This window comes from Gavia stellata, chromosome Z (assembly GCF_030936135.1).
Source record: "Gavia stellata isolate bGavSte3 chromosome Z, bGavSte3.hap2, whole genome shotgun sequence".
NCBI classification, from domain to species: Eukaryota; Metazoa; Chordata; class Aves; order Gaviiformes; family Gaviidae; genus Gavia; species Gavia stellata.
This window is the reverse complement of record NC_082637.1, coordinates 29,928,890-30,073,068: the sequence shown is the minus strand read 5'-3', so window position 1 is coordinate 30,073,068 and position 144,179 is coordinate 29,928,890. Positions and strand designations below refer to the sequence as shown.

Genomic DNA, 144,179 nt, shown 5'->3' with positions numbered 1-144,179 from the left:
AGACATAGGCAAACTCCTGAAAAGAACTGGCACAAATATCCACTCTAACAACTGAGGCTGCTGCCATAGATGAAGCTTCACTGACAGTGCCAGAGCTCACCCAGTGCTTTCTTTTATCCCATCTGCAGAGATGCTCACGGACTTCATCACCCATATATAGGGACTCCTGTCCAGAGAGTAAGAGGAAGTGAAGTCATTATCACACCCAAGTTTTGTTTGTGAGATTTTTTTCCCCTTCTTTTTCAAGTGTCCCCTTCTGCAGACAGATCTAATTCTTTGTTCTCTGTCTGCAAGACTAAGCTACCAAAACTCAGCCCAGATTTAAAAATATAACGCATCTCCCAGGGCTCTAAAGCAGGATGGGCTTTACAATGCCAGTTAAGTTGAGATTTCGGATGTTAGGCAAGGAATGGAGGGAGAAGGGGGTGCCACAACTGAAGCACTGGTATGAAGTTACCTAAAAGTGATTAAAGAAAGAAGGAAAACTGGGAGGACCTTCAGCTACAGATCACCTTCATTTTACCTTTCTCAATACTCCAGCTATATCCTGTACTACATCCTTTATCCAGTTACATCCTTTGCTTGTTCATATTACCATATCATGAAACAGCTCTGACAAGCAACAACACACATGATAAATCTGTGCTCGCTTCCTTAAGGAGAGTGATATTAGGGAAGGGCATGAAGGTCATCCTTTTGTCTTGCAATGAAAAGGAACTGGCAAGGTGGAGAATGAAACTGAAAAGGGCCATAAAACACTATCTTGCTTGCCTGGTCTCTAGGTCAGATAGCCTCTCACCTGCCTGTGGGACACAGGCATAGAGACACAAGCTGCTCCTGATCAGAGCCACCTGCTTACTCCTCTGGTCCCATCCGAGCTGGGCAAGCAGAGGAAGGGAGGGAAAGGGGCCTGACAGCTTTTGAAAGGAAGATGACACTTCACTAAGTAATTTTAACCTTCAAAATTAACTTAAAGATACAGAGCTGATGGCCATTATCTCCAGAAGGAGCAGCTCAGAAATACTGGTAACCTTGACAGACCCCAAAAACTCTTCATTACTGGATTTCAAGTGACAAAAGCAAACCTCCATAAAACACTCTGCTTGCTCTTTGTGCTGTTTTCCCATCCTCATAGAAAATGAAAACATTCCCCAGCTACCAAGCATCAGTACATATCTTCATGGGCGCAACACAGCTACAGCTAACAACAATGAAATAAGCAGCTGATCTGCTCTAGAACCACGCACCAAGAACCTGCATCTTAGGGAATCCATATCCCTTACATATCCATCTCTGTATCTAGGCCTGGAGGCTGAAGCTCCCCTTACTTTGGGACAGGCTACATCCCAAGGCTTCGAGTTGTCAGGAAAAAGACAACAGGAGTCACGTCCTCCTCTGGCACCAAGGCAAATCTTGGACCAGGTGACTTGGCTTTGCAGCTCAGGCTTTCCATATGCATGGTGTTTAGCTGCCTTTGGGATTTTCAAACGGATCTTACCACCATCTCCCTAGTGATATTCCAGAGCTTATATTCCTAAGGAATGGGATTTTTGGAGGGACTATGGTAGACCAGCCTCCAAAATGCAACACTGTTTGGGAATGACCCTCAATGCCCATCACACACTCCTCCAATACATCTGATAAATTTCTGGTACTGAACCAAGATGAGAATAAGCCTCTGTCATATTTTCAGCCTAAAACTTTGAAAATGCAATGAATTGATGAACCCCAAGTTGCACAGTGCTATTTCGTGGTATGCTCCTTGCTACAGCAGGCTACAATGAGAGGGATCCTCGAAAGTGTAAACATAGTCACATATCACTGAGGGCTACTGTCATGGCAATGCTGTTCCCCTTGTGTAAAAGGAAAAAAAAGAAATATGACAGCTGTTTCATCAGGTGTTCTGAATCAATGACTTGAACAAGAAAGCTAGAAATAAAGTCATTTTGAATTTACCTCCTGTGAAGCCAACTAATCCAGAATAACCACTGTATGTACTCACACCTTCAAGAACACCATGTCCTAGACATGGTGATTTTGGACAAGGGGTGATAGACAAAAATAAGCATTTCCAGGGATCCAGTGACCAGGAAAATTAAGCAGACAAGCATGTGGCCTCCAAAGTAAAGGACAGATTACTCTCTAGAGTCCCATTGCTAGCTCATAAGAGAACAGCTTTCTCCAATTTCATTTCAAGCCCTATCACTCTAAGACATTTGTCTGTGTCCCTCAGAAATGAAGCAGGAGAGTAGCTGGTCCTAGCATAAGCTAGAAAGACTAGCAAAGGAAGGACAAGCATGAGACATGCAATGCTGGTCAGGATGTTCTCTCCCGAAATTGTTATCACGGCTGACATTCAGCAATGGCACAGATTAGAAACTCCACAAAAGAAGGCATACACAAATGGCAATATTCCTGTCCCTTCTGCCAAAAAATAAGTAGGGAGACTGTCATTACAATAATAGTACTATATATATACACACACACACACCCCCAGTAAACACTGGATTTTCAGGCTCCAGCTCACAGACATTAATCAACAACCTAATCTCTCAAACTAGACTGAGGGAAAACACACATGTGATCTTCAACATATGTTTCCCTTGAACAGCCAAAAGAATAACAGAAAATTGCAAAAATCCCCTCTACGCACACAGTCCATACAACACGAAGGTCAGTGCAAAGCGACCTCAACAGATTCCGCCTGAAGAGTTGCAGGCTCTCAGTTGCAAGCGCAGTCAGCAGAAGGCGGGGGAGCGAGAGGACGGAGTGGAAAAGCAGATGAAAAAGCCAGTGCAAGCTTTGCAACACTGCTTTATCATGTCAGTGTGAAGGCTCAGCACGCTTGTGGGTACTCAGGGTCACTGCGGATAAAAAATCGCCAACTTCATCGTTGTCCCCCCGTGGCTTCTGCCTAGCAGACTTCGATTTGTGCGGGACTATCCGGGTTGTTGCAGCAGCTTGCAAACAGTTTGTCCACCGGAAAGATGCCGACGGCGGGATTTCACACAGCGGTATTTCACACACACACACACACACACACTCTCTGTAATACTTCCTCAACATTAAGTACTGCCATTCAAAAACAAATCACCACTTCAAGCCACAAGTACTCTCCCTTTTAGATATATTTTAAATAGTCCATTAGATGTTAACACCGAAAACTACTCAGTGACACAAACCAGATCAGATTTCACTATTTCATGAAAAGGCAAAAAAAAGACTAAACTTACAGGGCTGTTAGTCCACCGTTTCTCTCTAGCACACCGTACATCATTGAACTGCAATGCCTGAAACAGTAACCTGACCTCTCTGGGAAGGTGGGCGGTATTATACAAGCTGAAACATTAGAAACATGCATAATTACGCTGGGTATTTGCCACACATTCTTTCATCCGTGAACAAGTATGAATGGAAAAGTCACACTGACACTCCAGGCTTAGATTATGTCCAAACCATCAATTAAGAAGATTTTTCATGAGGCCCTGAGAGAACAAAATTTTTTAGGGCAGGAGAAATTTTCTTTGGACTTAAGCTGTGCATATATTACAAAGACACAATGATAGTGCTGCCAGATCAAAGCCAAGCCAAGCCAACAGTGGGCTACACCAGGGATTTTCAGTTTTCTTCCCCATGACTGACAACGTAGTGTCACTTTGTTCTCCCCTGAACCCACGCACCCATTGCACCCACTCATGCAGCACTTCTGAGGATGCCTGCCAGGGCACCAGCCGCATCCCCTCACTAATCATCCACCTGTTCCTGCACAGTGATGCCTCTCATACACCTGTGCAGTGCCTGCCTGCTCCTCAGCACAACCACACACCTCTGTCAGACCAAGGACCTTCAGCAGAAGCAGGCCATCCATAGGGCTGGTTGGGATGAAAACACCGGTGGAAGGACAAACGGGGCAGGTGAACGAAGAGAAGAGACCATGCTTGCTCCTAGGTGCACCAGTGACCACAGCTTACATCACAGCTGCTTATGCTTACAGCAATACCCCCTTCACACCAAGCATAGAGTACCCTCTCTGTATGTAGCCTTCTCTTCCCTTCAAGGAAAGCAGCATTCACTTGGGTGGCAGAACCAGAAGACAACAAAATACTGCAAGCCAATATTCACAGCCAGAGCCTAGTGAAACACACAACACTTTCAGAACTTAAAGCTAGAAGACAGCACAAAATGCAACTTTTTCTTAACAGGGAGAAAATGCAGTTCCCAAAGACAGAAGAACTGTGTGCACATGTCTAACTACAGTCCTCTCCTGTTACATTAAGTCCTCCTATTCCTCAAACTCAAGACCTAGCCACACTCCTGATTAAGTGAGATGCAGCAACATACATAGTTGCTGTGATCCCAGTTGTCCCTCAACTTATTTTGATACCAACATCTACATGTTGCTGTTCTGGGCAACTAACTTGCCCGTCACCTTTCCACAATGAAACACTTCCAGCATTCTTGATTCAGCCCATTTCATCCCTGGTGCGTGCCACAAATAGATGTGGAATACAGGGTATTTATTTCAGCTAATTCCTCACGCACTATGTACAATACATGCATCTGGAACACTGTTCCAGCAGAAACACATGAATAATTCTAGAATAATTCTTTTGTTTTGTATTTCAAACAGCCCAGCTCCTGCCATCTCTTCCCCTTCATTATATACTCCCAAAACCTCTGAAGATCGTAGTGATGCATATAGTGAAGTACCCCTCGATATATGTAAGTCGAATTTTGCAATTTCCAAGATTGTGTTTTCCCTTTATGCAGGATAACCATATATGCCAGGGAACATGAGTTGCCACAATGACTACATAGAAAGAAAGTAAAAACTTAACAGCAATTTTTTTTCTACATGTATCTGAAATCTCAAGGTATGAAAGTTGGTCAGTGTCAAGTTATTAAGACAGTATAAGCAGAACTTCCTGGAGATTTTTTGTTAGTTTTAAACCTGCTTTTGCAAATAGTTGTTTATTCAAAGGTTAAACCCTGCATACTTTCTCCCATACTTCCGAAAACTGCGGGCAGCTTTATTTTGAATTTTCTCTCCCGCTTCCATATAACGTAAAAATCAACTAAAAGACTACAGAGCAACCCTCTTAAGCCTTACCTAAAGTATCTATTCACAATGTTTGAGCTACGTGATGAAAGTGCTTTAAGTCAAAGAAAAGTGGTTTGTAGTGAAAAGAGGAAAATTGATGTGCATTTCTGCACAGATACTGCTACAGAGCAAAGATCTGCGTTTGCATCAAATCCTGCTTGGAATCATTTAATTACCAATATGTAAAAGCAGGAATTTCTCAAGTCTTTTTCAGTATTTGCCTTTCCAGTAAACACAAGAGAAGGGAAAAGTCAACACTATAGTTTTAAGATCCCAATTTAGAAGTGGTTTGATAACAACCTTCCCCAAGTCACTCTCCTGGGAAAGAGTTGCTAGAGCACAGAGCTTAATTAGGGCTTGTCAGTTAAGCTCCTTCTCCTGCTTTGTTCAGAAAACCCAGACAAATAGCTTATCCATGGATAGACCTGGGGGCCTTTCACAAATATTTTGTATTCCACTGCAAGCTTAGGCACATTACATAAACACCTGGAGCACCCACTAGAAATGTGAACACCTCCCCCTCTGCCCTGCAGTGAGTGTCTTCATGACACTGTTTCATCAACAGTGACAGAAAGAAAACAATATTATAGAGGGCTTCCATCCAAAAAATGTTGTAATCTATACATACACAAGGGTTTGGGGGAAAAGGGAGGATGGAAAATTCAGGCGCATAAACAAGTTTTCCAATCCTCCTTATCAGTGCCTAACTTCTGAAAGAAAGAAACTTGTATCATTAGTAATAAGAGACTGTTTCCAGAGGGGCTGGAGATGAGACTGCTCTGGGGAGAAACAGCAGTGACAATCAGGTATGTTCATCTTTTCCCTGGAGGTGCAGTCCCGTTTGGAAGTGCTGTGAGCATCCAGAGACTCAGACAGCGCCAAGTCATCCTGGCGTACTCTGACACCGCCGCAGACCAAGGGCATAGAGAAAACCACAGACACTGCATGAAACACGGGCATCTACAAAAGCTCCCAGCTGTGTTGACCATGCCAGGGCTCACAATTAATAAAACAGTTGCTCACAATGCAGCAGATACTTTGATACCACATTTCACAGCATAGCTGGATTGGAGCCAAGGAGCTACTTGCTGTGTGAGCCAAGCCATAAGGAGGGAAAGGCTCACAGTTCTCTCTGGGACGCTTTCCCCAAAGTCTTAAAACAGCATCAGCGCCTTCAGCTTAGACTGCAAAGATGCCTGCAGAACTGCAGCTATCAAGCCTAACCACTGGGCAATTTTTTATGTATTTGTTTATTTTTCAAACCTGTACCTTACTGCACATTTCAGCAACTGCATAATAGGTGCAGCTTAGTTATCTCAAAACATTCCCTTCACAAAACCAGGGAAACAACGTCTTCCTCTTCACTGCTACTCCACAGGAGACCACTGAAAGCTTCTAGTGCGACAAAGGCAGTAGCAGACAACCAGTGCATTAAACTATCATTCACATTTTATTCCAATGAGTAATAATTACATGGCTTAAAAATACACAAAATCCATGCATACGTTAAACATGAAAGAAACTGACTTCAAGAGCTAGATGATCTGAGATCACCTTTCAAAGCAATGCGGTATCATTCTGTTAATCGTTTGGGAAAACCAGCATGGATATTCCGCTTCAGTGTGATTAACGCAGGAATTCCAGCCTCTCTATTGTGACCTTCCACAGAAACCTCGGGGGTCAAGAGTAGCAGCTTGTATGTGTCGTGCTACAATGCTAATATATCTGTACTATCAACAAAAGCCTTCTGTAACAATAGGACCAACAAGTCTTTGGGGGGAAAGGGGGATTCTCCATATACACTCTAAGACTGCCACAAAACAGCTTCTACACAATCGTAAGTGAAAAGTTGTTCTTCTACAGGTAATTGCAGAAATTTCATTTTTGCTATGCAGTTGGAAAAAAGTTTAGAGATATACTTCCATGTTTTATTCTCAACAAATACCCATATCCTATCAAAACAGTAACAACTGAAAGACAGCTTTCTGAGAGCGGATAATGGATATGAATGATAATGAATAATGAACAAAATGAAGCTGAGAGAAAGGCTACCTCTTGCTCCAACAGTGAAGTGCTAGGCAGAGAGAGGGAGGGAAAGGTGTTGGGTTTTTTCCCCTTGAGCCACATCACAGTAAATCCTTGGTGAAACCTGATGAGCACAAGCAAACCTGCAGCCTGCAGTGACAGTGCTAGTTCTCCTTGTCCTACATACCGAAGTGGCCATGCCCTCCTCCCCCAGCACCTCTCAGCAGAGTGACAGACAGGGACGGCTCCAGGGGAAGGGAGCAATGTGGTCAGGTGAGGAGGCGATGGCACCTACCCTGCTCTGCAAAGGCCCTGGGCTCCATGAGAACAGCTGGTGAAAACTTGAACTGAACCCCACTCAGCATGCTTGGCATAAATAGCCCCCGGGTGACCAGCATCAAGCCATGAAAAGATATCATCAGAAGAGTTTTTTCTCCTCATTCTTACCCTTTGCAATCTGAGAAGAGTGAAAGAGGACACCAGCTAGTAAGAAGGCTGCTAATTAATTCCTCCTCACCCAGGCACAGCAAAGCTTCTAGCTGCAAAGTACCTGCTTATCTAGGAACAGGCATTTGATAGCATTTTAAGAAAGAGGCTTGATTCTTTCTGAAAAATGCCATTAAAAAGAGAAGCAATCATCTCACAAGATCAGTTTGTAACATTCTCCCTATCAGCAGCGAGAAAAGACGAAAGAAAAGCAGCATCACTCTTGCCTACATTGTTTTAAGCCTGGTTAATTTTTCAGAACAAGTTTCCCTGAAATAAACAATCTCCGAATAAATTGCAACAGGGTAGAAACGTCTTGCTGCAAGGGCAGGACTAGAATGCAGATTGCAGGTGACATGCCAGTTTAAGACACAAGCAACTAAAGCACCTTACAGCTAAGGAAGCAGGACTCTGTTGTCTTAGGTGCTCAGTTAACCTGGATCAAAGGCTATAAAAAGCTCTTTGGAAATAGCACTAATACAAGAGATGATTCAGACAGAAGGAATAATGGAAAAACCCCAGTGGACCCCAGAAGGAGAGATCTCAGCACACTTTAACACTGAGGATCTCAAGCTTTCTGCGACCAACAATAGTTTGTTTGCCTAGCAAGGCTGCTCTGTTAGCACTATAATACAAATAAGAGAAGTCCCAACAGCAAGAGCTAAACTCCTGGCTGTCAGTAGGCACATACAGCCATAAGTCAAGATCCATCTGAAACACCTGCAGCTCAGCTGTAGCCTTTTGGAGTGCCAAAGGGACATCACAATCATTAAAACTCTGAAGAACATATCCACCTGCAAGCACAAAGACTCAATGATCCAAACAACTTTCATCCTTCTCACTCTATTTATGACTGTGATGTCCCTCATTTTAGCTAGGACACAAAGCATGGAGTTACTTAAATTAATATTGTGGGGTTTTGATGAGGCAGGACAAGCTAAAAACTTGTGCAAGATCCAAAGTAGCTCAAATCTCATCACCCTTTTCTAGTTACGTTTAAATGCTCCCAGCAATATTTTCTCTTCACTACCTGCTTCTCCCCAGGGCAAAGTGTGAGCATCAAGACCACCTCTTCACACTGCACGGGTACAAGTGTCCAACAGGCCAACTGGACAAACACAAGCAATAAAGTTTTTTTGGTTTTTTTTTTTTTTTTTTACAGTGTTATCACCTCCTGGGCACACAGAGCACATGTTGAGTGCACAGCAGATGTGTAGCCTAGCCAGCTGTGTTTTCTCACATCAATTCTTCATCCCTTTGTCCCCATCCTGAAACTGCTTTTCTTTCTACCCACCCAGCAATCTCAGCCACATATTTTCCCCTGAAAAAAAGGATTATAGTTTCTGACCTTACCACAGCACACAAACTTCACTGAAATCTGAGAAGCAAGAATGTTTTATTTGGTTTGAATCTGAAGACACCTGCAGTTCGATCTCAGGTGTGCAATTCAGAGCCAACAGCAAAAGAATGGAAGTGTCAAGGACCAGATACTTTCTTACACATACCAGATTTTGCTCTGGGCAAACAATGGGAATACTGTTTGCTTTAGGGTTTTTTTCTTTTTAAAGCAGAAATCCTCCACTGTAGGTTGATCAGTTCCGGTGTAGAAGCTCCTCTCTGACAAACTGACTGGCTTCAAGCCCTGCTTTGGACAGGTAACCTGGAAGAGGTTGGCCAGAGGACCCTGAAGATGCAGACAAGCGGGATCAGGAATGCCAGTGGCCAGAACCCAGGCTGGGTGAGCAGGAATTACACAGCTATCCTCTGGGTGATTCCTGAGCATTTCACACCAATGCTATCAGATCTGAAGAACAGGACAGAGAACAAAATGCATAGGGACACATTCCCTACTAAACCCTGTTGCTCCTTCTCAAAAGCAATAAAATGTCCTCTTTTGAGTGTCAAAGTGAGGGCGAGTCCTTCCCTACTTGGAATAAACACACTTGTTCACATTCCTTCCTTTTACACTGTGTACATCTCTACTTGGCATCACAAGCTGTTGCAGGATGACTGAATTTGTTACTGATTAACAGCTCACTTCAAGTCTTTTCTGGGTGCTGCAGTCCAACCCTGCTCTGAACATTCAGGCATCCTGACACCATCCGTTTCTTACGACTTTGCCATCAGGTGTATCAGACAAATACTAACTCAATAGCCCAGAGTTCACCATGTACCAGCAATCTTCATGCCCCGCTCTCTGGAGCGCAAACCCCACCTGCTCAGGGAGCACAAACCCCACCTGCTCGCAACTACACAGTCCTGCAACACAAGCCTTTTGCATACCCAAAGGCTCTGCAGGCAGCAGAGCAGGGCTGTGGTCCTGCTGCTATCCCAGATTTCCATGCATGAAGAGACTAAGCTGCGAGTCAAGAAGAGGTGTCCTGTCAAGGGAAGGCTCTGCCCGCTCAGGTACCTGCAGATACCCGACAGATACCAGCAGATGGTAGACGGCTAGACCAGCATGCAGTGTATCACCCATTTGCTTCTGCAGAGCAGGGCCTGGCCCTCCTGCCCAGAAAGGGCATGTGTGCTTGTATGGGGAGGGGAGTTAACTTCAGGGTGACTGACAAACACGGTGCTTCAAATCAGAGGCCAGAGGAAAACCAAGGTACTCCAGTTTTGGGTGTATTTCACCCAAATGAAATTTATTTTTTAAAGAAAAAAAGATCACCCTTTTCCTACACATTGGAAGCCACCGTGTATCCTTCATAAGTACTGGGACTGCTGTCTTGAATAGTCATCCAGAGCCATGTCCTGGCATGGACGAAAGGCAGCATCCCCCAGCAAGCTTTGTTGTAACAGCTACTGAAAGGTGATGTTAATCAGCCAGTACCTCACTGCCTTCCACCCTGACACACCCCACACCCCCCCGCTTCCCCACAGGCACCAACACTATCTCGTTCAGCTTCATCTCCTCGCGGCACACAGCCTCTAACCCAAGACCACCTCCATCTGTGCCTGCAGCTCATGCTTCTCCCACCAGCACTGTCACTTGCACGGGCAGGCACACACCTGCCGCTACAGCAACACCCTCCCTGCGAAAGGGAATCCCAAGCACAGGATCTCAACCCCTTCTCTCACTCTTCTTCCACAGTGTGGTACTTCCAATAGAATGCTTACAAACACACACACACACGCTGAGCAAGTCCTGCCTAGGGGTCTTACCCCACCGCATATTTGCGCTGCGCAGCGAGTGCTCCTAAGCCCTGCCATTGGCACGAGAGCAGCGCAGGGGTGACGTCACATCTTTGTAGCATCACAAAGCCTCCAAAGGCCAAGGCAGTGCCAAGTGACACGCAACTGTCTTGCGGAAACGGAGGTAGAAGAGGAGGCAAAGAGTCAAGTCACTGCCAACACTGGAAGTTTGGTTTTGCTGGTTTAAGAGTTGGTTATCAGCAGATAAGCTAAAAGACCTCCTCCTGCCCATCTGCGTGCAGCTACCGGCACACGTGGTCTTATTTCCAAATGCAGTCTCTAACAGTCCATGCAGGCTGCTCTATGAAATTAGTCGTGCCAACCCCAACACGATTTGGGTGATAACCAGAAATCACTCCTCTGTCAGGAGCACTGGTAGTCCCCCATAAATACCAGGCAATATTTACATCTGCGTCAAACCCGTGGTTTGGCAAAAAAAGTTAACTCACTCAAGAGTGCTTTGATCCTCTGACAAAGCGTTTCCTGAATCAAGTTGAAACAACACAAAGGACTTTGGACACCAACCAGCTGTCGCCCCTGTGTTGTGAGCTGGCACTAAATCCCACACAGCCAGGAGAGGAAAGATTTAGGTGGTGGGAGGGGAGCAAATGGGCCATTTGCATTCACAGCATGTGAGAAGTTCCTTCTGGAGAAGCAAATCCTTCTCTTGCTACCTACCTGATGCAAGCTGGCAGAACAGGGATCCATCAAACTCAAACAGGAAAGCAGCTGCAGGACACTTGGACAGCACTGAAGTACAGCAAAACCTGTTGGATGTACTACAACCAGGGGGGTGCGAGGAGATGTTTTTTTCTTTGCTTTGCTCTCCAAAGGATGCTTAGACACTGACAGATCTCCAAATGCAATGACCCCTTTGCGACCTTTGGGCCTGAGCTGAGTGAGAGAGAGGAACAAGTGAGCTTAACAAAGATCTGAGACAGCAGCTGGGAAAGCAAAGGCAGAGCTGAGGTTTAATAGCCATCTCCTTTTGTCCTGTTTAAAATGAAGCATTCACACACTTACTCACAACCTAAAAAAACTCACAAAAAACATGATGGTAGCAGACTGCTTTCAACATCCTCCCTCAGATACTCTCTCAGTACAGATATATTCATGTTTTCCAGTGTTTCTACTAGAAAATATAGCACTTGGCAATTAAAAAGAAATGCAGCTTGGGGGAAGCAGATTAGAAGCACAACTTGCTACATAGTTCTGGTATGTTGAACTGTTAAAAAACCTTATTAATTCAAGGTGTTGAAAGAAACAGTCCACAGAACTAAGTACTTTCCTCCAGTCTCCATCATCATTTTAACTGATGTCTTTTATTACCAGACTTTGAGAAATTGAATCTACAATCTCACTGAATGAACAGGCCATAATACACAAGCCAAAAAGAAGTGACTGACTAACCCTTGAGATGCTCTTCATGTTTATTAACTTAGTTCTACTACAAGTGGCATAAAACTGACCTCCTGAAACTTCTTCTTGTGACAGGCTTGTTACTCTTCTATTACTTCTCATTAAAACAAGTTTTGGTGGCCAGGCAACTCTCAGATGTGCTGCCTGACCTGCCACCTGCCTAGACCCAACTGGATCAGTCTTCAAACTTAGCAGCACAAAGGGATCAAAACTTGATAAAACTCACGCCTGGCGCTTTGAACTGCCTACCGCCAGATCCAGAGCTGACGGTACTCCAAGGCTCTCATGGAGCTCTGTTGTGATGCAAATAATGTACAATCCCCAGACACAAAAAAGTCATTAAACTGGAATTAGGAGTTATAAGTAACAGGCAACTTGAAGGAAAAAACAGGGTTAAAAGGAACACTGAAGAAAGATGCACAAAGAAGAAAGTAGGAAATGGCTGTTTACAGTTACACTTCAGCAAAAATTAGGAGACACAGGTACAAGGACAGCTCGGCTCTGTGGCGCGCAGCCTCTGCCGCAGGCTCAGCCTGCTGTCCGTCCCCAGTGCAAGGCATCCACCCGTGTCACCCCTCTCCCCCCATAAGCCTGACGGACTTTGCCATCCAGCCCTGCCCGTGAGCACCAAGAGCATTTTAACTTCGCAGCCTCCTGCTCAGCCCGCCAGCCGCATCAGTCGGCGGACAAGGCTAATACCACCAACAAGCCAGCTCTGTGTGCGACCTGGAGCCAAGGCCAGCACACCTCCAGCCAAGCTCCCAGCAGCTCCCCTGCTGCTGACCAAACGGGATGAGCAAACCCGGCAAGAGCAGGGGAAACGCACACGGTATTAGCTCAGGAGTTAAAATATCTCAATGACCTGCAACTTCCATCACGAGCAGGCCTGATGAATGCCAGAGCCACAGGGAAGAGAAACTCATCTACAAAAAAACCACCCAGCCTCTGATGCAATTTCTGTTGCTCCAGATAGCCAGCAAGGCAAAAGTAAGAAGCATCTCCTCCCTTCAGACAGAAATTAAACCATGACTCAAAATGAAGTTTAAGAAACAATCGAGGAAATGGATGGAGCTAGTGGAGACTTCCTAGATCAAAGAGAAGCTCAGCATCTCAGTCTAGCAAGACAAATATCCCTTCTGCATGGTAGGAAAGATAACTAGGAGCCTTCTTTGCCTGCAAGTCCATCTTCAGCTTCAACATGAGCACCATCATTCACCTCATCTGACTTCAGTCCTGATCAGGCCATCCAGGATGAATTATAAGCCAGTCATGAAGCACAACAACTTTTCTTCCACAGTAACGAAACGTAATTCATACAGGAATGTACAACACAAATTGTGGCTATTCTTCACCCAGAACGTAAGCAGCCCTGTAACAACCAGCTCTCAATTAACAGGTTCACAGTGAAAGGAAATCAAAAAGGTCAGTTCAAAAAAAGGTGCATAAATAAGGCTAGAAGAGTGTTCACAGCTAAGAAAATACCAGATTCCTGCAGAAAGCAGGAAGAGCTTGAGAGCAGCCGGCCGAGCAAACACACGCTTTGTGCCGCAGGCTCAGCGGGTCACAGCCTGCGGCCAGCGGAGAGGGCAGCACGGGGGCTAGCCACAGCCCACGCTACTCAGCTGCAAACAACGAAGGCTCAACCGAGGCTCGAGAGTACTCACAAAAGCACCCATGGCACCTCAAAGCATTTGCGTGTTGTGGCCCCTGGCCACTATGTGGTTTACCCCAGGTTGGATTCTGCTCTGTTTCTGAGAAGATGACAAAAACACAAGTTCTAGACACACACGGACAAGACAAGATTCAGGCCAACGTTCCTTGCCAGGAAAAATTTCCTCTCTGCAAACTGCCGTGAAGTAGTACGTGTATCTTTTATTAGATACACATAAATTTTCTTTGCAATGCTGAGGCTTGAACTTGGTACCGAGAATAGCCCGGTATGTCTTCTTTTTCCATTTCCAAAGCAGAACACCTTGCAAGACTGCAGCAGCCTGAAAAGTTGCAGCGGTTGCCCACTGCTGCTGTGTTACAGTGAGAGGCAGCTATGTCCCCTCCCCTGTCCCCCGACTTGCAATGAGGAGTAAAGAAATGGCACAGCTGGCTCATCACTTCTGCTCCTGCAATAGCCCCTTGAGAAAAAGTTCAAAACTAGCAGAAATTTGATGACAGGCTGAAAATGTGAAGGGAAGGACAGTTCCTCAAGAAAGTTTTACTTGTCAGACTAGACAGAGGAGCCTGAATTCTGTCAGGGGTGGCTCTTTCACTTCTCCCTTTTATTTCTTCTGTTTTCTTCTTGTTACCCCATTTTCTGTCTTGCCTTAGAGACTTTGAATAAACAGAGCAAGCATTCAGGGGCAGGATGAAAGAGGAGGAGCAGGCACGACTTGACAGGCAGCGAACAAAGCATGCGCTAGATAGAAAAGTTACAGGAAATAAAAGGAGTCTAGAGAGCCAAGACAGAGGAATAGCAAAAGCATGAGAACGGCCAAGATGCTTCACAGACACGTCTGGGCAAACGTTCAAGGCCACGAGGTAAAACTACCAGAAGCCAGGAGTTACATCGTGCTGCTTTGTACTGCAATAAAAACTACCCTGAACATCTCCCAGGAGGGACCCACAGGCAATGCTGCAACTTCCACTCCAGCAACTTGTTCAGAGCTGGAAGAAACCAGTTGTGCCCTTCATCAACAGGCAGCTGGTAGTCAACCTGGCATAAGTGGTCAAGATGAGGCGATGGGCACGGACAGGATGATGAACTCACAAGCTTAGTCAGGAGGGTGGTCGGCTGGCGCGGACCAGTTAGAGCTGTGTGTTGAGCATGTTTAACCTCCAGTATCAAAACCAGTATTTCTAGCAGGGATATTTTAAGAAGCCTCATATCTCTGCAGTAGTCAGAAGCTTCCTGATAACTCTCCAGAACTATTCTAATTCTCCAAAACGAGCAGGAAATTTATTTCAATTTTTCTCAGGACACTGTGCTGAAACCCACCTCTCCATGAACTGTTCAGCCATCCCGGGGCAGGCAGATGACTCTTGCTATGTGCCAGGCTAAGCAGGTGGGAGGAAGTACCATTTCAGCTATCTAACTTTAATTTACCTCTGCATGCAAGTTAAAACCATCTCAGCTAAGGCCAATCTCTTTCTAGCAAAAGCTAGGATAATATACTCCAGTTAAATCTCCACCTGCAAGCCACCATTGCTTTAATTAGATTGTCAAATCCAGGTCTTTGCAGTCTAGACATGGTTTAGCAAGTGCTTTTATGTGAGTAATTCATTGCGAGAGAACACAATTCTTAGAGGAATTAGAAAGATAACTCATCACATGTGAAGTTTTATTTGGAGCTTACCTCAGTTTTGGCAAAGAAAACCTCGCTGGATTTTGACAGGGTAAAGACATCCTAACCTAAGTATTCAAGCATCAGTCCAAGTGAAAATTTTACTTGGGGAAGGAAGGAAAATAAAACGTTTCTCTTCGAGCCCAGCGCTTTTCCAAAGTTTAGCCAGCCAGAAAAGGCTTTCCGAAGAGAGCGAGAGCATTAACATTACAATTTTGCAAGACAGCACAGAAACATGAATCTTAAGGCAATACAGACTACAGACTTCCATCCCTTACTCTGGCCCCTTCTGTAGCCTCTGTACTACTCTGGGTTTTAGGCAAAGGTACGAAGATTTATACACAGGAGAGAAAAGGCACATACAGAGTATCTACTGCTTTTGACCTACAGTACGGATACACTGGTCACATTTTCAAGGATCTCCCATGCTCACACACCTATTTACACAAACTTAAGGCAGGAATATCAGAGCAGCTTTGTGGCTTGACAACTCCTGTGTTGAAATCGAAGTGATGAGATGCTCCAGCTCCGCCAAAGTCAATTTGACTAAGCTTTAATATATATACAAAATGGCTGTTGGAGGACAGAAAATCGTAAGTGCCAGCACTACTGTGCTCCTAGCTGTGCATAAATACATTATTTTATTGCTATTTTTGATTTGCTCAAAGAATCTCTGGCAGAGCATTAGTAACACACGGGGAGTATCAGGCGAGTGTTTCTGAAGACTGGATGTGCAGGGGAAAAGGCCTTACATACCCAGCTAGTTCTTCTACAGGGCAACACCAGTATCACAGGACAGCCAGTCCTCCTTGTAATGAGGCTCTTTCAGCACTGACACAAGAATGGCTGTAACTGGAGGTTGCGGTAATACAGTATTAACCAGTTCAATTAACAGTTGTACGTGAATGCACCAGTAAGCATAAAGCAATCCATAAATAGTCTCTCATTTTTACTCAAACAGTTGAAGAGATCTCATTTTCTGCAACTTACCACGGAGACAACCCTGCCTCACTTTTGTGATGCAAATTAGCACGTTGCTTGGAGGAAGAGGGGAAAAAAAGGTCTTTTAGCTGAGATTACAATGAAACTTCCTACACAATAGTCACACAGACACCAGCACCCACTGAGCCTCCTCCTCCAGGACTCCACCACTTCCCTTCAGAGCTTGCACGGCCAAACCTCTGGCCCCGTGATTGCACACCCTTCTCACTGCTGCATGCCTCTGTCACCTCACTCACCAAAAAGACCTGGAGCCACCCAGAACCAGCTCCAGATGTGTTAAACCGCACTTGAAACTGGGGGACGTAAACCACTACCCTTCCACCAAGGCGTAGCTACAAGGAAACTCCTTTACCAAGCAGCAACAGCCTCCAAAGCAAAACACTGTCCCAAACAAAATGCGGCTCAGGAATGTGAGCTATGTGGGCAGGGGGGCTCTGACGGATATTGAGGGAGGACAGGAGCAGGCAGGCTGCTTTCACAACCGCAGCGGTCTCCTAGCCAGAGCCGAGGACCAGCCTAACTGCCCTCCCTCGCCCCATGCGTGCACGCACAGGCACGCCGGCACACGCAGAGCTTGGGAATGTGAGCAATGCAGACTGGGGGCCGGGGGGGCTTCGCTGCCCGGCAAAGAGGTATGGGAGCAGGTACAAGGGAAACAACATAACAAGACCAAGAGGTAGCTGGGGTTGCTGCAGAGCTGCAGGACCCCCTTTAAAAGGGGGTCTGTGGAGGGGTTGCAAGGCTCGACTGCAGGCTGCAAACCAGCGAAGGGTCCCTTCTTGTCCCACTCATCCCGTGCTTGTGGAAACAAAACTTTACACGCAACTTTGCAATAAACCTGTCTGTCATTAATTTCTACCAGCTGAAACAAACTGCAGGTCCCCTGGTTTTTGGCTAGTTGGTGACATGAAAAACATACCGGCATTAGGAGTAATAAACACATGCACTTAACGCTTCCTGAGCCAGGGATTTGACATTCAGCTGTACAAGCACAAGCCTCTTCTCCCCCAGGCTAACAGAAGATTGAATTGCTACAGATAAAACAGACCTGAAACCCTCCCAAGTCTACTTCAGCCAAAACCAACAATTCCTTACAGCATGGAGAACACATTCAGTCACCTGCTATTTTTAAGGTTCTTGAAGAACTCCATTTCATTTCTACCATATTTCCTCGGTCCACAGGTCTTGGTCCAACCAGAGAGCCAGTGAATGAGCACTGCCCATCTGGCTGGGGCTGGAGCTACCCAGGAGGGGCTCGTGCCGGCGGCCAGCTGGCACCTCCCACCGCCGGGTCCTGTGGAGTGAGCACCGACTGCATCTCCCTAGCACGCCTACCGCACAACTCGTGACAATCATGATGTGTGCACGGACACAAAGAAGGGTTTGTTTTCCTTAAATTTCCCCAGCTGAGAAGGCTCCCGGCAGCCACTAGTATTTTTGTTGATGTGACCGATCTCGCACGTTGCTTAAAAACACGACAGCGGTCACAAGCAGCAGTAGTGATGGGGTGAGAAACTGCAAGAACAAAAGAAAGATAAAGACCAAGTAATAAATCACAGATGGGATCAGGATTGAGACTACGGCAACTCCCACTCCGCACACGGGCACACATCAGAGCCCTTGTCTACTTGACAAAACCATGAGTAAACCAGCCCACAACACTGAAAGAACAAAGAAGCATGCATGAAGTTTGTCAGCCCGGTTAAACGACGCTGACAAGATACATAAAGTGCAGCTAATCATGCCTACATCATTTTCAGCACTTCCTGGTTTCAGAGAGATTCAATCCCAGGGTCTTTTTGCAGGTGATTTTATCTCATCTGAGAAAGTTACCGACTTGCCACACACAGAAAAGAATCCGAGCAGACTGCTAGTAAAGCACACATGTGGAGAAAATGGTCAGTGACAACAGAGTAAGACTAGCGTTCACCTGAGGAAAGAAAACTCTTCAAGAGCATACCATAAAAAAAAAGGCAAGTTAAAAGTTTAAGAACGAGTTCAACACCAGATGTCAGGCAAGAATGGAACTTTAACTAAAAATCTCTTCTTATGTTGCTTTTTGCAAGTCTTAAGATTAGTCTGAGATAAAGACTGTTGTTTTAAAAGTGAAGTTGTTTATTGAAAAATATGAAGTGTGGTTTTAACAAAATACCATGAAGCAGCTTAATTCTAATCCCACCCATGTAAATCCACACTGAACATCTGAAAAGAGCCAGATGACTTAATGCCTTTAAAAAAGAAACCAAAAAAACTGACTCCCCTGCTCAAGAACCCTAACATTTTACAGTTCGTTTGTTGGTTTTGTTTTTTTTTAAATACGAAAACTGGCTTTTCAGCAAAACCATCCAAGGGCTAAAACTGTGAGAAATTATAGTAAAAATGGAGACTTTCTGCTTTTTGGTTTGTTTGTGGAAAACTAGAGATTATGAACAGAGTTTAGAACAACTTTAAAACTTTATTTCTATTTCTATTAACATCTTCATTGTGAAGTGGTTTGAAAGCTGAGTGACAACTGCTTTTCACTCAGCAAGCCCATTTTTGGTTGCCAGTCTCTAGAAGACTGCAAGTCTCTGGCCCGATGTTACTGTCAGATGAACGGAAAGCGGGAGAATGCAAAGCAGGTTTAAGAGAGCAAGAAAAGGCTCTGAAAAGCCCAGGAACTACGGAAACCCTACTTCGATATAGCTGTAAAGTCCCACCTTGGTATAGCTGCGTGATATTCCATAACATCCATATGCAGTTTCGACAACAGTCCTCCACTTTGTTAGTATGTCTCCAGCCATTCTGCACCCATTTTTTACTTCTGCACTCCTGTGAACGCACTTACACCACACAGAACAAAAAAGCTAAGCTTAGCCTGCCAAATTACTTCTGCTTCCTGTCCCCATTTGCCCCAGAAACCCAATTACAAAGTTAACTCATGCTAATGGAGCCTGAAGGGATGTGCACTCACACTCAGCTACATGACAGGTCACAGTGAATGCACAGCCTGATTTTCACCCTGGTTTGGTATCTGAAATGTAAACAATGCACAATGAAGTTATCTATTGCAGATACATCTTGGTCTATCTGTGGGTAACTGGAGTGAAAAGTCAGATTCCAATAGATCAGTCATTATCCATTAAAGCACTCTGCTCAAAAAATACCCCACAACAGTAGGATTGACCCCAGCATCAGTTTCTTCTCTGAAGAAAGATTCAGCTAAACTAAACATCTTCTTTCAGCAGGTATTTTGCTGTGTCTATTGAGGTACATCCACACAGAAAAAAAGCAATGCTCTGCTCTAGGGTAGCCCTCCAAAAGCTGGACTGCAGTGGGAAGTGGATTATGTCCTAATGTATCAATCTACTAACTTTGCAAGGATACTGAAGAGAGGGAGTTGAAACAGTACAACTTGTCTATCTACTAGTAGCTGGGTTAGTAACAAAGCACTGGTGAGAAAAAACTCAAAGGCTTAAATTGCTTTTGCCAAGCTGCAAAACAGAGAAGACCTATCAACTCTTTCACTCCAATTTTTCTTCTGTCAGAAGTCTGGAAATCAGAGACAAACCCTGCAGTATTTTTTCATTTCATAATTATGCATGGGTCATGTCCCCATATTTTTGTCTCATAATCAACATCTTGACTGCCCTTTGTTACTTTTTATACTCTATTTTTAAAACACTCAAAAGCCAAAAATAGAGAGAAAGGCTCTCTAGTCTGAATCCAAAGATTTTTTTTTTCCCTAATCACTGCACTGCTTGGCAAATTCTCTCTGGAGAAATACTGAAGAGCCACATAAAACACTCATGTATCTTCCTTTCTCTGTCCAAACCAGATTAGTTTGGAGTAACTCTTAGAGATCCACTGCATCACCATGTGCTGAGTCACAGATGAAAAGAGCAACATTTGCAGAGAATTCACTATTGTCTGAGGTCCTTGGGGGTTTCTTTGACACAGCTGTTCCAAAACAGCTCAGGAATGAGCCCCATCCTTTTCTCATTTAACAGCTCATGAAGTGAATGAAAACACCATGATGGAAGCCCCACCATGCACAGCCACATCTATGCACCTAAACAAACACATTCAGCCTCTGACGTGGTCTCACTCCAGGGGAGATTCCCAGCGTTAAACTGGGAAAACAGTTGCAGTTAAAAAAAGAGAAAGAGTCAAAATAACTCAGGGGAAATCATTGCTTTAAATTCAGCTCTACCACCTTTGAGACAAGTAAGTTGCAGGCCTGTGGCATGCATGAATATGAAACACAAGGCAAGGAACTTTCCCAATCCCACCCACAGACCAGGATCCTTCTGATCATCATCTGCCAAGATGGTCTTAACGGACCAAATCTTAAGAACAAGTCACATTGGTTTCCAACAGTTCGCAGGCTCAAGAGGAAATCATAGTACCATGATTTCATGCCTATTAATTTCTGACACAGCCCCGTACTGCCGCTAAGAGGCTTCCCACCCTCTCCTGCTGCACTGGCACAGCGCGTGGGATGCTGTGCACACGGAGAATAGCCTGGGGGGGTATTTTAGCAGGTTTGTTTCCAGCCAGATCAGTGCTCCGATCTGTTTCGTCCCACAGCCACATAAATATTAGCACCATCACAAAGAAGCTGGCAGCAGAAGTGCAAGAGAGAGCTCGCTGCTTGCAGCCAGGCATGGATTTATTGCCTACCTGCAGCCCCTGTAAGGCCCCTGTGGCACGGGTAGCTACAGCCAACGGGAAAGAGCCAGGAGGTGCAGAGATTTGTATGGATGCCGAATAAAACAGAAACAGTTCTGATGCCGCTTTAGGAATTCATGGTGCAAAACCATCTGGGTCAGTCTGGGCAGCATCCTCCCCCTGAATAACGACACTGCAGAATTGGGAAGGGATCAGAAATATGTAGAAATAATGTAAAAGGCTTTGGAAAAACACTTCAGCTTTTAACAAGAAAACATTATTTGGAAGGGGCTGGGGAATTATGTAAAATAACAAAAGGTGCACAAAGGCTAAATCAGTGTTTCTCCTTATCTCAAGAACCAGGGATGATCAAGCCATGTAATTATGAGGCTGAAACATATGCGCACACACACTACAGAAGTCAGCAGCCATGAAGGCTACCAGCTCAGTGGGACCAAGAGAAGGATTGGACACCTGTGTGGGTAACAGCCCAATCTGGAGCTACACTTAGGAATACTAATTGAAGTCTTTGGGGGGAAAAAAAAATTTCAGTCCAGGGACTTAGGGCTTAAAAGTCAATGTCCACTAATTACAGACCCATACAAGACAAAGTAAGGGACAGATTAGTCCTCAGTCTTAGGTGTATGGATACCACACATTTCTCAAAGCCTCTGGTACAAAACCTCTCAGTGCAAAGCAGCCTTGCCAGGGCTGGCACCTGATCTAATAACCAACATTTTGACTGGTTTTGCCTCCTTGGACTGCACTGGTCACCCTTTGGGCAGAGAAGATGGTAGACCAGTAAGAAAATGCCAGGTCCCTGGGACAAGGCATGGGTATGTTTGTGCAGTGAAGAACTCAACAGTAATGCTGGCACTTCAGCTCTGCAAAAGCAGCTGCGGCGAAACCCTTTTGTATTTCCTCAGCATCCCCCACCAACAGCTCAGGGCACCTACAGCCACAAAGGGCATCCTCTCTTTACTTCAGAGCACTGGCACATGATGAAGCAGGTTTAAGAGGTCACCAAGCCAGACCAGACAGGCAATCCATCCTGGGAAGTGTGGTGCTATGAGTATTTGCCCAAGAGACCCAACAAGGTGTCCCCACTGCCCTCCTGGACATCAACCACCACCACCAAAGTCGGAGATGCCTATAGCTCACGGCATACACAGCTGCAGAGAAGGTGGAGGAACAGCCCACGTTTTGCGTGTAAAAGACTCTTCTGTCACTGCCATTTCTTCCTCCTGGGCTCTGCGTGCCATGCAGCAACACCCCGGTGCTTCGGGACAGCACAGACACCTCCCTCTGTGCCAGGAACGGCACAGAGGCACCACCCCTGAGCCCAGAAACAGGCTGGGACACCCCCACCACCCAACACCCTCCCACCATCACCTTCAACAGAACGTTTTCTGGAGACGCCTTGTTTCATGGAGACGTGGTTACAACCTCCAACCCATCAGGGCAGATATCCGGGACTAGTTTTGGCTCCTGCGTGCAACAGGGAGTCTAATACACCAAACAAGTATGTGAAGAGCAGTTTGGCTTATAAAAAGGCCAGACTCTCTCTGACAGATTTGCTTACCCACAATTAAGTTCCAACTGTTCTTGTCGGACTCCTCTGTCTTCAGTCTACTCACATCTCTAAAGAATTAAAGGGACATTCAAAACATGCATTCATGACTCATGTTTAATTGTCAGCTGTCCTTCCCCAGTACAGCTTTAATTAGAAATCAGAAACACATTTTTGAGCAGAGAAAGACACAAAAAAATGGCATTAACTGCCAAGGGAAGCCTGTGGCAACATTTTAAGTCTAACAGGATGCCTTCTTCTAGGTTGTGCTTTAGCCAAAGTAGTCATCGGGCTTAATACAGGGGTAAGAGCGCAGGGCCTGTGACAGCCTGGAAGTGAGATCAGACACTCTTGCCATCCATCCTGAATGACAGAACTCTCTTCATTACTAGCAAAGCTCAGAAAGCATTTTCAGTATTCACTGCAGCACCTTAAAAATAATTTCCTCTTTTCGTCATCACGGAGAAGTACATCTTTAATGCTGAAGAAGTGACTACCGCCATATACATCTTTCTGCTATTTTGCAGTTTGCCAGGGAACCTTTGGCAAAGTAAAAATATAAATAGAGCTTAAGCCAGTGTTCAGATTTAACTACAAGTCTCAACACTGCTGTAATGATTGCAGACACAGTTTCCCAAAGTAAAATACATGGGAAGCATTCAGAGTTAGAGAATGAGCTAGACGTTAAGAGTATAATTCACAATACAACACTGCTAGGAGTAATCTGCATAAAATATATAAACTGCAAAAAAATAATCAGTTATGCTGGTTGTTCATTCTTGACGCATATTATTACTTCCCTTCAGGTCCCAGTCTTTTGACAGCTGGAAACAGCCATATAATTTGCATGTTATTTCCCCTCAATATGTAGCATCTATAATGGGAGCAAGAGAGAACTGTGGAGTGTCAGAGTTGACAAGCCTAAGTGGTTTCCCCAGTTTCTCCATGAGATGCTTAAATGGCTTTTTACAGCACCACCAATTATTCAACCACCCAAACAGACACTATTAAGATACTTAAAATGAATCATTTCCCACTAGAACCAAACACATTACAAGTTTGATCATAAATCTGAATCTCTAGTCAAGACAAACTTATTTCAGTGCTTACATAAGGTTTATAAAAAGATATTGTGACTTTTATATATTTTTATATAGCTCAAACAAAAACCTTTTCAAGTAAATCCTGTAAAAAAACTGTACCTGGCATTTCAAACCATCTGTACACTACATTTACTGCATCTTTAAGAAGTTAGGTAGAATCAAAACTTTTCGCAAGTTGTTCATTCCTACTTTGTGTTGCAATTCCACATGAACTTCTCCTCATCATTATGACATAACATAGTTATTAGCTTAACACTTGCCATCTTGCCACAACCCACAAAAATTCAGATAAAATTCATACCCACGCATGTATATACACACAAATTTTCAAGCCACTTTGCAAGTTCTGAGTTTCTTCCCTTTCTAAAGCGCACAGGCTAATTCGGATGATCAGACAGTCCGAGCAGTGACGCCTGAAACTTCTCCTGTGGCCCATTTAGTCAATTCCATTAGCTAAATGACTAGGAAAAAAAACTCCTTCTCTGTGACCTACCACTGCCATAGGTGCTGACACCACAAGAAAATCTGCAACTGTCCTCAATTAACAACTAATGCTTTAGTAACTAAAAGCACTATCAGCTGCCTGTTTCTGACAGCTCCTCACAGTGGCTCTGCATCATTTGCAAGAGACTCTTCATTTAGGCATTTTCATTTCACTTTCAGCATCTATTATTTAGACATACAGGGCACTGCAGAAACTGAGACCGCAAGCTGTACCGGAGGCTTACAGGCCTGAGAAAAGCCAGAGTGGGAAAAGGCAAACAGATACTGAGGGGGAGCGACTGAACAGACTCATGTCATACAGAAGTCATTCCTGGTATGAGAAATACATCCATCGCCAGTTCTCCCAAGGAGGCGGGATTTTTAGAGACCCGCTACACTGCCACCTAAAACCAACCCACATTCAGTTTTCAGTGTAAGGACCCAGTTTTATTCTCAGTTTCTCCCGTGCAATTTTAAAGTGAAGCCTAATATCAAAAGAAAGCAGGTGTGTACAAATTTAAAAGCTAAGACACCGGGGACTCCTGTATAGGCTGGAGTGGTATGGAAGTTGTCACCACATTACCCAGAGTGGTCATTGGCAATCTATTTAATGGCAGTATCATGTTTGCCACTAGAGAACCATCCACCTCAGTTGATGAATTTCCATCTAGTTAGAGCTCTGGCAATAAAAGGGGAAAAACCTCATTGTGACGTCAGACAAATGAAACACAAAGAGTTCAGTATAATGTCAAATCCCACCAAGCACAAGGTCAGCAAAGCCACAGATTTTGAGGTGCACAAGAGCCTGCATCCACCTACACTTCTGCCCAAGCTGCTCTCTGGCAGCTGGAGTTGTACTGCTGCTGGGGGCTACTGCCCCTAGCATTGGTGCGACCCACGTTTCCCCACACCCAGCACTGTGTGGGATGCTCACGCAACAAGTTCTCACACCCAAGCACCTCCACACCTCGTACAGCAGAGCTGCAACCTCTTTCACTCAAGATGGATTGAGGAAGGACCTGGGCTTGCCCGCCACAGGACAACACCTTGCCTTCTGTTGAGGAGGCAGTTTTGGGGTAAGATCCCATTTTACCTAGTTACTAATATGAAGCAGGTGTTCCCAGCCAGAAGAGAGACAAGACTTCAAAGATGCCGCTTGCAGGATGGATTGGGGGCAGCCCCACCACTGCCAGCCAGCCTCGCTGTGCCCCACTGGCACCCGCTCCCTTTGGAAAACTCACTCCAGATCCGAAGGCCCAAGCAGCACTCCCAAGGGCTTGAAATCCCACCGGAACGAAAATGTCAGGGCTTTCTTTGCACACCTTAGGCACTTACTAAATTAATTCAGCCTTTCTTAAACTCACACTAACCCAATCAACCTCCTCGCACCTATCTCATATTTTCCTTTCTTCACAACATGCACCCACACAACCTTTAATCAGATCCAGTCACCCTGACAGAAGGGGTGAAATAAAAGGATAAGATACATCCAGTATTTTTAATCAGCAAATTGTCATGGTCACCTCTCTTGGCTAGCCAAGGTGCAAGGTTGTCAACTAAGCTACAGAACTGCCAGATGGGCTCTGCTATTAATTACATGTTTGAGAGCTTTGATTTAACAAAAAGCACACTACGCCTGGCCTTAACACCAGTACAAGGAAGTTAAACTTAGCTTGGTCTTGTGTGAAACCCAGGGCCAGAGAAGTCACAAGGAAGTCGCTTGTAATTATGCCTGCATCAGTTTTTACCCACACCTGTGTATCAAGCTACAGAGCCTCACAACGCTCTTTGTTTCAGAAAGAGTGAGGTGGTTTTCAAACACTTCAGGATGTCTTTAAGAGCTTTTTGAGACCCGTGAAGAGCAGCTGAAGTTAAGGCATATTCATAAGCTGAGCATCAAAGCCCAAGACCTTCCCCCGCCCGCCCCCAAAAGGAAAATTCTCTACTATCTTTCTAAAGCGCAGCTCACGAGTTAGACTATATCCAAGACAGTCCATTTAAGCAAAGCACCGACGAACACAACCCCCGCTGCGGATGCGACCCGCTCCCCACAGCCGGTACCCGGCCTCCCTCCGCTCCCCCGTACAGGCGCTCCCCACCCCGTCCGGCCGCGCCGCCACCCCCAGACGAGCAAGGAGGCGGCAGCGAGCGCTCAAGGTGGGGGGGAACTGCCGAAACCTGCGGTGGGCGTCCCGTGGCTGCTCCGAGGAGCTCCCCGGTCAGACGAGCAGCGTGCGGAGGGCAGGGCTGGGCTGCACCTCTGCCGCTCCGACGGAGAGACGGGAGGCAGCGATGCACAGACACGCCCGTCCGTGCCCCCCTCGGCAAAACCACGCATTTTTACTCAAATCGGGGAGCGGGCACCGGTGCCAACAACTCTCCGCGACGCGCTCGCACACCGGTCCACCGGGACCGCCGCCTTCCTGCCAGCGGGGCAGCGCCGTGGCGGATCGCCCGCTCCCCGCGCCGGAGGGACCCAGAGGCTGCCCCCGGGGCGGGCTACCCCGCCCGGCGAGAGGGGCAGAGGGGCAGCGCCGCCACCACCGCCCCCCCCATCCCCATCCCCCGCTCACCTCCGGGCTCCGTGCCCCGCCGCGGCCGCCGGCGGGGGGGGGGGGTGGGCAGGTGGTGGGGCGCTCGGGACCCCCGCAAAACTCCAGCCCCCCCCCACCAGCCCGCACCGCCGGGAGCCCGCAAACTCCTCTCCAGCCGCTTTGTACCCGCCGGCGGCCCGCACTGCGGCTGCGCGCTGCCCAAAATCAACAAGGCGCGCTTCCAGCCCCCCGCCGGCACCCCCGGCCCTCCCGCCCCCCCCCGGAGGGCCGTCCCTCCGCCCAGGGCCACCCCTCCCCCCCAGCAGTGCAAATCCTTCCCCCTCCCCCCACAAAGCAAATCCTCTGCCCCCCGCCCCTGCACACTCCGCAGCCCCCGACCATGCCCCCTCCGGCCGTGCGAACCCCCCCGCACCCCGGCAGTGCAAGCCCCAGCCCCCCAACAACGTGGTCCCTGCGCACCTCAGCGCATCCCGCCCCGCGAGCCCTCCGCCCCGCCGCGGGAGGGGGGACGGTTTGGGGCTGGTTTGGGGCGGCGCGCCCGCCCGCCCCGTGCAGCTCCGGAGGTGCGGGGGGCGGCGGCGGCGGCGGAAAGGCGTTTTCTCGCCTCCGTCTGCCAGCCCGGGCCAGCGGGAGGTCCCTGCCGGGGGCAGCAGGGCTGCCGTCGGGGCTGCGACTGAAGACGCCGCATCCTCGGGAGAACCTGCCTGGGGCTAACCTGGATGCAGCCTTCCCTGAGCTCGGCTGGAGGGACTGATGCGTAGCCCGCGGAAGGAGCGTTGGCTTCGGCAGGGTTTGGGGCAGGTCCGGTACCTGGTCGAGGCTGGCGCTGCCCGGTGCCAAGGGAGTGGGATTCCTCACTTGGGGCTGTCAGGTGAAATGCCTTTTTCGGCGTCGGAGCCTCGGCAGAATGTGCCCACCCGCTGCCAGCTATTCGGCTGCGCGGGGCTGGACGGGGTCCCCGGCCAAGGCTCTCGAAGGAGAGCAAAGTGTGCATCAGCTCCCTCTGCATCGCTCTGTGCATCTCAGCTCAGAAGCGATGTTTTTAAACTTGTGCCTTGATCTCTGCTGGCCAGAACAGTCTGTCTCTAAAGCCTTTTCAGCTGCAAAAGGGAGCAGGAGTCCCTGTTTTGCGAGCCTTGAGTTTTTTGCTGAACAGTTTGAATTCGGTATGGATTGATGCATGGTTTCTTTCACTCCTCCCACTCTTATCTCAGGTGCTATCCTCATTGACCCGGGGCTCCCAGATCCCCAGGAGCAAATGCTTCAGAGGCTTTGTGGGGATGCCAGGAGGGGTTTCACAGCTTGGAATCAGACAGCCCCTTCCCAAACACAGAGAGGTCAGCAAGTGAATCCGCAGGCCAGGAGTAAGCAAGATGCAGGAGACTCAGTGAAGTCAGGAGTGTGACACCACTTGGTCTTCTTTTCCAGATCTGGACATGGGACCCTGCAAGGTGATTATCGTGAGCTAACTTCACAGCACAAAAACACGCAGCTGTGGCACATCTCTCCTTGCTTGTTCTGATTTTCCCTGTACGGTGCTGTCAAATGCTGGCACCTCCTGACCCTCCCTTCTCATTTCCTTCTATTCTGTGTCATTCCTCTGCTTTTCTTCTGCCTTTCCCTGGGTAGTTCTCCTGAAACGCTGCATATTTCCGGATGTTTTTTTGGAGACAATGATACCTCAAGCTCATGAATGGAGACCAGCAAAGATTGTCTCAATGAATATTGATTCCAGAATAGAGCAAGGAGGATATTAAGGAAATTTGAAAATCTCTCTGTTTTTCCCAGTGGACCACACACACTCAAGTAATGGTAGACAACAAATGGTAGGGGTTTCTCCTTCTATAAAAAGCTAACGGCCTCGGTGATACTTCCATCTAAATCATTTCCAGTATTTCTTCTGAAATCTCTGAAGCCATTAAAACATTTTAGAGTTTAAATCACATCAAGTATTTTTGTAAGTAAAGCTGCTATGACGTTGATATAAACCATCTCTCAAACCACTAAGCTTTTATTAAAAAAAAAACATTTATACATTTTAATTCAAGAACACATATTTTTAGAAATATTTGCAGTCCAAATCTGCAACCAGACCCTGCAGCTTTTTAAGACACTAATAATTATTAATCCTGACTGTGCTAACTTTCCATCCAGAAGCTATTTTTTATGGCTGAGTTACCAACCCTAGAAAAAATGGGGGACTGATGAAAGAAATAGTTGAGACAACAGTGAACACCACTTACCATTGTTTATATTAACAACCAAAACCAAAGTATACTCAGGCCAGCAAACAACTCCTTAGCATCAGCTCATTCATCCGAAGAGTTGGGTCAGGACCATGTTGTACCAGAAACCGTACAAACATAGAATGAATGCACTCCAGACTACGGCAATGAACAGAGCAAGCAGATAGGGCTCCTTCCACTTCTCCCACTTAATCCTTTCTTTCAGGAGTTGCCAGCTCTTGACAGTTTAAACAAGTGAAAATAAATAAAGAAGTCAATTGCTGCGTTACCTGAGTAAGAGTGACAGGAAAAGACTTTCCAGCATGGTCATGCAGTAGATACGGCTTCTTTCTTTGATGGTGCAATTAAAACCACCAGGTCTTGGTTCACCCTTCAGGTCCTTGAGGCTTGTCTGGAACTGCGAAGAGCTGGCAAAGTCCACTAACTGGCAACCTGGGGATCTGCCAAATGGGGCAGAGGGGGGATGTAAGGGAGCAGAAAGCGAGGAGGGCCAGTAAGCACCTGCCGCCCTGCTCTGTCCGCCCTGGCCTCCCGGGCTCATGCACGGGGAGAGGTTGGGAGAGGGGACGTAGACCCTCCATAGACTCCTTGTAAAGCACCAAGGAGAGAAACTGGCTTCAGTCTAAACTAACCCAGGCAAAGCTCGAGGAGGGAGGGAGATGAGGATGTCAGTGTCTTCCTACCCCTCCACAGGTGGGAGTGGTGAGGACTGGGGTGCTGCTCCCCAGCTATAGGCATGCCCTGGCTGGGGCACTGCCGTTGGCCGTGTCACCCTCGGAGATGCCTATGCAGCCCTCGGCGTCCACCCAGGGCTGTGGGAGTGAGGGAGTTTTCCTCGCTTAGACCGAGCACCAGCGAGAAGCACAGAGCAGGGAATAGGTGCTTTTGCAGGGCTTTTCTAGCTCCCTCGCGTTCTTTTCATTTGGGACCTGCTCTGGCAGGTAGGAAGGCTGGACACACCATTAACATTTAGAAAAACAAACCCCATCCCCCCAAAAAAACCCAAACCCACCTATTTCCTTCAAAAAGCCAGATGGTCTGTGTCTCTGTGTACGTAAGTGGCATGTCCAGAAGTAAGTAAAGGTAATACTTGAAGAGGGAGAACACATTGTATTCTTCCATGATCTGGATCTGGTCCAGTTAAATGTTGTGTATGCTTTGGCAGAGTTTTCTGTAAGATTTTAGGTTGCACACAATACAGATAAAGCCTATGCACATACAGCACATATGTTAAAACCGGGAAGGACTTAAGAGAAATCATCCCACCCAATGTAATTTTCGGTGCATTGAGCAGAGGCTCAGGCAGAATGAGTTCCCGTGGACTCTCAGGCTGCATCCCTCTGGGTTTTAACACCCACCATGGCTGAAACCTGTTTTGTGTTGAACATCCCGCACAGCTTGCTCGGGAGCCATGGGGCTGCTGGAGCATCAGCAGCCTCAGAGGCTGGAAGGGCACCTGAGTGCAGGTGGTCTGGGGGCTAAACTTGGAGACAGGTTGCACCAACCCTACTCCCAGCTGTGGCCCATACGCTGTTTGGATGTGTGGAAAGAAGGGGAATCAGACATCCCCTCTGCTGCTGTATTTGTCAGCAATTCTTTGCTTAGCTGCAGCCATACAGGAGCACAAGAGGCCACGTGTATCTTAGCTGAGTTGCCTTAGGTCTTCCTCTAACTGGGAAGCCATCTATGGCTCCACAGCGAGCAGCTCTTCAGCGGGACAGTGGGTGGAAAAGGCTGAGGCTAACTCACTTTTAGCACAATGCCCCCCCCCCCTTCCCCCAGCACCCCCAAAATCTGAGATGCTGCCAGTCCCACAGGGCTCACAGCTCCAGGGAAGTCTCTGAAGCCACAGCAAACTTCACCTGATTTGTTGGGGCAGTGGAAACAGCCCTGCCCTGTAAAGAAAACAATCCTGTTTAAAATCCTATAAACAGAATAATTCTGGTTTTGCTAAAACAAAACAAAAAGTTGAAACGCTCTTTCCATAGGAAATGGCAATGCTTCCCTGTGCCTTATTTTGTCCATTCTAGAAATACCACTTACCTGAAAAAACCCTGCATTTTTACGGAAAAGAAGTAGGTTTGGTTTGTAGGAAGCCAAAGCTCACGGCACCTGCCTAAGCCTGACCAGAGCATTACCACCTCCCCCCGCCCAGTTCCTCCCTGGCTTTGTGGGGTCTCACACAGAGAGGGGCTGAGAGGCTGCTGGCAATATCTCCCTTCAGGGGCCTGGGGTGCACTTCTGCCTCTGAAGGGCACTTTGAAGTGCTGATCACTGCCAAGCAGCTGCCATTGCCAAAGCTGAGTAGCAGCGTAAGGAATGAAGTAAACCCCAATTTTAAAAGCACTGGACCTTTGCTGCCCTGAATATTCTGCAAACCGTTGTGAAAAGCAGGGGTAACACGTTTCACTGGTGTGAATGACCCGACACGGTGGGCATGGCAGCTGAGAGTTAGATTAATCCTCTCTGTTGGCAAGCCTGTAAAAGCCCAGCTTTTTCTCTCTGTGCATCTACCGTTCTGACTTGCTTTTAGGGAAGCAGCAGTTTCAGTCGGTGTACACGCTGTCGCTCCTTTCTCAACGTAGCACACCACTAGCAAATCACACCACATGGCTTGTTTCTGAGCACCGTCTGCAAAGGAGGGATGTTACACAAATGCGAAAGAAGGCAGAGCATTTTTTCTGCCCTGGTTCATGACTCACATCAGTGGCAGCCTGGAAATAGTACCACATGCTTGCCTGTCAGTCCAAAGTGAAATGAAATGATGCAGCCTGCAGCTGAGTTTTCCATCGTCTGAGTTTTCAGTGCTGGAGGGTATGTGTTGCTGTTTGCCGCACATTGTCTTGGATCTCACCATTAGGCCTACGGGTATTTGAGGCACAACAGTGTTCTTGATTTGTGCATGAATGCACAGGAATGCAACTCCAGAAATCATTTACTAGATGAAATGTAGCCTTTCCCCTTATCTTTAAAGGAGCAGTGTCAAAATACTATATTCCCCAAGGTTTCACCAGCTCTAATAAGGTAGAGGAAAAGTTGCCATAACTTTGCCTTCTAGATTCTATCTACGTTTTATCACTGAAATATTGTAAAGAATGCTCGATTCTCCACAGCTCCCAGACCTTTATTTTACCTCTGAGCTGGGTGAAGAGGCCACTGCAGTTTAAGTCAAATTGACAGCATCATGTAGTTGTATTACCAAACTTAGTCTCCACAAAAAGCTTTACTTGGACTTGACGACTGTCATTAGTTGTCTGAGAGATTAAGATAGTAATTTCCTTAATGGGTATGTGCATACAGCAACTGAGGTCTAGAACTACATTGGGGAATTATGCCAAAACCTAAAATTATCAACAAAGGTCTATTTGCACGCCGGTGCTGGGGGAGACGAGCAGGTCCACATGCCAGCTCATGAGAGGGTGAGTTGGCTTGGATGAGTTCACAGGATACTGTCTCACATGCCAGGGCAGGCAGAAGACACTTCACAGCACCCCAACAGCAAACTTCAGACCCATAGTAAAAGACAAAAGCAACAACTATAGGAAGAAAGCAGGAGATAAAAAGCTTTGGCAATTTCTTGCTGGAGCAACAAATTTTTTAAATGAACTCCCAAAGTCAGACTCAGCTGGTGCGATCCTAAATTTGTGCATGTTCACCCCAGGGAATGGCAGAATCAGGAAATTAATGACGCCAGTATTCGTTTCCCTGATGTGTGACTCCTTGGAGGAGTTCCTCCCTCATTGCGGATTTTGGCTCTGCAGCAGGACATAGATAGCACCTGAGGGACACTTGGAAGGACCCCTGCATTTTACATACAAGACTTTTGGAGTTCTCTTTCTATCTTTGTACACTGCAAATTCTCAAATTAAAATGTGCTCTGTGCCAGAATTGGGCTTGCAAGGACCACTCTTATGCACAGACAGATTTATTTACTTTGTATAAATGATGATCTGGTTTCTGTGATGATGATTTGATTTCATCAAATTCATTAGTCAATTTTCCTCTTAGAATAGGATTTCTCAACCTTCATCTTAGTTTCAAATTCACAAGGGGATTTTAACTTAGAGGCATGGTACCTTTTTTTAAAAAATGTGATTAGGATACGGAGGGCCTTGACTGTAAAAGTGCAAGTGAAAAAACTTGATGTACTTGGGCATTTTGTTGAGAAGGGTGGTCAAGCTATCTTCTCGTGTTTTTCTCACCTGCCGACCGACTGAACAAATAAGGGCCCATCTGATAATCATTTAGTGACAACTCTGAACACTGAAGGTCTCACCTTGACCAGTGATCAAGCTGAAGAGGAGAACAGGTTCTTCCTTCCTGTTTTGCAGACATCAGTGTGAAGCTGCTTTAGCAGAGACTGGGGAAAGTTTTAGCTGTTCTTGAAACGCATGCCTTGCTGATAGTCTGTGACTTATAGCGCTGGAGGTGGGTGTAGGTCCTCTCTCATAACTCACAGAGATTCTTCATCCTGAGCATCTGATACTGGCTGCTGCACAGGTAGGAAACTGGACGAGCTGAACGGCATGCCAGGTCTGATAATGCTGTATTTATGTTTCAACAAACTCATGACTACCAGTGGAAGTCTTCAGCCTTCAAATGTACCTCCTGACAACCCAACCTGGCGCAGACAGTAACCATGGATTCCTCCATGAACTAAGCTGACCTATCGCTTTGTTTTTGCTAGCCAGAGGCTCCATCTGGGATCTGGAAGCTGTTTTATAGACACAGGTACCCTCTCTCTGTTTCAGACCATCCTGGAACGTATGAAGAGCCCTTGTTTTTAATACATGGTGTGCAATTTTCCTCTCTGGATGTAGTGAGTGCATTTTGGTATTTCACTGATGCAGAGCACTGCTGAGGATTCAAAAAAATGTGTTACTCCTCAACACATTTCTTGGGTTTGGCAGTTTTCTGCCCTCCTTCCAGCAGTGGCGTTGAGCAGCCCCCTCGGCAGCCTGTGCTGGCGTGTCCCAGCTCTTCTGCGCAGTCCCCGCAGCGTTCCCCTGTAGCCGTGACTGCAGAGCTGTGTGCCACACCGACACCTTCGTGGCCGCTCCCTCCTACACGGGACTGTCCTGCTCAACCCACGTGTAGGTTCACAGCGGTTGGGTACGGGGATCTTGGGCAGGGGGTGGGTTACAGCAGCATCGCAGGGAGCGGGGATGGGAACTCTTTGAAAGCGAACTGCTGAAGTTAAACAGAGCTCCAGTTGTCCAACCATGAATACCGTGTCTTAAATGCTTTTCGTTACCAGGCTGTGGGAATGATCAGCAGTGAAGGAAGGCTTAGCTGGCCTTTCCAGGAAGATTGCCTCTGAGTGCTGGGACGGCAGCCGGTGCTGCAGGGTCAGTGCCCCAGTGATGGTGCTTGGCTTATGAGCAGGACCCCAGTAACTGCGAAGCTGCTGGTGGGTGCATTTGGGTGCATCCTCCATCAGTTAGTAGCAGAGAAGATTAGCAGTGAACCAAAACTAGCAGAAATGACAGGACATTCTGCCTTTGCCCTCTGCTTCCTCAAACCATGCTTGTCTGTGACTGTATTTCCAAGCTGAATAATTTCCATCTGCAGCATCCCTTTTGTGCATAGGCCGTGGAACCAGTGGTCCCTCTTGGCACCTGTTACCGCAGCAGGTGTGCGGGGCCGTGCCGCTGCTCCCAGCCAGCTGTATCCCGCACTGGAAGTAACAATCCCGACACTTACTCTGCCTCCTTCGAAGGAGTGGTGGGAAAGCACAGTGTGCCTTTTGTTTGTTGCTTTTGCAGTTCCCCAGTTCTTGACAGAAACCAGCAAAACCCAGGTAGTCAGCATTAAAAAACAAAAAACCAGCCTCCAGAATCCACAAAAAACCCCAAAACCTAAGAATATTTTTATTAGAAAAATTAGAGTTTTCCCTATTTTATTATTTTTTAATCTTTTGTGATTACTTTTTGCCTGACAGTTTCCACTAAAGCACAGCAGCCCTCAGTTTGGTGCTGAGTGCCCCACATGGTCTAGAAAGTGAGATGCATTCAGCACTTTAACCTGCCCTTAATTCCATTTCCATGGTACTACTCCCTTTGTTCCCCACAGTGTGCTGGGTTTTTAATCTTTTGCTCTCTGATTGCATACTTATTTCTTTATGGACGGATTTCTTTCACTCAGCTGCAGCCTTTGTCCTAGGCTGCAGCAGGCCTTGGGGGCAACTGGGTTTCTCTACAACCTGAGCTGAGCAATCCTTTCTACACAGTCACGGAGGACTGGTTTTATTCTCTTTAACCTGCCAAGATTACAAGTTTTGTTCTTCCTAATTTAATCAATGGTTGAAGTCTATTACGTAAGCCAACCTCTCTCTTTGAAATCTTTTAGACCCTGTTGATTTAATATTATTCTTGCAATGTTAAAAGCTGGCAGCATGAAGTTACAGCGAAAATGGCATCTTTCCAGGTTGCCAAGAAATCTCGAACCTCTGAGGCAAGCCCTATCAGCATAATTTGTGTAAAGCTGTTCTTGCTGGCAGCCCCTTCCCCTTCCCCTTCCCCTTCCCCTTCCCCTTCCCCTTCCCCGCCCCGCCCCGCCCCCCCCCCCCCGGCAAAAATGCCACCCTAAGGGTTTAGGTTTGAGCCCAGGATTTTATGCCTTAACACAAGAAGGAGCACACTCCTTTGGGAACACTTCCAACCTTTCTTTGATACCTGAGAAGGGCTTGTTCATTTCCCTTCAAGTTGAGCTGCAAACAAAGGAAAGGATATGGTTTTGTGCCTACTTCCTTTTTCACTGTTTATTAAGTCCAGAAACACTTGTTTGCTTACGGTTTTAAGACAGCTTTCTGGCACTTTCATGTTCTAGATGTATCAGCAGTGCTAAGCTTGCTTTTTCTGTTTTTTCATAGAGCTCTCCTTGGGGAACAGAAATTTGTGCAGACATTCACATTTGGGAAAGTCGGAAATGTGTGGTAGGAAATCTTCCCTTCCATTTTTTTTACAGGTGTTTGTTAAGTAGTGCAAGACATAGTCCTCCTGCCATCCAGCTGAAATACCTTGTCCCTTTGGTTATCAGTTTACCTTCCTTTGTAATTTGGATTTCACCAGTCCTAGTAGGCATCGAATCTATGTTTAGGAATACTTCATTAATAGAGGCAGATAGGGAAAAATCTTATTCCTGTAAAAATAAATAGTTCTAGAAGAAGTATTAGGTCCACAGATAGACAGAAATATGAAATAAATTTTATAGCATAGGAAAAAAAGTGTGTAATGATTTGCATTTAGGTGTCTTTTCATTTTGTATATATGGCATTTAAACAAGTACATACCAATTTTCCCTCTCACAACTGTTTCCACTGAGAAGGTATGTAGCTTATAAATAGTGCATCTGTGCAGTAACAGGACTAAATGCATGGTTAGCTCTGGACACCATAGCGTATGCTCTGTTAAATTTATTAAGGGAAATAATAAAAAAAAAAAGTAGAATGCAACTTTGCATTTTTTTTCCTAAAGGGAAAATTTTGTTCTGAAGGGTACAAAGCAGCAGATTGCTTAGAACAAACAAGCAGAACAAAATGTTATCACTTTCAAGGCTTTCTAAACTAATCCTAGAAAAACTGCTATTGAGGGTCTTTGGGTTTTTAGTTAGTTTGTTTTGATAAGCTAAACATTTAGTTTGATGTTTTCAGGATTTTTTACTGAGCAATATTGAGTGACTACATTGTTTTTGCAAAAAACTTCATCAAGGTTAGTTTTTTGATTTTTGAACACTTGGAAGACAGTTTTTGCATGAAAATGCTTCCTTTAAACCAATCGCTCACTAAAAACATAAGGAGTCACAGAAACATATTCAATATGTCAGGCACTTAATCAATGCCAGATTTTACTGTTACCTTCCCAAACACTAATTGAGCTCTACTGTGAGTGTGCACTGCCTTTATTCATGTAATCAAAAAGGATTTTTTCCACAGGGGCCCCTTCTGCTTTCAGTGCACTGATTAGACCGGAGCGTTACCCAACCTGAGATGACTTATCAAGAACTGTTGATTATTTTTTAATTACTCTGTTTAACTGGTTTAAAAGATGGTTAAAACATAGTCAGCTGCGCTACTTCCCAAATTACCCCACTCCCAAATTCAGCACTAATGATGGCAACACCCTGTGAACACTCCTTGTACGTGTCCCTGCCTACCAGAAGGCAGCAGCACTGTCATGCAGTGTCATGCAGATAACACAGTAAAACACTGTTATCATGTGCTTCATTTTCACAACAAGCATTGCTTTGAGAGATTGTAACACCTTAAAAAGTCCTAGCTGGCTCTGTGTCAGGGTGTCTGCTGAGCTTTAATTCCCCTTTCTGAAATATTTGAGATGATGATACTGCAAACAGACAAAAAGTAAAAACAAAAAAAGGAATTAAAATGTTTGCTTTCATCTTTCCAAGTCTTCACATTGGTGGGAAAGCGAAGGAGGAAGCGTTCAGCTTCCAGAGAGAGGTCGTGTAACACAGACATGCCAGTTGTAGGTGACAACACCTCATTTCTCTTTACCCGGCACAAGTGTGACTACAGCTACTCACGGTCATGCCTGTTGAGTCCAGCGCCTGCTGAAGCCTTGAATGTGTGATTTTTTTCATGCCGTGTGAAAGGTGTGCTCCCTTTATGGCTGCTGTTCTGCAAACCAGGAAATCTAGTGTTAGGGCTGCCCATGCAGGATCAGTAGTGCTGACCAAAAGCACCCACCTTGACTGTTCAAGTGTGTTCAAAACATGCTGAAAGGTTAGTTTATACTTCTGGGCATTATTGTTGGTCTGGTCACAGCCAGCATGGACTCCTTACCTACGCATGCTGTCTGCACGCTGGCAGACGTGCGAGTGTGTGCTCACACCTGATTTGGATCAGCTGTGCTCTGATGGGCGATGGGGCTATGTACAGACCTGACGCTGCTGGTCACAGCCTGCCCCTGCGCCCTGCAGCGGGACGGGGCACGGCTGGGGTGGTGAAAAGAGAGGCGCTCGCGCTGAGCTAAAGGATTCCAGCCCCAAAACCAGCACCACGCTCCTTAAAGCCAGTGCTCGCTGATGGTAAATGCAAGGAGTAAGTGAGCTATGGTGAACTCCCATCCAAGACACCTGTGGGAATCTCTGGACCGGGATGGGTGTAGTTCTGTGCCTCGCTTGCTGGTTCCCCTGTGACAGCCTCAGTAGTTTAGCCCTGGTCCTAACTAGTGTGGACACATGCAACTCCGCTTAGTCTTGAATCACCCAGATGGTGTGTCATGCAAGAATCAGGCATGTTTCTGCTTTACACCTACACACCAGAGGAAGATAGGAGAGCGCTACTGTCGCTGAGCTTTTCCCTGCCATTCTTCATGGATGCTGAATGAAAAAAGAAGTTGGGAAGCAAATTGTTGCCTGTTACCCCTGCAACAGACACAATTTATCCCAAAGACAGACTGACACCTCCCCTGCCCAAATCTTTGTATTTTCTGCTGAATGATGCTTCTTCAAGGAAAGGTTGATCCTACTGAAATTTTCTTTCTGGCTGAATTCTGTCGAGGTGTAAGGTGCAACACAAAGGCACTTCTGAACATCCTGTGAAACAGTCACTTTATTGGAAAATTAATATGATAAGGTAGAAAATTTACATTTCACGTAGTTCAACTCTTGAAAGAAATGTACAAACCACGTGGAAGGGACAACACGAGCTACAAACTGAGGGCAAGACTGGCCAACCGGTTGAGGGGTGCTCAGCTTGTAAAATGTGAGTGAAGAGTCCTTCAGCGTTCATATTATCCTGAGCACTCTTTCAGTTCAAGGACCACACAACATGAAACACTTCATTACTTTTACCTAGCATGTTGTACACCTGTAGGGGTTTTTTGTTTACCTGAGGTTTCTGTTATTTAGGCTGTAAAGGATAAGCATCTTGTAAACAATGAGGTTGGATTATGGGGTTGATAGATGACAGCATTCTGACCTTTCTCCCAAACAGGCTGTTAAAAACAATAGATAAGGGGCTAGGTTCTGACAGGCAGAGATCTCATAGCTTCAAAGCTTTGGGAAATTAATCATCTTTTCAACTTAGAACTGTTTCAAAGCAACTTGAATGCAGAGAAGCCACTGCATGGAGGCATCTTTTGCTTTGAGCTTTTTATACCATTTTCTTACGTACTTTGAATGCATTCACTTCAAAATCACAGAGTACTTACTCCTGAGTATTGCATTTAACAATACTATGAATGAGGAGGGAAATGCTTTCTTACACTCCAAGTGCTATGTGAGTAAAGGGTTTATTTCACCTATTTTCACATCTCATCTTGTTTGATCATCCCTATGAATCTTCTACACAGCACATTCAAAATCTGACTCGCTCAGATGTCAATGAAGTGCTGGGAAAATTCCTATTATCAAATGGCAAGGCTGCAGATGACCATAAAAAGTCAAAATCCTTCCACTAAAAGCAGCAGCCCGAATCTCCCTTATACTTTTGGAGCAAAGACACTTTGCATTTAGAAACACGTGGCATGTGAGAAAGCTCTGAGAAAGTTCATGGTAATTTTCTAAAATGAAGTTCAAGGAAAAACTTAATTCCACCATTTCATTTAATTTTAACATTAAATTCTGTGTTTGGGCAAATGGGATTGGTTACTTTAATCAGCATTAAACTATAATTTCCAAAACCCTGATAAGGTGGAGGGAAGGAAGTAATATCAAGGGATGCTTTCATGGGTCTTTGTTTCAAAATACAAATATTACATGGTAAGCATGGTCACAATACAAATTGTGGCTCTGGCATTGTCTCACTAAATGAGTTCCAAAGTCCTAATCTCTCTCTCTCTCTCAACATCTTCATCTGCAAAATTGTAATAATATTTCCTTACTTCAGAGAAGTACTGTAAAGATTATTTAGTAAAATGTTTGCTCAGGGTTCAGAAAATACTAAGCATTAGGTATTATAAATTACATGCTAATTTCTCTTAAGCTGCAGTAAAGCCTGAGTGAAGTGCTTTGTAGGAAATCCTCACTGTGCGGTTCTGTGGTTAATTTTGAGTAAAGTTATCTACATAAGAGCATTATATAGTAAAAGAATCACTCATAGCTTAGCATCTTCTTTTTAAACTATTATTTGTTAGCTTTGCTAAACAAGACACTGATTATTAAGAAATCCAACTGTGGCCCTATACTTAGAAAAAAATTTAGAAGATCTATAAGAATTATTTATTGCTACTTTTTGCTTTCCAAGCTTTGGTTGAGAAAACGTGCAGAACTCTCCCTGCAGTTAAGGACCATGATAGAAACTGGTGACAGAAACTGATTGAGAAAATTATTCTTTCCTACAGCTCCAGCTCAGCAAACACCGAGCAGGGGACCATGTCCCTCCTCATTAAGACAGCATTTTAGCATATGATTAACTTGCAGAAAGTGCTCCATTGCCAGAAGCACCTGGATAAATGCTGTCTTGGAAAAGGACCATAAATAGACATAATTTGTCAGTGTCCCTTAGACATGTTGTTTCGATTCACCTAACACCTCAACCAAACCACACAGAGTTCTGTGTCTGTTAGCTAGTGGTGACTGACCTCTTGCCACTGACCACTCTAATGGTCCACCGCTCTGCATTATATGATTATTTTACAATATATGCAAAAGTATCTAAAAAGCACCCCCTTCCTTCCCAAGCCCTCATGAGATGTGGTTGATTAGGAGTCATCCCCCAGTTTTCATTCAGTGAACTTGTATAAATGCTTTTCTGTGTGCTGTCCAGAAAGTGTACATGCTGTCTTGTGAGATTCCCGATTTCATAGGTGCTGAATACCCCATCACTTCTGGCTTGCAGCATGAAGCTCTTCCTTGGCCAAAGCAGCTATTCCTTAGGTGCTTTGTGAAGAAGTCTGGGCATCATATTTCCTAAAACTGTGGTTACGAAAAGATTCCCTGCAATGAAACAGATCCATAAATAAAGTTGGCAAATGAAAAAGAATCCAAGAAATACCTGCCTTGTGAAAAGAAGCAGCTGACAAATCATCAGCTGAAACATGTTACGTGTTGGCAGGTCAGAGGCATATTCCTTCTTCTGCTCCCACCCCACACTGGACACAGCGGCTTTGTGAAGAGGTGTATATTCATAAGTAAAGAACGTAAGTTAGGACTCTTCTGTCTCAGTTATGGGACTAAATTGGATTATGTTATCTGGGAGTGAAAGGATCGCTCTTACTGCATGCTGGCTAACACCACATGGTGCCATGTGTTCAAAACAAACCCATACCTGTTCTATCTCCTTCCTGGCTTAAAATGTTGACAAAATGGCAAGATTTCATTAGGGCCCCTTTTCATTAGGGTGAGGGGGAAGTCTTCTCTAATGATGCATTAAAATGACATAAATCCCATACCGCAGGAGTAAGCAGCTTGAGAAACACAGTTAATAATACATTCAGCTCCAGTGGAAGTCAGCAGACTTGTTTAATCAAGTATGAAGTTGGCAGTGTATATTATGGCCTGTTTTTAGCTGCCAGTAAAACTGCCTTTCTTCTTTGCAAAAATGTCATCTTTTTGTATAGCTACAACAGATAATCCTGCCCTAACTGTACCTTGTGCTGTGGACTTTCACTACAGGTTTGTACAGCTCTGGGATCTTCCTCTCAATCATGGGCCTAAGGTTCTCCTTCAGCTTCCCGTAGTTCTTTCTGAGCTCTAGTTGATATTCCCGCTGGTCAGCAGTAATAAGGCGCTTGTTTTTTTCCACTGCTTCGCCACACCTAGGCAAAAGGAAAGAAAAAAAGGCATGACATGTATCACCTACTTCTGTTACACTCATTAACTTCTGTTAGGTAATCTGTATAGCCAAGGATCCAGCTTCTCTGGGCTAGGCATTCCTCTGATAACTTGTCAAGTCCAAAATTATAATGAACTAATACGAAACCTCTGTCTTTTCCAAGTACACAAATTGAGGTTATATTTTTAAGACATTAGAAATGCATGAGGAAGCTAATAAAAAACAAATTTAATGATCGCAGAACACTGAGGTACCTGCCTACTTGCTGTAAACAGACGCAATGACAACAGCAGAGAGTAGAGGCTGTGTCTTCTGCATAAGGCTCATTTTTATTTACCTCAAACTTATCCTTCAGCAGTTATGCCTTGTTTGGACTAAGGAGATGAATATCTTGCTATATGTACGTATATAGCTTGTTAAGATTTATAAGCATAACTAAAGCAATGTGTATGCTTCACAGAGGGGGTCAAATGTTTTCTTATGAACAGCTTCCTACATAAAAATATCATTTTATTAAAAATAAAATCAAGGCAATAGTCTGAAATGCTTGATTTCTGTAAAATGTCAAAAGATAAAACAAATGGAAGATCTTGATTTCTACATAATTAGTTTGTAGTGTTAAAATTTGCTCCCATTTGGGATGCAAAGCCTACCAAAGCATTGACCATGAAACAGATGTAACAAGTCTGGACCAAGTGTCTTAAGTGTGAGATGCCAGGACTCATGATGCTAACTTGCGTAATTAATTGCACAGTCATATTATCGTTGCTTATTGGCATTATTTGCTTTATTGATACAATTCAGCATTTCAATTTTGTTTTACTGACCTCATTATAAACTCTTTGAAGCACAACCTCAGCTTGTTGTGATGTCGATAAAGTTTGGGGTCTGCTGGAATTTCAGCCAGGAACACTTGTGCTACCTCTAGCGGTCCCTTATAGGAATAACATAGGAAAACGTCAAAAACAACTGCTTAGACTAAAAACAGACCACACGTTTGGTTAAGCTGTTTGTTATTTCATGAATGGAATTATGAAAGAAAAGAAAACTATGCCTAGTCACCATAACAGGATGGCTTTTTGCTCCTTTTCCCCCCCTATTTTTCCCTTGGCAAGCAGAGTTTTTGCTCATCATATTTTATCCTCTCCTGTTTTTATTTCTTCTCCAGCCCCACAAAAAAGGGAACAGACAAATTCTACTCAGAAGAGAAGAGCTGGGATAGCTCTACAGCCAAACCTGCTTACATGGGAGAAACACAGCTCCTATGTGTGGCATTACAAGACCCAAGGGAGTTAAGTAAGCCCAGCCCAGAAAAGGACCACTCTTTCCAAAGCTTACAGCAATGTGTTACTTCAGACTAGAGGCTTTGGTTGATGAAGTATCTGGAGAAACTGAGAGTATTTAGGCTTTCAGCAAAGAAACCAAGCTTTGTGAAATTGTGGATAATGCCAAGTTTTCTCTCAGTTATGTTTTCATTCTTTCATTTTACTTTTTTTTTTCATTGCCTTTTTTTGTTAGCAGTCATATGAATGTTGTAATTATTGCATCTCAGTTTTCTTTTGGGGCACTCAGGTCTTGATTTCATGCGTTTTCTGTGAAACTGTGAGTTTGTGGTGGTCCCACAGCAGAATTGTTATTATTATTCCCATTCCCCAAGGACAGACCTGGAGTGAACAAAATGGCTGAGATGGCTAGTGTGCTAGAGATGGAAAATCTTTGGATGCATTCACAAGGCTGCTGTGAGTTTCTGCACCTACAACCAAGACTGCACTTCCACGAGCACTTACACCAAAAGCATACCTAATGAACAGTATGCAATGACTAAATATCAAGGGATGAAGTTTAAATGCACTTTGTGACTAAATGTGTCTGACTAGAGATACTACTTCCAGTGCAAGAGATGAGAGCGAAAAAGAAAGCACAACGAGAAAAGTATGCAGAAACTCTTCATCTGGCTTATTTGGATCCCTTACCTGATTTACAGTGGCTCCAACTGAGCCCTGCAAAACCATCTGGAGCATTTTGGCATCTGGTGGTTCTTGGTTCGTGGCTGCAGTTAATTCTTGTGTTTTTTTCCGCATATCTTCAATAGCAACTTCAATTGGGGTTAAAATAAACTAATGGAAATGGAAGAAAAGATGCTTCATTACCTGAATCATGCATGCAGTTGACCTGTTCTAAATCTGGCAATGCCGCTATTATTGTCCCATGCCAAAAGCAGTAGTTGTGAAATCCAGGATGACTGTTCAATCGTCATCTTGGTAGACGCTGCATCTAATCCAAAGCTCTTTGACATCTTACCATTTGCAAGAATAGGATGTGGATCTAACTCCCTGTTTGCATAAATTTGCTGTTATTCTAAGTTACTGACTTCATGTCTGAAATGGTTTTGCATTTCCTACCTCTATAAAGCTTCCCTGTCTCTAAACCAGCTCTGAGCCCAATTTAGTTCTTTGAGTGTGCTTTATCAGCTAGAAGCACAGCCATAAATAGAGCTCCACACATCCTCCTACACAGCATTACAACCGCGAGGTCAAAAGAAGAATATACACTCACTATCCTCTCTTCTCCATAGTAAATACCCATCTTGCATTTGTCTACCCATTCTGTGCCATTCCTATTTATGAGAGTAAGATGTCTGAGAAATTCAGCCTTCTTTTTTTCTGCCAAGCATAGAATTTGAAAATCTTCCCACCCAGAGACTCCTTGAGCCCCTGAGAAATTAGATCTGACCTCAAAACCCAATTACCTCTTCTTTTTGGATGACATTGATTCTAGTTTTGATGTAGGGGAAAGCATGCATTGTTGTTAGGATGGTGTTCCTCTTGTATTGCTCGCTAAGCTCTCCTCTGGGGCGCCCATCCATGGTGAAAGGCGTAGTGTACATGAATCGACAGAGGTTGAAGTTCTTCTCAAAATAGGTTACCCTGTCTTTCATCTCATACTCATCAAAATATGGCTCCACAAAAGTAATCTGTATGTATGCCTGAGAAAAGAGGGAAGAACCATTACAGTACATTACAACCCAAGAAGTGTAAAAGGAACGGCATATGTGAAATACCCCATAGTTCACATCGGCTAAGCATGGTCTGGAAGAGCACAGAGCTGCAAATCCTTCAGGGCTCCTTCTCTTCTTCACAGCTGACAAAACTTGCCTCTGGCAAGGGGCACAGCTTAACTCAGGATCAGAGCCAGAGCAGGGTCCAGGCATTAGAACTTTAATTTCCACACTCCGTGACAAGCTACCAAACTAAGCCTTTCACAGAGGCTTTAAGGACATTCCCTAGGCACAGAGATACAGCCAAGTTGGGGGTTTTTTTGGTGCCTTAATGTTTGAGCACAAAAGTTTCAAGGGGATCCCCCTCCCATCCTTTCTCTTTTGTAACAAAGCACTCAACACTCTCAGCAGTACTTTCCCTACCTTATTGGGATCCAGCTTTCTTTTGTCTACAGGAGCGGAGTCCTTAATCACTTCCACAGCATCCTCCCCAAAACACTGGCCATAAAATCCCTGGAAAGGAAACAGAATTATCCCGGGGTGTTTTTAGTCCTTAACACAATGCTAATGATCTGCATGCCTTTAGGAGAAAGGAGTAACCATGACAATTTCTGGGCTCTGTACAGCCAGTATACTGCTTCATGAACGACAGCTGGCCAGGGTAAGGCATCTTTCTGACAAATATCAGTGTGAGTTGCTCACAAAAAAGCAGAACTCGAGGTAAAGTGATCAGAAGGGAACATTGCAGTTCCATGAAAAAGCTGAAAAGATACCAAAGCAAATATCTGGCATGCTCAAATCAAATAATTCAATGTATTACAGGCCTGCACATAAGAGACATGGCCTCAAGAGAATGGATCACTTTCATCATTATGCTGTAAAAAGGGTTACAATGGAAAGGATATACACAAAGGAAATAATCTATGGTACAAATCAGTTTGTTACTGGTTTTTATATAACAATAATACTATTAGAACTGTATGGGTTCATTAGGAAGTATAACATGACATTGGAGATCATATTAACATAATGGGTTTTTTTTACCTCTAATCTGTGAGAAATCTCAGGAAGTTTGGTAATTGCAGGCTCCTTATAAACAAATTCCTGTTCATCCAAGTCCCCAAATTTGGATCCATAGAAACCAACACGGAAGTAAGTTCCAAACATTCTCTTTTGACCCTAATTGATAAAAAGAAAGAGGAAATTTACAATTACTTATTTTTTTATGTCAATGTTGTAGTATTTGGATGCCTTTTTTCCTTGTTGATGTATAAGAAAACCCACTAATCCTACATTTTCCCTATTTCAGAGCTAATTCTATGAATCTTCAGTGCTGATGGATTAGAAGTACATATTCATGAAGGAAAGCATACAAATTAAGGGGACATTTGACTGAAATCTAACTTAAAATTTAAGCTAATCATGAATTGACTTTTGCAAAACAAAATAACTTATTGTTTTTTAATTCCACTGGATACACATTAACAAAATAAAAATTTTGCAAGGAAAACTGATAAGAATTTGAAACTGACTAGACTCAGCACTAAAATTCTTCTGGAGAAAGAGAAGGAAAGGGGCAGTATGAGTGCTGAGAATTTAGCTAGGCTTTTGCATTTCTTCCGTTTTATAGCTGAAAACACTAGTTAATTGACAATAAAGTTATTTTTCTTAAATAGATGTGGCCAGGTGGAATCATGCATGTTCTTGTTCTAAGTTTGACCTGTTCAGCTATTTTTCTGTAACTCTGAAAGAGTTTTATATTAACCTCTGCTTTTTCCTGCAGAGAGGATAGAGCCTCTTTTCACTGTAGGTACCCTTTGTAGGTAGAACAAAGCAGATGGAAGCTTTTGTTAGAAAAAGGAAATGGATCTATTTCACATGAACAGTTTTATTATCACCAGTCTTAAACAAACAGTGCAACCCAGCAATATGTCTTGCTAGCAGTGCCTTGCCTCACGAGTACCTTATTAATAATGCTGTCAAAGGCCTTCTGTAGCTTGCTGTGTGTCAAGGTAAGCTTCCTGAAGTCTCGATGTGCTTCCAGTATGGGGATGACAATTTTGTACACCTCATTCACAGTTTCATACAATCCCCCCTTGGGAGAAAAAAAAAAAAAAGGAAAAAAATAGAAGAAAAGAAATGAGTCCTCATGCACTCTGAAAAGAAACTAGATCTCCATCAATGGCCTGTCTGAAAAGGGGATTTATGGGACTCATCTTTTAATCTGCTATGTTGCTTGTTTTAGCTTTCTAAAAATTAGTAATAGTAAATGGGTAGTTCTGAGCTGCAAAAAACAACCTGGATCTAATTTGGATCTCTGATCTGTTGGGCTCTCAAGCCCAAATCCCTGCGTAAAGCACACAGCTTCTGCTCAGGGTGAGCAGGTGAGCAGAAGGAAATGGATTTGTTTAGCATGTATGGTTCACGGCAACCAGAACTGCATCTGGACAAAGGAACCCAAATGATATCTTCAGAGATGCTAAATCATATGTTCTCTGTAGCACTACAGCAATATGATGAGCTGCTTGAGTATTAACATTATGACTCTTCACATGATAAGTGTAGATTATGAGGCTGGTGGTTGTATGCTCTGTAAAAGCACAGGAGTAACTCTCACATGCCTTCTAAAATCTATAGTTTAAGCAAGATCTTTTTCTTAAATGTATTATTCCATGAAAATACCAACCAAAAGTCTTGGTTCATGCCTGGGACAATCACTTTCTGCTGATGCTACCTGTAGTCTGCACAGTAGAGGTGGATATACGGCTGAGCTAGGCTACCTGAAAAGCTGAGCTTAGCCAACCTGGCTGAGGCAGGGCTGGGCCAGCCATAAGATGTGTCTCTACCTCTTGTTGTTTGCAGTGGGGCAGATCTGTGGAGCCTGCTTTAGCAGTAAGACTTTGTTTCCTCACGTGCAGGAAAATCAGCTATGGATCTGGCCCAGATAGCCCCACTCCATCTCCCGGTGATTTTGGCCCTCACTCACCGTGCTGAAGAGCTCTGCTGCTTGTTCCAGTAGCCCTACCAGGCCACTTTCTGAGAAATACCTCCCAGAACATATACCATCTTCATCTGGAGACAAAACATCATCTGAAACAGCAGATTCCTCCAGCAGATTGGACGATATATTCTAAAATACATTACAGCAGAGAAATCAGAAACCTAGATCAATAGCCTATCATAAAGATCAAGGCAGAAACAGTTTCAACATATTTACATGATGGGAAGAAGAATGAGATTATACAAGTGCAGCCAGGGAGTTTCGCTACAAGAATCCTAAACTTTCTTTCTCCCCTCCAGTTGAAGAGGCAGACTCCTGTAGGTCGCAAACTGGCCTCCCTCTGTCAGCTGGGTTTCCACGAAGCTGCAATGAGCGCAGTCTCCCATGCTGCAGGGGTCATGGTGCCCGGGGGTGGGAAATTCCAAGCTACACCCTGGACCTCCTACCACCTGCTTGAAGAAGTTGAACTTTCAAGTTGTTGATTTGACTTTTGCAAGAAAAGGAGAAGTAGGACACAGACAATATTGCTCTAAAAACTGCAATAATTGAATGCTGCTTCTTGTTTCAGCCTCTGCCATATTACACCTTGATCCTGCAGAATTTACTCGGTTTCTTGCTAAAGTTACTGATCTTATTGTGTGTTTAAATAAAGCTAGATAAAGTACACAGTGTCAGTCATTCTTTGAGATTCTAGACCATGAAATAACATGTCTACAGTTCTTCAGGATCCATTTGAATAAATGACATTGAGTAGAGTCAACATTAAAAATTTTATAATACATAGAAATATGTGTAAATGAACATTAAAATATGTGTACATACTGTATGGAACTAGCATAGGTAACTTTCAACAGCAGCAGAAGTGCTAAGCTTCGATTTGCTAGTAATTGAAAGAAGTTAAATTAGTGTCACAGTGTCTCACTTCAGCAGAAACTGGCAATGACAATCTGTCTGAGTGTAGGATAGATGCCAGCTGGCTAGCTAGCCGAGTCCTTAAAGCCAACTTTATAAAATTGCAGAGACACTGAGGGCTGTTACTATTGATCAGATTTCAGATAAAGAATTGGCATGACATATCACTAGCAACATGGGACTTTACCCTGTGGGTTTTGTTGATGTATTTATTTCTCTATGGGTGAAATTTGCTCCAACCATGCTGCCATCACAGTGTCTAGTCTGCACATCACGTCAGCTCCACTGGAAGGGTGAGCACAAAGCTCAGGACAGCATTGGCATGTGTTAAGAATATCTCTGAATTTCAGCCAGAGGGAAAACTGCAGGACATTTTAGCATACCCAAGCCACTTTTTACCTACCAGTCTCACTGAAGATAGTGACTTCAACAAGAGTTAGCCTCCCTGGGCACATACCTAGCGCAACTCATGCAATCTATGCTGCAGCTCAATTTCTGATTTTCCCTTTCTGTAACAGTAGCCATTAAGGACTGTTTTCACAGAATGGCATGTGGCCTTTGGTGGCTTTTTTTTTTTTTTTTTTTGTAGCAAAGGGAAAAGAGTACAGAGGAGTGATTTATTTATGAAAGTAACCAAGAAAGTCACAGACACCAATTATCTCTTCTTTGCCTGTAAACCTGTAATAACTAATGTCAGGTGTGTATTTCCAGGTTTTACAGTCCATGCACTGTAGCAGGAGAGAGCCTTCATGACATATTCCTGGTGCTTGCATGATCTTTTGCGAAGTGGACATGCCTCATCCAGCTTTTGCCTCGATCTACCTTTCATAATGAAGAATTTTATATGTCCCTTATATAATAGAGGCAATACACAAGTTACCATGTATATCACCAGCAATTATTTTGGACCTCACGAGCCTACTTTTCTCTAAGGAAAAGAAACACTCGTGTAAACTCAAGGGGTTTTACTGTGATCCCCAGCCCTTATCATGTTAGGTATGGCTAGGGTAGCCTGCAACCTACATCCCCAAAACAGCACAGTTGAATTAGGCTACTGCTGAGCCCAGGCTAATTAGCCCTGTGCTTCAGCAGGTAGACACACACACTGAGTCCTTGTCTGTGGTAATATAAAGAGGCTTTAAAGTCAGTCCATATGCAATTCATACTCTCTCTAAATCTGTCTTATCACTTGCAAAGGGGATTTAGTGTAAACACGAACTCAGCTCAAAGGTAATTTCACTGAAAGTGATCCTGTTCTGATTTCGAGGGATAGTTCTGATTCCACAGAGGGAAGCATATACAGTTTTGTCTAGCACAGTACAAGGAAATGTGTTACTCTATTGACAATCAGTTTTCTGGACGCTAACAGAGTCACTGTGGAAGACCTAGGTCAACTGATTTAATACTTTGCTGCCTCATTTTACTCATCTGTAAAAAGGATATAACAGTTCTGCTCATCCAGAATAATCTTTTTTTATACACATTATTTTTACCCTCAATTCCACGACTAAATGTATATCACCAATATTAGTTAATTTCATATCTGAACTAAATGAATGAATGGACACAGGAAGCATGAGTAAGTGAGATCTGGAACTCCAAGTAAAGCTGAGACAGTCTGAGTAGTGTTTCTCTCTTTTAACAAGGTCATCCGAATAAAATCTTCACATATGCTACACAACACAAACCTGTTGGTAAAGAATGGGAGCTTTTCTCTTGAAAGGCTTTGTAAAAATGCAAAGTGTTATTATAGTTAATTATTGTTATTGAGCAAACTGAAATTCAAAATTATGCTGTCAGATAAAGAGTTATGCAATTGTGTTTCTGGTCATTAAGGCATTTCATTACCTCTCTCCTATGGAGCAACTGTTCCTGTGGCAAACACGTATTTACACAAACATTTTGATGAGAGAAATTGATTTGTTGCTTTTAAACTTCTAAGATTTTGCTTGCCTACTGCCTTGTAGAATAGACTCCAGTTCTCTAAAATAACTGGAAATATACCCATTTGTGGCAAGGTGCATAATCTGGGAGCAATGGAAGGAGGAACTGCGTTAGGGTCAAGTGTGTGAGATTACAAGCATTCAAGGCAGACTGGGAGCAGGATGACATTGGGAAGGGAATGCAAATTTCACCTATATCAAAATGATGATAGTATGTAAAAGTAGGGAGAAAAGAGGAAAATAGAAGTAATGAATGGAAGTTGGAAGTTAGGAAGCATGCAAAACTGATAAGGGATGCAAAATGGCAGAAGTATAAATCCAGGGCCAGAGTTTAGTCAGTAAAAAAAGTATACACAGCTATCTTAAGAGTAAAGGAATTTAAGAATAACACTAGTCCATCATCTGATTGCTAAGGTGTAATTGCAAATACTAATGCCCAACATACTAAAAATGCAAAATGCTAAGTGGTTTGATCATGTTCACATTTACTATTCTGAAGGGAGAAACAAAACCCCTGGTAATATTTACTATTCTGAAGGGAAAAAACCCCAGGTGGTATGGTTATATCAAGGGATGATGTATGTACCAACTACTAGTGTTAGCCATTTCAAAATCACCTGGACCATAAAATGTGCTCCTCAATAGTTTAAAAGAGCTAAGCAAAAGGGTATTCAGGCAGCGAATACTGAGTTGCCATATATTTTAGAAAACTGGGGAAGTTTCAGAAGAGGAAATAGGCTTTGGGGACCACATTTTTCTAAGAGCAAACAAGATGAGCAGATATGAGCAGATAGTGGTAGGTTTATTTATCAATCTGCATCCAGGACAAACTGGTGGAAATACTGGTACAAAATTTTACTAAAGAAAAAATTAACAGTATTGTAATTAATCTGAATCAACACCAGACTACAGAAACCTGATACTTTTAAAGAGATTACAATCTCATAAATGCAATAATGCCCAAACAGTAGATGTCTATACAACACCTGAGTTGATTCTGCAAAACAGTTCCACTAATTAGTTGGAATGATTCATAATCATTGCAGCAAACACTATGTAAATGAACAATGGACTTCACTAGTATTAGAGAATAATGGTAAAGGAGGAATCATCAACACATGGGAATATTTTAAGGGTTCAGCCATTTCTACTTTTAATAAAGTGTGAAAAAAAGAAGTAAAATTACTGAATTTGCACATTAAGTCAGTTCAGGTAAGGGTAACCAAAACTGCATAATCTGATAAACTATGTATAAATATCTGCATTTCAAAATCTCTAACAACAAAGGGTTATGCTTTCATCTATGTGATGTAGAAAAGAAGTGTGAAAAACAAAACCCAAGAAAACTCTGTGGAAAAGATCAATGTATTAATGAGTAAAGAGCTCAACAATGCCAAAAGAACCAGTGGAGTTTTTGGAGAGATAAACTGAGAGATACCTCCCAGGCTTAAAGAAATTATGGGACATTTTTACTTGACTTTGGTGTGACTGCATATAGACTTTGGTGATTGTGTCATTCATCAATCAAAAGGGTGTCGGTTAGTAACTGGAGGACAGTCAAAGGATCGGAGAACATGCCTAAAAGAACTGAGTAGCTCCAGCTATCTAGATTAAGAGATAGAAGTCTGAAAGGTACATCATTCCCAGTTGATAAGTCACAGCCCTAGGAAAAAGCATGTGATAATAGAGGGCTTCTACTTAGCAAAGAAGAGATTACAGTATCCAAATGCTGGAAATAGAAGCGAGATACTAAAGTATCAGTTTTTATCAGTAAGCATAAATCATCAGAACAACTACCAGGAATAGTGATGGATACTCTATCTACCATTGTAACTTTTCCTCCCCATACATGCACTTCTACTCTGCTTAACACAAGAAGGAATACACACACCAGAACTGGTCATCCCAGCCTTATGCTGTCAGAGCTTGGGTGCCTTTGCTTACTTGAAAGCTGACACTGCCCACTGGGAGATAGTTTCGATCTTCAAGCATGCTGAGGTACTCTGCCACCAGTGCTGCAGCATGGACCAGACACATAGCTGCTTCTGTGTAGCACTTCCTCTTGGTGTGCTTCTCTGCCATGTTCTGCAGCCAAGTCAGCCTCAAGTCGGGTGATGTCTGGTATCCTTTGGCAATTCTAACAAAACAGGGAAGAAAGGAGGTGTGAAAGATCACTTCTTCTCAAATAACAGAAAGAACCTTTATAATTCTCCACCTGGGCTGAACAGAAGGAGACATCTCTGTCTTTATTCTGTATAATTCACTAAGCACAGGGCAAAAGAAATGGTTAGACAGGGATAGGCAGGACACACAGGGCCTGTGAGGAGAGTAAAACTGCTGAACCCAAGACTCTTCAGTGTTCATCAGTCCCTTACTCCTGTCCTTGCCCAAGTCTATGTCCACCTCCCAGTGGCTCCACTGCAACATGCTCAGTCCTGCAGCCTGGGCCCCCTGCGACAGATCAGCTGTGCTAAAGCGGGAAATGTACACAAACAGAACAGCTAGAGGGTTTGTCCACAGCTTGTCCCTAAAATGCACAGTTCTTGCGCTTACCTCACTGCAGAATTTTCTCAGTAGCAATTCTAAATGGATTCACCTGTACATGAGATCCATGAGCATCTCCGGATCTTCCTGAAATTCCCTCATTTTCACTGTATCTGACAGGATGCTGTTCAGATTACACAGCAGTTCCTCTACCTGCAGTAATACAAAGATCAACATTAATTCCTCCAGTGTTTTTTTTTTTCCCTTCTAGAAAAATAACAGCATCTGCACCAGATTATGTTAACCTCTTTTAGTCCCCCTTACCTGAGAAAATGTCAGGATGCTGAATTGCTACAAGATATGTTTTTCCAACTCTATTCAATGCAGTGAAGACTGCTGATACAGCAAATATAATACACACATTTTAATTAATCAAAATGAGCTGGAATCCTTTGATCTGTTTATTTATGAATGAAAAATAATCAAACCGATGTGCTAATTTTCAACTTTAGTTGATCTGTGATCTGATAACAAAGAAGATGTTTTTATAGGTCTTCAGCACAAGCTGAGTTACTGTAAGCATTTTAGCAAAGCATCTGACAGTTGTCTGAAATGTTTTTCATTATTGCTACTGCCACCTTATGAATTGAAAAAGGGAGAGAAGTTTCCATGATGCTACTTGTCTGAAAACATAATGAATCACATTCTGTCTTGAGAAAATCTTCCAGGGTATAGTTCCTGCTGGGGTCTAGAAGAAAGTTGGACACAAAGCTATGAGATGATTCTCCTGTAATGTGACTTAAGTGGAACTCCTTAAAAGTTTATTCTATGGAATTATGTCCTCCACTTCTTCTCCGCTTATTGTTGTGTTAGAAATAAACTCATGCAATAACCCCTGCATCCTTATTTTCACTGCTTTGGAAGACCAAGATCTAGGACTTGCTCCAAGCACATTCCTACGTGAAAGCTCCTGATAAAAGCCACAGATGTCATAAAAGATCTGACCTGGATGGGAAATGGAGTTGCCTGCATATCCGCATCTTCCTCTGCATAGGCTAGGATGGTTCGTAAGGATCGTCGAAGGAATTCCTCATTAAACTCAGGTGATTTGCCGACCAGAGAGGCTAGTGACATGGTCACCTGCATCTTCACTCTTGCAAAATTCTTTCAGAAGAAAAAAAACAAACCTGAGAGAATGATGGCTGCGCTGCACCACGCATATCAGTTCATGCATCTCTGTCTACTGTATAAACCAAACCCACTTTTTCCTGCCCACATGAGTGGCCTCTGGTGCATCAAAGCCAGTTCTGTTTTACCTGGCTAAGCCAAAGCTGCCTGATTCTGACATGTCTGTACTTTTGGGCAAGAATGTACCTTGGAATTAGTATGTTTGCTAGAGGCAGGGGGAAGTCAGAAGCCCCTCTTTCCTCCTCTGCACAGGCCAGTAGATGTATAGATCAGGCCACCCACAGAGGAGAAGAGGAGGAAGCAGGACTGGAAAGCATTCTGGAAACAAGTTTGGGAAGCAAAAGGCCTCTGAGGGTTTCACGTGGTGATGCACTATGCCTTGCTGATCATGGTGTCTCAGAGGCACATTTTCCTCCTGCAAAGCCAGTACTTTTTACATATTCAAGGCTTTTAAAGTAACAACTAGGGAAGAAAATGCTGTGCAAGATCAGATGCTATCTAAAATGCTAATGCATGTCCTTTTGTGCTAGGACATTCTGAACCTACATGCATAACATACATATTTTTCTCCCTGTGTGTGGTAAGAATCAGAGCCTAGTCCTGAGACCAAGGGGCCAGCGAAGAATTCCCATTAATACAAGCATACAGTAGTTTTAATGGGGTTGTAATTGCATTAGAATAGAACTAGTCTAAGTTTAAGTAGTTCTGACACAGGAGTGGAAAAAAATAAAAGTGACAAAATGAAGGGTATTCCTTATGCATTGTATAGTCCTTGGTATCAGAGGCCTAATGCTGTTCCATTTGAAGATGCATTTACAGATGTTGCAGAAAAAGTCATGTTTTCCTAAACAAAATAATCACAATAATTAAAACTACTTTCCTCCTACACTTCTAGCACTTCTTCTGGCTCACATGTGCGAAACAGTAAAACATATGACTATTTATCTGCGGATGCATTCCATTTGCTATCACAACTTTGGTTTCGGTTTCAGTTGATCACAAAAAAAGGTGGCACAAGACATACTGCTGTTCTCAAAATCTTACACTGGTAGAGCTGAAGCTGTATCTCATGAGGAGATAAAGAGTGGCACAGGCTTGAGTCCGTGTAATATCTATGCTGCTGCTGCAGTGATGTAGAACTCTCTGACACAGGTCAGCACACTGTTCGACCTCCTCTTCAAACAGGAAATCTCCAAACTAAGGGAGGTAGAAAAGAAAACATTGATTACTCTAATTTCCGGCCATTAAAACGTCATTAGCTTAGTGCACAAAAATCACAGGATTCAGACAAAGACCAAAGTTTGCAAAAACTACATTTTATACTTTTTTTTTATTTGGACTTCTGATTCCTGTGACACTATAAGTTCCATTTTCAAGCTTTTCTACAGAGAAGAAGGGTTTGAAAATAGTCTTTAGAAAAAGAGTGGCATGAAGAGAGGGAATAAAAAGATTTCTTAGAGTCCCAAGGCTCCAGAAGCTTTTGAAAACATCAAATATTGCAAAATTCTTAAAAGCATGAAGAGTTCCTATTTTCAGAATATATAATTGTTGATGAAACATGCAAATACTTCCTTAAGCATAAGGACCAATTAATAGCTTTTTGCATCAATGCCCTACCCTTCCCCAGGCCTCCAGCATGTTCTTCCTTCTACTTTGTGCCACAAAATTTCCACTGCCCAGCTTTCATGCCAGACCCTCCTTTACACTGTCTCCACAATGCACCTAGCAGACAATAAACCCAGAGGGCAGGATGTCTCTCCTAAGAAACTCTTACTGAAGACAGTACAGATGCACCAGTACTGTATGTACATACATAGGACTGATAAAGGTGTGTGAGCAGAACACAGGATGTTATTTCTCATTTGCAGGTCCATTTCCCAGTCCTCAACATTTCTTCACTCCATTATCTCACTGTTTTATGTCTAATTTATATTACAAGCCTGCTGGCACAGGGTTCTATCATTTTTATTTGTAAAATAACATCTGTATACCTACAGTGTAATAGAAATAATTGGAATGATTGCTTCATAAAATACAGAACTGAGTCAGCTTAACCAGAAAATCTATTTCAATGAGAATAACGATTGCTTCACAAAATTCATTATTGTAGTTCGAAGTTAGCTTTCAAAGATAAAGTACAATGAAAACATAATTATGAGTTTCATAACTACTCAGATATCTACCCTGTAATTAGGCTTTGTCAGCCAATGTGCATTTAACAGCAGACAGGCATTAATTGGACAGGAGAATCCTGTTTGTTATTTACAATTTAGAATAGTTTAGGGAAAAAAAAATAATGGATTTTCTCCTTTGTGGAACTGCTTTTCTTTGTAGGACAATAAATCTTAAACAGATTTTAGAGAGTCCTCATGAAGTACCTAACCCATTATGACCCATATTATAAAAGTGTTAGGTCAAATTCTGCCCTCACATACGTTTTGAATTTTTTTTTTTATTGGTGATAGAGAAATGGAAAAGAGATTAGGATTTGGCTTAGTTTTCAGGCAGAATGAAGATGAAACCTGTCAACACTTTAGAATCTACTTAGAATTTTGGAAAACCTAGAATGATCCCCCTGATCTCTGATGAGTTAGCTTTGTTTTCTCTGCTGCCCAACTGGTTGGAAACTAGTCCTGATGATATAGTAATTTAAATTGACTTTATGGAATCTGTGCAATCCCTGGCATTCAGAGTCCTAATTAAAATCAAAATGTATTTGAAATATAATGGGTGGAAATGTTTACCTTTTTATTAGTAAATCTTCTGTATTTAAGAGTAGACCGCTAAAACCACAAGTTTATTCAGAGTCAGTTATTCTATCTTGTGTGGCCAATAAAATTACCTTACAACAGCTGTAGAAGTTCCTTAACATCCCTATAGATAGGTATTTGTATTTACTTACAGAAAACATATTTAATGAATGCCAAAGGAAAAGTGGTAAGTGAATACACACAGCTCTGCTCCAGAAATGCTACTCTAATAATTTGATTGGAAGCATGAAAACAGAAGTATTTCAAGAGTATACCTTAGCAATGAGCGCTCTGAGTGTAGCAAAGCAATGAGTCAGGTAAGTGGTGCTCTGATCACAGCCAAGAGAATTTACCAGGACCTTCAAAACTCCTCCCAAAAGATTGTCTCTGCACTCTGCCGCAAAGCTTGCCTACACATGGAGGAGAAAACCAACAGTAACTGCATGAGGTAATTCAGCAATGAACTGGCACATAGGAACTGAAGTTCCGCTCTCCTGATGTTGAGAAACATCCAGGTGTTTAGAGCTTCCAGTTTTTTCATTTGTTAACATCTGCTTCTGAGGAATTTCAAAACACTTTTGTAGTGATCATGAAGACAGAGGGGAAAATGTTCCAAACACTTCTCAATATCCACAGACCCTCCAATGCATTTTTAAGCTCAGCCAGCTTCTGCAGTGACTCTTGAAGCTCTGTCCACCTTCTGCCCAATCTTTCATGTACCTTGGATCAGGAAGTGATCCTGTGGCAGGCAAGCACCATCCTTCCCCTTGCCTCCTCATGCTCTAATTTCCTGGGCATATAGGCTCAATAGGCATACTGGTATGCTCTGATCAAACTCACAACTAAGTAGTGGGGAGACTAGGTGCTATGAGTGGTGTCATGCAAAAATCACACCCAGTACTACAAGAGTCTAGTAGCTAAATGCTTTTATACTAACAGGTTTTCAAGAACAAAGTTCTCTTCTCGCTATCTATGAATATGCATGTTGCTCCAACAGTAGTATTCCCCTACCATGAATATGGAGTGTGTCTCCTAAACCAGGAGACCACGTTTAAGCAGAGTCAACTGTCATGGTTCCACTGCTGTCAAAGGACCTGTGAAATTTTACTGCATCTAACTACTAGAAGTTAAGTAAGTTCTGCGCATTACATTGCTCTAGGGGAACATATCTCTTTCCAGGACTCCTTGCAGGTGGAAGATACTTTCCTGCCCCAAGCAGTCTGTGGGAATCAAGGTTAAATTCTTTTGTCTCACAGGATCATACATGCAAGTATGACCAAAGGCCACCTAGCAGTCCAGTTCCAAATTACTAATAACTTCAGATACATTCCTAGCATAAATTAAGATTTTTCTTCCCTCATCGTCTCCAAACTCCCAGATTATAGTAAGACAGTGGAAATGGCTACTGAAAACAAGGTGGTAGATCTCCCTTTCATTCACAGTAGTGCAATACTCTACACTAGAAGGGGCTTGTGGCAACAGTGTAAGGCAGACAGCAATTTCATCTTTGGATTAATTCTTCTTCATCTTTTCTTTTCCTTCAAGATTATCAAGTTTACAGAAGATCTTTAGTTAAAACATTTTGCACTGCCTAAGAAACAAAAGGAGAAATTAATCTTGCTTCCACTGGCTTCTGAGGGAGCAGGGATTGGTACCAAGCCCGCTCTGCCATTTCCCACCTGGATGATGTTCTCTTGCATATCAAGAATGATCAAGTTAGCTTCAGTTGCCAGGTTTCCACTGATCAGAGCTTCTTGATCTAGCTCAGCTTTTGTCCTGCAAAAAGGAGTTCTAATTAAAGCATGCAAAGAGCACCCCAAGAGTTAGATGGCCTGCTGTTTAAACAAAGCCAAAATACAAACGATACCATTCTGAACAATCCCATCAAAGCAAACAATGAAAACAGTGTTCAGAGGTGTTTCTTGAGAACTACGGAGTCAAATGAGGAGAGCTGATATCGTAGAACAGAAGTCCCCAAAGGGGACACCTGAAAACTAGGCTTCTGGATAGTTCAAATAGATGCTTCTGCTTCCTTAATAGCAATCTGTGTAATGGCTACTCTGCGCTCAATATCACGTTCAATTGTTCAATATGCAGTAATTTCTGAATGCATTGCCTGTATCAGGACACCAAAACCCAAAATGGACTAAAAGACAACTGCAGGCTTGGGCAAAGGGGAAATTGCTTCAATGCCATAGCAGCAGTGTTTAATGTAGGCAATTTAAATTGTTGATTCTTGAGACTGCTGACAACGTAAGACAGCAGGACCAACAGCTGCAGAATCAGTACAGCAGTGCCCCAGGCCATTTAAGAGAGGACTGAATCATTTATAAAAGACAGAAGGTGGTGGTAAGGTAATGCATGATACCCTCTTAGCTGAGACTTAAGGACGAGGTCTGGGACACAGCTGCTCTGCAGCTGAATGCTGTAAGCATAGGTGCAGCTCCTAACAAAAGTGTGTTTTCAGAGATTCCTCCTATGCCAGAAACACAAAGGGGAGGCTTTGTTCTTTTTCCTAGATGCTCAGAAAAGGGCTGTTGGATGGCCAGAAGCTGCTTTCTAGAGTTTTAGACTAGAGCTGCTCTGACTTGGGCCAAAGTTCCTAAGGTACTTTTCTGTGGCTGGAGCAACACCCTTACAATCACACTTCTGAGCGACTTCAAAATCTGTGGCTTTTCTGACATGTTCACTTCCCTTTTCTGCTCAGTGGAGTCTTACCCAAAAAGAAAAGCAGAAAAGTAAAGAGCCATCCTTTTGGTCACAACCAGATAATTCTGGGGATGGCTAGGAAAGGAAGTCAGGGCAGTCGCATGGTTATTAATTACAGTGACTCAAAGCAACAAAGAACAGAAGAAGGGCCTGCCAAAAGGCTGGTGCCATAATCAAGTCAGGGATCACTAAATATGAGTAAGAATTGAACAAACAGCATAGCCGTTTGAACCATTTCCAGCAACCATTCAGCCTTGCACATTAACCATGCTAACCGGATCCTCTCTGACACCACACTTAGCTTATACCTGCAACTACAATCCCAAAGCATGCTGGACTCAAGGAGAAGCAGGCTGAGAGAGACTGAGTGGCCACCTGTGCAAACCTGCTGTGCCACGTACTACCTGCAAACACCTTACTTATGGAACATATACACTAAAGGGATCCACAAAGTATGATAGCAAAGATAGCGCATACCACAGTAATGAATGCTGGTTAAAAGAGAAAGGCCTGGACAGCGTGCAGAATTTTACTTATGTAACCAAAAGTTTTATTTCAAGAAGTAGTTTAACTGAACTACTTTAAAGAGATATTGTAGAGCTGCTGCTTGAGGAGTGTTTTAGTCTAATTTCAGTGAAACTGGCTGGGAGAAAGGAAGCTACGTCCAGGGCAAAATAAGAACATCCACACAGGATCTGCACCTCTTCCAATCTAGCACAGAAGATGGAAGGATTCTTTTTTTAAAGTTTGGATAAATTCCAAATAATAATAATCTTGTGTTCAAAAATGTATGTGATAATCATGGACGAGTGCTAGGCTACAACAAGGTAGTTGCCACAAAGTGTAAGCCAGTGTTTTCAGTTCAAATTCACACATGTTGAAGGATATCACGGGAGCTCACAGCAGCTGGACTGGTGAGAGGCCACAGTCTCTATCTGACACACAGCGGCCCGTTTAGATAGTCAAAATTCAAGGAAGTATCTATGGACAAATGACACATCTGCTTTAGGGAAAAGCAACAAGTTCCATGCTTACAGAAACTTAGCACATACCATATGAAAATGCTGTTAGTTACACAAATCATTCCCAAAATACATTTTTCCATAAACCTAGACACTGACTTGTCTGCTACATATACTGCTGATAAGGTGAAATGTACTGAGACATCCTAACTTAAAACCTGCAACAAGAAAAATACTCCCTACAGAATCATCTTCCCCTAGTCCTGCTAATAACTCTTCTCAATTTTAACATAGCACGTCAAACCCTCAACTCATTTAATGTGGCAAAACTTCTACTACAGTACTGTATACAATGAGGAGCCATAGCAACACCAAAATAAATGTTGCAGCAAGCCTCTGTGGAGTATTTGATACAACTTGTATCAATAACTAGTGTTTACCACACTGCTAATCAGAAGGAAAAAATGTGTAGATAACTATTTAAACTTCTCGTTCAAGTATTTGTGATCTCTTTGTTGTGTCATAGCAACAGTTGGATACTTCTGCTACATAAAGTTTTTCTATCTCTTTCTCTTTGACAAAGAGGGAAAGGATTGAAACTGCTAATCTTGTAAAAAAACATGCTAGGAGAAAGAACAAAACATAAAAAACAGCTTGGTTCTAATAAAAGCAATAAATATTTATTAAATGACTTACTTATCTTGTCTCTCATTTGCCTGCCGCCAGTGAGTCTGCTCCTTTCTCCAGCGCAGGTTTTCATTTAGCCCCGCTGATCTGTCATTCCCTAAAAGTGCAACGTATATCAGTGAGATTAAAGCAAAAGGGGACACCTGAAGTCTGATAGCTCACCGAAAGAAAGAGATACATGGCTGTAGCAGTCTGTCAGAACTAAAACCATTTAACTTCACAGCCTCAGGGCTCTAGTAAAAGGACAGGACCCCATCATTATTTTAATCTAGGATTTTTAGACCATTAGCTTGCTTGCAGAGGTCTTCAAAGACCAAAACACAAATTATCCCATTTATTAAATGAAACAACCTTTTTTGCTATGAACAATTTGTTCTTACTGATAGTTTTGACACCATTTCTTGGCTCTTGATTAGACATTAACACAACTTCTCAGAATGTCTTAAAACTTCTTAGCTGGTGTCATATTCTTCACCTGAGAAAAGCTCAGTCCTAGCTACACCTTGGCTAGTTGAAAGCTAGTGGTATTTTTGTCCACAGCAAAACCAAGAAAGGTCTGCAAGGGAAAGGACTGTGGGTGAAAAATATGAGGATGAAAATGGGGAGTGTGCATAAAACCCAACAAACTCATTTATGTCTAAAACCTCTTGAGGTCCTCTCAAAAGACATGGGGGGAGAGGGGTATGAAGTACCAGCTGGTATTCTGCAGCGCTTCATCATTTCTCCTCTGGCTCCTTCACCTCTCAGTAAAGCCTCTTCTAATCGGGCCTTAACATCTCGTGACTTCTGGAGTGCTTGGGTGCTAACTTTATCTGAGCTTTGTTTGCCCTGAAAGTAAAGTCAAAGCAATTAACACCAATGCCTCCATCTTACACCTCCAGAATCAGACACAACAGGAGAGACCTCTGGAGGGGGCAGAAAGCAATGAACATGATTGACTAACATTTAAAGGCTAATTAAATGTTACAGATGAGGAAAGAGGTAGTATATGTACTGCTAATAAACACAAATATGTAGGTCAGTGCTACAGAGAGAGAAATTAAAGTTCAGAGAGAGGTTTATTTGATCCATTTCAGACAGACCCTGTGAGAGAGTGGAGTCCTGGATGTCCAGTCCCAGCTCTTAACTAAAGCATCATCTACCACAACCTTGCTTTGAAATGGGTAGAGTATAAGGAGAACAGCTCCAGTATTTACAGGAGCTGCCAATATACTGCCCACCAAAAATAGCCCTCAAACCCCCAGGGAAAGGAAAATAATAAAACAATTTAACCCAACTTTGTAAGACTTCCTCAAAGATTTTGGCTGCATTTTGCTTGAAGGCTAGTGTCAGTTATTTTAACTGAATTAATTTGTCCATTTGTAACATAGATTAGACAAGAGCTAATTTAACAATTGTCAATAACAAATTTCCCCCAGACAGCTGGAAGTTAAGGAAAAAAAAAAAAAGAAACCAAAACAGGACAACAAAATCAGGCCATGTTTCATCTACCTTGTACTCAAAGCATGAGACACAAATGAAGAGGAGGTCTAAAATCCTGTTCAACTGCATGGATGGAAGGTCTGCAATCCACTTCTGTATTAGATTCTGATCCGCATTTTTCATGATCCAGAGGAAACAGATCAAAAGGTTGCGCGTAGTATCAGGACCTAATATGGCACTCTGTCTGTAGGGCTAGGAGCAGATAAAGTAAATGTCAGTTGAAAGAAGAAAAAGAAGAGGGAGGTCATTCAGGTGAAGTAATGTTATTTAAATTTCAGTGAAATAAAATCTGAGGACTGGAATTCAGTAAGTTTAACTTCTTCCAGGTTATACTGATTGTATTTTTTGAATGCATGTGTGTGTAATTAGTGACAGGACCAGTTGTATGCGTGTGAAAGACAGAAAGAAGCACAAGAACATTGATTGCTAGGTGCTTGTATTTTAATTTCCTTAGAATAATTTAGAAAAAGATTCTATAACTCTTTTGTCCCCTCTTGCCATGCAGATGTGTCAGCTAAATTGCATGTAAGATAAAAGCAACCATGAAGAAAGAGATACAGAAAAAGAAGGATCTTAAGTCCTAGATCGATGGATTCAGGGGAGACTGGGACTGGGAGGCAGTGGGGGAGTCATAGTGGCATTTGCTGATCTGGAAATGTGTCTAGGTTGGGTGTGGAAATGGAAATAGGCATGTGGGAGAAAAAGTGGACCTACTTATGGTAAAGGAGTAATTGAGTGACTAGAAGAGGAGAAGATGACAGGAGGAATATGAGGCATTCTTTGGGGCCGGAGGAAACAACACAATTTCTCATTACTGCAGTTATAAGTTGCAAGAAAGGATATAACGAGAAAACAAAGAGGAAAACAGATACAAGAAAGGAGACTGGCAGAAGACTGGACATACCAGGGACACCAGAGATATTCCAGAGCTCCTGAGGTTGAACTGATTCCCTGCAATGGCAAGGGCCACGTTTTGATTGATTGCACCTACAGACTCTTGTTCTTCTTCTGGGTTTCCTGTGCGTCCTTTTCCACTGCGGGCATCTGAAACTAGATTTGAAATATCCCATTGGAACTTCAGGAGCAATCCAGTTGTTGCCACTCACATGTCACAGTCTTCCATCGGGCTGTAATCTAACAAAACAATTGGCACCTCCACCCCTGAGACTGTTTGTCTGGCTGATGTACCAAGCAGTGAAAGAGGCAGAGCATTAGCAAGACAGACTGCAGCCATCTGCAAAGGCTGCCAAGCTGTTCAAATAAACACAGGGAAAGAAGACATGTCCAATAAGCTCCAGGTGTTCAGAGAAGCTAAATTAAAAGCAAAGGCAGTAGCAACATGAGGTTGTCTCTGAAGTTCAAGGCTAAGCCAGCGCTTCATAAGACTTGGAATCATCTAGTTCCAGCCTATTTCAGGCAAGAGGATCAATGCGAAAGCCATACATGGGTTTGGCGATATTCAACAAAGTATGTAAGTCTGCTAACAGCTGACAGAGCCAGTATTGCCTGCTGGCTAAAGAACAAGTTTAATTCCAGGCATCTAGCTGCTTCTATTCCCTGCTAGTTCTTGACATCACTTTCAGCAAATAAAGATATTTACACCTAAGTTTGTAAAAATCTCCTCTGATTCTGAGTGTCCATTTTGTGTTTTGCGAGTCCTGTTGTTCAGAGAAGGTGAGTGACGAGCCAGTCCCAGTGTGTTCAGAACGAGGCCAGCAGCCTCTTGTGACAGACACTCAAAAAGAAAGACACTCTAAAACCTAGCCATACTGGTACACCAGGGCTTCCTCATAATGTCTCTTTCTCATCTGTGGTATAAGGATAATACTCAGATTAGAAGAATAGGGTGAGATCTGATTAGCCAATGTATAATAAATGCTTTCATCCTATTAGACTGAAAGTGCTAAATAATACTTCCATAGTATTAAGGTTTTTTCCCAGACATCTAAATGCAAAATGTTTTGAGAACCAGTGACAAAAGCATATTCTTTTATTATACCTTCTTTTTCTTTATAGCCTTTATTTTATTTATGGAAGTGAAATGTAGTTTTCCAAGTAACAGAGATCTATTATCTGACAAAAAATATGAAATAGCTACTTTCAGCAGTATCATATGAACACACATGTAGCAAAATGAATGGAAACAGCTTAGATAATGCTGTTTTAAAAGGCTTGATAATGTAGAGCAAAGTTTGTTGTTATAACAGATGATAAAAATGTATTTCCTGAGTGATGATTACATTTGCCCGAGATTAATTTTGGTATCATGTTAATAGCACTAAAGAGCAATGGAAAAAGATAGAAAGAATACAATCCAATTTCTTTAATTGTGATGTAACACGATGTCAGTATCACTCTTGTTTTCTTCCTTACTGTCTGTTAAACCTATCTATTTCCCAATATTTCCCACACATCTTGCAGGCTTTATTTGCGGGATCATAATATTTACACTAAGAGATAGGAAGGAGACACTAAGAGATAGGAAGGAGTATTACAGATACACCTCTGGTCTATCATTTGCTCATGAAGTGAGGACACTGAAGTTTTTCCTGTCTTTAAAAATCCAGTTTACTTCTAAGTAAAGAAATATTCAACCTTACTAGACTGTGGAGAATTTCTGCACTTAGCGCAATCTCTTTTATATTTGATAGATTGTTTAGACAAGTCACTCTAAGAGGGTGAAAAATACAAAAGGGAAAAAGGTCTTACTTGTAAAATCATGGAGTTGCGGCAGTGAATCCAAAATGATACCAACCAAAGGGAGGTAGAGAGCTGCAATTTTAATCTTCACTTCTTTTTTGGAGCAACGCGGGTCTAGGTCATGGGAACTCAGCAGGCTAAGGATAGCACTGACAGCTTTTCTTTGCACCTTGCTAATCCTGTTAACACAAAACCCATCCATGAGCTCCATTAATGGGTCATGCACGAATTGTTTATTAATCAAAGATGTAAAAAACAGGGTCGAGGTGAAAGAAACAAATTAATACACCAATATTCGTTAGATAATCTCTTCCATTCTGAGCAAAGACTCATGTTCCCTGCAAAAGATAGCTATCTTACATCTCCAAGCCACTTCACCACAATCAAAGAGCACCCAAGTCTTTCAAACTTCCCATAAATATTCAATATGGTGATGAGAGGTGCTTAAAGAAAAGCATCAGACTCTGGCCAAATTTAGCTAAACTCTTAAGCTCACACAAAGGCAGAGGTGTTTTAGAGAGAAGCACAACTGAAATTTTAAGTTGTGTTCTCAATTCGTATATTTGGCTAACGCTACCGCAACAAATAGTATACTTTTATTCACTGGGACCAACGTACTGCAGATAAAACAGTGACTGTGTTATTGCTAAGTTACGGAGTGACTCACTGAAAAGAGTGGGGGAAACAGGACTGCCCTGGAATCAAACTATGACCTTGCAAGTGTAATAGTGTGACTCGATCCCATTCTAAAACCTTCAAATTGGGATACCCACCCCTTGCTGTCTGCATCCAGTGCTGCTGCCCATTCTAAAATCTGCAAATTGGGATACGCACCCCTCGCTGTCTGCATCCAGCGCTGCTGCCAATTCAGTGAAAAGTAAACCGGTCAGAAAGTGCTGCTGACGGTATTCGGCTGAGAGGTCAAACATACCAGCAATTTTCTGGTCCTGGAAACTAGAGCAGGAGCTAGAGTTCTGCAGAAGTATATTTGAAGTGTTAAAGAATGATCACTGAAATCAAAGCTTCTTAAAGAGGTAGTAGTCACAGTCCATGTAGCTAAGGGAAAATCTATACCAGAGGAAAAGCACAGACTTTGAAAGAAGTTTGGACATTTTGAAGGAAAACAGCTGAGTGTGAAATAAAAAGCATCTAGTTTCAAATTAGTTGCTTGCTAGAATGCAATCTCATCCTTTCCATTCTGTGTAAGCAACTCATTTGACATTTTTTGAGATTTAAAACTCCTACCCTGTATTCATTAGTTCAGACAGAACACAAAGTCAGAATTTTCTTCATGTTTACAACTTTTCACATTGCTCTTACTGTTGCAGAGCAGCCATCAGGCATTGTAAAGCAAGAGGCTGCCCCAACATTAAAAGGGACCTTGGTGTCAGAAGCTCTGCACTGTGCCTTCTCCAGCATCCATAATGTCTAGCAGGGAAGTAAGGTCAGGAAAGACGTGCGAACAGTGTTTCCTTTCACCCTGGAAATCCTTGGCTGAGCTTGCTGGCAGCTGGCATAATTTAGAGCAGCCTTCAAACTGCTGTAACTTATGGCTATGACTGATATACAGCCAGCCCAGGAATGGAAAGTTGCTGCTATATATGTGTTGTGAACTCCTTAACTTCTCCAATCATAGGTCTGTGCCACAGGTCACCTGGAATGTTTTTGTCCCCTGATCAGGTGAGCATAAGTCTTAGACTCTACTCCCCTGTGCAGCTACTCGTGTTTATGACTCCAAATTTCGCTTTTAATTTATATTCTTCAGTATTATCTCCCAATATTTCTGTCAGTCACCTGCGAATAGTTCCAGAAAACAAACACATGAAGTAGCAATATACCACACTGTGCCAGGTGTCTTCCAGCATATTGGGTCAAATGAAACTCATGTCTCTGAGCAGCCTCACATTTTGGATCCACGTACTTAAGCCCACTCCCATTTCAACCTCAAGCAGACAGGCACTGGCTGTACTATGTTTGTGTGGAATAACATCAAAGTGTAGAGCACTCAGTTAAGTGAATTTGGCTTCTCTCCAAGAATTCCAAAAGATTTATTCACAAGGCCACATTTCTTACTGAAAATCTAGCTCTAGCTGGGCAGCCGTCCTGCAGACAGATCAAAATTACTGCAAGGGTAGTCAGCTAATGTGTTAAATCACCCAAGGCAATAAGGCAAAATCCTTATTGATTTGCGCAGGTTGCACTTCATAGGTTACTCCTAAAGGAGAAAAAGAGTTGATGATGTTGCTTGAAGGAAAGAATCATTAAACTGGTGTCTGCACAGCTTTGACTTGCTAGAACTAGTTTCAAGAGCTATGCTGACTTCTTTCTTTCCCCATAAGCAGAAGAGTCCCATTTCTAGTTCTTTGGCATTCAGGATTAGCATTAAGCAAAACTATTGGGAAATCCTGACTCTAAGACCTTCATGCTTTGCTTTTAAGACCATGAAAAACTTCAAGAAAATATTATTCACTACTATTGACCTGTCAGAACCCTTAAGGTATGAGAAGTAGCACATCTTAGCATCCAACCAATTCTTTGGCAATGACACTTCAAAAAGAAACCGTGAATTTGAACTGCTCTGTTACTCAGACTGTTTTTGTACCTTCCACCACTCTTAGCTTCAGTTCCATCCCAGTGCATCCAAGGGCTGTGGCAATTATGGGTCATTACACCGAAATGCTTCATCCCAGTCCTGACTTCTGCAAGACCACTGAGGTGGCAAACAGACAGGCTAGCACCCTTTGTTAGGGGGTCTGCCCTATGGTAAAAGCAAGATACCATCTACGTGGAATGTATAGGAGAAGAGTACAAGACTGGCAAAATAGTGTGTGGCATGCCAGACAAAAATTTCTTATTGAGTGTGTTTGTGAACTCCATGCCCAGGATGACTGATGAGAGGTCCTGACATTCAGGAAGTCTAGAGCTGTGTCAGTGTCAGGTCAAGTCTGGACAAATTTGCATGCACTGAGAATTACACCCTGGGAGAAATGAGAAGTGATAAGGAGGGGCATTCACAAAAATTGTGTGGAGAGGTCTACTCAGGATACCTGAGTGTTTCCACACAGAAAAAATATAAAGTGCAAATGAAAAGGAAAACACTGTCCAGAAAACACAGCAGAGAAATCACGGGCAAAGTCACAACACCATCTGTACCACTGGGGTAGGGAGGAATCCAGAACAAAGAATGTTTCCAAATATGGAAAGGAAAGCATGATAATTGTGCTCTGAACAACACTAAGGCTCAACAGAAATCTGTGATTCCAGGATATTGAAAATTGCAGTGTTTTAGTCACTGACTTACATAGTGGTAGCATCTACATCTACTTGGAGAACAAGACGTTCAGCTAGAAGCCAAACACACGGAAAGTTTGCTGTGCATTGCTGCATGCCGTAATTCTCAAAAAAAAGGTACTGAAATACATATTTGTGGTTGTGTATGTATGGGATATGGGTGCGCCTGTCAATCAGCCTTCAGAGCCATGTTCTGTTTAGACCTTGTATGTGTACCTGAACAGTCATTTTCTGTTTGCATGTTTCTAGAGGGGCACATATCTGTGTTACGTTAACTTATGTAGATGCAGTTTTGCAGTAGTATTCCCTTAGTCTTTTATTCTTCTGCCCCTTTTCTTTCAAGAGGGAAGTTGTTCTCCCTGATCCAACAATGGCTAATTCTAACCTAAGTATCTGAATAAAGAACAACATAAGTCTTCCTCTACATGTGTGTTTCATGTGACGTTCATGCAGTATCGTCTAATGGATGCCTACCTGGGAGGATAAGGAGGGGGAGGGGGATGCTGGAGCAGACACAGAGGTCATGAAGAAGAGGTTCAGATTAAGGTAATGCTCATGGCTGCAGAGAATTCTCAGGAACTCCAGTCTCATGGAAATCAGGGTGGAGAGTGAATTCAGCTTGTTTGAGAGCTAGAAAAGCAAACAAAAAAAGTGACATGTGACGGGCGTGCACTATTTAAATTACCATGCAGTGAAATATCCTGCTTCCTAAACAGAAACAGACAAATAGCCCAGCATGCATTAAAATGCTTACTGGTTCCTACATAGTTTCCATCCATTAGCTGCTCTTTGTTTGGCAGTGGTGGTGTCTGCCTTCCCCCTCCCCAGCTGACTTACCAACTTCCCAAGAGACAATAAAATGTTTGGGTTTTTTTCTCCCAGAAGAAAAACATACAATATTTTTTCCCTTTTGCATAACATGCTGCTGAGTCTGTGGCAAACTCATAAAAAGTCCTGCTAGGCAACACAGAGAATCAGTGGTCTTGCAATTTCCCTTCATATCAACAATGACATCAGTGGAGTATTGCACATACTATAGGAAACCAGGGTGGTAGCCGCCTTGCATTGTCCTACATACCATCAGCTAACAGAGTGCCTTCCTTTGGCAGAAAAACTACAGCAGGTGTATCAGGTCACAAAACAGAAGGAAAACTTTCCCCTTCAAATACAACAAATAATTTTGTAACAACATTCTAGATCATAATTTCTTTTTAATTTTGGGAGGCTTTTAAAGCAAGAAGACAGAGATGGATCATTTTGATTGAACCCCCCAAATCTAAATACTGTCCATCACAGCAGTGCACTAGAAGAGTCAGAGACCAAAAGCTGCTCTGTATGATCTGCAGACCCTGCTGCTAAGAGATGTAAAAAAGTAAGGGAAGAAAAGTTGCTCCATGGATGCTCTGCTGCAGTGCAAGGTATGACATTTCTAAAAGAGTCTTAAACTCCACTCAATTTTTTTCTGCATATCACAAATCAAAAGAGGTTTAAAGTCTCTGCGTACGCAATAGGAAATAGGAAATTTACCTGGCCCTTTAACACAACTCAGAGGATCTTGATGGATAAATGAATCAAACAGAACAGAACACTGGACTGGCCATAAGCCAAATGCAATTCCAATCATGCATGGTACCTACCTGATTACAGTAATGTTTGATGAGATTAAACACAAATCCTCGGTCCATTAAAGAGAGAAGATCATACAAGAAAAATGCCAGGCTGATATTAATTTTTTCTGCTTGCTCACTTTCCTTTAAAAAAAAGGAAAAAAAAAAAAAAGAATTGATGTACAAAACTTACATAAAGGTGGAAGACTTTTTAGCATCATTAAAAAATAGTGTAGGGGACAGCTCCCAGAACCATCTCATGGGACATACTGGGCAAGATTGTTTCTGTTCTCCAATTTACCTGATCTTGTTAAAATTATGCAGAATCACTCCTGTAAATTATTTCAACTGTTGTAGTTTTCACAGAGGAATATCACAGGATGGATGAAAAAGTTTATCTATGCAAACCTTTGGGCTGACAACAGTGAAATGGAATTTGAGACCTGTTCTGAATTCCCTATGGGCTGCAATCCTGCTTATGCAATTTTTTTTGGTAATCGAACCTTTAACATTAGAGAATGCTGGTTTAGGTGCTTAAAACATAAAATATTGTTTTAAAATATTAATAAAAATCTGCACTGGCTCTGCTGATGGAATGCCAAGTATTTTGTTCAGGAATTTTAAGTGTAAAACTGAAAGTAAAAAAGGACTGCTAAGATAAATCTGTGGGTTTTACCATTTAGCAGCTAAGCTCTTGCATGCTTAGAATTGCCCTGATTACTAGAGATACACAGCCCCCAAGTAAAAATCACAAAGAACGTCAGGTGCCCTCTAAAATAAGACTACAGTTACTTCAAATGTACAAGTTTAAATCATAAAATCTCGGTAGCATATGTAGTTCACCAAGAGGAATTTGTGGAGGTGCCTGAGGGATCTGCACACATTTGATGTTCAGAGCCCTCAGGTGGGTTCACTCAAGACTGACAGAGGAGATGACTGAGAAAAATGTTGCCCCTACTCATGTCTCTGACTAGTGAGGACAGGTGTGCGGGACCTCAGGGTGGTTACGATTTAATTTTTCATTTTTCAAACTTTTTGTTGCTGTTCAAGAATATATATATATATATTTCCTATGATCCGGAATATACTCAGCAAAACATTTTTCGACTGTGAAGAAAAAATTAGTTTTCCACTACCCTACTGCGTAGGCTAAAATATGCCAGGCATACCACGGTAGAATCCCAGGGCAATCTGACATGCTCAACCATGTATTGAAACATAGATTATTACTGCTTGGATTTAAAAATCAGACACACATAACCAATGGCCCTAATTCTGCAATCACTGCAGTGGGATTTTCACACAAAATCAGGTTCTACACACTCACTTTATCAAAAATGTATTGAATTAACAGCCCATAAAAACCTGTGTATTTCTTGTAAGGAAGCCATAAAATACTAATCTCTTGGCAAAACCTACAATTCCATTAAAACATTTTTAATGTAACAAATTCTTATTACACAACATATTTAAAAAAAAAGAAGTCACTGATGCTTTAAGTAAACATTCATGTGGAAATGATTTCTCAGCATGTGGCTATCACGGAAGCACGCCAAAGGATTGAGCAAAGGGTAAAGCTTCAGGAACAACTTCTTGGTGGACAGTGACAATCACTGCTGCCGTTCTCTGCCCTCAGTTGTCTGGTCTTGTCCCTTTCCCAGTTTCTGCCCCTCAACAGAACAGCGGGGCACACATGGAGAAGTGGATCAAGAAACTGAGCTGGTTGAAAAGTGACCCAAAAGTGACCCAGCTCTCCAGCCTGGTCTGCACTGTGGCAGAGCACACTGCTGGGCTAGCACAGTGCATTTGGCAGCTCTGGGGCATGAAAACAAGTCGGTTGCAACAACTGAACAAGCAATAGTCACCCAGTGCCTGTCTGTGGCCTTAGCTTCATCTATTGGCCAGTGCGGAGTGACCTCAGTGATGTAAACTGACAGTATTAATGTTAAAATAGAAATTACATTTTGGGATCCTCTCAACTTTATAATCCCTTATATCAGTGCAACTTGTTAAAATATATCAGGAGAAAGGTTTTAATGGGATATAGGGCTTATTTCCTGTCTTTAATTTTCATGTGGCTAGTGCCTCTTTAAAGAGACCTGGAGCTAGATCACTCGTGGCTGGATTTTGCAACCCTCAGGGGGAATACTGCCTTCATATTACATAGCCCACCGCTATCAGAAAAGTCAAATGCGGAGTAAAACACTATGCAGTAGAAATGAGGGTAACAGGAAGGGGGGATAAAAGGAGTAAGCCCTGCTTGGGCTGCAGTCTGATGCTAACCTGGCATAACCTGGCATAAACCTGGCATAAACCTGGTATAACCAGGCTAACCTGGCATAAAACAGCACTGCCACTGAAAATGGGTGTCCAACCTTTCCGGTCGATGGGAAAGGGGATTCCCTCCCTGCACCCTGCAGCCACACCAGGAGGCAGGCTGGGGAGCTGAGGTGAATAAAAACAAACTGCCAGGGGAGCACAAGGCTGCCCCTTGCACAGCCACAACTCTTGCCTAAGGTCCATATGAGAAGACTGCCTCAGTTTTGGCCTAATTCTAGTGACACTTCTGAAGGTGAAATGGGATTAAATACAGCTCGGTGTAACACAGGGTAAATAGCAAGGACCCATGGTGCTTATTTCATGCATTTACCTTCTGTGGTTTGACTAAAAGTGCGGCAATCTCTGAAGTAACCACACTAACTATAGTGGTAATATCGTCTTTGAAGCGATCGGAGAACCGGCTTCTTCGTGGGTTGTCTTGCTTCTCTATGTTGTGAACATACTGAGCCATACTCTTTATCTGCAAAGCAGAAAAAAAATATTAAAAAAATGCCCCAGCTGGAGGTAAAACTACTGCTTTCAATTAGCCCATGGGAGTAAGATTCCCTTCTTGTTTTTCCCTGAATGTAATTACTCTCATCTTCTCAGAGCTGCTGTGATAAATCCTACATGTACTGGCAATGACAACAGAGAGCCTAAGACTCAAACACAGACAGACACTGGTTCCTGTTCACGTTCATGCAGCTGGCTACTCTTGGCATCTGAAATCAGAATCATCCTCCCCAGTCCCTTGCGTCTGCAGCTCTGAAATGCTGCTGTTTGCAACTTTTGCTCTTCATGATGACAGGCAGGGAGTGACACGCCTGGAATTAATTCTTATTTCTTGACCAGCTGTTGGATTGCTTATATGCTGCCAGTGGAAATCAGTATGTTTTTTCCACTGACATCCATTACCTGAGGGTTCTGTGAAACTGAGTTTGTGAAGCCTTGTCACTGCTCCCATGTTGTTAACAAAGTGGAAAAGACAGAAAGCGATATTCACAGAAGAGAAAGGGCTCAGTTTGATGTCTATCTTTCAGCCTTCTGCAAGCTGTGGACCACTGTGCAATTAGTTCATGCAGGACTTTGCCATCACAGGCTGTCAGTAGGGAATGGGGGTAAATATGGAGGATTCTTTAGTTGTACTTCCATTATTTGGGACCTCTCCTTTTCACACTGGGGCTGATAACTGAAGAGATCACCACCCAACTAAATCTGTGCCTGCAGTACCTGCTACATTTCACCATTAACTTACTGTAAAATACCACTGTCAAATCTTACCAGGAGCTCAAAGAAGAACCAGGCATACTTGAAGACAGATTCTCTCACCATACCCGTGCTGACCACCATCTGCAGTGCCAGCTCCTCATGGAAATGCTAGGTAATAAACACAGAGTGTTGGTAAATGACTTTTCAATCAACTCATCTTCCAGTTTCCACATCCACCCTCCTCCCTGTGGGAAACTCCCCCATACTGGGGAGTCAGCAGCTGGATAGGGATGTGTGGACATCACTGTAAGATGAGAAGGCAGATTTGACCAAAATGATGTATAAGGAATGTTGGTGGCAAACAGACTTCGAGACCCATTTTTCTGTGGATCCAGAACCCCAGATAACTAAACTGGGAAATGCCTTTGGTCTATCCTCAGACCATTGGCTGTGTGCGTGACAGGGAGCAGTCACGTTCCTCACTCCCCACTAAGCATTTCCATTTAGCATACCCATGTTTTCTCAGAGAAGGTAGAAGTAAGATTGTCTCTGTGGTGGGAGAGAAGGACACAGCAATAACCACAGCGGGGCTTGTACAGAGGTTTGTAGTTGGAGATAATACTCTTTGCAGTGAGATCTGACCATAAGACACCCAATCCCAATGATCTAAACTTTTAGGAAACTCAAATCTGGACTAAAAATTTATTGCAATGTCTATTTTCTGTTCCTGACACAAACAATAAAGCTAATGAGATTTCTAAGCATATTTACAATGAATAGGACATATTAATTCATGCAATATTCAAATTGGGTATAAACCTCTATGTTTTTTGGCAGAAATCAAGCCAATAAACAGGAGTAATACAGGAGAATTTCTCAGCTGTAACTCAGATTCTGCATTGCTCATTGCAGGGTTTTTCCCCTGCTTCTTCATCCAAAGCCACTGCGGCTGATCAATGCCAAACACAAGATACAGCTCTGGAAAAATTCTCTATGTGATATGGTATCTTCTATGTTGTTAAAAAGCTATTTGGGAATACATACTCAAGATAGGAAGGAATTTCTGGGTTCTAAAAGCTAGAAAAAGGGGAAAAGAAAAACATTCTTTATGGAAGAAAGAGAAGGCAAACATTTCTGAATGCCATTTACTGTAACATGTAAAGGCAGGTATCCAAGGGTAAACAGCAGTGGAAAAAGACAGAGGCCCTATCACCTTGAGAAAGGGAGCAAAGGGAGGATCCAGGCAGGCTGCTACTTGTCTAAATCTGTCCTGGAAAAAGAATCTAAAGACTCTGGAGCAGAAGCAGAAATACCCACTGATTCAATATGCCATCACAAATTCCTTGTTCGATAAAACTGGTTGTTATTTTGTTCTCTCTCTCCCCTTTCCTTATTTAGAAGTGCTAATTACCAGCACTGCCTCAGGAGGCTCCAGGCTCTGTTAATGTGCACCCTCACACTTAGTGGTAGGCTACCTTTTTATTGGGTGGTCTTGGGCTTGCACAAACGCTTGGCATGTCATTTGTTCCTTCAACATAGAAAGACATCCGACTGGAACTGTGATCCATAGGCTGGAGGGCAGAGCCAGAAGACATACATAATAGTAAGTTAATATATAACTTAAACTAATTAACAGAGAAGAAATCAGCAGCAGTGGTTATTTTGGAAGGTATGCAGAGATGTTCACCTAAACAGCGCTTCTCTTTCCTTCTCCCCATCCTCCTTCCCAACGGAGGCCAAAGACCACCAGAGTGCAGCAGCCGCAGGAGAGTGCAAATGCCAACACTGCCATCACGTGCCCAATTTCAGCACTGCAGCTGTGTTTTGGAAGCGCTACAATTCACCCTTTCAAGGGTAACTGTCCTTTGAGTTTAGCCGGTGGCTCTACATCCGAAATTAACTGGCATCTGGGAGCCTTCGTCCATTAAAAGTAAGGCCAATTTAAAAGGCAGTGAAATGGCAGTAGCCAATTGTAAATTGTGACATTTATCAATGTGATGAAGCTGTAATATCAAACATTTTAATTTTGTATTAAATTGGGAAAAAAAAACGCCTTGAGCTCTGTTTTTTTAGGACACAGTACATTACGGTAAAATTCATAAAACTATTAAGTTCAAATTTACATTACTAAAAATTGCTATGGATGAATACATATGCCCATTCAAATAAATCAAATAGATTGGCAAAACCTGAGCATCTTACTAGTTCTGGTTTAATTTGCTGAAGACAAGCACCCATTCACTTTAACTGGAGAGGCATGTGATCATTCAATAGAGAAAGACTTCAAAATGTTTCTGAAAATAATCTGCTTGAGAAGCAGTATTTTACATACGTAACACTCAAAGAAAAGGGAAGAAGGGGTATGGTTCAGAGCTCAGCAGACATGCTGCTGCAGGGCTCTGCCAGGGCTGCAGCTGGGAGCAAGCTCCTTGCACAGGGGAAAAGTCCTGCTTTTGTCAGAGGCACTGCTTCCTAGCTCCTGCTGAATGGGGAACTCTAGATTTTCGTTTCCCCAGAGAGCTGAGCACAGACGTCCTCATAAAGCTCTGAGATGAGCCTGGGATGCTGTAGACTAGCAAGCACCAGGTGCCAATCAGGGAAGCAAAATCCTGTTTCTCTGCTGTCATCGTCCTTTCTATTGTTCAAGCTGTTGGTAGCATATGTAGTTGTGGATGAGAAAGACAGAGGAAGTTTGTGTTTCACTCTGTGATTGAATTAAGTATTTGGAAAGACCAGGTTACAAAATATGCACATGGCATCTGTACTACTGGTGATATAAAATAATGGGGCTGCTGTCATATAAATTGCTTCCTTTTTTTTAACAGGAAAATAGCACTAAACAGGCCCTGTGATTTAAAAAAATAAATAGCTAAAAGGAGCAAGAATAAATTATTAGTGCATTTTAGGAAAACTATTTCCCTTCCGAGGATTCTTTCACACCTTTCAGAAAATGAATCTGTTCCCAGTGTAATGAATAGTAGTCTTTTCTCACACTGACTCTGTGCAACCTGGACCAGCCCACGTCACCAGACGTGAACAGGACCTAAATGTCAGGAAGAGCAGGAGAGTGAGGCATGTCAAAAACCAAATCCCTCTGTCGAGTGTCTAAGCCTCAAACAAGAGACAGAGTTCTTACCTCTTGCTCTCTTCACTGACAAAAGACATCAGAATTTAGCAATGGGATTTAACGTGTGTCTGTGCCAAATCAGATAAACAGCAAATGCTTCTGGGGATACATACAGTGCATTTACAAGAAGAAAATCCAACTCTCAAAGAACAAATCTCGATTATTAGGGTTTGGCCCGTACAATTCTCCAGATATTTGACTTTGTTCTCTTACCTTGGATGACATGATGTTTTTGACCTCCTCATCAGTAGCAGTTTGTGTAACAGCGATGTCAGGATTGCTGCAGCTTAACACTCGGCTCTGCAGGAGTTTACTGCCAACAGACACTGCAGAAGTGCGTCCAAATGTGTAATAACGAGACTCTGTCAAAATGGCACTGCTGCCTGCACCTGCCCATAAAGAGATGTTTGAACTAAGACTAAAGGACATATATATGAGACAAACACGACATTCAGGCCAGCTTTGCTCAGTGCTGTTAAAGCATCAGCCTTTTGAATAGTATAAAGCTGAAAATCTCACCACCAACTGCTTCATTAACAAATTACATAGGCATTGAATGATAAGGTGCAGATGTTTTCTGTGTCAACAGCTCACAGGGTGATTGCACAAGCAGTAAGAAAAGATTAACAGGGCTACCTGAGCAGCAGCACTATTACAATAGCTCTTTCTTCTTCCCATCAGCTCTTTTTGATTTGCTGTAGATTAAGACGAGATTCACAGGCCTAAACACAAAATATCACCTTCAACACATAGCATTTACCACCACATTCAAAGTATCCAAGGAAGCAGGCAGCACTGCCAGCAGGAATTTCACTAAATGATTACCTAGTTTTCAGCCCCGTGAATCTTATTTTTCCAGGATAAAGAATTTCCAAGCGCAGGCAAGCTCAGAGATTTTAGCACATCCTAACATTAGTCTAAATGTCCCTCAAGGGGGATTTGAATTAATATTTGAAAGAAAAAAGGACCTACTTTATGTATCTTTATATATCTTCAGCTTGGTGGTAAGTCAGTTAATACATACCAATTGATCAAATGGACCCTATAGGCTTTAGGACAATGGACTGCAGCAGAATAACAGAATGGTTGAGGTTGGAAGGGACCTCCAGAGGTCATCTGGTCCAACTCCCCTGTTCAAGCAGGGCCACCTAGAGCCAGTTGTCCAGGACCACGTCCAGACAGCTTTCTAATATCTCCAAGGTGAGAGACTCCACCACCTCTCTGGGCAACCTGTGCCAGTGCTTGGTCACCCTCACAGGAAAGAAGTGTATCCTGATGCTCAGAGGGAACATCCTGTGTTTCAGTTTATGCCTCTGGTCCTGTCAGTGGGCACCACTGGAAACAGCCTGGCTCTGTCTTCTTTGCACCCTCCCTTCAGGTCTTTGTATACATTGAAGATCTTCCCTGAGCCTTCTCTTCTCCAGGCTGAAGAATCCCAGCTCTCTCAGCCTTTCCTCATTGGAGAAATGCTCCAGTCTCTTCATCACCTTCACTGCCCTTGGCTGGTCTCTCTCTAGTACCTCCATGTCTCTCTTGTACTGAGGAGCCCAGAACTGGACACAGTACTCCAGGTGTGGCCTCACCCGTGCTAAGTAGATGATAGGGATCACCTTCCTCAACCTGCTGGCCAACATACAGGATTTTATCCTCTGATGGCATCCCTAATGCGATGGAGAAATTGGCAGAGCTCGGCCCTATGCCACTTGGCAGTAAGTTAGTTTGCATGGAAAGTAGTTTACTGATGTACAGGCCAGTAAGAAATTGGCATCTTAGGGACACTTTAATTTCTGAAGGAAATTCCTCTAAAGAAAACCTCAGTTTAGGAGATGTCTCTCCCTTTCATCTTCATGGAGCTACAGCGTTGCATATATCTGTGAAGTTCTCTCACCTCAACCCTGCATCTTGAATGAATGACTGAGAGATAGAGATTATGGGAAGCAAGTCCATGTTGCTCTTTGCAGTGCTGAGATCCCTGACCTTCCTCTGAGAAAAACAATACATCTGAACAGTGCCGTGCTTAAATGGTATGCAGTCTGGGTCTGAGAAGTTGTGTTTGCTATTTTATAGGCCAGTTCCCTAAGTCCTCCTCTCAGAAGCATCATGCTGCATAGCTTATTATCAAGAAAAAAGAATACTTTTGCAACCCTTGCACCAGTATTACCTGGTTTGACTACTTCTCTTTGAGGGTCTGGCAGACGAAATACATAGTAGACATAAGACGCCAGGAGGCAGTTCCTCCCATGCTGGTCTTTGCTCAAGTCTTTGCTGTTGTGGAGACTGTTCACTATTGCAACCACAGATTCAAAGGCAAACTGTGAGAAGTTGGCTGTGAAACAAAGGCAAAAATTAGTCTCAGCACTGAAGGGTATAATGTAATTAGATGAGGGCATTCTTTGTACCAACAACTAATCCTACATGCTTTAATTCAGTCCTTAACAAATTCAGAGCTCTAGACAGCAATTGCTACACCTGATGAGACCCAAGGTCTACATAGGCCAATAACCAGTCTTCAGTAGACCCACTGACTTTCAACCAATCACTGCTACTCCATCACTTTGTGCTACAGAAAAGCAGACTGTAACTGTTAATTATAATTTCTAGCAGCATCACACATTTCCTATAAAACACCTACTTGAAGAACACCAAGACTCATTATTCTCCAGCTGACAGACAAATACAAGCTAGCAGGTTGTTCCACAAATACTATAGTGGAAGACAAGGGTTGATAACCAAAATGACATAGGAAATAAACTACACCACTGTCTCCAAGTATGCCTTCCCTCCAGAGTTAACATATGTGATGGGCAACTGGCAGCCTCAGTAACAGAAAAGTCTGTGTGCATTACTATATCCCCTCTGTTTTTGTGCTCACCCTATTCTGTCCAAAGATCTTTGGGCAGAGGATATGGTGCAGTCAGCAATGTCAGCTGTAAGACAAGTGATTTTGCTGGTGTTTTCCTTGCAAAACAACTGAATTCCAAACAAAGTTAAACCACAACCCACTTTCTGACCTATACTTTCAGATAAGTAAACTATTACAATTTAATGGACCTCCCAAACAGAGTCTGAGAGTCTTATATGTAGGGGAAAAGGAGAGAAGGCAGGAACTCAGTTAAACCCGATTAAATTGTGCAGTGAAACTGTGTCTTGAGACGCACAGCTCTTTCTGAAGTGGACTACCCCAAATAGTAAATCTGAGCCTGGATATTTAGCAATCATTTCCCTCACATCTCTAGGTTGCTTGCACTACCACTCCAAGGCCGTGCACCAGTAAGTACCTGTCTGGCCAGCTATGACCATGGGCTGTACAGCCAGCTGGAAAAGTTTATCTAGTACCAAATGTAAAAACAAGACAAGAGGTTCAAGGCGTGAAGAATTCAAACAAATAATGCTGAGTTTCAATTCATGTTCCAGTGTAGCCTCTGTAATCTTCTGGTCCATCAGTCGAATGGGGAATGTCACTTGACTTTCCAGAGAATGGCACAGAGTGAAGAACTTCTCCAGGTGATTGTCCTGCAAATACAGTGCCCTCACAGTTAACAAAGTTGATATAGTTCAGGCTGCTGCTAGTTAAGCAAAGCCTGATTGTCCCACCTGATGGGATGAGAGAAAATATTTTCACCCTTCTGGCTTGCAGTGGTGGCTAGCCCTAAAGATCAATTTGTAAAGCAGCTGTCACAGCCTTTTGTTTGGTTTTGTTTGTTCCTTTTCATCTGGCTCAAATTCAGACTCTGGTTAGATCAGATTAAAAGCAGAAAAGTTAAAGGCTGCACTAAAGTGATAGCTTCATTTCATGAAAATATTGTTCCCTCTCTCTGATAAAACTCTGTCATGTTATAGCTTCATTTCATGAAAATACTGTTCCCTCTCTCTGATAAAACTCCGTCACGTTATAGGTCTACAGTCCCTCTGCCACCCACACCTAAGTTCCAGCTACATACAAGTTATGTACCTTATGACTGTGCCCTACTTGTATTTAAAAAGCATGCTGCAAAGGGGTGATGGACCTGCTTCACACACAGGGCCCCCAGTTGTTAGGACATAGCTATCAGGGTTAACTTGAATGGGATAATGGGTAGGAGACACTGTAAAGCAGCAGAAACAAAATAAATCTGCTCTGCCTCAAACCAGGATCCCAATAAGGTGGGCAAAGCTCCAATTTCCTACCACATTTAAATAACCAGCATGTAGAGTTCTCATTCAGCACTAAGCTTGTGTTACCACACCACATGGCATTGATGGCTGAGCTGCCTAAAGCATTCTGGCAGTATAACCTGTCCCTACAGGCAGGGAGGTGCTATGTCTCTGCAGATGTAGCATTGTCTGAACTAGCCTTGCAGAACAGAAGATGCAGACTGCAGAAACTTCAACATTGAAAATACCCTTGTGTCCTTCAGCCCACTTAATAGGTGGTGTCTGAGATGTGACTTGCTGGTGAGAGTGCTCATTTGTTCACTTGTACCAATAGATTTCATTCCACCAAAGGATGTTACTCACTGAGGATATCAGGTTATTTCCATAGCTATTAGTTGTTTTTAAACCTGTGGGCTTAAACATCTCCATTTCATAAACCTCCCAAGGCAGCCTGGACATCCGAATTCTCTTTGGAATGAAACTACAGCTGTGTGTGGTGCTTCTGATGCATTACCTGGGTGTGAACAGATGAAACAGCTTGCACTTCAATATTGAAAACACCCTTGTGTCCTTCAACCCACTTAACAGGTGGTGTCTGAGATGGAACTTTCTGTGATGGAAAAGAAATATGGGAATCACCATCTTCCTTTTAACAATCAAACAGAAAGTCTGTTTACACGGGGGTCTATAGGGTATTTGCGCTATTCACTTTATTTTAGATATCCAAATTCAGTGCCATATAGAGAACTCCAGCTAGGCATCTTCTTGTTAACATACGCTAGATGGAGAGAAGTTGATGTATTGAACAGGGAAATCTGGAGTAATTCAGCAGGGTGCCTATCACAGACAGTGCAAATATACGTCTTCTAATGGGATATTTTTAAGGTTAGAAGTTCCCAGTTAAAGCACTGCCAGAGGCATTCCATGGTAATGTGGTGCAGTTTTAACCCTCTGGACAGTTTTCTAATAGCCATATTTACTCAGAGGGCACAGTTTTCTGCTCCAGTAGCAGCACCTGATTCCATTTCTCCTCCCTCTCCCACACAGCCACAAAAAAATGAGCAAATCATCCTATGGAAGAAAGCAAATTATTGACTTGACACCCTCTAGACAAATGTATCCCTGATTAGACAGTTTACAAGGATTTGCTTGGATAACTAACTTTAAAAAACACAATATAACAATATAAAATAATAATAATACCACCAGTGACAATAATAACAAAATTTTTCTCCAGAGCTTTCCCCTTTTAAAGTACAAAAAGGAGGCATTGTCTACAAGCAGACAGCAGCGTTAGTCTGTAAAACACTTATGCAGATCTTCTACATTAGGAAAATATTATCTTTTCGTAATTTTCTTTGTTACCTCAGGAGAGTGAATTGAATAGTGGAGAGGCAGCTTATCCAATGCAACAGGAAGACAATAATGTCCAGTTTGAAGACGATCATTTAATAGAATTGGCAGCCACTGAAACAAATTAAGAGAAAACACAGCAATATTCATGACTATATATGATTAGAGCTATTTATCTGATTTGTTGTGTACAGTCAACAAAACAACAAATGAGATATTGACCCAAGCTTCTCTGCTCTAACCCATTCAACAGTAATTTCTTTGCATTTTAAATTCAGTGATAGCTACTGTAGAAAAATGTACAATACTGCTTTACAAACCATGCCTTTTGAAGAATACAGACACAGAGCTTTTCATGCGTGACATATTTTTCTAATAAATCCTACTGGAAGTATTTACCAGGGTCGATGTTTTTATTTAAAAAATCACGTATCTCGAATAGACTGATCCTTGCCTTTGAAGCAAATCAACAGAGTTGAAGTTTTGCTAAGGATAAATTGAACATCTTGGTCATGGTCACCATGAGTATTAAGGCCAGAATGACTCATCATAACTCTGTATTGGTATTTGGACACACTTAATTTTTCTCCTATTTAAGTCTGAAGAAGGCTGTGCATTTGAGTATCACAGGGCAGAAACATTTTGTATTTAGGTGAACGGAAGCTTGAAAATTAAGTCTTCACCTATGTCAAGTCTTGCTCCTGAACTACAAACTAATTTACTTCTTACCGATCCCATTGACATTGGTGGGACTATATCAGTCCATAAAAGAAAGCCCATTTGAAAAGATTCTCAGTACTGGGATCAAAAACAAATACAAACTTCATAGCAGAAACACATGAAAAGCACTTGTCTGGCATAGCTCAACTGCTGACTGTAGCACTAGGACGCTATCATCATCTGTGCTTTCCTCTTATTTTAAAATCTCGCTGGTTAAATATATTGATTGATAAAGAAAAAGGTCAAAGAGACTATGCTACAATATGTATTTCTTAAGCTAAACCATGCTAGTCTCAACATGAAGATAACAAACGCAAGAGGATTACGTTTTACCTTCTAGATTATTTTGGTTTTTTAATTTTGATGTGGGTAAAAGACATTTTAGAACATAACCACTATGTCATACAAAACCTAACTGAAAATATTGTATTACTCGTTACGTCATGTATGAACATGTTAGATAACAGTAAATAATTGTAACTGCGTATCAATGTCTTCATTGATGATCTGGATGAGGGGATAGAGTGCTCCCTCAGCAAGTTTGCAGACGACACCAAGTTGGGAGGGAGTGTTGATCTGCTTGAGGGTAGGAAGGCTCTGCAGAGGGATCTGGACAGGCTGGATCGATGGGCTGAGGCCAACCGGATGAAGTTCAATAAGGCCAAGTGCCGGGTTCTACACTTCGGCCACAACAACCCCAGGCAACGCTACAGGCTTGGGGATGAGTGGCTGGAAAGTTCCCCTGCAGAAAAGGACCTGGGGGTGTTGATCGACAGCCGGCTGAATATGAGCCAGCAGTGTGCCCAGGTGGCCAAGAAGGCCAACGGCATCCTGGCCTGTATCAGAAATAGTGTGGCCAGCAGGAGCAGGGAGGTGATCATGCCTCTGTACTCGGCTCTGGTGAGGCCGCACCTCGAATACTGTGTTCAGTTTTGGGCCCCTCACTACAAGAAGGACATTGAGGTGCTGGAGCGTGTCCAGAGAAGGGCGACGAAGCTGGTGAGGGGTCTGGAACACAAGTCTTATGAGGAGCGGCTGAGGGAGCTGGGGTTGTTTAGCCTGGAGAAGAGGAGGCTGAGGGGAGACCTTATTGCTCTCTACAACTACCTGAAAGGGGGTTGCAGAGAGGTGGGTGTTGGTCTCTTCTCCCAAGTGACTAGTGACAGGACTAGAGGAAATGGCCTCAAGTTGCGACAGGGGAGGTTCAGGCTAGACATTAGGAAAAAGTTCTTCACTGAGAGAGTGGTGAAACACTGGAATAGGCTGCCCAGGGAGGTGGTAGAGTCACCCTCCCTGGAGGTATTCAAGGAGCGTGTGGATGTGGCATTGTGGGATGTAGCTTGATGGACATGGTGCTGTGTGGTGTTGGGTGGGTTGTGGCTTGTTATTGTTGTTGTGTGGCGTGGGTTTTGTGGTTTTTTTTTTGTTGTTTTTTTTTTTTTTTTTTTTTCCCCCCAGGTTGGACTCGATGATCTTACAGGTCTTTTCCAACCGTATTGATTCTGTGATTCTGTGATTCTGTATGTTTTAGGGTTTTTTTTGCAATAAATAGCATCTAACAGAATTAGGTGATACGCTATAAAGCATTGCTGTTGCAAATATTTAGGTGCATACTTAACTTCAGTTGCGCCAGGCGAATTCATCAACTTCAAATACTTAACAATGTAAAATTATAGGATGAGGATGTAACAACACAGCTTGCATCTGGTTTCTGTGACTTAACATTAAGACCTACTGGTTTTGATGTATTACCATAACCAGAAAGGGAATATATGACAAAATTCTTGACAAGCAAAGAGTCCGTTTGCATGGGATGTAGATACATATAGATATACACACACACACACTTAAATAATACATGGAACTTACTGAATACCCAAGGAGGGTTTCCACAGATGATCCTTGCTTTGGCTGGCAGCTGATGTGATAGAACGTGAACAATAGATGGTGTTTCTCTGTGAGTTTTGCTGGCAGCTTAATTTTCACTTCTTCATAAAAGTCAGGGGACCTGTTTAAAAAAAATGCCAAGCACATTTCCAATTTAAGTATGAGATTGAGCAGAAGGCAAATTTGCCAGTAGGCTTTTAGATGCTATGGTTACAAAAACTGTATAAATCCTGAAAACAGCCTCAGAGACGAGTTAAACAAAGTACTTATATATAAAGCTATATTTAGGAACTATCTACAGCTTTGAATCAGGAAGAGCATAGATGGTATCAGCTGGAATATTTCAGCTTTCACCCATCTCTACACTTTCAAAAACATTCAATCTTAATTTTGGGTTCCACCATATTTATTGCGCAAATCCTAAATCCCAAGTCCACATTGATGAGAATGAGAATGTCCCTTCAGCTCTTTTGGATCTGTCAATTCATCAAAGTGAATGCTGTTACAAAGTTGTGCTGCTGCTTCCTGTTCCTGGTCCTTAATCTTCAGATTAGGAATACTCTCAACTAACCTCTGAAAAACTCGGAACAAGAAAAGCAACGGTCGCATATGCAATGGCCACTTAGGCAAATGCATGTAGCAATCCAAATTAGATATGACAAATCCACATGAAATGTAAATGTTTAAAATGGATTAGTAGCAGCATTCCTTGGTGAACTATGTAGGCTAAAAATTATGTAAAGAGGTCATTATTAATACTTCTCAAGTCATACAAATAGTAACAATACTTACTTATTATGATATGTGATAGCTGTGTATATTTCTTGCACAAATTCTAGACCTGAAGATTTCCCAAAAATTACCTACATTAAGAAGAAAATAAAGTAAGAGCAGTCAGAGCTAAAGCATTTAATTGTCATCATCTTATATACATTTAAGACAGTATCTGAAGGGTCAAAATGACTCTTCAATTTTATCTTAGCATGTTGACACAAATGTCTTATTATCAAGCATCTTCCCCACAGACCATTCAGGGTAAAATACCAGGGAAATGGAGCAGAGGTCGTTTCTGGAGCCATTGACTACCTCACATCACATTCTCTAGTCATGCACTAAAAAGTTAGGAATTGCAGGAATGAAGTTATAGTAAGCCTCTTACACAGTGTCACATTGCCTTTAACTAAATGCTAAAAACTTAAATTAAAATTATTTTTAGAACTTTGTTTTTCAGTTGCAGCCTGCTCATTTAGGGTGAGATCCATCTCACCTTATCTTAGAGGTCCAAAGTTTCTTTACAATTAGTGAAGAGAAATAGGCATTTTTGGTGCTTGATTTTCTTCCCTCATTTCAGGGAGCCTCATGGTAAGGTCCTGGAGTCCAGTAACTTTAAAGGGAGCCCTGGGACATGAGCTTAGGCAAGGATATCTATACAGCACAAGTCTGTATGCATTGTGATGAAGGTCTTTCACAGGGGAGAGGGAGGCCATATGAACTATGTCTGTCCTAAGCATTTGTCAAAACCCGATTGTAATATGGCCAGAGTTTAAGGAAACCAACAATGCAGTATTGTGTAAAAGACGGTGCTACATTCACATGGCACAGCTTCAGCACTGGAAGAAACGTGGCTTGGGAAAACACTGCTGGTGCTCTGATTTCAATTCCAGAGCTCATGTGGAGTAAGGCTGCGAAGTATGCACTGTGCAGTGTCAGCACGCTGATAAAGGCTGGTCAGGTGTCAGTCCTTGCTCCAAAATATTGTTGAATTAAAGTTCCTCTAAGTAATATTTCTACTCATTTTTCCCCCTCTAACACATAAAATCACAAAAGATTTTATCTCAATCTCATTCTCAGATAGCCAATTACACTGTCTGAAAATTTCCCAAAAAATTCGGGCTGAATCCAGATGTCTGGATTAGAACACTTCAAACTGAACATATGAAGCTTGGTAAAGCTGAAAAGAGGATCTTATAATGAGAAATGTTGAATAACCTGAACACAGACAGTGCTGACCACTCTGCTAGTAATGCACACATATGCCCTAATACACAGTGTTTCAAAAACACTACTTACACTGCATGGTTGTGCACCCATTCAGATTCAGGCGATGAAGATCCCAACTTCTACCTTCCAGTGTTACACCTGAGCATTTGTGTACATGTGGTGCGTATGGAGGAGTTACACTGGAAGATAGACTATATCTTAAAGGCTCTCTGAAGCTCTGTGAATTTTACCATTATAGTTTCCAACACACCATTGATTTAATACGATGTCACTCCTCTGAAAATAAGGTAGGAAGACTTAGATAAGAGGAAGTAATATGGTTCCGTTCCACTTGAGTGACAAGTCTTTGCTGTTGTGGATAAGGACTACAGCCCTGCTTTCTGATGAGAATGACAAGCTTCACAAGCGCTCTGATGTTAGGCTTCCTAAGGCTCCACTAGAAACTGTGGTGAGGGGAAGTAGGCAATGAGTTATCTCTTCAGAGGTTCCTCAGGAATGCACATAAGCAAAAGTCTGCTAAGAAACCTCAGCATTTATTACCGGCATTGCACAGGATGGGTCTTCGCCACACATAAACTGGATCTTGATGGTAATATTTCTTGCAGAGGCCAGTCGGTTAGCAAAATTCAGTCTCTGAGGATAAACATAGAGGAGATTTCTGGAAGAAAGAAAAGGAAGAATAAAAGGGGTAAATGGCAAGCATTTGTGTTTCAAAATGAAGTGCACAAACTAGCATTTTGCTGATTCCTCTCCTTGTCCTTCAATTCCACCTAGACAGTGAAAGCTTTGCCAGAACTCTATTTCAAAAGCTTACAAGAAAAAGGTAAGTTCTTGCTGTGAGACATAGAACATCCTATGTTTAAGGTTTCTCATACAGTAAGCTATGTCTTTGAGAAGGCAGTCTTCCTATCTCTCCTTTTTTTTGGAAATATGTAATTCCCAGTTACAAATGAATTAATATCTTTTCTTAATGTAATGAAAAGCAGGAATCTCTCAAGAAAGCAGCTCCCTTCTCAGATGTGAAGATTCAGATTTTGGAAGGGGTAAGGAATCACTCAGAGGTGATAAAACAAGTAAACCAGCAAATAAAACCAACAACTGAAGTTCATACATTCCTAGCTTATAGCAACAAAATGGCATACATTTCTAGATTATGCAAATAAAAAAGCAGTATCAATGAACCTGAGTAAATACAAACAAGAAATTTTGAACTCTAATTCTACCAACTGACTTCTTTTAGTAATGAATATGAGTAATACTTTAAAATACAGCATGCTTTGCTGTTTACTAGCTTCTGTACCTGGACAGATCACTAAACTTAAAAAGCACCTTTAATTTCTGTGGGGAATTTGGCAGCATAGATGGTCTTCCAAGTTCAAAAGTCTACAATTCTGGTAGAAGAGTCAAAATGCTAATAGAAAGCTTTTTCTCCAGTAAAGTCTATGGGAAGTCTTGAGATTTCAGCTAGACCTGGATTAGGCACATTCTGGCATCATGATGATGTCTATTTGATGTCTCATTTTCCCAGTCTGGTACAGGATTCTCACTGCTTGTCCTCTCAGTGTAAGGAATAAGACCAGTGTTGGTGGAAGCATGCTGGCTTCCAATGAGAAATTATGAGAGCTACTCATGGACTTTCATGCTTTCTTTTTGTCTGTGACAGTCAGAAGCTACACACAAAATGGCACCATCCTTATCACAGGTATCTCCCCAGCACCACTGTCAGCTGAAAATGTGGAACAATTTTTGAGAATGTTGTCATTAAGTCAGACAGTCCATCTTCCATTTGTTGTATCCCAAGGTCTGCAAAACTGTGGCTGATTGTCCTTATTGCCATGTGTCACAATGTGACAGTACTCTTCAACTACACAGTCCAAGCTACTTTGTGAACAACACATGCTACCTGGGCCACGGCATGCCTTAGCAAACAAATTAGCATGTAACTTGCCTTTCCCTTTGTTCAGAGCAGTACTCCTGCCTGCCTCACCAATGCACTTCTTCCTTACCTTCTTAAATGCAATTCCTGCTCTGCCAAATTCTCTCCAAGATGATATTAGGAAAAGCTAAGTGAAAAAGAGAAATATATTGGTAACCTCCACTGAATTATGCTTGGGGGAATGACATATTAAATGAAGGATATTATAAATATTACATCTGCCAGAGGTGAAGAAATACATGTAGGGGAGGCTGCATAATCCAGTCATTGCTTCATTAATCTGCAGCCCAGCAGAAGTTGTCACAAATCCCTATAATGTTCCTGAGCACTGGATTTTACATTTAGATGTGACTTGAGATGAAAGATATGTAAAATCACAGAGAGCTCTCTGCTGACTACACAACAAGGAAGCATTATTTCAGCAAGTACCATACCAAAGACCTAAAGCTTGTGCCATTTATGTTCAAGCAGTTTTAGGGATCTTGCTTACATGTATATTAAACCCATCAGCACTGAGGAAGAACAGAGGCAAATGCTGACTCTGGATATCCTGCAGAGATGAAAGAGATGATGACTGAATTTTTAAAGCAGGAAAGCGGGGAGATGATCAAAAGAAGTTCCTTCACATAGGCATGAATTGTAGACCCATTGCTGACCACTGCGTAAGTGCTACTGCCTGCTGGCATCCGTACCCTCCAAAAGCCTGAGAGGAAGCAATGACAAGGAGCACTTCCACATGGCAGTTAGCAGGGGTGTCAGGGCAGCACATACTGCTGTCTTTTAAATAATAGGACAGCTAGCATGCCCATAAGGACATGGTGAGGTCTAGGAGGCATTGTGTCCCCCTTAAGCCTCTACGCTGAGCAGAAATACTCAAACAACATGCCATAGCAGTTGCTTTTGGTTAGTGTGGTTAAAATTCTCCCCTCACATCCCCTAAAGAAAGTGCAAGGCTCTATCTCCAGATATAGTCAAATGTGCTTACAAAAAGCAAAAGAGCTATTCAGGAGTCAGTGTGGGTCTACAAAAGCCATGGCAGTGCACCCAGCTTCACTGAGACCAGAGTCCCACAGGACAGCGGAGTCCTGGTTGAAGCATGGATCAAGACAGCTTCTCTGGGTCAGAGACTCACCCAGGAAAGGGATGGTAAGATTAGAGAATCAGTTACTTGCTGGAAAACTAAGGGTCCACCTAGCCTGACACAGGACACCATGCAGCAATTCTCATTCAAATTTGCTGGCCTTCCTACACTTTCATGGGACTTAGCAGTGGTGATTTGATCACTTCCCATGACCAAAGCAATGCAGACCTATCTTCTGCCAAAACAACATCTATGCAGAGTTTTAAGTCTGTGACCCTTGTCATTGAATATTCCCATTTGTAATTATTGGTTGTGCATACATGTGACATAATAAAATCCTTCTTCTTGCTAAATTACACAATGTGTGAGGTGTCAACAAGTGCATCTCAAGCTTCTAATGAACACTAGACATGTTCATTGATGACTGTGACAAGAACGCCATACATAGCAAAAGCCAATATATGTGCAAATAGTCACTACTGATACAAACCACAAATGTTCTATAGGTGAACAGTGATGGATGGGTTAATATTGCCATTTAATTCTTATGGTACTGGAAACAAAAACGGATATACCCGTTAGTTATCATTTTCAATCTTCATTGATTTCCCTACATTTTTGTCATGGTGGGCAGGGAATCTTCAGAAAAAAATGGTTGAAAATTACAATGCAAACCACAAACACTTTATCAAATATGGAAACCTGTTCTAGTCAGCCACTGACTAGAACAAACAGCACAATGTCAGAACTTCAACATGTCACGTTCAAGAGGATGTATGTGTGTCATATATTCTCTATCTTAGTATAGATAATTCGGATAATAGTTTGAATGATTTTTCTCGTGTTGCTAAAATTAGGAATCATCTAAAGAGTCAGTGGTCAGATCCTCATTAAATTTAGGCTGAGAGCGATTGTCACTTTATTCTGTCCATTAGCATTGGTGTGAAAATCTTAATAAATTTTCTATTAAAGTTTCAGTCAACACAAAAAAAAATGTTGCCTGAAGAACTGAATGGAAGGCTGACTCAAAACATTAGATTTCTGCAGATTCAAATCACAAAATTATGACAAAAAAATAGATATTTCTAAATTTAGAGCTTGGGGTCAAGTCAGACTAAAATTTTAATAGCTTTCTCTCCAGGACTCACAGTTATTTGTTATACATCATTGAACTGACCTACCATTAATTCAAGTATCAAATATTGCAAACAAGTAATTCAGGACATAATGTGTTTGAAAACCAAGACCAAAGGCAAATGACTGAGATTTTGTGAATCATAAAAATCACCAACAAAATAATTTCTTACCTATCGTACTGATTTTCTGGTGTGCAAATGTAGGGAACTTTTTGACCCACAATTGCCTTCTTTACATCATCTTTTTCAGAAGTTACTCTTAAAACAGTTTTAAAGTTTTCAAGTATGAAATTCAAAGGGATTACACCACCTTCTGAGGCCTCTGTCCTCTGTGCTTTGCAGTCTTCTACCAAACTAAACCCACTGTTCCATTAATAATACCCTCACTTCCCCCTGCTGGTTCCTGAGTGGCAGTGTTATTGAAGTGGATAAAATGAGTGGATAACCATGAGGTATCAACTATTGTAATATCAAGACTCTGTAATAACAACATGGTAGGTCACGCATAAGGTGTTGCCCAGTTGCCCAAATGATGTATGAAAAGCTGAAAAAAGGAAGATAGTAACTATACCATAGAGCTGTATTTTATACACCCATTTGCGATCCCAGGACCTGTGATTCCTCCAGCTGTGTAAATAGAGGTAAAGCTCTATCCCAAAATTCTCACTGAACCCTGATAATCAAAGAGAGAAATTTTTGACATACCAGATTTTTACACATAATAGTGAACCTATTTGAAGTATGACGATGCAGCTGATAATTGTGGTGACATAATTTTGTCCTGATATATTTAATTAATAAATGACACAGTGAAGGAGTGCTAGTAAATACGATAGCATACTATATTTTCCGAAAATACTAGTAACATGCCCCCCTGCAGTTACATGTGTTAGATAATGTAAGGCAATATTTCATATTTAGCAGCATCTTCTTTTTGCCACGGACACAATGCATTTCTATAACTTCAGTTGAAAATGCTTAAAAACCTTGGTGAATTACATAGGATTCAGCACCATGCAATATCTACGCAGCTAGACGTCAACAGGTGGAACCTGGATTTGTTTTAATTGTCGCATTGATGCATTTACACACTCCCCCATCCTGACCTGGGAGGCTGGAAGCTATACTGACAAACTGCAGTGCTCTTGAGTGATGCCTCTTCTCTAAACTGTACACCTCGAAGTAACCATTTATCAGCAAGAGGAAAAAAAATATTCAGTGAGAAAACTGATGTATCCTCTCTTTAAGTGCCCTACAGACCTAAGATAAAGAAGTCACTTGTTCTTACCAAAAGGGAAGTAAGTCACCTACGACTACCAGTAATCCAGCACTATTAACAATTCTTGGATAAAGCTACTGCAGCATTTTGATTGCAGTGAAAAGCAGATAAATGGTTTGAAAGAGAAAGCACAGTGTCCTGAGGTTAACAAAAAGATCTGCAGGCTTGCAAAGGAATGTTTTGGTTCTAAGAGTCCTGGTTGGGAGCTCTTTACAAAATGACGATATTCAGCATCCTACTACCTAAGTGATCAGAGTAGCTTCATTTTTCATAAGACATTCATGCAAGTCCAAAGCATAAGCCACTGCCTGCTGAAGTGGAGCTGCAGCAAAACCAAATCAGTGAAGAAGATGCTTTCATTCTAAACCATCTGGAAAGGTAGAGGTAGGCACCTCACACTACTTCAGTCTTTTGTGTTTTCAGTTATAGCTTCTCTCTTGAGAGGAAGGTGAGCATTCAGTGTTGCACTGACTGCTAATGATAATGATTAATGAGCAGTCCAGTTTTTCTGGGAAGCCATTGTGCTAGATAATGAAGTGCTTTTATCCTAGAGGAGAAGCAAGAGCGATATCCTTTACAAGACAGGGAAAAAAAAGTGGGAAAAAATGGCCTCAAGTTTGGCGAATTAAAGCACAACAAAAATGGCCAGCACTGTTTGAACATAGTGTATAAACATTCGTCTAAACCTGCTAACACTCCTACATGGTAGGTATCTTGCTGTGGATGTGAATGTGCAGTTGGAGAATATGAGATACAATCAATAAGCCAAGGCTTTGCAGAAAGTCGGTTGTAGAACTGGAACTGGATTTAAGAACTGCCATTCAGTCCCACAATCCTTATACTTTAGGAAGTTGCTTGAACTGAGATACCTACATGTTAATTTTGATCTTTAATTGCTACAGGTCTCTGGAAGACTCAGTTTTGCTTCTTGTGAAAGAAAAGAGCACTAGCTTACTTAGTATATATTATAAATGATTTGCATTTACTTTCTGTTGTTTTCAAAGCTTTCCTTAACAAGATTTTCTTGCTGATAGTGCTCTTTCGTTTCCACCCAGTAGACCAAAGAACAAACTAATACTGAAGCTGAAGAACAACAGCATCATAAATACATCAGATTTGTTTGGAAGGCAAAACACAGTATATGATAGATTTTAAATAGTATAAAAGTGCTCAGCAGAATATGAAAGCAGATATTACACTAATGATTTTGATACAGAGAGCTAGCAGCTATTCAAGACACCAAACTGTCAAGATTTTTTTAAATGTTGTGGTCACATTTTGAATTATACTCACTTAAAAGTCTGCTGAAAATAGAGTTTTCATGAATCTAATTTATGATGTCAAATTGAAATTAACCAAAATATTTTGAAGAACCTAAAAAAACTCTCTAATTAAACCACTTGCATTAGATTATTTTATTAAAGAATAATTACACTTTTCTTTAAAGGCTTTGCTTTCATCTGGAAGTTTAGACAAATCCATATTTTATTCAGAGTCTTTGCTTAGTGACTACATAGAGATCACCATGCCATGGTGACATGTTTTCCTCTCTGACTGTATTACATAATTAATGACATTTGTTTTAAGGACTCAGGTGTAATACCTCATCTGAAAGCACTGTGACAAACAGGGTGCCTATGGGAGATGGGCATGCACTTCCAGAATCCAGTTTGTGAAGTTTTTGTTTTCATTGTTTCTGCTTTGTTATGCAGTATTTGACAAAGTCATTTTTATCTGAGTAAAAAGCAAAGAAAAATAGGAAACCTTCCATGAAACCTCTTACTGCTGATATAGTATAGTAGATGCTCAGGAAGGATTATGGAGCTCGGAAAAGAGCAGGCAGCCATTTGCGTCAGGATGAAATCATATGTAATGAGGAGCAGAATAAATCAAGACACATTCACATCTCTGTCTGAAACTGCAGCAGCTAGCTTAAGCAGTTTCCTTCACCTGTGCACAGCAGTGCAATAATAAACTCCACTTTGTTTACTCTGAAAAATAAGTTAGAAGTACTAGCATCTCTGACTGGCACACAACTAGAGCAATGGCCCCATAGAAGATGCAGAGGGCTACCGTGTGCTCTCCAGATCCCATGGGCAGAGAGGCAGAAAGGAGTAGATAACGCTGTGATGTCAGTAATGGAAATAACAGACCTTTATACATCAACAGTCTTTCCTTGCTCAAAACTGGTCAAGGATGGGGTAGAATGATTACCACCAAAGCAGGAGGCCTCCAGCTCACACTGCAGACTACAGCAAGTCTGAGCACAGTGTCAAGCGGTTTGCAATTAAATGAAACAAAACAGCAAAGGAACGGGTTTTTTTCCCCCCTCCATCCAAAAATCCCCTAAGCGTTAGGCATTTCCCCTACCAAAGCAGGACTTCCTGTGCCTGGTTAAGCTGACTTACTGCTGAAGTGGTGGGACAAATCCCTCTTCCTCAGCACCAACATTTCATAGTGGCAGTAAGCAGCAGCATTTTCTTTTATATTTCATGAGAAAATAAAATTATAAATAAACTTTAAATTATACGATTTTTCCTATTAAGAATAGAAAGGTATTGAAAGAAATAAATCTTGGAATGTTTTGACATTTTCAGGGAACTATTTTTATTAAAGAAATGTAGGTACACAACAAAAAGAAGTGCTCAATTTCACAGTGCACAAAGAAGGTGGGCTGGTTGATCTCTGTGGCATAAATCAGAAATAGCATCATTTAAAAGAATGGCATTACACCAGTATAAAAACTAGCAAGAGCTAAGTTCAAAGACTATAACAGAAGACTCTGCTTCTCCTATCACAAAGGAAAAAGCTATTATTAAAAAAAAAAAGAAGACTTTTTTCCTTTGAAATGTCTTACATTGGCAAAAAAAACCCCCACCAAGTAAACAAAATCTTTGCATTTCTTTTAAACAATCAGGAGAAAAACTGAAGCTACATGTTTCACCAGTATTTGTCTGGACATGTGTAAAGGTATTATTATGCCAGTAAGAGCTTACCAGACTGTATTTTCATTTATTTGTTATTCAAGTACATTTCTGTATGTAACCCTCTCCTACATTCACGGTAACATTAATAGAAAGCAGCTAATTATTTTATCCATTTTTCATTCTTTTAATATCTAAATCTATAGCACTGGTAAAAAAAAATTGGTTTGCAGACTTACAATCAAAAGTTAGAAAACATTAAATCACCTATAACACACTAGCAGGCCATGACACTCAGTTATGACTAAATGCTAGCACATTGCTTAGTTAAGACAGGATGGTTCTACATATTAGAGGAAAGCGAATAAAATAACATGAAACACTTAATATCTGGCTCTATTCAAATTCAGAGTTACTTTGCATAGGTTAGTTTAATCTCAGGCTCAAAACAGTATTCATCATGCAAATGACTAAGCAAAGAGAATGGCATGATGGTTAAATTAAGCAAATACATTGGCCTACATACCCTAACTACGCTTTTGCTCACCAAAGGGAGCACTGGCATGATTGTGTAGCAAAAGGGTCTCAGATGTGGCTAGGTGATTCTGACTTGTGGGGAAAGGAGATGCTTTCAACGGCACTGCGCAAACACAAGTGTTACTTCCTGGACCCCACCAAGTTCCTGACTCTGCTGTTTCATAATGTTTGCAAAGCTGCCTCGTCTGACTTTCTGGGGAAGTATTGCTGCAGCTCATTGACAATTTCAGTTGGCAACTCCCCGTTCTTGCTCCAAACATGTTTGTTGTCACAAGGCAGTCGAAACATGACCTAGCATTTCTGCATTTTGTTCACCATTTCCCCAGTGTATCTAACTAACTGTCTTTAGGGTTTAATTTGGGTATTAACCGATTGAGTTTCCAGTTTACAGCATAACACTACCTATGGCATGCCAGTTGTGTCATCACCATTGATTCAATAATTAAGGTAAAGATTAATGAAGGCAAACATTCTTTATAGATAATTGCTTAATTGTTGCAAGTTAGGCTGGACAGATCCTACTTCGTTTTGTTACCACGACTTTTACTTTGGGTGAAAATCAAAACAGAGCCCAAAGAGCCTGAAGAGATTAAGCGTGCTGGGTGTGAACTCTTGCACAAAGACTGTAACTGTAGAGCTGTAGCAAGCACTTCTTCTAATGTGGGGGTGTGTATTCAATACAGACACCCCAGCAACTGAAGGATAGTGTGGAGACACCCAAACTTGCTTCAGGAGATGCACAGATTAATTTTCAGCCTGGTGGCTTTGATATTCATGATGTCTGGCTACAGAAGTTTACTTTGGTGAGAACTAAAGAGAATATTCTGTGCAGACTCAACTCTCTTTCTAGTTCAGCAACAATGCCATTGCTAATGCTTTCAATTTTCAAAAGCAGACCTTTAGCCACTACCAGGCTGAACGCTGGAGTTGACACATGCTACTCTGTATTGGGGCCAGACAATTAATAGGAAAGTTAAAATTCTGTCTTATGCTTTCATTTAAAAAAAAAAAAAAGGCATCGTTACTCAAGTTCATTTACATTTGCACTTTCAGTTGTATAAAAACTACTTCCCCTATAGAAATGTCTCCATAAAACCCCTAAAAGCTGAAAAAATAAAAAAACCAGACATTCAATTCTGTCTGTGATACACAGAGAAGACAGAAGTACCGTAACACTCTGCATTTTGGCATTCTGGTGCTGAGAGCACAAAGAAACTGCTCTCAGGAGTTTGAATATCACAGATTCACGACACAGCCCAGGAATAAATCCTCCAAAACTTCTAATGAGGCTCTATCCAAACTGGCTGGCTTACTCATTTCCCTGCTGACACCACATTGCAAGTTGTTATTGTAAGATAAGATGCCACTTCCTCTTTTTGCTTTCCTTAAAAGCTGAGACCCAAATCCAGGTGTCACCAACAGCCCCACTGGCTCTCCAATCTCCCATGAAGGTGTGGAGTACCTCGCCAGGATAAATTAGTCTGCAGCCTTGCAGTTCTGAGTTGTACTGAACCACAAGTCTTCCCTTTCCCTTCTCCGCTCCCAGGTGGGGTCAGGTGAGCGGGTGGTTTGCTAATCTCTGCTGCAAGAAGTGAGTAGCTTTTACATCCCTTTATTCAGCTTCTTCATTCTGTAATTCCTTACTGATAGTCACATCTTCGCGACTAATGCAATTCAGTACCTAGCTACTGTTTCAGGGATCAGAAAAGTCCATTAGAATAGCATCAACTACTGCTGTAAGAAGCATTCTGCTTTACTTCCATGCTTTCACTAACACAATGGTCACATGAAAGCTAGTATTTCTGTATCTATAATACAGCGATACACCTGTTTTGAATTATTGCTAGTTAGCTATTACCAATATCACTGCTCACTATCACTACTCTGCTACACAAACATGTTGAAGCACATTCTCTTGATAGTCATTTCTTCGCAGAGACTCAGATGTGCCAGATCACTAAGAAATCATGGGAATTGCTCAGTTGCATTCTACTGAGCACTGTGGTCTCCTTGAAACTATCAAAACAGAACAGATTTAATAAAAATAATGACACACTCTAGAGTCCTTGTTCATGGTGAAAATGTACACAGAGCAACACATTACAACCTCAGATGCTCAGATGACTCAAATAAACAGTAGAAACCACCCAGCACGAACATTTACCAAAACTGTTAAAAAAGGTATGTTCTACTGGGAAAAAAACGCACAAGAGGAAAGATATATATATGCGCCAAGTCAATGAGAGCTGTTAGGCAGGTTTTTTGACAATTTAGAAAAATTTTCAAAGGACAACATAATTAGGTTAGTAAATACACTATAGAACAACGTGCAGGTGTTTTGTCTTGAAATGGCTAGTGAGATTAAATCATCAGCCTAACACATAGCCTTTAACTGTTTAAAAAATATTTTTAGTTTCTATTTTTGAAAAAAAAAATCTAAATCACAATTATTTTTGAAAATGGATCTTAAGAATTTAAAAAATACATGTTATTTCTTACCTATAAATGGTATGGGGAACGTACACTTCTCTAATTGGGAATTCCAAAATCTCTTTGTGAGGACGATTACGGTTTTCTGGAAATGGCTTCACTGGTAGTAATTCTGGTGTCAGACAATAACCAAGGTTTTCTGGAGCTGGGGAAATCTCCAGTTTAAGTGTTCCTTTAAAAAAAAATCACAAAATCTCAGCAAAAACATAAAAAATAACCAATGTATAATAAAACAAAAATGAAAACAATATGTCAGGTTACATAGAAATAGTAAGGAAATAATAACTGTATCTTTGGCTTGAAGGTTGCATGATAATGAAAGCATAGGAGTAGAAAGATACACAGGAACTAACCTACACACATCCCTACACATCAGGCCAATATATAGCACTTTATGTTTACCCTGTACAATTTCAAAGAAACAGGAAAGAAGGAAGGAATACTATAGGCTGTGTTGAAGTTCTAGTATTTTTCACACACAAATAATACAAAATTTGTCTCGGAGACAAAGGATAAAAGGGTTGCTGTCTAATAGAGTTCTCTTTCACTCCCCCCACTCAGATTCTGCTCTGATTAATCTCTGCCAAAGTAGACACTACCTACCAGGAAAGCCAGGCTCGCTGTGGTGAGCAGTTAAACAGTTAACACTGGTAACATTTACCCAAATATAACTAGACTTTCAATTTAAATTCTCTGTTGTGATACGTGAAAACCATTTGGGGAACTCAGACTTGCCATTCCTGGCAATCAGCTAAAAAGGCAAAACAGCTTTGCACTCAGTTCATGTTTTTTAACCCAGAAGAGCTTGAGCTGTAATTTATGTAAAAAGAAAAAATAAGCTGGTCAGGTTTTTGACAGTAGCCAAACACTATCTCTGCTTCTCTACTTTGTCAGCTAACACTGACCCAAATACCCAAATAAGATGAAATGTGTACACATTTTAATCTTCATCTGTAAAATATGACCCATTTAAAAACATTGCAGGGAAATAGCGAAGATCTCAGAAACCTGCTTTAAACCACTGTCTTCAAACAGTTTGAATAATAACAAAAGACGTCCAGTAGATACACTGTAAATTAGGGAGAAAAGCAAATAATTTTTCAATATCAAGCTAAATATAATTCTCCATACTCACTCATACAGAAAAATACCTCAAAAGCATCTGTGCTCAGGTACACACTGGGAACCCAGGAAGTTCCACAATAGCACATACTATAGACTTAGACAAGTTAATTATATTTTGGGGTGGAATTTACAGAACAATTTAGGGGAGAAAAGTGAATATATCCTTTTCCATGCAAAATTAATTATGTACCTGGTAAAGTCTTAACTCTTCTCTGCAAGGAAGATGATCTTTTGAAATCAGCTAGAAATTTGAACAGATCTTCATCACTGAGCCTGTCTCCTTCCTACCAGGAGAAAGGCAAAAATCAGTACCTTTATAACAATACTCCATAACACTGAGGAAAGCTTCTGAGTGAACCATGTCCTTGAAGCATGCAAAGCAAGTAGGTTACTGACTACTTGACAGCACTTATCCTCTGTTCCCACACGAACATCACTGGTAATTTTTCCTGATGCAGTTCACATCACAAACGAAAAATGTCTTAGGCAATCAGAAATAGAGTATCCAATACCTGTTTAAAGAAGGTGCTGAGGGTCAGAGAGATTGTTTTGAAGTTTGATACTGGATAACTGTCTTCCAAGCTGAGACTTCTCTCAGAAAGTCTTCTCGCCTGTAGCAGCGTTGCCCTCTTGTCACTAGTGGATCCCTTCCCTTCAAAGGGAAATTAAATGAAACATCAACTTACTTTGTGTTGCTTCAGTACAAAGACTATCAGAATACACAGAAATCCACAACTTCCCAGCAACATCAGAGGATAGAGAGAGTACCTAAAACATTCCACTACTTTTATTGTGGACTATGCAAAACAGTGGAATGCCAGGACACACGTAGTGAAGTGAAATTATTTCTGCTGCAGACCGCAAGGTTATTCAGATTTTTAGTTCATGAGTTATAAAGCACATATTGGTCAATTTTGTTGACCAATGGTCCTGTATACTCTAGAACCTAAGATGATACCTATTTTGATTGCCCTGTATTGCAAATGAACTCCATATGGCAACAGGAGTTTTACTTCTACAAAGCCACTGTCCAAGCAGAATTGGGCCTAAAACATGGAAGAATACTTAGCGTACATAAAAATAAATATGCAGAGATGAAACAGTGAGCATATTAAGTTGTAAGTGTTTGCAGCACTGAAAAGGAAGGCTGAGAAGATGTGACTTTGAATCTATTTTTTACTCTTGATGCCCGAGTGAATGACATTGTTTCCTATGCACAGTCCTACTGAAGAGTGGCTTTGCATTAGTTAGAAAAGTTAGACAACTACCGTTTAAACCTTCGGCCTCAGGTATTTCTCGTTCAAGTGTTGAAAGGTTGAAAAAATTAGTTAGGCTTATGGGAATCCAGGCGAACGGCATTCTGTATTTCCCCAAACGCTGACAAAAGGATTCAGCTTGGGCTTTCAGTTTTTCAATCTTTTCTTTTGTCTAAGACAAAGAAAATAACTATTGTTTAAAAAGCAATCAGTTGTTTTAATGCTACTGTAGATAAAAAATGGAAATTACATATTTACAGTTCAGTAAATAACTTGCATTCTTATCTCTTGTGTTTTGTTGCTACATCACTGTCAGGGTCATAGCTGTTTTGATTTGTACATTCAATTCTCATTTCTTTTCAATGACTAATTTTCATAATAGAAAAGGAGAATGCAGATCTTTTTGCAGTGATCCTCAAGGCCAGCATGAGCAATCACCACGAAATGTTAGCAGGTTCTACTTACTTCATCAGATACAGAAACAATATTCTGCTGAAAGCAATAGTCTAAAGGCAAGAGATTTGTGGAAGTTCAGCAAACATTGTCAGCCTGCTCCAGGGAGGTAAATGACCATGAATTCCCTGAACAGAGCTCATACTATCTATAGATGACAGCACTGAACTGTCTACATACACACTACAACAGGTTATTTGCCCATTCACATCAATAACATGTCTCTGAGGTACAAATATTTCTGCTAACTCCATATTGCATTGTCATCTCCTTTGCTCACCCCTATCTGCTTCATGACTCAAGACTTTGTCAGTATTGATTTCCAAAGGGGTCAGCGATGAAAGTGCACCTTGCCTTCTCATGACTTCTTCCTGTCAGTCACAGACACCTGACTGCTTGCACCATGGATGCACCAACTGGCTTCCTCCCCAGTGTTCTTGGGATTCTGCCCTATTCCAAAGGGTCTGCTCTTTCTCTGTTTTTTTCTTGTGCATGCATTTTTTGATCTAAACACTCTTTATAGTTATTTACTTACCTTGCCAGCCTCACTTTCTTTAAGAACCATGTAGGGTTCTGCACAGTCTCCGATTTCTCCTTGCTGAAGCACTTTTTCTATCTACAAAAAGCAGTAAAATAAGACACTCACAAAGAAAAAATATCACCCAAATAATGACATCGCTTCTCTAGCAGTAAGAAAGAGCCTGCCTAAATGCGCAATATAGAAGTCTTAAAACTGTCTTTAAGGAGTAACTGATACTAAACCTTCTCCTAGTTTTCCATATGGTTTGTTAGAAAGCAGAAAATACATACGTGACAACACCGTCAATCAGGTACTACTGCATTTTCACTGAAATCAGGAAAATTAAGACATTCCGAATGAAGTGGTTCAGGCTAACTCAGCTTCAGAATTAAATAAACAAAATGATGCAAAGTGCACTAAACCAAAGTCAAAAATCTTCCACATAATGTAATTAAAATTAAAAAAAAAGGCTTATCTCACTTTACTTGAAATTTCCTTTAGACAGAGATAGGAAATTCTAAATACTTAGTAGAACTAGAACACAGGGTTTCAATACAACTTCTTAGCTTGGGAGTGAGATATACCAGTGGACACCCGCATACGTATTATTAAAAACTATCAGCATTCATCTCAGCTACAGGAAACTCATGTTTGTCAGCTGCACAAACTCATACAACAGGCACAGCCAGGAACAGCAAGAATGGTGTTGAAGTAGCACTGTAACATACCTTTATTACTAGGTATATATCCGATGAGGGATAAGTGACAGAAAATACTGCCGATCTTGCCTGAGTGGACAAGTCAATGGAGGGTGTATGAGAACGCAAGAATCCTCTTAATGAATCAGGGTTGAGGTCACAATGAAAATTTTCTGAGATCTTGAAAAGAAAAAGAATTAAAATGTATTGCAAAGCAAAAATGCATCAAATTTTATTTTAAAATAAGACAAAAGTAGTAACTAGAACTACAAAATAAACAGTTGCAAGCATGTGACTTCAAACAAAAAAAATCCTGGATCGGACTGCATGTGTGAAAAAGTTGCATGTTTTTTGTAAGTTTTCCTAAATTATTACTCCAGAGATAAAATCCAAGCCAACTGAACAAAAATACTGTATGCACACTTACCTTTTTTCTTTCTTTTATATCATAGAGAGCTATGCATGCAAACAAAGGTTCAATCTCTATATCAAACCTGTTAAGGAAAGACGCACAGGACACTGATTAACACTGCACTTTTATGACTCCATATAATAAAAAAATGAAGGGGCTATATTTCGACTGGCACTTCCTTTAGAAAATAAGGAGAAATATTTAGTTCCAGACCTCAGCTCTCTCAAAGCCTGGAGGATTTTTTTATTAGTGCATTTTATTAGATGATTTCAAGACGAAAAGAAAGGAAGTAAACTGCCCACAATGTATTTTCTAAATTTGTCAGGAAGGTGGTCTCAGATGTCAGTTAAAAATGATCATATCTTTTTAAATTTTTTTTCTGTTTGTCAAGTCCAGTAGCGTGTACGGAGACCAATCTAGTTTGTTGGAAATATATAATTTGGGCTCATTCCCAACTCCTTTTCACCCTGACAAGTCAAAGGATTCTGTAATGATGGACAGAAATAGTCCTCTGCTACTCTACAAAAGAACAAGTAAGCACGTAAACGCTTGCTGAACAGGACACGTGTAGTGCTGTAGCAGGGTTGCAGTACACTGGTATGAACTGAGAAATGGTGAGCGAGGCTTGTGAAGGATACTTACTTCAGAGTCTGCAGCTTCACCAAAATCCTGTTGCCCAGATGTTCCTTTGGGCGATCCGGCACCGGCCGTATCTCCACCGCATCTTCCTATCATTAAACAGTTATTCTAGTCGTACTCAATTAAAACAACTGTAAATTTACATACTTACATAACACCTCGATGTGACATTAACTGGGCCACTGCTACAGACTAGCACCTTCCCCCACTCAGCAGGCATTTCATTTCTTCAGAGACGAAAGAAAATTAGTTTATATTCCTGAATATTTACACTTCTGACCCCCATCTGGCATTTCCAAGCAAGCGTCACAGCGAAGGGTAACACCCTGGCACAACCGAATCACCAGCATGGGGCTTGACCTGCACGAAGTGGTTGGACTTGATGATCTTACAGGTCTTTTCCAACCTTAATGATTCTGTGATTCTGTGATTCTGTGATTCTGTGAAGCGGGGTATGAGGAAGCCTCAGGCAACACCACGAGTCCGAGTACAACCCCCTGCATGCACGTTCAAGATAGCTGACAGGAGCCCACAGTGACGCGCCTTCACCCTGTTATTCTCCAAGAGAGACAGGTACCCAGGCCACAAACCCTGGTTTTCGACCGCGGTGCAGCTTTAACCTTAAACACGCCGGAACAGCCAGCTCAGGAAGGCTTGTGGGCCAGCCAGCCCCGGAGCTCACCTCATCCACGGAGGGGTAGAGGGCGAGGAGCTCGGCGTGCCTGTTGGTGCGCCGTGCCTCCTCGTTCTGTCTCTCGAACTCCTCGGCGCTGACATGCCGCAGCAGGTTTTCCAGGCGGGGGTCTGGCTGCAGGCTGCGCAGGTCGAAGTCGGAGGAGGCGAGGGTCGCCCTTGAGGCCTCCTCGGGGAGCGTGTGGACGTGTCGGGGCCCCGCCTGTTGGAGAACAACAAAATGGCGAGATGTGGCTTGGACACCAGGGTGTCATGAAACATCTCTTGCTTGTCTGGCAGAGAGGACCTTACCGCCGCCTCTGCCGTGAGGCCTAATGGCAAGCACGGCTCTCCGCTTGACGCCATTACAGAGATCCTAGGATGCCTCCTTTGAGGACAGCTGCTGTACCGGATGACTTTTCCCAAAGTGAAGAAAATGTACCTGGAAGTTTGTATCGCCAGAATCCAATGTTTCCGATTCAAATGTTTGTTTTTGAAGCGTCTTGTGAAAATCTTTTCGGGATCCCTTGTTTTTCAGGCTACAAGTGTCTGAAATCCCTTGGTTCCTTCCACAGAGAAGCCCGAGCAAGTCAGGACAGCACGAGGAGCAGTTAAGAGAAAATAAAACAGGAAAGACAAATTTAAAAGAATATTAAGCAACTGGAAACTTTATTGTGCAAAAGAGCAGCACAGCACAGCTTTTATGCATAAATGTGACATTTCGCAATGTTTAATTGTTTTATCACACCATTGCAACTCTATCATGTATATTAAGAACGGTTTTAAAAGGGAGAAAATTCATTCAGATCACTTTTGCATAGACTGTGAGCCTGAGACAGCAGCAAAACCTGACCTAGGTACAAATTTAACTCTGAGCTGCTCAGTGGACACGGTGATTATCTCAGTGACCTTAAGAACATACATCAGGATCCTTATCTCTTGGCTGGCTTTTTGCTCCTGCAATTATACATCAAGGAGCTTACTGCTCTTGTCCTGGACCTAGCTGGTATCCCAAGTTGATCACATACAACAATCTACATCTTTCAAACAGTGCCTGTTTTTGAGGAGCGCTATTGCTACGGCACAATGTAACCCTCCCTGCTGGCAAGTCCCCAAAATTTTGCAGCAAGGTACCAATTTCAAGTTACATTTTTGTGGCAGATGGAAAAAAACCAGCAGGTACCCTGAGAAAAGATACCAGGTGCATCCAGAGCTCTATTTCTTCCGCTTTAGTATGCAATTTGCTAAATCCTGTGATGGCCTTTTTGCAATCATCCTCCTGAGTTACAGTATCCTGCTTCATTCATTTTCCTTTTCCTAACACTCCCAAAGTAATGTCTAAACATCTGAGTACTTCCATAAAGATGCTACGATAAGCAATTATTGATCAGGGGGACACCTTTTTATTACATTTTGGGAGTAACTGTATTATATGCTCTGGTGTGTTTTAATTTTAATTGTTTGCATTTTAATCGTTTACCAGTTCACTGCAAATGAAAACTGAAGTCATTAAAGAGACAATCCCAGCTCTCCTTGGATGTGACCTTGTTTTGGAACTGCCTTAATCATCCAGAATGAAAGACAGAAATTCTGCACGAATTTACTTTAAGACACTTCAGCATCCAAAAAAGGTTTTCTTGATTATTTTTTCACTACCTCCGGTGGCAAACAAATGATTAATGGAGAGATTTATGTAGCTGAGATCACACTTTCCCTGTGGTGTACAAGCTACACTAGAGATGCCTTTCCCCTAAAGTATTCCTGGAAAATTTATTTATATTGTTTATTTCTTTTGAAAAGCACGGTAGCAATTAAAATTCACCAAGAGGCAAACCCTGCTTTTAGCACACACGTCGATTTAATGGCCACATACTGAATTGAGAAAATGGGACGAGGAAAAGGAACAAAGGACAAACTGAAAGAAGAAACCGACAGGCACAGGAACAAGCATCCCATGCAGCCTCTGGCAAAAACACATGGACACCTCAGCTGCATCCAGCCCCTCTGTCATATCCCTCTCTGCCCTGAGGCACGAGGACCACCTTTGCGCATGCCACCCACCGAAGACTCTTCGATCTCCTGTTCTGAACCTTCACATCCATGAATGGATGAAAGTCATGTCTCTTGTCCATAGCTCACCAGGCCATGTGTTCAGCAACCTGTCCTACGAATCTTTGTCTCCCAAGCAGGCAACTACAGATCTTCCAGCCTGTCTCAAAACAATGCAAAGCTTTCTACAACTACTTTTTCTCACTTCTCCCCTGGTGTCTTTTCTTCCCCCCACATATCTTTTGAGAACAGTGTCCAAGCATAACATGAGACCCCCAATAACAAACTATCACTGGTTTATGTGACACTGTAGCATCTTTTACACTGTATTGTTCTTTGCAATTTTTAATAACTTTCTTGCTTTGTTAGCCATAGCGGTCAAAGCTCAGCTCTCTGGCAGGGCCGTTCATCATGTTTACCACAGACTCAACTGCTCAATAAAGTTTTTGAATGCAAATTTGCCTTACCTGAATGAAAGAAATAGTAAAACACACAACAAATCTTTTCACACATGTATATTTCTACAGCTGCATTCACATTTCTACAAGCACATGTAAGTGCAAAAATAGCTATGTTCTTTTCTTCACCTCACCTAATTTACTGCTTGCTCCCTGCTCGTGTACACAGACAAAGCTGCACGCTGGCTTGTTACAGCGCACTTGGAACAACACTGTGTGAAAAAGCTAGTGCCTGTGCTTTGAGCGGTGCAGGTGGAGAGCCTGCAAAACCCGCTAGCTTATTTTTAGTGATGCACTGTGGAACAGTTCTGAGAACTCAATCAATTTCATCAGCACCCCCAGAGGAAGTCTCTTAATAACCTTCAGCAGCTGCTCTGTCCGTGCACAAGCTGCACAACTAAACAATGCAATTCCTTTACAGTCACCAGGAGTCAACCCATAACATGCTGACTGCTGATGTACATCAGGTCAGAAAAACAGAGAGTAGCAAGGGCAGGTGAAGGTGCACAACAAAATGGCAGCAAATGTGCCAGCACTCTACCATTGACTGCTACTTCTGCTTCTCAAGAACAGGGCATGAGCGCAGGAGGGGCTGAACAGGAAGCAGCACAGAAAAACAGAGCTCGAAAATCCTCTTTCTGAAGAACAGGAGGGGTTGTGGGGAAGGAGGTGAGCTCCACTGGCACAGCGCATCCCTGAGAGTCTGGGGACAGACACCCCCATACAGAAAGCACTGATTAAGAGTTCCCTTCACATTTAATACATGAAATGGAATGAAATGAAATGAAATGAAATTATAAAATAAAATAAAATAAAATAAAATAAAATTAAATTAAATTTTAAAAAAAAGAAAATTAAGTCACTTGTAATGACTACAGGTTCAATTCTGTGTGTTGAATTACACTGACCCCAAATGCAGAAATCGCTTACTGATGTAAAATAGTAAAGTTGGATGTTAGACTAGTAATCCCATGAATACAATCAATCACTGCTGGGAAAGACCTTAATCCTCATTTTTTTGCTACTAGCACTCTCTTTTGTTTTCAGACACCATTAGAAATCAGATCATGTTGAATTTTCAGGGCATGGAGGGGAAAATAAAGAGCATACAAAAGTGATCTTTATCCCTGTTATCTTTCCTTCTAGTGTGATCAAATAGTAGTAGATTCCTGATTTAGATAAATCATCATTACAGACAGTTAATGTGAATTTCTTCCCAATTAATTCCCAGAATGCCTGATAATTAAGAAGCTGATGCAACAATATTTAGCTATAGCCCAACGGCTCAAACAAAACAATATGGTTATATATACTACTGAAAAGTCAGTTCTTGTCTTCAGTCACAGATTCAAATCATTATTCTTTAGGATTACTTACAATAGCATGTATCTCCTCTCTGACAAATAAGATGCAAGGTATTTTCTATTTTATTTACTTGTATGTAGCTTACTTTCGATTCACAATCAGCCACTCCCGGATATACGTCTGAACACAGTCTCTGACATGTGAGTCCAGTTCAACCCTGGGGAAAAAGCAACATATAGTAAATATTTTAGTACCTAGGTTATACCTTGACGACAAAGAAATTTATCTAAACATGCAGTTCAGATAAAGGCCTCTCTATTTGTCCTCTTCTGTATATTTATTTTTCTGCTAAACTATTGCTTGAGGTTTAAAGAATTCTGTGTACTGCATGAATTCACTGATGCAGGTTTTTGTTACTGTGTTTATAAATTAACAAACACATTTAACAGAGGTAACTATTTGCCACACTATGCATTTCATTAATATAAGACCAATATTGCTACAAAACACAGCAAAATAAAAGAAATTATACCAGGTACTCATCTCTGTGATTTTCAAAACCTGGTACCAAGTCTTAACACATAGAGATATTTTTCCAGAGGCCTCAGCTCCTGGACTCTTGCAACTACATAATGTCTTTACGCTTTTTGAGTCATTTTCTCTTTCTCATAGAAATGAAACAAATTCTAAAAAGGGAGCCTAAGCTTTTAATCAGATACCATAATAAGATCTAAGAATATGTTATAATTTAAGTTTATGATTTTCAAAGAAGTCTCATTTAATGTAGGTGGTTGTCAGTGCTACCTGATAGACTGGATACTGATTGGAACTTAAATATTATAAGCTAAGGTCGATGTCCATGAATTTGCTGTCATGATGTTGTAGCATAATTCCCTATTGTAAAAAATTTTAGTGATCTGTGCCAAAATCACTTCTTATGTCCTCCGATCCAAGTAGTAAAAGAGTAGGATACACATGCAATGCAGGAATGGGTGAAAGGTATGACAATTTTTAGCACTTTCCACCCAGAACTCTTAACAGATTTGCAACCGATTGCCAAGACCGGCTAACAACCGATACAGGTTCATGCATGCACTGCTGGATGGAGCCTTAGCCAATACCAGACTGCTGTGTGCCCCTGCCACTGGTGGACTGATACAGCACATGGTCAGATCCTGCATCTGGTTCGGGTGGGATGTGTGTTTGCAAGCAGGCAGCACGTTAACCCAGTTTGGTCAGTGGTATCTGTTTCCTGCTCTCGGTGTAGGAAGACACCACAGACTACATCGCAGGCGAATTTTTGGTGTATGCCCCTCCTGTGCTCTCATCTTCCCTAACACACCCTGTCATGCTTGACCGGGATTTTCTGTGAAAGCACTAACATTGGTAATGGTGGTATGAACGGCTAAATGGGAAGCTGCTGTGTAAAATAATCTGCTGAAAGCATATTTGTTGGTATTGACTACTTAAGCTTTGCCACAGACTCCTTACAAAACGCTTGATGTCACCATGGTGCAAATCAGGCCTAAAACTGGTTGTACAGTGTGAGTCTATGCATTTCCCTACTGGAAAAACAAATAGAAAACTGCTGTTTTAAACAGCAAGTATGCTGGGGAGTAACCTTGGAAATAGGGGAGAAATGGTCATATGTTTTAAATCTCTTTTCAAAGTTGGATAGTTTTTTACTATTTTTGTCCATCATTTAAATAAATGGGAACTTCAATCACCAAAATATTCATTGTCTCCCACATCCATTCTCTCTCCCCAATCCACAGGAAAAGAAGAGTTCATGATAAAGATTGGAACATTTTCTATGAGTAACTTCAACTGAAAATCACCTTTTGTGCAAATGTTACAAAACCCCCTAGCAGTGGTATGATTCAAAGAGTTCACAGGTGACCTAGCATGGCACATCACCTCTACCGCCTTTGCTCTCCTGTACTTCCCGAGAGATGCACTGGGCTAAGAAGGAACTTGCAGGCTGAGATCTGGCTTAGAGACAGGGGTTCTCAGCTAGTCCACAGTTGGCAAAAATCATATAAACTGTGGTTCATATAAACTGTGGTTCCTGCTTAGCCTCATTGCATTTGGTATGTTGGGCAGAAAACACTGAACAAATACCCCTGTTGTACAGGGCTCTAGTTTATATAGCTGGTCAGTATGGATTAGAGCAGGCTGTAACAACTTCTGCAGGAGCAGAGGGGGATGCAAGTCTACCTTGTGAGCCAGGACACCATAAGCTAAGCTTTCAGCGTTCAGGTTCAGCACAGCAGAGAATATAGACTGTGTCATTCATTCCCAGAATATAGTGGAAGGAGCCAGTCCCCCATCCCAAACACGCTACACGGTTAGCTGTCTTTGCAGACATAGCAGTTTGGGGCTAAGTTGATGCTGACTTCACGTTTATCTGGCTGTTACTGCTTGCAAAATTCAATAGGCCTTTGTGGTTCTACTTGATGGTACCACTTACAGCGAAACAATCCTTGAAGAGTATTTTGTATACTGTGCATAGGACTCTCCTAAACCACATCAGAAAACTCTCCAAGGCATCCCTTTTTATCACTCTGAAAAATTCTGTTGCCCCTAGTTTGCCTGTTTATCAAACCAGCTTAAATATTTCCAGGATGGCCGAGCACCAGTATCAACACATGCTACCTATTTTAATTTAAAAGCTGTTGAAAATAGTGGAATTATTTCACTAATGTCAGCCTGAAACCAAAAGTGATTCCTAAACTAGAAATTAACACCTTTTTTTTCCCCCAAACCTTGTGAAGTACGAACTATTTCCCCCCATTTAAGCAAGAAAGGTACTGAGAAAACGATGCTTAGTGATATGATCAACACAATGTAACACATAGCTGGCAAAAAAAAAAAAAAAAGAAAAAAAGAAAGCCCCTTCAATCCTATGCTTACTACATGATCAGAATCAACTTCCACCTCTGGGATCACAGCTACAAAATTATTTTTCATACTACCCTCCTGCCCTTCTTTACTCTTCTTCCTGGTCTATGCCTACCTCAAATCTGCTGCTACCAGCTAGCTCAGGAAGTCATGTAAGCGCTTGCATAATTTTAAGTGCGCAAGAATCAACGGCAAAATTCAAATGTTTAAAGTTCAGCAAGTGCCTAATGGCTGGATGGATGGCAGAGTGAGGTGTCTGACTGAACATCTTCAAAACCATTTTTAAACCTGCAGCGTTTCAGAGGGAGAGAAAGTCTCCTTACCCATCTTCTGGCATAGAGGGTTGCAAAGTCCTGCACTCTTTGGGTGTAAAGACAACGTCCAAGTCATCTTCAGGAAAGTCACCAAGTTCTTGTGCTAGTTCTGAGTCCAAGTTGTTCAGCCGTGTCATTAGGAAGCCTTCAAAATCTACTGGGTCTACTGCGTCGTAAAAGGAAGGCTGATGGAAGAAATAACAGGGTGTTTATTTTAGCAACAACAGGTTTTTCTTAATAGTGTAATTTAGGCTTACTTAATTCTTGTCATTGTCCCTTTATTTATTAAACATTGGAAATAGACTCCTAACCTTATATGCAGTGCCACTGCATATAATATGCAGTGCCACTGCATATAATACAGGGAAAAGTTGCTAATGAAACATTCAGTTGAAAAAAGAAAGGGAACAAAGAGAGAAAAGTTTTAAAACATAAAGAAGAAACAGAAGATACTACACCTAAATCCAAATCTGCACCTATTTTCTCTGTTGAGCTTTCCTAGATGCTGGTAGAAGGAGGGTTGGCTGAGGCACATCCTTGATGCCCTCAGATGTGTTCTGCTGGATTCCCGTGAAGTGCACTCAATCCCCCTTGTCTAATCCATAGTATTAATCAGAGTTATGAAAAAGGCGGCAGTGAGTAGGAGCAACAGAGGACAAAGGCAGGTGAGCAAAATGGTAGTGACAGGCATCTCCAGCTGGCAGAGAGCGGCCAATGGACTCTGCAGCACATGTGACGAAAGGCACTGGCAATAACAAGGCCAAGGCAGTAAGTCTTGGAAGTTACACTGAGCTAAGGGCCAACTATAAGCACCACGGCTGTCATCATGAAGATGCCACTCGTTTGAGGTGTTGTGCCTGAAAGATACTGTTAGAAATAATGCGTGCTTTCAACTCCAAACAAAGTTGAGGGCAAGATATAACCAAAATCAGAAAAAATTATTATTTTTCATCTCTGAATGTTACTGGTTTGCAAATTATGAAGTACTGATTTTACTGGGTTTTTCAAGGGTTGGTAAATTAACTACCCAAAACATTACATAGAACTACTAAAGTTATTATTGGAAGCCTTAGATATCCACCATTTCTACAGCACATGGCATTGCACCTTGATAGAGACCAGTTGCATCTGATTACATTTAATTGGCCATTCTTACACAGAACGTCCAGTCAGAACGAAGTTAAACAAGTACAAGCTCTGCCACTCGTACACACTATGAAGCTATCTGGCTCTTTTTATCTGCTTAGTTTCAAAAACAGAGGCAGAAAATCTTATTTGATATTGTACCTAGCCATGTTCCAGACACACATAAATGTGACTTCATATGTTAAAAGTATATGTTATTCTATGTATAGATAAAACTGAAAATCCTTTTACTTGTTATATGGCCAACAAAAATAGCTGTATATGTTCAGAAAATAAAACATCTGTCCAGTTGAATACAGAGACCATCATCTCACATTGTTAATTTTCGTGATAAGTAACACAGATCTAAAAGCTACAGCTTTAGAAAACCTATAGTTTATGTCCTGTGAGTTCCAGAAAGGCTGAGGACATCCCAGCGCAGTGAGAGCACAGAAAAATAGTTAGAGCATTAGAATAATAGCACTGGAATAACTTAGTGACTAGGAGGAAGAATCCTAGCAAAAAATAGCTATCACATCATCCTTGTCTGCAAAGAGCAAGTATTGCATTGCATTGATGAGCCCAAATACCTTTCACAAGACTGCCTTCTGAAGCTGTCAGCAACAGTCTGAACATAGATCGGATAATCTACCTCTATGGTGCTGTCGATGGGGTGTGGGGAAAATGAGGCACCCAATATCCCTGATATCAACACTGCCTTTATATTCAATGTTACTGTGGCTACTGTCTCATCCTCCTTATACGCCAGTGTTCTTCTCCACAAACGAAATCTGTGGGTCAAAATCGTGAAGTCTTCACCCATTATTACTGAGTCCTACTCATACAAGGCTCTCATGGATGTTGGCAGGATATTCTCCTGAGCATGAAGTGACCTCTGCACACAACAGTGTTACACCTGCAACTTCAGGAATTTTGTCTCAATAGGACAATGAGGAATTCCACAATTTATGAAACATGCAAAGGTGCTCAACCGTGGCAAAGCTCTGGGTAACTCTGAACTAAAATGGCTCACACGTCTGAACTAAAATGGCTCACACGCCTGCCACGTCAGTCACTGTAGATAGGAAGATGAGTTAAAACTGATTAGTGGTAAATACGAGTTTTGGAGCCTTTTTAGTGTTCTGGAAATGTAAGTGAGGAAGTTACTCCACTAATAAAAATCCAGAAACATCTTGCAGAAAGAGAAGCATATTTAGAAGAAATGTGCTAAAAACATCTAGGAGAAGCAAAACAATTTAAACTTTTGAAAAAAATAGCTGTGGTAAATACTCCTGCAAATGATGTAGTACAGACCTTTCAACACACCAAACCATCACCCCCTGCCCCAGGTTCCCCTTTTACAGGGGAACTGTACTGGTCTCTGCATAAATAAAGTCTCTGAGCTCACCCATCTGCCTGTACATTTAAGGGATTGATTGAATTCTCTGAAAAGACCTTTGGGAAAATCTCTCTCTTTTTTTGCTCTTTTTATACAAAGGGAAAACCTAAAACTGACAGTAAGTCCAGCAAACCATGAGGCAGCCAGCTGAAGAAATACACTGTGCCGTTAATAAATTTTTTGGTTAAGCACTATCTCTGCTTTGTACCTAATGTAGTGCTGAGCATCCTGGATCAACGGTTATGAGTAAATAGTGATCTTTACTAGCTATTGATTCTTTATTAATTGTCAGCATAATATCCTTGAAGTTCACTTGCTGTACTGCCAGAGGGTAAATCATTACATGTTAGTATACATATATATGAAGATCTATTAAAAAAAAATTCACATAAGATTAAAGTAAAACACAGCTTAAATTATACAAAAGCATATTACACCTTTTCAGTTGCTGAAGATGTAATGTTTTGCATGCTTAATACAGTCTAATTTTTGATTAAGCATTCCTTTCAGAAATCACACTTTTCCATTCGGACTAGTCAAATCCATCGCATTTCATTATGTCTTCTAACTTCTTCTAGTTGAAGTGTTAATAATTAATAATCTTTAATCACGAGAAATGTGTGCTTTTGACTATCGTAAATTAGACACAATTGTAAAAAATATGGTAAATGCAGATGGAGAGTAATGGTCTCCCTGACGATTGGTGCAAATTATCAAAAGAAACAGAGATACTGTTTCAACTGAGAATCCAACACTGCTTTTCACACATCATACAAGTGTGCAAAACAATTACACTACAGAAAATGCCACAAATTTTTACTGCAAACATACCTTTTTAAGGATGATGGATTAGAGGCATGTAGATTGTGACAGCACACAAAATGGCAGCTACGGCGTAATACTCGGTAAATGCAATGTTATGAAGTTTCTCAAGAGCAAAAGCAGTTGTCTGCATGTAGAAGAAGGGACCTAGCCTCCCCAGGCTGAATAACCGCAAGGAACAAGTTAAAACACCACAGCGCTTCAGATTAAGGAAGTGAGTAGTGGCGGGAGGCTCTGACACACAGGAAGTAACTGCCTACATCTAGTGTTTCACATTTTTCACAATCACTGGTGCACAAAGACTTTTTCTGCTTCTACTTATCAGGTCTCACAAAAATAAGAAAAAATTAAAAAGGTAAGAAGAAGGAGAGTATCAAAATCTTATTCGGTTTTATTTATGGCATAGTAAGATTGCAGGATACCCACCCTTCTGAAAGGCAATTAAAAAGATCTGGAATTTTTTCCCTTTGTCATAAGGGCAGTGTCATATGGTCTGACTTCTTTAGAGGGGGTTTACATATGGAAGGCCGAAGATGATTCGGAGGCACGTAACAGTCGACTCAATTATCTCTATGCCAATCAGGGCATACTTCAGCATTTCTAGCTCAACATGCTTACTCTACAGAACTGAAAACCAGCTCAGTGTGCTGTTTCTGCTGCTAGCTTTGGAAACTGTGTATTAAGCCAAGCTAGCTGAGCCTCCACCTTTCTTTTTTTCTCTTTATTCACTGGCCTCCTTTTGCAAATCATCTGTGATCACCACACAATGCATTTACGCGATGGAGTTGAATGTTCCCAGCAAGGAAAGGATGTAATATACTCCAACACTTACTAATTAACTTTGATTTATAGTAGTATGCAGAAAGACTGTCTATTTCAGGCTCAAAGGACCATTCTCCATTTTTCAAATGCGTAATTTCCTCAGCTCACCAGGGAGTATTTTTTAACAGCTTCAGGCAGAAGCCAGTGGAAGACAACTTAAGGACATCACTTAATTTACCCTAAAAACATTAAGCAATGTAGATGTCAAACCCATGTAAAGAAGATAAACTCAGAACTTACCAGATGAAGAGCAGAAAAGCCAGGGGTACTTAAGCTTCGTTGACAGAATTGCGCAAAGCCGGGTTGGAGAGTAAATTGCTTTCTTATTTCTGCAGAGGAGTGCCTTTAATTAAGCAGAGAAAAACCCTTATAATTACAGTTATCCCCATACAAATTCCAAATGCCAGACTTTAGCCAATTTAGTCTCCTATCCCAGTGCTGAAAGAATAACCTTGACCTTAAGTGAAGTGTGACTGCAACCTGTACAGCAATACTTGCAGATACATTTCTGCAAAGCAAAGATACAGGATAATAGAACAGAAAAAGAAAAATGAACATCACAGGGGCAAATATCTTAATGAGCTAGTAATTGGCCAAGGGATGAAAACAAGACAGGACCACTCACTGAACATGGTAAGCCCAGACTTCTGCTAATAATGCAGTCTGCTGTGAAAAACACAAGACAAACCAAAGCATGAATTTAAAAATCAGCCTATACTGTACCAGCTGAACATTTGAGGAAAAGACTTCTTAAGTGCTAATTAATTTGTTTCAGGGGGAGCAGAAAGAGGCCAGTACTGAATTCTTCAGAAATCCCAGAGTGACAGTACAGTTACACGTACCCAATCTGAAAAATCAGTAATCAGAGTAGGTTGGTCATTTTTCATGGAAACGAATCAATTAATATTTAATATGATTTAAGAATAATCAGCCATGAAATGGTAACAAAACATCTACAATATATTTCAGCATGAACCTTCAGGACAAGATTTTTAAAAGAACGAGATGTGCTTAAGCAGGTTCCAAGTAAAAAAACCCTGCAACCCATCAGGGCAGCCAACTGGGAGGCAGGAAAATGCAGAGGTAAGAAGACTTTCCCTTCCGTATGAGACTCTCTTCCAGCTACAGCAAGCATTAATAGGCATCTTAGAATTATGCCACAGGACAGTTTGCCTGTTTGGTCTACACCTTCTCTCCCCTGTGGCTTCTTGATTTCTATGGCTGCTATACCTATACCGTGACAATCTCTTACTACTGCTTTTCTTAACAAGCATCACAAAAACCTAAACCCCACTCAATGCAGTTCTGCTCATGTTAAGAGACAGGCATCTCACAGAAGGTGTTAAATGTATTGGAGGTATTAGGCCTCATTTCTAAAATAAAAGATGTATAAATAAGATGTATAAATAAGATGTATAAATAAGAGTAGTTGCTCATAGGTCAAAAGGCCACACCATGTGTGAGTGGGATGTTGCTCCAATCTGATGGCAGCAGCAACTGCAGACAGGAGCAAAGCCAGAGTTATAGAGAAAGAAAAGAGATCCATTTGGAAAAGCAATTCCTACTCATCAGTAGTATTCTAAAAATCAGACAAGATGAAATGGGATTTTTTTATTCAATAATTATACAAGCAAGAAGCCACGTAGGGAATGTGAGGAAGTCTGCATGTTCCTTAGATTATTGTTGCCCTGTTTTAAAAAGAAAAGCTGCTTGTATATCAAGGTTATTTTTACTCATCTTCCCACTGCAAATAATCTCTGATCATGAATGTATGTAGCACGGTGTGACACAAAACACAAATTATTCAAAACTATTGTTTTCCTTTAAACTGAGTTAGTTTCCACCCTGTGCAGAAGTATATTTACTGATGTAAATAATAGATCCAGCAGCAGATGGTGGCTTAATGTATGTAAAAAACTGTGGTACAGTGTCTTGCAGAAGTTGCTGCTGTAAACAATGATATAACACATCTCTGAATTGCACCAAATATGGGGTCATCAGGCTCTTTGAAGAGGAAATAGTGTGAATTTTCACCTTCAAAAGAGGAAACATGCATGTGCATGAAGGGCCAAATTCACTGTCTGGTAAAAGCCTGTGCAAGCCCAGCTAACTGAGAGGAAATACATTTCTCAAGAGCACCGACACTAGTTCCAGAGTCTCCCCAATATTCAAAGAAAGATCCTGCAAAACAAATCAGTCCAATGGAAGAAGCACCCTATAATCTATAAAGGTGAATTTCAAATAGTTTAAGACTAGTTCAGTTGATGGAGTTCATGTTTTTCATATCACTGAGGGAAGAAAGGGAGAAGAAATACAGTAAGAATAACAGAAGACAGCAAAGTTGGTTTCATAGAATCATAGAATTGTTTAGGTTGGAAAAGACCTTTAAGAACATTGAGACCAACCGTAAAACTAACACTGCTAAGCCCACCACTAAACCATGTCCCTAAACGCCACTTCTACACCTCTTTTAAATACCTCCAGGGATGGTGACCCAACCACCTCCCTGGGCAGCCTGTTCCAATGCCTGACAACCCTTTCAGTGAAGAAGTTTTTCCTAATATCCAATCTAAACCTTCCCTAATGCAACTTGCAGCCATTTCCTCTTGTCCTATAACTTGTCGCTTGGGAGGAGAGACCAACACCCACCTCTCTACAACCTCCTTTCAGATAGTTGTAGAGAGGTCTCCCCTCAGCCTCCTCTTCTCCAGGCTAAACAACTCCAGTTCTCTCAGCCGCTCCTCATAAGACTTGTGCTCCAGACCCTTCACCACCTTCGTTGCCCTTCTCTGGACACGCTCCAGCACCTCAATGTCTTTCTTGTAGTGCGGGGCCCAAAACTGAACACAATATTCGAGGTGTAGCCTCACCAGTGCCGAGTACAGGAGGACAATCACCTCCCTGCTCCTGCTGGCCACACTATTTCTGATACAGGCCAGGATGCCGTTGGCCTTCTTGGCCACCTGGGCACACTGCTGGCTCATATTCAGCCAGCTGTCAACCAATACCCCCAGGTCCTTTTCTGACAGGCAGCTTTCCAGCCACTTGTCCCCAAGCCTGTAGCATTGCATGGGGTTGTTGTCACCCTGTTGTAGGACTCGGCACTTGGCCTTGTTGAACCTCATACAATTGGACTCAGCCCATCGATGCAGCCTGTCCAGATCCCTCTGCAGAGCCTTCGTACTCTCAAGCAGATCAACACACCCACCCAACTTGGTGTCATCTGCAAACTTACTGGGAGTGCACTCAATCCCCTCATCCAGATCATCGATAAACATACTGAACAGAACCGGCCCCAATACTGAGCCCTGGGGAACACCATTTGTGACCGGCCGCCAACTGGATATAACTCCATTCACCACAAACCTTTGGGCCTGGCCACCCAGCCAGTTTTTTATCCAGTTTGTTTGAACCAACTCAGAAATGATTGGCAGGATATACTAGGAATAGGTAAAGGAAGGACACAGATGCTAAAAGGTGCTAAACCAAAAGCACAACTTAGCTACACCAACATGGAGAAAAGGTGGGTGTTACAGTCAGAGAGCAGCATGGAAAGTTTTGAAAACCTGAGAGCCAAGGTGGAAACAGAGGTTCCTTCTAGACAGCTCTTCAATAATGCCAGAATAGCTGTGGTCTGTGAGATGCCTGTTTTCTCATCAAACAGCTACGTCAAACACTGTCTGGGTACCTGCAGGAAAATGGTAGTCCACATTAACCTAGTGCACATGGTGTCCCAGTTTTTATGGAGGCTGCAGTCCATCTATGCCATGGCCATACTTTTACCCTCCCTGCCTGTAGAGCAGTCTTGTCTAATTCTGAGGAGAACTTTACAGTCACCTTTAGCAGCAAGGGCGGTCTAGCTATGAGCTAAAAAACAATAAGGAAAGAAGGCAAGTGATTAAGGATGAATGCAAAAGAGTCACTGAAAAATCTGATCAAAAAAGGCAACTGTATCACCAGAAAGGAGGACTCAAATAATCATGGACCAGTCAGCTGGTCTCTGACACTCAAAAAGGTAGTAGAGCAACTTACTGGACAATCAGCTTACAAGTAGCTGGAACATCATGTCCCAAACTGTGGTCTCCAGTTGAAGCAAGCAGACCATGAAATCTTACTTAAAATTAAAATATACATCACCTTAACATGTCTGTTCATTAATAGTCTGATGATGAAGTGCATGGTGGGCAACTAGAAACTGTGGACTGTAGTAAGTTATAGTCCAGCAAGTTTGGCAATTATTGGTATATTATTGGCAATTATTAGGTAATGATGAACAGCCAATATGGATTTATTAAAGGGCAGTCACATAAAACCAATTGAATATTTTTCTGTAATAGTTTAACTCACTTCAGTAATATCCCTCATGTTTAACTTGCTTCTTGATAGTATCCCTCATGACATTCCTATAAGCGAAGTGAAGAGATAGTGGCTGGATGGAATCATCACAGCTGGTTCCAAACTGATTAAAAAAAACATATTCAAGGTGTACTCATCAATAGTTCAAAAGAAGATTGTGAAGAGATTTCGAACAACATGCTACTGTAAGTGAGAAGCAAGTTAGTTTTTCCTCAGTCTAGTTCCAGCCAGTATTTTATTTTACAACACTGATGATGGTATAGGTAACATAGTAATAAAATTTGTGGATCATACCAGACTGGAAGGAGTTGTGAGTGCTCTGAAAGGCAGGACTAGCACTCAAAATGATCTTGTATTTTAGAAAGAGTCTGAAATCAGCACAGTTGAATTCTATAAAAATAAATGTAAACCCCTAAACTTAGGAAAAAAAATGCAGAAATACAAAAAGGGAAATGAACTGTTAGCCATGCCACAGAAGAGGTTCTGAGAGAATATACTGGGACACTTACTAAAAAAGTACCGTAAGTGAGGAAAAAGAGAAGTTATTTCTGTTTATTTATGCCAATGAGACAGTATTTAGGCTGATGTACACACTTAGAACACCACACAGCAAGATGCAATCAAATTTAAAAGGCTTCAAAAGAGAGCAGTCATAATGCTAAAAATTTTGGGAAGGTTGACCCATGAGGAAAGATTGAAAAAAATAGATGTGTTACAATAGAGATGACTGAGGTGAGACAGCAATTGTCCTCAACTATGTAAAAGGTAAAAATCTGTAAAGAAAACAGTGAGCAATTCATGTCCATAAAAGGAAGAAGAAAAAGTAATATGCTTAAATTGAAGCAAGAAAGATTTAATAAGCTATTAGGAAAAATGTTCCCACTGCAACAGCAGTAGGACACTGGAAATGGCCATCTCGTGATGCCACAGTGACAAGAGCACACTGGCGATGTACATCATGTCTCTGAACTACCTGGAGAACAGCATCTGGGCAACTGCAAGCCTTTCAGAGACCAGCAATGGGACTAAGCGGTGTTAATAGTTCTACAGACCTCTCATGTTGGTACCGGTCCCTTTGTTTAGGATGAAGAGGAAACACTAGCCGAAAAGAAAAAGGTGTGGATCTGGGGGAGTTTTTTTCCACAAAAGTCACTGCTGAATTCACAGTTAGTCAGTGTTCACACGACATGTTGCAAGATAGCGTAAACGTGTGGGAAGATGGGAGATTATGGCAGCCTAAGGCTCTTCTAGACTTTTTAGATCCTTGGCTGCTCCATGGTGTTGGAGCAAAATAACGTTAATTGGAATTCATTGCTCCACTCTGTGTTGCCTTGGCCCTACCTGAATAATGATGCCATAATCCTCTGGTGTAAATCTTGAAAAAGCTGGAACTCACCAGACTTCCTGATCCACCCAGATGGGACTGGAGGGTAACAAAAAAAAAAAAAAAAAACAAGCCAAAAACTGGTGCTGCTTAATCAGAATTTCATCAGTGTCTGTCCCACCAGTAGATGCAATCCTCCAGCAATTCTCCTGAATTGCTAATAAGAAGTTGAGACAGAGTCTATATTTTACAAATCCTTTCCAATGCAAAGTGTACAGTTTGCATAATATATTAGAACAACAGTGTAACCGAAGTAACAGACTACACCTGGAGGTTCTTGAAATTAAATTTAACTTGTAGGTCAAATTCTGAGATGTTTCTCAGGGCAGAGCTCATTGCAGTATTGGGAACTTGTAGATTTGGGTTATTGGTTGGGCCTAGATGAGGTATCAGGAAAGGAAGATGAAATAGCCATTTATTTTCTCTCTCTAACATATGTTAGATTTGTGGCTGAACATTGCTGGGTTCTATAATTAAAATTATATGAATACGCATAAAGCTGGTTCTGTAGTTTCACTGTAAATTCTGCTCAACAATACAGTTCTTTGAAATACGTAGTTTAAAAGCAGCCACAATGGGTATTTTGATAGTATGTAGATCATATGAAAAGAAACACAGAACAGCAGTTTATAAATAAAAGAAAACAAAGAGAACAGCTTTAAAGATCATCTATTAACTGGAAATCAGAAACTTCGTAAGAAAAAACCTGATTCTAAAAGCATGCTTCACACGCCTACTGGATCAAGTCATCCAAAGTTACCCACTATTAGAAGTTACCTACTAGAGGAAGGCAGGAAGAGTAAACCTTAACACCCTTACAATCCCTTCCAACAGGCTCTGAGGAACAGTGAGTTCTATCTGCAAAAGCTGCATACACGGTAAGACAGCAAGGAAAGATGAAAAAATGAAATAAAAAGAGACTACAGTAACTATCCCCAAGGATGGAGAAACATTCACATTTAAATGTATACAGATGGTGGAATCATAAAGTAAAACAGTGAAAACTTTTGCTTAACAGGTAAAATATTCAGTCTTAGCCACCCTGAGGAGTAATCCTTTTCATCTGGCACTGACATAGAAAATTCTCAACCAGCTTTTGTTCTTTTTCTGGGCCTAACATGAAACTTCTCTAGTTGCAACTAAAAACAAGCAACAAAAACCCCTGGAAGAGAAAAAGGTAACAATTACCTACCCCTCTCCTCCACTCCCCCACACAAACACACACAAACTTTTTGGGCAACAAGCCAGATCTTTAACTAGCAAATATGGGAATCTTGCTTATAAGTTCTTTTCTTACCGCCAGTGGAACTGCCTGTTTTTCTTCTAAGTTTCTAATTAGTCCTTAAGGCACTAGAGCTCTGCTTTGTTAGTCACTGCTTACATTAGTAGTCTATCTGAAAGAGCTGCTATTTCCTTGATGGCTCAGGTAGGCTATACAGCCTCTGGCACACCCCTACTTTGGGGTCTACCACATTAAGACTCCGTATCAGCTAAGGCAATAAAGATCCTGTTGGAGACAGTTGAAATTTAACCACAATCTTCTCAAAGGAGATGATGCAGGAACAAAGAAAGAAGTCTAGGAGAGGAAATTGTTGGCTTCATTATGCTGTTACAAAGTAAAATGGGCAAGAGGTCAATTTTTATTTTTGTCCCAGGTCATGTATGCCGTTCATTCAGTGAAGATTTTTCACTGCTGCTCAGTTTTGCTGTTTATCCCTCAGGAAGAGACATAAGCAGGCACAAAAATGAATTTTCTAATCCTGGCAGTGGAGGAAAAGAACAACCGTACCGTCATGCCACACAAAGAAACTGAAGACTTAGGATTTGGTCCTGGTGAACCATGCTTTTATGTGCTTTTTAATCACTGTGCTCTATGGATAATATAGAAAAGAGATGATATAACATTTGAAAAGACATTGTGCATGTATTGTTGACTGGTTGGCTCTTGCAATGAAAGTGGTTTTAGGTGTAAAGTTTCATATGATAATTTAGTGGTACCTCCTGGAGAGCTGAAAGTATAAATCAATCTTACCTGTCATCCTATTATAGACTTAAACTGATCATAATAGTTTATATATGCAATACAAAGTTTCTAATGAATAGTTCACATGATGCTAATTAATGATGCTAACACAAGATAAATTTGTGTGAAAACAACAGAATTCTTTTGTTGTCCCCATTAGCTTAAAATCTATCAGCATACAGCAATATATACACAAATCTTTCATACTGAAGGGATTAACCTCAGTTTATCTAAGGATAATTTTCTCAAGTTGGCTGGGAGCACTCTCTGCTTGAAGTACTAAAGCTCACATTGGTGCCTCATTAAATGTTCGTTTCAACTGAGATGGCTGAAGAAAAGCTTTCTAACAATGTGACCTTGAAGTCTCCAGAAGACTCTACAGGTCTATATTCCAGGGCAAAACTTTGCAGTTAAGGCCTACCTCTTTTTTTTTTTTTTTTTTTTTAATTTTTTTTATTTGGGCTTGTTCCTTGCTAAACTGTTTATACCTCTTTCAAAATCTTAGACCTCTACAAAAACAATAAGGGCAATTTCAAAAGCATTAGTGATCATACATGCCATCTTCCTTTTATACTGTGACTTGAAATGTGACAGAACGATACCAGTTTGTGCTTTTAGATTTTTGTTTTGTCTTCGCTATCCTACCAATTCACAAAAGGGTGATTTTGAAATAAATGCAAGGATTTATCTTCCAGCTCACATGTATTATCTGAGCTTCACAAGCACTTCACTAAGAAAATGCTACCATAATGCTGATGATTTTGTAAAACCCGTAACAAGTTTAATAGTTTATGTGCTTTATTTTAATTTTCTTCCTAATAAGCAATTATTAATAATAAGTGAAAAAAAAGTCAGACATTATGAATAATAATAAAGGCCATGTAAATGTTACTCCAGGGAATTTTTTCTTTTTGCTCCTACAGGGTTGTTTTTATTTTTATCAAGTCATGCTTGGAATTTTTATCAACAAGGAAAAAAATGTGTATTTTGTCTCTTTCATGACTGACAACTTCAAACAAATTCACAATATATTCACAGATGGGTCTTTAATACTCTGAGTACTTCAAAAGCCAGAGGAGATAATGCAAATGGCACAGAACTGAAAAAATAATTTGTGCTAATATTTTGGCCTCCTATTTCCTAGGAACACAGATTTGTGGAGCTTCAGTGTGACCGTTCTGTGACAGGAAAACAGTGAGTTTTTTCCATTTACTTCTTAGAATAACATTTTTTCTTTAGAGCTGTAAGTTTAACAAGAAAAAATAGAATCTTTTATTAGGGCATTGTACCTGAAAAAAATTGGCCGAATTTGAAGTTCATGAAGAGGTACTACCATTTTTAGAACAGGGAATTTTGATTCAACTTCAGTGGGAGCCAGAGCAGTAACTAAGATACACTTGAAAGCTGGATCGGCCAGTCACACTTTTAAAAATAAGAATGCCCACACAATTTGGCATATGTTAACAACTACGTTGCTAAAAAGAATAGATTTTTGTATTTGCTGGCTATCACTGCAGGTACAAATTCCATAGAAATTATATTACACATCCTCACAAACACATTTGATTGATGCAAGACATATATCATAAATTACAAGCTGAATTTCACTTTGTGATTAATCTAGAAAATTTCAAGCTTGGCAAAAGGTTAAATTTTAATTTAACAGTATTCTAAAAATGAAGTTTTGTTATTATAAAGATTGTAAAGCTCAGATCATGCGACAATTGAAATAAAATATACTCTTACCTAATGCAGTTTGCTTGATTTTAAGGAAAAATACTAATATCAAGTCCAGGTGTGCTGACTCCTTTATAAAAAGTCTCCAGGTCATTATTAGTGAAGCTCAGGAAACTGTGTGATTCATCATGTGCAAGTATTACTCTACAAAGATCATGAGGAAAAATATTGTGGACCTCTTACAGGCACTTGGCCCAGAAGTTAATTTTCTGTAACTGCATTCATGATGGCAAACATTTAGTGTCAGTATGTTATCAGGTAAGCACAGGCTTTTTCCTACTGCTACAAACAACAATATAGTCTGGTGTGTGTTTTTCAAATAAAATAAAAAAAAAATCAAGTCAGAATAGCAAAAAGGACAACTATGCTGAACTATGCTCATGAACTGTAATTTTTAATGACCATAAAATCTAAAAGTGGTAGAGGGTATAAAATACAAAATTAAATATGTCTTCCTTGCTGGTTTTCAATTCATGTCTGAAAGTGAACACTCTTTGGAAAGATAAATAAGGAATGTTCATACCCGGGACTTGGGGACATAAAGATGTTTCTCATTTGCAACTACATTTTTCTTGGGTAAGCTTAAAATTTCCTGTACTATAAAAAAAGAACCTCATCATAAATTGCAGCCTAGACTTCACAATGCACATAGATGTCTGAAGTCTAGGAGGGTCATAAGATCTTAAAAAAGGATTTTAAAATGCAGCTCTTCTTCTCAGAGCCTAAAATCCATTTCCTGCTCACCAGCCATCTTCCAGAGACAAAGCAAAAACCTCAGTACTCTAATCATGTAGCAGGGATCATTATGTCTGATTCCAGTGATTGCACAGATAGGCAAGTAAAGTATAATACCAGTTTTCAGCAACTGTAATAGAAAATAGATGTTTGTATTTTAAACACAATTTGAGTATGCGGTCAGATGACAAGATTAGCTTCCTGCTAACAACAGCTGTCAATAAGATCTGTCCCAACAGTAACAACAGTATTTTGCTTGCATGACCAACTGTTCTCTAAAGGCTTTGTTTCTACAGCTGCCTACTTGCTGATAAAGAGTACTCTTGTATTATCGAACCTATCTTTCCTGCACTTGTAATTTTTCATAGAGATTTGGCTGGATGGGCCTGTGTTTGTCATCAACCCGCTATTTAATTGGCTACTATCACCTTGATTGTATAGCAGGCAGACCACTCAAGAAAAGGTAATCATAAAGTTTGGGGTAAATGATACAAACCAAAAGTAAACCACTGTGGCATTAGTATCCTCTGAAAAGTAGGTAAGAGGGCATTTTCTCACTCTTTCTTTTCTACTTCCTAAAAGTTAGATGTATTTTAGGCAGGAAATGTTGTAATCTTTTGCACAGTGTACCAGAGGAAAGGTCTGTGCATTTAGTCTTCGTGATGGACGTAAAATGGATGTAAAATGGATGGATGGATGTAAAATCTAGTAAAAGCATCCTGAATTGTCTTATCTTTGAAAAATGAGCAGACACTTACAGGAATCTATATTAGCACTATGAATTAATACCCTATGGCATAATCTTGATATATAATATTGCTTTCTTCCTCAGCTTACTCCTGTAACCGATTTACAATCCTCCTCTGCTAAAGGAGGAAGCAATGTTCACACAGTTCTCCATCAGAATTAGAAACTTAAGGACACACACAGTTTTGCACCAACAAACATGGCTTTGTGCATTGTTTGCTTTTATTTTTATTAATTTTGTGCTTGTATAAAACATGACAGCTTGCAATCTAAGCCTAGTCCATAATAAATATTATAGCAGTGTTCCTCCTTTCATGCAGTTGTCTCTCTTATGGCCTCCAGCTACCTTCTAGCTCATATGGTCTACAGCACAGCTTACTCCCAGGTATAATTCAACAGGCTTTGATATAATTGGGCTTAAATGCAACGATTATCGATGCCAGAATGTGAGATGCGAATCAGCTGATATTGATTTGAATTATACATAGGGAGCAGCTAAAATGTATACCGCTTAAATTTGTCATTTGCTTCAGTGTGGTTGTAAAACATGTTTGGAAGCACTGCCCTGACATAGATTTAGTCTAACTTGACTGCTCACTGGAAACACCCTAGCAAAAGCAAATGAATTATCTTCAGGGCTGATGAAAAGATAACCTCACAGGCATTAGGAAGTTCCCTCTATTATCTTTAGAGCTATTTGCAATAGATAGGATGCATCCCTAGCTTGCTTTAATGTTCTTGACTTTGTGGTAGATTTAGAAGGTCGTTATTCCTGCAGGTTACATCTCTCCCTTGGAGTGGAGAATTACCTGTAAAAATGTCCCAAAAGAAGAGAGACAAGTTAATATACCTAAGGAAACAGTAATCTGAAGTATTTAATGGCTGTTTAGTTGTTCACATGCAGTGAGCAGTCATAACTGATCCAACAGGGATGAAACCATGGTCTCAACGCCTCCTTATCTTTTCTGCTCATTCAGATTGGCTTGAATCCAAACAGTGGTGGGGTGGGAGGTAAACCATCTATGTGCAGAGGCTGCAATGGGGACTGGCCTTTATGAGTAGTATACGAAGGACCAGAATTCCCTGTCTTCTCTCCCTCCTCTGCACCTGCTGTACCGCCTTGTACAATCTATTCCTTATGCTGAATACAAATCCAGAAGACAAGAAGACAATGATGCCATAAAAACCTAGGAAAAATCAGCTTGCAGTAAGTCAGAAAGACAGGAGTGACTTTTTCTGGGAAGAAGTAACTCTTAGAAGCTGGGGTTCTTCCTGTGTCTAAAGGAAACATGTATAAAGCTGGTGAAGTATGAGCTGGATGAGCAGACAATGAGTCGGACTGAAAACTGGCTGAACAGCCAGGCCCAGAGGGTGGTGATCAGTGGCATGAAGTCTTGTTGGAGGCCATTAACTAGCAGTATACCCCAGGGGTCAATACTGTTAACATCTTCATTAATGATCTGGATGATGGGGCAGAATGTACCCTCAGCAAGTTTGCTGATGACACAGAACTGGGAGGAGTGGCTGATGCACCAGAGGGTCATGCTGCCCTTCAGAGGGACCTCAGTGGGCTGGAGAAATGGGCTGACAGGAACCTCATGAAGTTCAACCAGAAGTGCAAAGCCCTACACCTGGAACATCCCCATGCACCAATATATGCTTTCCACCTGGCTGGAAAGCAGCTTTGCAGAAAAGGACCTGGAGGTCCTAGAGGACCATGACCATGGAAGTCCTAGGAGACTATGGCATCAGCAAAGTCGAACATGAGCCAGCAATGTACCCTGGTGGCAAAGAAGGCTCATGTTATCCCGGGGTCCACTAGGCAGAGTATTGCCAGCAGGTTGAAGGAGATGATCTTTCCCCTCTGCTCAGTGCTGGTGAGAAATAGCTGGGTTCTGTGTCCAAGTCTGAGCTCCCCAGTACAAGAGAGACATGGACGTATTGGGGAGAGACCAGCCAAGGGCCATGAAGGTGATGAAGGCACTGGAGCATCTCTCCTATGAGGAAAGGCTGATATAACTGGGACTGTTCAGCCAGGACAAAGGAAGGCTCAGGGGGGATCAATGTATACAAATATCTGAAGGGAGAGCATAAAGAAGATGGAGTCAGGCTGTTTCCAGTGGTGCCCACTGACAGGACCAGAGGCAATGGGCACAAACTGAAACACAAGAAGTTCCACCTGAAACACTTTTTTACTATGACTGAGCCCTGGCAGACGTTGCCCAGAACGGTTGTGGAGTCCGCCTCCTTGGAGATATTCAAAAGCCGCCTGGACATGGTCCTGGGCAGCCAGCTCTAGGTGGCCCTGCTTGAGCAGAGGGATTGGACAAGATGACCTCCAGAGGTTCCTTCCAACCTCAACCATTCTGTGATTCTGCGAAAGAAATGAGCAGATACTTTGGCTAGCTTATAATCTATCCCTGTAAACCAGAAATGGGAGATACGTGCCGTGGCAACTGGGAAAAAAAACCATATTGAACTCAGCTGGAAAACTGGAAAAAAATTAATATAAAAGTTAATGAAAGTTGAAAAAAGTATAATGATATTCCTGAAAGACAACCACCTAGTATTTCCTATAACCAAACTAAGTCTTTCAAACAAAACCAGTATGCAGGAACAAGACTAGTCAGCTTTACCTCAGTACCTGGTAAGATCTTGGATCTCCTGGAAGATATGTTGAAGCATATGGAATACAGGGACTTGATTAAAGACAGCCAACATGGCTTCACCTAGGGCAAATCATGCCTGACTAATCTAGTGGCCTTCTACAATGGAGTGACTGCATCAGTGGGCAAGGGAAGAGCAACTGATGTCATCTACCTGGACTTCTGTACGGTCCCCCACAACTTTCTTACCTCTAAATTGGAGATACATGGATTTGATGGATGGACTGTTAGTTGGATAATGAACTAGCTGTATGGCCATATCTGCAGAGTTACAGTGAAAGGCTCAATGTCCAAATGGAAACCAGTAACACTGGTGTTCCTCAAGGGCAGGCATATGGACCAATACTATTTAAGATCTTCATTAATGACATAGGTAGCGGGACTGAGTGCACCCTCAGCTAGTTTGCAGACAACATCAAGCTGAGTGGTGCAGTTGATTCTCTTGAGGGAAGGGATGCCATCCAGAGAGACTCTGACAGGCTGGAGGGGTGAGGCCCATGTGAACCTCATGAAGACCAACAAGGCCAAGTGCAAGGTCCTGCACATGGGTCAGGGCAATCCCCAAGATCAGTACAAACTGGGGGATGAATGGATTGAGAGCAGCCCTCCAGGGAAGGACCTGGAGATATTGGTGGATGAAAAATTGGACACGAGCCAGCAATGTGTGCTTGCAGCCCAGAAAGCCAACTGTATCCTGGGCTGCATCAAAAGAAGCGTGGCCAGCGGGTTGAGGGACGTGATTTTCCCCCTCTTCTCTGCCCTGGTGAGTGTCCTGGAGTACTGTGTCCAGCTCTGGGGCCCCCAGTACGAGAAAGACACGGACCTGTTGGAGCAGGTCCACAGGAAAGCCATGAAAATGATGGGTGAACACCTTTTCTGTGAAGAAAGGCTGAGTTGGGGTTGTTCAACCTGGAGATGGGAAGGCTCTGGGGACATTTCCTGCAGCCTTTCAATACTTAAAGGGGGATTATAAGAAAGAATGAGAGAGACTTTTTAGTAGGGTCTATAGCGACAGGACAAGGGGTAATGGTTTCAAACTAAAAGAGGGTAGATTCAGACTGGATATGAGGAAGAAATTTTCTATGATGAGGGTGGTGAAACACTGGACCAGGTTGCCCAGAGAAGTTGTGGGTGCCCCATCACTGAAAGTGTTCAAGGTCAGGTTCGACGTGGCTGTGAGCAACGTGATCTAGTGAAAGACATCCCTGCCCATGGCAGGGGGGGTTGGAGTACGTCATCTTTGAAGGTCCCTTGCAATCCAAACCTTTCTACGGTTCTAAGATGCAAACCTGATCTTTATTCTCCCTGCACATGCAACTCCAAGCAATCTTCTCCAACGGATTTAAAAAATCAGCTTCTCATTTATTTTTAATGGAAGTCTAAGAAAACTTGCCATTTACTATAAACTGTTACTAATGGATTGTTATACATAACATATGAAACTTACACACACCCTACCTTTTTATCTTTAATCTGTTATTAATGTTTAATATTGTCTGCACCAAATACAAACCCACTACTATTTCACACATGTAGTATGTAACAAGTAGTCTTTTCCCATAGCAATTACAAATTGGAATTTTTTAACCTCTCTTAAAAGCAATAGTGCACTGTATATTTATGGTATGGATTTTAAATTAATTCAAATGGGTTATTATTTGATCATTTGAAAAAACTCTCTTGAATATAAACCTGCAAAGGCTTATTAACTTGACTTATCCCCACTTACATAGATTCCCAGGGTGCAACTCATTAGAGTAAAGCCAGATTTAACCCTTTCATCAAGTCTGCCCTCCTTTGTGACTCTGTCTTGAATTAGGCTGACTCAGTAAAAACAAACACAGGATTTTTAATGTTACCACTGTCCTGACATTACATATTATAAGGCTATGGCTTAACGGTGATACTTGATAAGAAGGATATATCTACAATCAGCTTTTAAAAGTTGATAAAGTATGAATGTGCTTTTTAGGTATGCAGCAAACACATGGAAAATGCCTTCGCTATCAGCAGACCGGTAATTTTATTAACGTTTTTATAATGTATTACTTTATGTAAGAAACTGACTATGAGAATCTACCACATCTTTTAAAAAATGCACTAGATCTTTATACTTACTACATAAATCTATTGTACATACAAAGGACTGAGGTTCTCCCTGCAGCTTATTTAACATATTTAAAGTTTAAAAAGAAAAATTGATTAAAAGAAATAGCTTGGCCTATACAATGGAGTCTGGACAATGTTTTTAAGTAATTAGCATTTTATTATATCCATATAACTAGGGTTTTATTTAAATTCAATGAAAAGATGCTGGCCTCAGCCCCATAAAGGGGTTGCACTGAACAGAAATCTGCTGTCAGAGTACATAGGAAATGGCTTGTTCTGCCACTGAAACCATTTTGCACTGTACCTGACCCCTCTGCAACAGCTTTTGCCATTTAGGGTAATTTCTTGGGTACCTTCAGAACTGAGACTTGGTACAATATAAGATGTAAGATGACCTTTTCATTCCAGGTAGAAATAATTTAAATATATTTTCATCATCAATGTAAAGTAGAATTCATGGTACAATTTGTGAATTAGGTAGGGGGTTGACTTTAGTCGTAGACTTTTGTAAATCGGAAATCTTTAGCTAAATGGTTGTTTTAATATTGGTAGTGTGGGTTGTTTGTTTTTTTAAATATAAATCTATGCATGTAAACTCATCCTTAAGTACATTTCTTAAAATTAGAACAGGAAAAGAAAATTTTGTTTGGCAATGGACAATTTCAGAGACAAGGAAATGATATGATAGAAGAAATTCCCCAAAAATTGTTTTATAACACCTGTAAAACACAGACATTGGCTGTCTGTAGAGACAGTTGAGGAGTATGTCTATTGGGAGGGTTTTTAATTGCATGAGTCACATGACTGAAAGTTAAGTGATATGTTAGGGAGTTGTATTGCTGCTCTTGTTAGTTTTCTGTTTTGTAATTTATATGTTGAAATGTTTTGAATGTATAGCACAGGTGGCCAGGTTCTCACGTAGGTGCCTAAAGCACAATGTTCTTCACTTGAAGTCAAAACGAATAACTACTATTGCAAGATCTATGTGGAAGATAAAATAGTAAACTACACTAGCTAAATAAAAGTAATAAAAATAGAAAATCTCTTCCGTGAATGCTGTTTATCCTAACACACTGCTGAGGCAAACTGATTAAAATTCAGCTTTTATGGTCTCTCAGATGTACACTGCTCAGCTGGTACATATTAGAGCCCACACTTTCAGCAATGATGAGTTGTTTTTTCTCAGCAGTTTACAAAATTGTTTTTCAACTTTCTCGGTTTCTGGGTATAAATACTGTGATTGGAAAGTAGACACATTTACAACACACAATTCAAATACCTTCTAATTCTATCTAGGACTCGACTCAACACAGATGATCTGCTTTTTCATGTCCCGTGCTGGCTTCCAACCACCACAGACACTTAACACTCTCGGAGAGTGCCATAAAGGTGTCTTAGTGTTGCACATTAATGAGAGTTTTCTTCCCCTTCCTTTGTCCAATGCAGGAGGTCATTTGGAAAGACAGTTACAGCTTACTTTTAAGTGATACTTCAGGCTTCATTTTGAAGAACGTATAAAGCTGGACAAGAATTTAATTTCTCACATAATAAAAAAACCACGTTATTTGAAGCAGATGTTTTCTGAGGTTCCTGTTCAGTTTTCAGCAACTTAGCTCTGGGTAATACACAGGTAAGTAGAAGGAATGCTGCCTAACATGAGGGACACTAAAGGCTTGCTCCTTCACTTCTACATATAAGATGAACATCATTATACATAAAAGTTATCACATTAAACCAAAAGGAACTACTCACACAGATGCACTAAAAACATATGTGCAAGTCTTTCCAGGATTAAAAAAGGCAGGAAGCAACAGGCTGGGGCAACAGACACCAGATGGGTGGAAGGAAGAATAAAGTGATAGGAAGACATGGTTATGTGGGCAGGTTGCATATATAGCTTACACGTTCGAAGGCATTTGAAGGCCTGCTTTTAAAGTTTGACCTTCTTTTAAACAAATGTGATGCTCGCCACCTAACAGCTGTTCCTGAAGCATCTGCAGCTCCGGTGCTTATGACTGATAACTCACACTAACTTTAAATTGTGGTAGGACCACTAACACAACGTTTCAGATCACGTCATTGCTAATTTTTTACAGAACAGTGTTTAAGATAGTTCATCAGGTGGTCAGATATCTATCATGCTTCACCAAACAAAGCAGGATACACTATGTAACTAGCAGGCAGGTGGCTGATGTCGTACTGAGGAACGAGTACAGAGCCTAAAATTCTGCTGGTCCTCATCAAAACAGTATGCAGCTTAGTCAAGACACTGGCAAGAGAAAAGAGTGTGAAAGAGAAGAGCTTGCATGCAAATTTGTAGTGAATGGAGAGTAATTATACAGGCAATGTATTAACTCCTGTAAACGTTGGCTTGGCTGTAAGATCCAGCTTTCATTAAGAGCTGCATTTTGAAGTAAACTCAGGAACTCTGAAGAAAGAGGAACAAAATTTTATAGCTGTAAATTAGCCTTTTGTGTACAGGCAAGAAAGCTAACACACTGACCTATTATTCCTCTTATTTTGAAAATTCCTTTAAAAAAACCTGAAACGCCAGACTAAAAACACTTCTTGTGACGATATATCACTCTAGTGTCAGTAGAACAAACTGCACTTGAGTCATGTAAAGATGATCTGCTCCTTTTGAAGCAAAGGAAACATGATGTTCTGCTAGCAAATATATGTAATTTCTACCATACTGTGTAAAAGAGTGTATTCTTACTCGCAAAATAAAAATGCAGATTGTTAAATTGGAATCATATCCAGAATATGATGAACAACATATTTGAACATTTAATTTGCTACAAAAAAATACTGAATATTTTGCTATTGAATCAAAGAAAAAGAAATTTAAAAAATTACAACAGTAGTTTAATTTCACAGCAGTTCTTACTAGCAAAACTTTTGTGAGCCTTTGTGAAATGAAGCCAGATTAATTGTTATGATTCCACTACTTTGCAAGGCTTTAGTCATACAGATGAACAGTGACCATCACCACATCTGGGAAAATTTGCCAGAAGGCTGACCCTAAAAATAGGAAAAAAGAAAATAACCCAAACCCTCTAAATAGCAGCCAGTTAGGCTCTTTATTCAAGCAGCTCTCCAAATGATCAGGAATCGTGTCAGGATCCTGTAGTGACCAGCTCATCTGATGGCTTCTCAATATGATGTCTCACCCTTGTGAATATTCCACCATAAATTTAAAATGAATTCCCCAAGGATCTAGAAAGGTACACTGATGCGTATTCTGCCATGGGAAAGGCACATCTCAGCAGAGCTAATTTTATCCTCTGCGACTGCAAACCCCATGTCTTCCAAAAAATTGCTGAGGAGGTGGAGTTTCTCGGCATACTTTTCTCTCTGGCACAGAGACTTATCCTCAGTTTATATTACCATTATGCTATTTGTTCTTTTATGTGTCAGCAAACTCAGTTACCTTGTACTTACATCAACACCCTGTAAACACAGTTTCTGTCTCAGATGACAAGACTCCTGAAAAGGAGGCCTGTGTTCTCCTTTAACCAAGCTATATGAAAATAATTGTCTTGGTTTCTTACGGCCACCACAGAGCACAGACCAGCTGAGAGTCAGCACTTCCCTGGGAAAAGACACCAAAGTCTAGCAGACAGCAAGCAAAGTTGCAAGAGTACGGTGTTCCAACAGCTGAACTCCGATTTGCTTGGTTTAGGGAGGGCGGGGGGGAGGTAGTCTTATTTTCAGTCATCAGGAGGATTTCTTCTTTTCGTAGATGAAAGGGCGGAAAGAAAAAAAATCCCAGGGATGTATGTCATTGCAGTATTGATGCCCTACATAAACCCCTCATTTCCCAGGAGTGCTAACTTGGGCACCAGGTCTTTTTGCCGCTTCGTGCGGGGGGGGAACCCTAACCCTCCGCCCCTCCGCCAGCGAGCAGCCCCTCCAGCAGCCTCGGGGCTCGCTCGGAGAGAACAGACGGGGAACAAACTCCCGGGGTGAGGCTGGACGTTTCCTCCCCGCCGGAGGCCACGAACCCCTAGCCGGCTCCGTCCGTGCACACTTCGTCAGAGCGAAGACGCGCTCCCTGGAGCTGCCCCTCCCCGGGGCCGGGAGAGGGTCGCCGCTTGCCGGCCCCAGGAGCAGCCAGGCGGGGCTGGGGGGCGGGCGCCCCCCCGAAGTCCGTCCGGCAGCGGGGGGCGGTGGCGGCAGGGCCAGCCCGGCTCCCCGGAGCTGGCAGATGGCTCCACGCCCCGGGGGTCTCCGGGGAGGAGCCGTCCCGTCCCCGCTCCCGCAGCCCCATCGCCTGCCTTGGCCGGGTCTCGGGCTAGGACTGGCGAGGAACAGTTGCGAGGTACGAGGAAAGCCCCCTTACCTGTTGATTTTCAGGGCGAACGCCCTCCTGTCCGCGGCGGGTAACGTCGCCATGCGGGAGAGCAGCCGCGGGTGTCGGCTGCCAACGAGGACCGACGCCGGCTGGAGGCACGAAGGGCGGCTTTATTTATTTATATTCCTTAATGGCATGCTCCGGGCTAAAAACCTGACGGTCTTCTGACAGTTCTGGGCGGCAACTTCCGCATTTCACCTTCCTCACCGAAATCGGCCGGCGTGGGAGGGATCTGCCCCCGTGCACAGCTGGCCTCTCACCCCTGCCCCGCCGGCCGGCGGCGCCCAGCCCCGGCACCCCGCCTGCCCGGTGGCCCCCGCGGGCTGCCCGCCGCGGCGGTAGCGCACCCGGGCACTGGGAGGGGGCAGGAGTTTCACCTCCCTGTTCAGCACAGGCGACTCCCGAACCGCCCGTGGGTACTTCGGAGGGCTCGGGAGGGAAGCAGCGGGGAAGGCAAGCATTGAGGCAAGCGCAGTAAGGAGGGAAGACACCTTGTAGCCCTGAAGGCGCACAGCGGGGAGAGCCTTGCGCACCTCCCCAGCCCCTTCGGTTTTGGAGACCGCCGTGCGGGTGCCAGACACCCTCGCCCGGGGGGCGAGCGCTGCTCTGCGGCGGCGGGCGAGGAGGCAGCGGGCACCGCTGGGCACCGCTGGGCACCGCTGGGCGCCAGACCGGCCCCGCGCCGCCCCCGGCCGCCGCCGATCCAGCCCGTCCTCCCGCCGGGCAGGGCCGGGCCGCGCCAGGCAGGGTAGGGCAGGGCAGGGCAGGCCTGGGCAGGGCTGCTCAGGGCAGGGCAGGCCGGCGCCCACCGCCCTTCGGGCGGAGGCCGTAGCCGGGGTCCTTCCTTTGGCCCCGCTGGCACGTGGATGGAGCTGTTCGGGCAGGTAAAGACAGTAAGGTGTAAGAGGTAAATAGATGCCAGCTCTTCACCTGGGATGATATTTTGCCAATACACACGTGCACCCAGGATATATGTTTCTCTTACCCCTAAACCACTTGGGTGTGTAAGGAAAACTCACACATACCAACACCAGATACCAGCTCAGCTTGGCACAAAGCGGGCCCCGCTGCTCTGCTCTTCACCTGCGCTGACAGCTCAACTTTTTAAAAAGGCCATTTTTAGTAAGTATCTTGTGGTTGCGTTACGAAGTGGTGTTTCCTAACTGGTATTTTTCTCTCAGCCTTTGTGCAGATTTCACTGCTTCTGCAGATAAGCAGAACTCAGACTTCATTTGAAAGGGGAAACAGAAGCCAAACATGGTTTCTACAGAGTTCTGCGGCAGCAGAGGCAATCAGTTTCAGGTTGTCCTGTTTTTATTAAATCCATGTCTTTGTGGCAACAACATTAGGATTCACACGTTGAAAGGCAGTCATAGCTTATCTCTCCATTCCCAGTGAGCTGGAGGGCATCTAGAGGAAAGCAGCATGATTTGAGGCAAGGAATGGAAGACTGTGGAACAGCGGAGGCCTAAAATCATGCTACTAATGATTACCTCTGACTCTGCAGGATTCACCATTCTCTAGAGCACTGTTAAGTATGGGTGGTCTCAAATGTGAATGTTAACCCCTACAGTCTTCAAGGAGTACTGGCAACGTGCCGTTAGGAAAGTGCAGAAAGGCTGAAGAGGTGAAAGATTTAACAAAACACAGAAGTAAATAAAAAGAGTTGAAAATGGAAACAAATATGGATATATTTTTTGTGGAAAAAGCCCACAAGGATCTACAGCAGAATAAGATCTCAGATACGGATGTGAAAACCTCAGAAAGAAAATACTAAAATCTACTATTAATAGAATGGTATTAACTAATAAACATTTGCTTTGGGAAGAATAAATTTGACATTTTATTGCATGGAACTTACCCACCACACCCATCCTTTCTGTACCTCGCCAGGATAAATAAAGCTAAGGCCACTTACTTATGTGTAATTTGAACTCAAATATCGCTTAGTTACAAATCACTGCTATGTCGCTATGATGTGGCATGTATATTGGTGACAGGAAAACTGAGTGTCAGAGATACTGGCCGTGGCAAGACACTGCTTCACACCACCTCTCTCCTTGTCTGCACCTGCACACGTCTGTGAAAGATGGTCACTGCCTTCACAACTCTCTTCAGTGCACAAACTGGCTGTGGTTCTAGTAGATGTGTTACTGCTCTACCAGAAACGCAAAGCGTGCAACCTGCCTTCTGACAGGCAGCCGCTATCACATGGTGTCAACAGTGGAAAGAAGTAAGAAAAATGTAACCTTTTTTCAATTTTAGCAGAACCATGTAATTTAAATGGACACATCTATTTGTGAGAGCCTGAGACACCCAATGTTTGATTTTTTCCTGGATCAGTGGCACGCATTTCTTACCTACTGTACTTGGAGTTGAGGGCCTCAGCACCGTTGAAAGCTACAAATCCAAAATGCAGCTGAAATATTTATTTCAACATCTTGGCCTTTCTAGTACACTTACTCTCTTTGCTCTTACAGGAAATTGGTGGACATAGGAGCTGCTTCTCTCCTATTTGCTTTTCAGAATTTTAGCTTAGAGATTAATATAAACTATGCTGTCCTTGAGAGGCCATAAAATAGCCATGAAATAAAGACCAGTTTGTCAGTTTTCTATGCTGTCTAGACCACTGCAGGACAGGCAAGAAACGCGTCTTGATACACGCTTGGCACGTGTGGAGGTGGGCTCTCTCACTTCCACCTCATTCTATCTCCTGTATAAAAGAAGGGAAATTGGAGGAAAAAATATTATACGGTTCTGCACTAGTACAGCAGGTCCTTGCTATCACATGAAATTGCTTTCTGGCAGCTTAACCGTGCATGATAGATAACCTGTCACTAGAAGAGCTGCTCATCCACAGCAGGAAGTCAGCTCTTTTCTGTTTCTCAAAATACTGCTTTTGAAAACCATAACAATCCTTTTCATCATTTAGTTTCAAAAGCTTCCATGAAGTGCTATGCCTCTGTTTCTAGCAACTTACAAGCTAAGGAGGAGAAAAGTAAGCAATGAAAAAAAAGCAGGTAGCTCCATTAACCATTCTGTACATTGTCTGGTTGTACAGACAGTAAGACAACAGTTTTGGTATTAGATATGTTTCACACCCGTCTTTCTGTTCACGGCAGGTCCCACAAAAGGAATTGGACGTTCTTCCTTTACTGAAGTCTGTGGTTAATTGGGTTTGGGGTGTTGTTTTTTGTTTGTTTGTTTGTTTAAGAGAGGAAGAGGTTTCTTCTTCTAGCTATATCTCCAGAACTGCCAGCTACTCAAGAAGAAACCACTACCTCATTTTTTAGCGAAGCTATAAAAAAGAGTCCAGGCTTCATCTTAACAGCTCATGTGGCATGAAGTAGGACCTTTCTTGATTGCCAAATCTGGCCACACAAATCAAGCTAGCAGCAATGCAGATAACATCTCAACCTGCACAAATATACCCATTTAAGAACAATACAACTATTTATTTTGCAGCTTCAGACGTTCTTGGTAAGCATGGATAAAAGGATTAACTCAAAAATATTTTGCCACATGCAGGAAAAAATGCCTGAGGAGACACATAAAACTAAGGTTTCCAAAACTGCTAGTATATTCAGTGGGTACGGTCCAAACACTTAGATAATTTTAAGTTTTCATCTTTTTGGATGAATGGAATTATCAGCAGTCTACTTCAGCCTATGCACAGCAAAACTCCTCAAATATTCCTTTTAATCTATTACGTCGGCAATTCCATTGCCTTTTTTTGGAGAAAAAAGGAAAAAAAAAAAGAAAAAAGAAGGAATTTTATCAGGAAAGGTTACATGGTTTAAACTCATTGGAGTATTACCAGATGAGATGTTGGTAAACTGTTTTTTTTAAACTATCTTATCCAACTAAGTATTGTCAACAGTACTGCTCCAGCTTATTGTTAAACACTATTATCTGTATTTCTGCAGCAAACAAACCTGCTATATAGGAGGTCATGAAGTCTAATCACGCCTTTAGAACACGAACTAGAACAAGATGTTTCCAGTCAGGAGATTAAAAAAAAAAGATATCAAACAAGGTGCCAGTGAAGGCAACACAAAATCAAAAGTGAAGAAAACAATGCAACTCCGAACAGCCCATGGTTTTCCAAACCTAGCCTGCTTGGATGGCAGCAGCTGTTGGTGGGTCTTGTATACGATACAGTAGAAAGCATGCTTACGTTCCCCATTTCCTCACCCCCATCCTCCTGTCGCACACACATGCATCCCAAATGGTGGTCCTAATCATTGCTGCATCACTTCAGCCCTAGAATCAGTCATGAAGCTGTGCTTCCTTCCCATTCCACTTGGGCAGGCTGAGGAGCTGCAGGCCCAGCCCCAAAGAGCAGCTGAGTGGTGGTAACGACCACACAGCTTGGGCACGTGCTTCTGGGCAGAATGGCTACTGCTGCAAATTGTTTTGAGGGAGTTTGCAAGTTGGGGAAATGCTGGAAGAGTCAATAATTGGCATGTCTATATGCCACCTACCAGGGGATTTTTTTTCTGTTAAGACACACATTTCCAAACATCTTTTTTCTTGAAAGAATGAATTAGCAGTCACTCTTTCACTGGCAGTGGTATCCCTGCAAAGAACGCTATTGCATGATAAGAGTATTACAGCATCATGACCATCATTAAACACAATTTTGTTGCCCCAGATAGTCATAGATGACAAAGCCCTGCTGAAGTTTAAGTGTCATCTGCTTATTTGTAGAGGGTGAACCTTTGATGCTCGACCAGCAACTGAGTTAAGTCCAGGGGAGTTTTCTCAATTTCTTTTATAATGGTAAGTTTGCACCCTTGGCAAAATACACCAGCGGCGTGTAACTTTAGTAATGAATAACTGCTATCTGATTATGTTGCAAGAGAATCTGGATGTTCACACCAACAGGAAAACTGCCATGATCTCAGTACCTGCCAGGAACACACAATGCCTGCTAACGTTTGCTCATATTCCACCTTCCTACAACATCACTGGCTAGAAAAGTGTAATGTAGCCAGTGCAACCAGACACTCTCTCCTTAAAGGAAGCCACCATACTGTCAAGTTCAATGCTTTCGCTGGCATAGATGTCAACTGTATCCAATAAAATCTGAGTTATTCAAGATTGTTTTAAACAAAAAGTTATACAAAATTTAGTAGGCTAAATCTCAGAAAAATAAGTGTAATTTTCCATTACTCCTACTGATTTATTAAATAGATTGGCAATGAAATATTGAACCTTTCTTAAAAAGAATAAATGAAATAAACCACTCCTAGGTTGAAGTTTCATTTCTGTGTTGGTGAAACAGGAGAAAGGGAACTTAGGTCACTCTGCAGCCTTCTGTTTTTTCATAAAACACTTGACTTTAAAAAAAAAAAAAGGCTATGTGAAAGCGTATCTTCTTTTTCCATTTGTATGTGCAAATTCTTCTGGAGAAATAAATAGGTTACTGGCCAGATCCTCAACAGAGAGTTTCTCAAAGGGAAATGTTTCTTTGCTCACCTCCACAGTAAACAGAATTTAAGCAGAGACAATACTGATAAAATTTTCCCTTACTGTCAACATCTTCTTACATACAATTAGGCAACTTGCTAGACAATGTATGCTGATACTTAAATCCTGACTATGAGCCATACCTTTATTCTAATGTTCTCAGTTTCACTAAGTTTCACGTCATACCAGCATATTGAACACATACGTCATTAAAAAGCAGCAGTGTTAAAAAGCAGGTGCACTGACTGAAGTAATGTTGGTGTTTTTAAAAGATCTTCCTTCTCTTACATGACATGTGAATAATCTGCATTCTTCAAAGAAAACTAAAGTCCAGTGGTCAGGAGAAGCAGTCAGTCCACAAACAGATAAGAAAATAGAGTTTAATATAGAAATAGTTGAACACAGATAACAGGCATGAAGAAGTAAACGTACCCAGGGGAGTATGCAAACCATACTAAAGTTATGCCTCTGCTTACCAGCTTATACATGGGCCAGCTCAGCAGGTACTGAGTTCATCACAAAACTGATATATATTGAAATGCCAATGATTTTCTTTTCCTGCTACTGTATCAGGAGTCAGTAAGTTGCAATGCTCTTCAATGCATCCTCTTCCTTATTTTCACAGCTCTTAGTGTCTTCTTCCCCATTCTCTTCAAAGAATAACAGCCTTAAACACTTTCGTTCATCATCCAAATCAGTCCCAAAGCAAATGGGTTTGTTTGCACTGAGATCTTCAGTATTTGGGAAGGGACTAGCTTATTTCAATTGCAGCCACCTAAAGTAATAATTCAATATGACTTCCTGGTACCCGTCAACACTTTACCGCTTTCTGATGTTGTATGTCTGGTCTACAAATATCTTAGAATAAAACACTCCAACTCTGCCACCCAGATTTAGGTTTGCCATGCTCATTCTAGCTGCCACCACAGTAAAATACGCAGGTTTTGCACATATCTTTACAAAGTAGGCTTTATTACCCAATTCAGCAGGAACGCAAAGACAGTTAATAGTTACAGCAAAATTATAATGTTTGAATATAAACTTTAAAGAAACCAAAAGGAAACCCAGAAACCACAGTATTTATTTTAGGTAATTTTGTTCAAAAGAAAAATAATGAGCAGTGTCATGTGAACTGATGAAAAGCAGAACAGCTTAAAGAACCAGGACACTGGTTTCAACACCTTTTTCTTCCCCAATACCAGATGTCTCACTGACATGTAAATGAAATCTCAGTATTACAAATAGTCTCATTTTTTAAAGACAACTTACAGCCTTTTATATGCTCTGTGATGCTAAGCTGCTAATTCTCAACACCTTTCCAATTTTTTCTTCCTTTACCCCACAGCTTTCTTGCAGTGAAAATCTTTGAATTTTTCGTAATCAATCCCTTGGTAACACAACTACGTAAAGTTAGGCAGTCTCAGGACAACAAAACCATACACCATTGGTCAGTGTTCTAACATATAGCTTTGAAAAACTGATCAGGTTCTTCCTTTAAAACAGGATGCGTCACACAAGGGGATAACCCAAGTGGTTGAAACAAGAACATAAAAAGATGCCTTTACCATGTATTGGTCCTAAGACTCTACAAATCAACAGACTATATAATTATACCATATAATAAATGGATGAGATTTACTGCCTTCCACAGTTAAGGAAACAGGAACTCCACCACTGATTCTTGTCAGCTACTCTTATTTACTAAAGATACCTAAGCCTGTCACCTTGCTAAACTCAAAAGTTTCACGCTTGTGCTGCTGCTGACATTCCACAGAGCTGGCAGAAGATTTACAGTGTAGGATAACATGAGTTATTTTAACTACAACCAAAGCAAAAAAATGCATTTCTCTCACAAATCAAGATTTTAATAATTTGCTTTTGAACTTATTATCTGGACAATCATGTAGCTATAGGCATTTCTGTTGTAATAAATATGGTTGTATCACCAAGGATGAGCTGAGTTAATGGATTATGGAAGTTATTCGACTGTTTTTTCACACCTGACTTTAACATGGTTGTTATGGTCAGAATGACCAAAGTAAAAGCAAACTATCTAGAGTGGAGTATCATCAAATATCACTGGTATTAAAGGAATGTTTTAACCTACATGAGAAGATTCAGGGATAAATACTAAGTATATTTACTGTCATACAAGCCAACAAACATACAAACAAGATGAAGCACAACACACTTTATCAGTCTGTACTCAAACCTGTGTTACTGGACTTTATATTGAAAGCAGAGAACCACACCTGGGTTTTGAGGGGTATGCAGATAGAAGCATGCATCAGGCAAATCTCTTCTCCATGCCTCCCCCGATACTATCACATTTACACCTTTTGACATGAAGAAATGGAAGATGTATTACGGATTTGCTAAACTATGGTCCACACAAAAAGCTAGGGAGTTCACAACACTGTTAAAATTAACCATAGATATGTCTTACACACGTACATGCCTCCTCACGATGTCTAATGGAAAACAGAGAAAGCTAACACTTAAATCTGTGGCTTAATTTTATTTGATTATAAATAAAAGCACATCCACCCCGCACAAGTTTTGCTGACCAGAGCGGGACGCCTTCAGTGTTCCTCGTGGGTCAGAACCGACACTTCTCTTCCTGAGGCCGGGCTGAGGAGAGGAGGACCTGGCCCCCTGGAGCCCTGTCTGACGGGAGGCACGCCGCCGTTACCACCCACCCCAGCCCGCCAGCCACCCGCCGTTAACGGACGGCTAACAGCCTGCCCGTGTGCCGCCCCCCCCCCACCTCAGGGGGCACCGCCTCACGCTCGGCCACGCCCGCCCTCCCCCCGCGCCTTCCCTCCTGCTGCGCCTGCGCAGCAGAACCCGGCGGGAGGCCGCCGTGAGGG

General features: G+C 41.9%; 1 protein-coding gene across 1 annotated transcript; it reads right to left on the bottom strand.

Moving 5' to 3' along the window:
* Positions 1–41,004: 41,004 nt before the first annotated feature.
* Positions 41,005–111,707, bottom strand: DOCK8 (dedicator of cytokinesis 8). Its single transcript, XM_059834333.1, has 46 exons — positions 111,565–111,707; positions 108,486–108,557; positions 104,971–105,094; positions 104,539–104,751; positions 103,860–103,945; positions 103,233–103,299; positions 102,836–102,985; positions 102,123–102,203; positions 101,147–101,306; positions 100,391–100,530; positions 100,069–100,162; positions 98,763–98,925; positions 87,911–88,028; positions 86,162–86,232; positions 85,352–85,490; positions 82,775–82,876; positions 81,924–82,019; positions 80,554–80,788; positions 79,437–79,601; positions 77,489–77,664; positions 75,624–75,719; positions 74,221–74,316; positions 73,271–73,420; positions 70,651–70,764; positions 69,488–69,643; positions 66,557–66,696; positions 65,732–65,901; positions 63,927–64,072; positions 63,032–63,214; positions 62,233–62,368; positions 61,550–61,637; positions 58,862–58,958; positions 57,458–57,592; positions 55,477–55,629; positions 54,250–54,408; positions 53,357–53,457; positions 52,705–52,897; positions 47,891–48,034; positions 46,868–46,999; positions 45,949–46,083; positions 45,328–45,417; positions 44,656–44,892; positions 43,880–44,023; positions 42,734–42,840; positions 41,722–41,889; positions 41,005–41,068 (listed from the first exon to the last, which is right to left on the bottom strand). Exons 1-46 carry the CDS (start codon positions 111,690–111,692, stop codon positions 41,005–41,007), a joined length of 6,114 nt encoding a protein of 2,037 aa, XP_059690316.1. The 5' UTR covers positions 111,693–111,707.
* Between the last annotated feature and the right edge of the window lie 32,472 nt (positions 111,708–144,179).

What these genes read in the sequence shown, in the direction of transcription:
- DOCK8 (XM_059834333.1), bottom strand. Translation starts at nt 111,692, where the DNA reads ATGACACGGCTGAACAACTTGGACTCAGAACTAGCACAAGAACTTGGT. An exon ending in TCTCATGCTTTGAGTACAAG is followed by an intron (nt 62,369 to 63,031) that starts GTAGATGAAACA and finishes CTTTACTTTCAG; the next exon opens with GGCAAACAAAGCTCAGATAA. An exon ending in TTGGAGCCACTGTAAATCAG is followed by an intron (nt 42,841 to 43,879) that starts GTAAGGGATCCA and finishes TATTCCTATAAG; the next exon opens with GGACCGCTAGAGGTAGCACA.